Below are 144,179 nucleotides of genomic sequence, written 5' to 3' on the forward strand. Positions count from 1 at the left end.
ATTGGTAGGAGTATAATCTTACTCTCTTCTTTGAAATATGCTGGAGTGTTGAAATCTTTGAAACAATATCATTGGAAGGAATATAATTTAAGATCACACAGACAATTTCACTGAAGTCTAGTCTCTTAACATTCTGGTCTAATTTCTGTACTTTAAATATGTAACTCACATACTTTTAAAAAAAATAATAAGGCTTGAAAGATCCTATTAATAAAAGAAGAGTAATAATTTGACCTGAGGGGAAATATGCAGTTTGTGAAGATATCAGGTGTTACAGGTGACCGTTAATTTGTCTGAGAAATTTCAGCTCAATGAAATCCTTTAAGAGATAATTTGATCTATGGAAGCTGAACCCTTCTTCCACAAGGTTGTCTAGTCCCATATTGGACCACATCTTGTAATACAGTTTGTTTATATCCAGTGGTCCTCTTCCTTCCACCTCAACCCAGGAGTGGCCATTTCTCCCACCATTATCCACATAGTTCTCTCCCGATTGCTATTAATTCGCACATTGTGTTAAGGGACTTGACCTGTTATTGACCTCTGCAATTCACTGAGATGAATTTTTACCTTTCATGCATGAACAAATTAATGGTTTTAAATATTAGATGTTGGAAGAAAATTAATGGTTTTAAAGAGAGCATGCCTTCCTTTTCCTTAGCGATCATTTCTGAGCTCATTTTGACAGCTTAACTGACTACAAAAGTGGAAGGTTTATTAGAGGATTCAAAGTCTTAAATGTATCCTCTCCAGATTATGTTGATTTTCACAGTGAATAGCAAAAGGAAGCAAAGTGATTGTTTGGAATTAGGACTATTTTCTAGCTGCTCACAAGGGAACAGGATGATACAAAGTTTATAGGGCTTATGTAATGTACCTCTCTTATTACCATGGCAGCATCATACTTCTGAATTTTCAATATTTTATACATTCTTTCTATAGTAGGTAACTGACAATAAGTAAAATGACATCCCAATGAAGAATTATATAATTTAATTGGCTTGTAAATGTGGGTTTTTTTTCTTATTTTAATCATAGAATCATAGAATACTACAATTGGAAGGTATCTCGAGAGAGACACAGATCACTTTGAATTATAAACCTATCCTCCAAAGCACTTTGTATCCCTTCCCAGCTTGGTATCATCTGCAAATTTTATTAGCATACACTCTATGCCATTATCCAAATCATTGATGCAAATATTGAACAGAACCAGTCCCAAAATTGCTCCCTGTGGAACCCCATTTGTTATGCCCTTCCAGTATGATTGTGAACCATTGAAAACCACTCTTTGAGAATGGTTATCCAATCAATTATGCACCCTCCTTATAGTAGTCCCATCTATGTTATAATTCCCTAGTTTATTGATAAGGTTATGCCAGACTATATCAAATTCTTTACTACTATTTGCTACTAATACTATTAGTCATGCTTATACTTCCATATATTGCCATAACTATCTTTGTCTTTGGTGTGTAAGCCGTTCAGAAAGTTCTAAAAATTCCAGGTGCATCACTGTCCTCTCCCCGCCCCCCCAGTCTTCCCTTAACTTTATTGTGCTAAATTCTGCTTTCACAATGGCATGAATTGGACATAAGTCCACTGACTTAAATGGTGTGGAGTTTGGCTCATCACATGTGCTTAGGAACATGCACAGGAATTTAGGATGCAGAACTTGTGCTGGAGTTTGGGGTAAAAAAGCAGCAAATAATTTTCCTTAGTAATAATTTTTAAATTCTACATTAATTATAATTTACTTTACAACTATCTGAGGAACCAGAGACCTTTATATTTTGGAATAGGAACTTAGGAAATAAAAGGTCTGAAGTAAAGGCTGAGGTATAATAAAATGACACACAGCAAATATCCTGTTTAGGCATATATATCAGGAGGTACAGACAGAGGCAGCAAGTGACAATTAGAGCAGGAATTGAGGAAACAGGAAAGGAAAAATAGAACAACTGGAGACACTGATACTGTTGAACCTCGACTGAAAAATGAGAAGGCTGTCCAAGATGGAGAGAAGAGGAACAGATTCAAGATGATCTGAATCCTCAATACTTTTGGGAAGTAAGCAGAATTAGCTAGAGAAGGTGGCTGAAAATGGAACTCAATCTTAAAAAAGAAAAGAAAATGAAAAGAAGGAGGTCTAACTACACATCTTCACACTGGCAAGAATTGGAATAGAGATTCTCAGTAGGAAAAGTGGGAATTGTAAAGAAAGTCAAAATGAAGAGCCAATTAAACAGTCTTTGAGATAATGAGAACATTCTTCATGCTAATGCTTCTAATTCCTAGAGATTGCCCATGGATCAAGTGTTAATATGTGAGATTGAAGAAGAGGAATTGAATACAAGGTGAATACTGCAACGGACTAGATGAAGAAGCACTGGGTTGGTCGCATTGAGTAGTTTCTGGGGGAAGGAATTACAATTATGATTTAACACTGTACAAAGTAAATGGATGCTGAGGTGGAGACATTTTATCAGTAGGAGTGTTGAATCACAACTCATTATCTGGAAAACTGAAAATTCTCCACACTGAAGCAACTAAACAATTGCAGTATAGATTCTGGTGGCATTGGTGGAAGCAGAAAGGAGCCTTTTTGGTACAAATATGAAGAAAGTGGAATTAATTATTCCCCCCGATGCTATGACTCCCAGATTTAGAAGAAGAATGGTATTTTATTTGACTTAATTCGGTTCGGAATTATTTTAGCAACAAAATGCATTCTTTCTTTCAAATCTGAAAGGCTGGTAAGAAGAAGCAATGCTATCCGAAAGAAACATGTATTCTTTACATGGACCTGATTTTATAATATTTTCTGCACCTCAAGAACTCCCAGCAAACAGGATAGTGTTGGATTAATAGTAAAATGGCCAAATGCTTTTTACTGTATTTGAGACTCAGAATAAATATGGAACCTCCACCTGGCTTCGCTTAAAATATCTATATTTTAGGAAGGCTTTATGCAATACCTGAAAGATCGATGACTTATTATAAGGAATATAAAAACTGGGCAGACAACGTGGTTCAGTGAAAATGACAAGAACTTGCTTCTACAGATTCACTGCATTTGTAGCCGTTATAACTATGACACTTTCAGTCAAAGCAATATATATATATATATATATATATATATTGTGGATTGAATAGAAAATGGCCTAATACTTCTGGACTGGAAGCACATCTGTATTATCCATACTCTATAGCTTTTATTTAAAGAGAGGCAGCGCAACAAGCAAAATGAAGACAATGACAGACCTAATTCCAGGTAATTATTGAATTTCTAACTGATACTTATTAGTTGATAAAAATTAATACACACAATGATATTTTAGTAAAAAATCATCTGGATAGGAAAATTGCAAAACCTGTCTTATCTGGGGCACACTGGATCGTATTATAATTATATGTAGAGACATTGATAAGAAGTCAAACTTGAAATCTAAAGTAAAGTACCATCAGGCTTTATTTATTTATATTTTAAAACTGATGACATATTTTGAAACAATTACTTTTGTAAGCAGAATTATAAACTCACCATTGAATGATGGTCATATTACCTTCTTCTAAAATATTGTACCATTATGGAGTTAGGTTGTTGCATCAGAGAATGAAAGACCAAAAGCATTTGTCTGTTAGCACTAGGGTAGAAGTGTACAAATCAGCTCCTTTCCTTTTCCCAAGAAGATTATTAAAATATTTTACTTGTAAAGATGTTTTATTTGGCTTTGATAATTTCTCATTTAAAACAGGATGTAGCTATGCTTATATGCTGTTTATTAAAAGAAACAATTACATATTTACACAATACCAATATTTATTTGTATCTACAGATAAATGTTTGAAAGATAACAGAAAAGATTCTAGTTTTATAAAGCCAAAGATTTTTCAAATGGCTTTCAAATAATAAATTTCCTACATTCCAAATTTAAAAGTATTGTATACACTCACTACATTTAGTCTTTGATAAACACATACTTCTTATCCAGTAATCATTTAATTAACAATACTCAGGTTAACAGCAATTTTTGGAGTTCACTTCTCAGGCTAATGAAGAGGAACTGAAAACAAGCTGAATGTTGAAGCAAACTAGACAAGGGTCAGAGAGTTAACAGTGATTCTTTTAGCAAGCTTTCACAGTCCAAATAGACTGTAGCTCGATTTGTAAGAAGAATGTATCGATTTTTGTTTTCAGCAAAAATTGCTTTTAAAAACATAGGATAATATAGGATTAAAATAAAATGTTGGTAAAACACAATATCATCAAAACAAACAAAAAAACCTGTCCTTGTCAAACTGGAATGTGCAGTTGGAATGGGAAATAAAATAATGTTTTTTATTTAACTTTGTAAAATTTTTAGAGTTCCATATCACCCAGTAGAAAACTATAATAATGCCATATAAGAATTCCTGTAACCCAGTTGGACAGCTGGGTCATGCAAATATATTATTTTGAAGTCAATTTCACAGCAGATGAAATCTGATCTATAGGAAACAAAGATGAATAATGTAACAAAAATAAATACATCATTTATTTTCTAAATTTTAAACAACATACAACAACCAAATCAGTGAACTATTCTCTAATAAGGCAGAGGGGGAGATTGCCAGCCAGTGAATAACACTATGAAAATTTACCCCAGATGAGGTTCTTCTCCATTGTCCAGCTACAATTAGTCTCTTCCCCCTCTCCCTCCCAATATTCCCAAATTTTAAAAAATCCATTTGGTTAAGTGGGTAAATATTGTATAAAATCTGATGACTTGACTCTGGACATCTTCCTAAGAGGGAATAATAGATGGATTTTTAAAAATGGGCAACGTCCACTTGTTTCTTTTCATTACATTTCAGATATGCAATTCCCAGGTCCTGAAGTGCCTTCTAAAACACAGCCGTTCCTGGCGGGCTTTTGTTGTTTGAATGATCGAAAGATCTCGGAGGACAGAAATCAATAAGGGTGGGGAGGGTTGTTGCAAGATACGTTTAACTTATTTCATCTTTGGGATTGGTTCGCCTTGCCAACACAACAGGAGAGTCGCCGCGGTTCTGCTGGTAAGCAGAACTGGGAGCCCACGACCAATTCTATTGCCCGCTCCGTGAAAAGCCCCCGGTGCCCACCGGCAGAGACCGAGCCTGGGCTGCACACAGAGCTCAACTTCCTCCGCTGTGACAGGGCCGGTCTCTGCTGCTCTCAGCGCCCCTTTGCGGGGTGGGGGATAGAGCAGCGGCGCGGCGGAGAGCCTTCGGGGGCGGAGTGGGCGAGTCTCCCTGCAGCGGGCGGTGGGTGGCTGCCTTGGCACGGGCAGGTGGGCTGGCCGGAGGGCGCGGGCGGCGGCGGGGGAGGAAGGGGAAGAGGCGCGCTGGAGTGAGTCAGGTGACCCCTGTGTGTGGCAGGTTGGGCGGCGGGGGCGGCGGCAGCTGCAGCGGGAGCCGGGTGGGCTGCTGCTGCGCCCCGAGCCGCGGCAGAGGCGCCGGGCGGGCCTGGGCCATGTGATGCAGGCGAGGAGGGCGAGAGGAAGAGGAGGAGGAGGCGGCGGCGAGCGGGCGGGGAGGTGCTGCTCGCTATAGACTCACTGGGGCTCCGCCGCCGCCGGGGAGCAGCAGCAGGCGCGGCGGGAACGTGCCTGCGAGCGGGGCTCGGGCGAGGGGCAGAGCCGCCTCCCTCCCTCCCTAGGAATCCCAAGCGGCCGGGGAGGGTGGAGCCGCGGCCCCCGGGGCGTGCTCCCCCTGGCTGTGTGGCGCGGGGCGGCGGCGGCGGAGGAGGAGGAAAAGGCAGCGGCGGGCGGCCGCAGGGACCCGGCGCTGCAAGGAGCCGCCGCTTCATCCTGCGGCACCGGGAGGCAGCGAGGAGCCCGCCCGGGCCGTGCGCAGGTGGGCAGCGCTCTGGCTGCTGCGGGGCAGCCGCGTGGCTGCAGCGTCCCCCAACCCCGCCAGCGGGTCTGGCTGCGCCAGTGACCCTCCCCTTGCCCCGGCTGCTGGAGGAGAGGCGCCCCGCGCTGCGTGTGGGGCGGGAGCTTTAGGCACGGGACCCTGTAGCGCTGAACGTGTCTGTTCCCGGCTGCAAACGGGAACGTGTGTGTGTGTGAGGGAGAGAGACAAACGCCTTCTCTGCTGATTTCAGTTAAATCTTTGTTGGATCTTCAGCTTCATCCCTGTGTGATGTGTAGTCAGACAACATATGTGTGTGTGTGTGGTGTGTGTGTCTGGGGGGTGGCTATAGATTGGGGGTAGTTTCGTGGCATTACTTACTTGCCGTGTAGTTATGTAGACTGCTTGCATTAGGAGATTGATATGAGCCACGCTGTGCAGCGGAGGTGCCCAAGGTGGCTGCATTTTGACAGGGGACCGATTGGCGGTTTTAGTGAGCAATGTGGGCTGCCATGTGGAAAACGCCAATTCCTCTTGCAGTGAAATTTTGGCTAGTAACTTCAAGGGGAGCAAAGCGAGGGGCAGTCAGGGTTTCCCCTGGCTTTGCATATGCTCGGCACGACGCAATATAGCCCGTTTTTTGTTTTAGGGACAGTTCCTTGGAAAAATCATTTAGTCGCTGCTTTGGGATAAATATGTTTCTCTTCAAATGTGTGTTTTTAGATGATTAGATCATATGCAGCAGTGTTAATTATAAAAGGCTTTTATGATTTCAGATTTCAAATATGAGAAACGCAGTGGCAGGAGGAAATGATTTAGTTTCAAATAGTAAATGACTTGATAGCATTTTCTAGGCAGAGTGTAGTTACTTGTAGACAAGATATCAAAAATTAATAAGTGGAGCCAAGGGAGAGAGTGCACATGGCAAGAACTATAACCTTCCAAAAGATTATTTTCCTTTGAGACTCACACTCAGTTGCTGAGTGTTATAAAGATTCTACATACAAATAGGCTTTGCGTTTACAACTAAAATATTCCTTTCCTCAAAAAATAAGATGACTGTGATGTCTTTCAGTACCAAAACGTGGGTGTTTGACCACTGGATTAATGCTTGAATCTGGAGAATGTGGTATATTGGAGTAAAGATTATTTTCTAATTTATTGCAGTAAATTTAAAATAGATTTTTAATGCAATGTGAAAATTAGAGTTTAGCATAGTTTATTTTCAGTAAGACATCTAATTATTTCATGTTGTCAACATTAATTTTTGTGCATATCATTACAAATTATATGGACTAACCAAGAAATTCATTAAAAGTACATCTATGTAAAATGTTGATGTTTTAAATAGAATGGCAAGTTGGGATAGTCTTATATTTGAAAGAAAACTAAGTACGGATATTTTACTGTATTTGAAAAAGTTATAGTATTGCCTTGCAGGGTTAAAAAGTGTCCATTTAAACAACATAGGAGTGGATGGTGGGATACAAGGTGTTTTTTTTTCTTTTAGGACCTTTTAAGACCTTTACATGTTCAATTGAATTAAATTATGTTGGAATCATATCTCTCCTTACAAAGATGTTTACAAATAACACAGTAGAAGTATTGTAACTGTCCCCATGCTACTGAGAAAATTTTACTAGTATGACTGTATAGTAAAATCTATTGTGATAGTAGACTTTTCAAGATAATATGTGACTAATTTCTCCTGTATGACTACAGGTGGCAGTGCAGAAGCCAAGAATAAAAACTGGCAGAAGTTATTTTTCTCTATAAGAAAATGAAGAGCGTGTACACATGACTAAGCACAGGAACCTGAAAAACCACAGGTATGTGAAGTGATTAATATAACTGCCTATTATACTCTGAATATTTATTGTATCTTGATAGTATTGATTCATTAGATATTTTTGGACCAAATTTCATTTGAATTATCTGGTGTATGCAAATCAAGATCCTAACTGAAATAGGTATTGTACATGATTTTTTTGCTAAAGTAGGGAAAAAATGATTGGAGGTAAAGAATTTGAACTTGTTAGTATTTTAAATAACTTGATTTCTTAAACAAGTATATGGCTTCACATGTATTGTCGTGATCTGTCATAGATCGCATCTACTAATTTTACCTGAAACAGACATATTTCAGTTATAATGGGAAGTTCCATTTTCTAGGTGTTCTAGGAATCTTAGAACTTTTTAAAGAATGTGTAGAGTCAAAAGCTTCAGATGTTTAAGATAGAAGAACTTCAAATCTGTTTATCCTCAAATTGTCCAGAAGTGATGTTAATCTTTTCGTTAAATACAGTACTGTAGTCTTTAAAAAAAAAAAAGTATTAATACACATAGATGACAGTGCAATAAGAATCAGAAATGTGATTCAAAATATATATGGTTCTTGACAATAAAATAGCATAATGTTTTTCTTAGAAGAGTACTGATAAAATACCAAATCAATAATTATCTAAAAATAAGTTTTGGTAGAGGTGCTGCATAGATTATTATTATTATTATTATGATAAAAAATAAGGGGAGAAATTTGAAGTAGTTAGCAGTGTATACTGGTTAGTTAACAAAAATGGAATAAGACATATCCTTTCCACATGACTCTGGATCTTCAGTGCCTATAGAAACTATTCCCTGTGACCAAATTATCTGGCTGAGAGAGGGTACTGACATGTAATTTAGGGCAATTTGTAAGGTAGGCCGTGAATTGATATCATTATAGGTATACGCATATAACTCCCAAGTTGATACTCTTATTCTCATCTAAGAGGGTCATTTTCTTGTTTATGTTGCTTTGAAATGGGTGTAAACTAAGCTGAAAAAGGCCAGTCTTATTCCAGAATAAGAGTTCCACATGGAAAGTTACAGTATTAAACCTGTACTAGTATAATTTCCTATGTAGAGAAGCCTTTAGATTGTAAGCTTTTTAGATGCAAAGACAATCTTTTTATTGGTGGAATGCCTACAGGGGCAACTCGTGAGATGGGTCCTTGGGGCATGACCCCTCCCTCCAATAAGCTATGGGTGGGAGGGACAAGGGGCTAGAATCCCTGGTCAGCCCACAGAACTAGTGGGGGGGGGGGGGAGGTGCTGGTGCTTTACACTCACTGGCAGCAGTGGGGGGCAGTGGAGTATATGGATAGGCTCCTCTGGCTTCTGGGCATGCCACTTGGGGTAAGGGCAGGACTGCTCCCCTTTTCACTGGCAGGAAGTGAAGCAACTTGTCCAGGAGCTGGATAGCTGAGTGAGGGCTGGATCTGTGTCACTTTGCTTCCTCCCATCACTGCTGGTGAGTGCAGGGGAGGGATCTGTATTGCCAGTGTCAGCCCTCTTCCTCCCGTCCCCCCACTAGGCTCCTGAGCCATGTCATTCTGAGGAAGAGGTTTGAGAAAAGAAATGGGGTGGGGTGGATGGAGCAGGGGCATGGCCTGAGGCAGAGGAGGCATTATCCAGCCCTCCCCCAGGCTAGAGGTAGCAGCAGGGAGAAATCATGTTGTAGAGCAGTCACATGGTTGGAATTCTTCCCTCCCTCCTGCCCCACACACACCCACACCTCCTCACCATGTCCTTCTTCACCTGTCACCAGTAACTGGTATAATCAGATCTTGTTTCTGGGGCTTTGGGGAGCTATTGCAATATGTGTAATTAATAGCTCCCTACACCTGTGATAATTCTGTACAGCACAGAGTTGTAACAACATTACTATAAATTAATGCATATAAAATATTAAAACAAACCTAGAACCTAAGATCAATTAGTCTCATGGAATAGCCACGCTAATCCTGGTAACTTTTGCCAATCACATCCACCCCAAAGGGAGCATTTAACCTGCAGTGTAGGAGGAAAGGGAAATGCACTAAACAAGATGAAAACTGGCATAACAGAAAGTATTATAATGAATGCTTTCACTACTGAAGTAGACCTATTTTAAGGCAAATGGAACTACTTACGTGCTTCATGTTAAGCATATGCTTAAGTGCTTTGCTGAAATCATTAATTGAATCTTGTATCAACATGTGTAGATCAGAATATTTATATTCATGTCAGGAATTTAAAATTGTAGTAGGTTTTTCTGTTACAGCAGGTAGTCACAAAAATTAAGTATAATTTTTAATATAAGAACAGTAACTAAGCAGAATGCTGTAGTTGAGTCACATTACAGAGATCTGTGCTGTGCTACGTGCATCAGTACTATATACTGATGTATTATCAATAACTGAATAATCTATAATTCTCCAAGTATTTTTGTGGTATTGCTTTTTGTGTATGAGAATTCATAAAATTCAGCAAATTATAATGTCAGTCTGCAAAATGGTGAGAATCAACTGTATTTGCATGACATTGGACTATCTGAAGTGGATTAGATAGTGGCAAATAGTGCAAGCCGATATGAAATGAATAAAGCCTTCACTATGAATCATTTATTTGATTTATAACTTTATTCCCTTTGCTGTATACTTCTTATTGCAAGATAAACTAATCATGATTGTTTATCATTCTCTATAAATACTACAGGAGAAGCAGATGAAAACGTCAATAGTTTTTTTTATTGTTTCATGATGTATATGATATAACTAAAAGAACTTAGTTCTGACACTTGAACACTACAGTTGTAGTGTTAATTTAACTTACATTTATGATTGATATGGTATAAATCAGAATGTCTTGATAATAAAATATATAGAAATGTTTGCTTTAATGGAAGTTACCTTTATAAATCCATCGTGTCAATGGGACAGTACATTTCATACCTTTGTAGTGGAGAGAGCCATCTCCTTATACCATGTTTTTTAATTGCAAATTCATTGCTGTCCATGCATTCTTTCTTTTTGTGGTTGCACAATGAATCATTTGATTACAATAACAATAGTTAAAGTCAGCATTACAGCTGTTATCATGCTAGTATGAAATAAATGCAATAATCTGTTATGGTTCTGTGGCTTTGTACAATAACATCCCATATTCTCTGTGTTGCTAGTTCTTTTATGGGATTGCTTTGGACGTGTTACGCGGGGATTGGGAGAAAAGATCAGCTTTGTGGGTCACTGTTAATGAACAGTGCAGTTGAGCCGTTATAATTGCTGACATTCAGGCAGCCTAGCTGAACAGTGAAGAAAATACTGCAGCAGATAGGCATTTTGGAGGGAGTATGGTCCTTAAACCATAAGTTTCAACCAGAGAAGGGGTCACTACTTCAGTTAAGAAGCATAAACTTAAATACAGAATGGCTATCAAGGATCAAAGGCAGTTTTATGTGATACACAGAGATGTCCCTGTTCCTACATAAGGATGAAGGCTTGAACTGAAGTCTCTAACAAGTGAAAATTCCAGATGGAATAGACATAAAGTAAGAAAATGGAAGACTGAATGTTAAGAATGTGTTTAGACACATTAGTCAAGGAGACACTGGTACACTCAGAAGAAGAGAAAATAAATTTTATCCATCTCAATTCTGTGCATAATTCACTGATGCTTATTTAATGGGATAACTATTCCATGTGACGGGCCCACCTGTTCTGGGAAATAGTCATTCCAGTGCCCAACTTGTATACTTTCCTAAATAAGCATTAAAGCAGAATGAAATAGATAGCCTTCAGCCATGACAGATGAAAATTTCAACTGGTCTTTTATTTTTTCATGTTGTTTGATATAACTAATAAATAATAACTTAGTTCCAACATTTGAAAGCACTGAAAAGCATCCTTATTTAATGAACATATGTAAAGCTACAACAGATTAAAGTACACTACTTACATTTTTGACTTAGAGCCATCAGGATCTTCTTCTAATCTCCTGGTCAGTTGGCACCAAAGAACTCTTAGGGTCACAAGTCCTCTTTGAGTGCTTTGAAAAGGTTGCTATTGATTTTAATGGGGGCCTGCATATAAGTTTAAAATAAGAGTCCATTTACAAAAATTAAATATTTAAAATGAAATATTGTACTGAATAAAAGTAGAAGAAAAATTTTTCACTGAATTTTTGTCAAAATAGAAATTGAATGAAATAATCAACTTATATTAAGAGGTTAGCGTTTCACACCTATTTACAACCTCTCAACGTCATTGAGCCCACATACACCAGCCAAATGCATCTCCATTATGCAGAATTTCTCCTAATATTGTGCCAATTAAGTAACAGACATTGTTGTTCACTGTCATTAGATGAAATCAGCTCCTTGGGAGATGTACCCATTAAATTGACTTCCTAATTAAAATGTCTTGATTAAATGGAATGGACTGTACTATATTAAGAAGCTTCTGTGTATGCGCTAAATCTTTCTGAAGATCCCTAGGCTTACTATGTTTCATTTATTTTTTAGATATACTGAAATGTTCTTAGAAATGTAGCCGTGTTAGTCTGGTGTAGGTGAAACAAAAAACAGGACTATGTAGCACTTTAAAGAATAACAAGATGGTTTATTAGATGATGAGCTTTCGTGGGCCAGACCCACGAAAGCTCATCACCTAATAAACCATCTTGTTAGTCTTTAAAGTGCTACATAGTCCTGTTTTTTGAAATGTTCTTATGAGGCAAATAGGTAGTTTTATCACCATTGTTTTTTCTCTGAATTGATTTTATCCATAATAGTTCATTATAAGAAGGTTGCATCATACAAAAACATCTCCATTTTGAAACCAGAGTGATATTCTTTTGCTATCCATTACTCAAAACTTGTTTATATTAAGTTGTCTTTGCTGGAACATAAAATTGTAAGAAACAATACTTGTGATGCCAAGACATTTTAATTTTATGTTTTAATTATTGATTAAAAACATTGTGCATTGTTTTTCTCACTTATTTACCTCCTCCCCTTTATTCTGTTTTTCTGGTCCTGTTTTCCACCTCTTCCATCTGTATTTTCTACCTCTCATCACCCATTGCTTCTCCCACATTCACACTGATGCTTCTTTTCTAGCTTATTCCACAACACACACAAGCTTTGGAAATCTTACCAGTACAGTATTGGTAACATCTGCTAACATCCCTCCATCCCTCCCTTCCACAGGTTTCTAGTGATAATTGATTTTTAATGAATTATAGAGCTAGGCACATCACTGGTTTCATCACTTACCAACTTTGCCCTTTCTCAAAGTTTCAGGCATGTTATCTTGTTTATTCACATGGATCGTTAAGATGTAGACTCCTTTTAATCAGATGTGGAACACTTCTGAATAGGACAGTCTTAGTTCACTAAGGCTGTTGTGTGACTGCCATTGCTACTACAATGCCACAAAAGTTAATTTAGATTGGGGACCAGTTGAAAAGTAGCTTGTTTATTCTATACCATGGACCTTGATCATCCTTAACTGCATGAGCTTTTGAGGTACAGCTATTTTCAAGAATAAAAGCTGGTTTTGGATAATATCTCTCTTAATCCAGTTCTAATTTGATTACATTCTGGATAACTTCCTGTTGTCCATATACCACAGTTTGAATACTGTGGGTCTAGCTATTGAAATTTGGGCTCCGTTCCCAGCTGTCGCAAACTTCACATGGGATCGTAGGCAAGTTTCTTAACTTCTCCTGCTTCATTTGCTACCACTAAAATGGGAGTTATTTATTTTACTTAGTCATGCTTATGAATTGCAGCTAATAAGGACAGTAAGAGGAAAAAGTAAGAATAGAACTGCTGACTCCTAGTCTTGTGCACATTGTCTTAGGCTAGTGGTTTTCAATATCTTTTTCATTGGAGGGCCCCTACAAAATTTTGAATATAGGTGCAGACCCCTTTGGAAATAGTACATAGTCTGTGACTCCCACCTTAAAAACTAGTGTCTTAGATTATGGAAGCCCTGCAAAGTCATCAGTAAAAGTGTGATATCTTCTTTCCTTATTTTCAGAAAGTTGTCCAGGCCAGCACAAGGAAATTTTCAAGCTACATAAGTCCTGTATGCATACACAGAACACCATTTCTTACATGCGCATTTAGGTATGAACCTGAAAAGATCTATACATATTTAAATGAATGTATTTTAGTTGTACCATTGAACTAAGTGGGGAGAAATAAGTCACATGCTTAAAAATGAAATTATGAATAAAGTTGTGTGTGGGATTTTTTTTCTTTCATAATTGGGTCCTTGATATATACTGCACATGCCAGTATGTGGTGTGTTTTTGGTTTTAAACACCTAGCAGTCTGTCAAACCAAAACCTGTTTCCTTTGGACCCAGTATATGGTATTATCACTGAGGCTCCATCTACATTGTCAAGTTTTTCTGGAAAAGGAAATGCAAATGAAGCACCCATTAGCATTTCTCACGCTCTCATTTGCATATTCTCTTCCGAATTCTCTTTGCAGAAGAGGTTTTTGCGGAAAAAAATGCAGTGTAGACGGGGCCATTTTGCACCCAAAAACCCTTGAGGAATAAGGGTTCTTGCATAAAAGGTTTTTTTTGCGCAAGATGGCCCCGTCTACACTGCATTATTTCCGCAAAAACTTCTTCTGCAAAAGGAATCAGAAGAGAATATGCAAGTGAGAGCTTGAGAAATGCTAATGAGTGCTTCATTTGCATTTGCTCTTCCGCAAAAACCTGATCGTGTAGACGGAGCCTGAGAGTTTCTTCATTGCCAAGTTGTAACTTTAAAATCTCAGCTGTAGGATTGTACTAAAAAAAGAAGACTAAACCACCTTCAAGAATTTCATAAAACAGGGAAGATTGCGGTTACTCATCTCAGTAAATTTTTGTTTTTGTTTGGAGGAGGAGGAGGAGGTTTGAGCAATCATCTTTTGAATAAAGACCAAGCCTGGAAAATTTTAGCCCTAAAAGTGACTGCTTCACAGTTAAGAATGTAATTGTTACTGGTGTTTCCTAATGACAATTTTGAGACTAATTATATAACAGTTTACTCCAAGCAGACTCATGTAAAGCTCAGGTTTAGCAAAGAACTTTACTTTTGAAGCCAGTGAGAACTTAGTCAATTGCAGTTCTAATAGCCATAAGTGCTTTGATGAATTGATAGTACTGTAATACATGGTTGCTTGAAATAAAATCAAACTTTCACTAATTATTTAATGCTTTAAGTTAGTAGGAGATATTGACAGAGGTCCCACAAGAGTATTTTCTTAGTTCAGTTCTGTTTATTAATTCAATTAGCATACATTCTCCACTGTATTCCAAGATACTAATCAAAATCTTGGATGGTACAAAGTTGGAAAGGATTGAAAATACTTAGGAGATTATGATTAAAATATATCACAGTTGTGATGCTTTCAGAAATGACCTGATTTGAATAATATGAGGTACAATTTTAAAAAATAAAGTGGTTTAGTTACTCTGGGAGGGAATAGTTAAATGTACAAATAAATGGTAGATGACAGAAAGGACAGAGATAAATAGTGATGTCCCTGTGGCTGTTCTGGGACCAGTCCTACTTAGGGATGTGAACATGTACCAATGTACATGATTAACCAATGAGCCTGAACTCATTGGTTAATCCAAACAGTTACACACAACACCCCCTCCAGGCCCCCCCACTGCCTCTGACCATTGAACTAAGTGGGGAGAAACATGAGTCTGTCTGGAGTAAACTGTTATATAGTTAAAGTACACAGAGACAGCAGGGGGAGGTAGGTGGGAGCTAGTACGTGTGGGGAGCCAGCTAACATTAAACTGCTTTTCCCCCATGCCCATTATGCTGCTGTTGCCTGTAGAGGCAGCAGCTCAGAGGGAGAGGGGGACAAGCAGGAGATTGCTTAAAAGCTGGCTCCTTAGAAGCACTGGTTCCTGCAGAGCCTCCTATCCTTGCTACTCCCCATTGCCTCTGTATCCAAGATAACATGGATGGGGTATATGGGAGCCAGTATGCCATGAAGCCACCTCCCCTCCCCTTTACAAAAATTAACACATGTTAACATCCCTAGTCCTATTCAACATATTCATAAATGATCTGGAGAAAGGGGTAGACAATGAGGTGGCAAAATTTGCAGATGATACAAAATGCTTCAGATGGTTGAGTCCAAAGCAGACTTAACCAACTTGGAAAAGGGATGACTAAGGGAGGTTATAATAGAGGTCTGTAAAATGACGTGTGGAAAAGTAAAGTTTTATTTACTCCTCAGAACACAAGAACTAGGGGTCGCCAAATGAAATTAATGGGTTACATGTTTCAAATAAGTGTTTCTTTACAGAAAGCATAGTCACACTGTGGAATTCCTTATGAGAGGATGTTGTGAAAACTATATAATGGGGTTCAAAAAAGCAAGATAAATGAATGAAGGTTAGGTCCGTCAATGGCTGTTAGCCAGGATCGGTAGGAATGGTGTCCCTAGCCAGTGTTTGTCAGAGTGACAGGTAGGATCGCTTGAGGATTACCTGTTCATTCCCTTTAAGGCATCTGGCATTGGCCACTGTTGGAAGACAGGACGCTGGGCTAGATAAACCTTTGGTCTGATCCAATATGGCCATTCTGTGTTCTATGGTACTAGGCAGTAGTACCATAGGCATGGATCTAAGGTTACAGTGGTGATTACATTTTGTGTTTTATTGTATTGTACTATCAGATGTCTCATGAGTAACAGAATCAAAGGAATAATTCAACTGTAATTACCATACTGGATAGGTCATATTCAGAGTACTGTTTTCTGTTCTGGCCACTTCATTTAAAAAAGGCAGACAGATTGGAAAGAGATGACAAAGTCACCACCAGGAATAGTAAAAGGTTTTAAAAATAAGTATAATGAAGAAATATTAAAAGTGCGGGATATTTTCAGTCAAGAGAAAACATAATTATGGGGAGTCATAACTTTTAAATATGTAAACGGGAGTTATAAAAAGGACAAGCATCAATATCTTTCTCAAAATACTTTGTTAGGCATTAGGATTGCCAGATGTCCGGTATTGAACCGGACAGCTTGGTATTTTCGCCTCCTGTCTGGTAAAAATAAAAAATTCAGAAAATACTGAACATCTAAAATGTCCGGTACTTTCTGATTTTTTTTTTTTTCCCCCCGGCCAGGAGGCGAAAATCCCAGGCTGTCCGGCTCAATATAGAGGCAGCCTGGCAACCCTAGTGCTTACTGGGTTCCGCAGGGGAGCCATCTGGCCCCATTCAAGCCTGTTAGGGCCAAAAAGCCTCACCACACATTTTTCAAAGGGGCCACAGTTTTGTGATTTTTGGTTTTTTGCTTAACTCTTGGGGTCTTTTGTTTTGTTTTTGTTCAGTATTTTTTCTGAAACCATCTGGCAAACCTGTAGGCATGGCTTCTGTTTCTTGTGTAATGAATTATGACTGACTTCCATATTCTGGTCTCTCTTCCTCTTTATCACTGGGGCATTAGGCTTCTTGGATTTGGCCCTCAAAATTGTCCAGGTTCAATCTGTCATTGATTGTGCAGTATTTCATTCATGAGATTCTGCAGGTTTTGAACCAACTAGGAGAGATTTCATACTCAATGGCCATAAAGATATACAGGACAGAAATGTGTGCCCCTGCTTTCACCAAAGATTTTTTTTTTAATAGAAAGCAAGCTTCCTGATTCTTGAATACCTGCAAATATCATGATGTTGGGAATGAAACCCTGCTCTGTTTGTACTGAATCTCAGGTTGCTATTTTGCCTCTCTTAGTATGTTGTCCTGTTTGTAGTAGCACAAAGATGAATGCTGTCTTCACTGTCATGGCTGCCTTAGCAGAATCTGATATGTCATCTCCAACCTCACATTAAGCTATTTCTCATTTCCAGTCTCAATATTAGTTTCTGTAGTCCTGCTTGCATTACGAGATCCATTGCTATAATTTTTTTTATTAGAGATTAGCTTTACGTTCTAAGTTTGTAACCATGGATGACTTTCCTTTCCTTTAGACAAGTATTATCTATTTTCTGCTTCACTAGTAGCTGTATAAAGCCCAGCATGGCTTTGCTTTATGAGGCACACACCAGAGGATTGGCATAATGAAGAAATTAGAATTGGCCAACCAACCAGCAGTTGGTAGCTCCTTTTGGAGTTGTTTTGACAAGGAGGAAGCCACAGATCCTAAAACTGGTGGCAGCTAAAGTCGTCTGGCACTGCTTCCCAGTCCCTCTTGCCTGCTACCTCTTTCTGCCTTTGAAGTGGGTGGCGAAAGTTTTCTTGTTCCTACAGCTGCTACCTCTGCCTCCTGAAGAAGTGAGGATAGATTATAGAGAAGAAATGTAGTTGCTGCAGGTCATGTCTCCCTAGTTTGTGCCATTAGGGGTAATAAAGAAGACAGCGGGATGGGGGGGTAAAATGAAGAGTTAGTTTTGTTTTATAAATTATAGGGTGGCCATATAAATATATAGACTTAAACCAGCAGTGTGGTTTTTTTTGCAAGAAAAACTCATGCTGTTTTTCACTGCTTGAGTCATTCATCAATTGTTAGAGAAGTTTACGCCTGGGATTATGTACGCTAAGGAACACAAATCAATAATTTAGCAATGAAGGACAGTTTTTGAAGGCAAGCCTCTGTTAGCAAATTTATTACAGTTTAGTTAACTTTGGAAGTAGAACTTCTGCTTTCATACTGGAGTCATTTTTTTTAAGCACTGTACTGAAATACTTGGTTTTACATGTAGAAGACTGTCATTATCAATTATAGAACTGAACTTCTGTTTGTAGACTGCAATTCTGAAAATACCTTGCAATGCTATTACCACAGGAACTGAAGTAGAGAAGGACTGTTGCTTTCAAGGTTGGTATCAGAATACAGGAAAATTCAGAGCTTCTTTTTATCTCTAAATTGGTTCCTTGTGGGTATCTCATCAGAAGGACTATATTTTTGTCTGGAGATATTACAGAAATAAGCAGCACTCAAGTTGGGCTGTCCATGAAGAAGTACTTAGATCTCAAAGCTTTCTTCCTTTTCACATTAGTATTAAACTTGCTTACATTGTATTAATAGTATTAACCATTAAAAGTCACTATGCTGCCATAGGATTATCTGGCATTTCACTGTACATAATAATATGGAGACCTAATTTAGTGCAAGTGTGACACTTCCATGTCCTGAAATGCTTGTTCAGTAGAAAAAACAAAGGCCAACAGATAGATAAATTAAGAGAGCGGTTGTGGACTATTAGTGGTGAGTGTGTGCGCTCTTTCTTGTTTCCTTTCTCATTTGTATTCAGTATTTTTCCTTCTATCATCTGAATTTGAAGGCACATGTATATATTTTTGGGATTCTTGTATACTGTAAGGCTAAAATAAAACCAATTTTTTATTGTAACTTTTATTATTGCTTGTCCTTTGTATAGTCATCATATAATTCTTCTGAAAGTAGGCTTGAGAGAAAGCTGGTAAGCTGTTTGTCTTCATAATGTATTGAGCCATGCCATTTTAAAAAGTAGCATTAAGAAGGTCAAATAATAGTTTATTTAATGCCATACCCAAAAGGATAAGGAAGGATGAGGTTGGTGTGGGGGAATTCCTCAGAAAAGAAGTACAAGCTGGGGAAAGAATACGAACAGACAATGATTAATTAGAATGTGGTACATGTTGAGGTTTCTGTATCTTCTGTTGGTTTGAAATGAGTGCCACATGGACAGAAATAGTGTGGTAGATCACCTTCCTAGCTTACTGAATCATGATAGCAGGAAGTAACTTACCATAGGGAGTTTACCTAACTAACCACAACCTTTCACTTGTGTTTGTGTTGTGTCCTCTCATACACATTCTGAAATTAAAAAAAAAAAAAAAACCAAAACAAAAAACCCCCAGAACACTCATGTCACTTATGGGAAAGTGAAGGGAAATTTGGTCTTTATTTGTATGTAGGAGAGCATGTCAGTACATGATCTTCCCCCAATTACAGAATGAGTATAAAATGTTTCATAGAAGCATTAGAAATGGTTTCATATATTTTTTTAGAAATATAAGTTGGCTTTGGAAATGCTTAGCTTCTCCACTCCTAACCATTAACCAAAATATATATTTTGAATATATTTCTTAAAATAGGGAATAATCAAATAAAAATTTAAATAATATATTTTCTTTTAAAATTTGAACTTTGAGGCCAATAACATCGTTAGGTTCTTTTCATGGGTTTTAAGGATAGAAGGGAGCATTGAATCATGTACCTCTTGTTTAATACAGGATATAGGCTTTCATCCTGTAACTCCTGAATTGTACCCTATAACGTCTTTGACTAAGGCATATCTTTCAGAAAGGTATGTGGGCTTGATTTGAAGACTTCAAGAGGTGGAGAATTCATCCTTTTGCTCAATATTTTGTTGCAGTGGAACAAATTCAATTCAGTAAGGACAAGTGCAAAGCACTACATTTAGGTAGGAAAAATCAATAGCACGTAAATAAAATGGAGATTGATTAATGAAGCATAAATACTGCAGAATAAGATCTGCAGGTTATAGTGGATCACAAATTGAGTGTAATGTTGTAAAAAGGAAAATATTTAATTTCAAAATGATGTGAAGAAATTGGGGAGAGTCCATTTGAAGAGCAACCAAGATGATAAAATGTTTAACAATCATAATCTGTAAGGAAAGGTTGAAAGAACTGTATATGATTGGTCTGTGGAAGGGAAAGCTGAGAGGATCTGTGAAGAGGATGGTGAACGTGTGTTTTTCACATTCACTAAGTGTAGGAGAAGTAATAATTGGTTTAGTTTGCAGCAAGGGAGATTCAGGTTGGCTGTTGGAGAATGCTTCCTCACCCATTACAAAGATAGCTTCCCCAATTATCACCCCGAATGTCATTACTTCACAGACACTAACCTTCCCCCCCCACACACCTCTCCTCTGTTCTTGAACCTGATTCATCATTTTTATGTGTGTTCACTTTTTTTTGATTATATCACTTTGGTATATATGGTTGTGCCCATTTTCTTCCACATATTGATCTGAGGAAGTGGGTCTGGCCCACAAAAGCTCATCACCTAATAAACCATCTTGTTAGTCTTTAAAGTGCTACATCATTCTGTCTTTTGTATCAGCTGGACCAGACTAACACGGCTGCATCTCTATCACTATCCTAACTATAAGGATAGTTAAGTCTGAAATAAGTTTCCGAGGGAGGTTGTGGAATCCTCGTCTGTGTTATCTGGTTGAAATAAAAAGACATCTGTTTAAAATGTGGCACATGGCCAGAAAGGGTTAACTAGCTCATAGGCTGACTGACCCAAGGTGGACCTTTAAAGACTTGTTGGGAAGATGTGTAAATGAAATTAGGCTGTTACCTTAGGTTAGATGAAGCAAAATGCTTAGATTAGAGTAGAACTTGAAATGCAAACTTGCTTTGTTAGAGCAGTTGAATAATCAGTGTTTGTTCAGGTCTTGTGATGTGAACAAGCAATCCTTGTCTGATACTGTAGATTTAATTCAAGATCAGAAGGGAATATTAACTCTTATGAAACTGGACTGAAGTAGTGTTATTTATAAGGTTGCCAGGTGGCCGGTTTTGAACCGCACAGTCCAGTATTTGAGCTTTCTCTTTGGAGAAACAAATTGAGAAAATAGAAATGTCCGTTTTTTTTCTAAATAAGATATAATGTAGGTTGTGATGTAATGTCAAGTGTGTCCGGTATTTCTGATGAAACCATCTGGCAACTCTAGTTGTTTGTTTCTTTGAAGGTTGTGGTAAACTGTGTGTGAACAGCTTAATGGATAAAATGTCTCAGAAGGGTAGATGTGTTGTTTTTAAAGTTACAGACTAGGGAGTCCAGTGGCACCTTAGAGACTAACAAATAATATTAAATCATGAATTTTTGTGAGTAAAACCCACTTCATCAGATTTCACCTATGCAAGTTCATGATCTAATTTATTAGTTTCTAAGGTGCCACAGGACTGCTCATTGTTTAATGAATAAATGACCTTGTGCTAATTGCCACAATTTTTGGGAGCCGGAAAGTTACCTCAAAAGCCTATTGTATTCTCCCAGGTAAAGAGGCTGCTGTAAACGTATAAAGTCCCTTTGGATAGGATTCTTTCTCTCTTCCCCCCCTCCCCCCCCATATCTGCTTATGGGAAAAGCTTCAAGCCATAAAGTATGAAATTCCAGGAGATCCTGGTTTCCTTATAATGGATACAGGCAGTCCCCGAGTTACGCGGATCCGACTTATGTATGCAGAGGTCTTTCGTGGAGGTACATTGGCTCATCTAGATAATTCCCAGCAGTGCGGGGTGGCAGGCAGGGACTGGTTTGCGAGAGGAGTAAGTATGTTAAGAGGCGGATAATTGGCTAATCATGTAGTCATCACAATTAGTTGATAAGGAAGGTGCTCAGTTATGGCTTGTGCTGGGTCCAGGAGCTACCCCCGCTGCAGTTCTGCAGTTTAAATGTAGTAAGAAGCTCCTGCAGCAACCCCTGTCTGTGCGGGGTCCCAGCTCTACCAGAGGCGCCAGTGTGGGGATTAGCAGGTGGCACCGTGGAGACGGTGCTGTGGGGAACCAGCTTTATAACTGGCTCCCCCCAGCGCTGGTTTCTGCCCCTTCCCTCTGATACAGAGGCAGCGGAGGGGGAGGGTAATGCAAGTAATTGTCTACTTGCTTACATCCCTAAAAGGGAGCCAGTTTAAAAACCGGTTCCCCGCACAGACCGGCTCCCACCTACTGCCCCATGCTGCTGCCTCTGAGCTCCCCAGGGACATACACTGCTCCATGGCAGCAGCCCCTGTTCATGGGAGACCCACTGTGGATAGAGGCTGTTTCATGGCAGCCTCCTCCTGCCTTCCCTCCGTGCTGCTGCCTCTAATGGCAGTCGACTGAACGTTACCATTCCTACTGTGGATGTTGATGAGATTGCAGGACTTGCTTATGTGATCTTTAGCAGACCATACTTCTGCCTGAGTTTCTCTTTCTTAGGCTTCTCAAAAAAGCACCGGGCCACTTTTAGGACAGATTGCACCCCTTCTTGTGGATCAATATTAAATCAGCCTTGCAGTTGAAATGTCAACTTACATAAAAAAAATCTTCCCTGTTTGACAATTTTGACAGCCTCCTTCTGTTTTTAACAGTTGTTAAAAGGTCAGCCCACCCTGTAACACTGATGAGCGGCTATTTCCCCAAATCTCAGTGAGTATGTCAGGTATTTGTGGTGTCACTACAGGAGGCTTTGATATGCCCAGCAAGAATTTGACTGTTCAGGCATACCTGCCCAACAAGGAAGCAGGGAGAGTTTGGCACAGGCAAACAAAAGTTCTCATTTTTACACTGCATGGTTTCAATTATGGTTCTCTGTGGTGTACATAAAATTGCATTTTAAGCTATTTTGAACAATGAACACACCTGTTTAATCAGTAAAGTTAGTCAAAAAGGTGGGGGAAATTGTAAACATTGTCAGGGTTCCCTCTCAAATTTCGGAGTTTTGAGAATAGCGATCAACTTTGGCAGTCTGGGATCTTAACATGAGACTGAGTCTGGCAATCATCTTCGTAGATTTTACTCCAAGCCACAGTACGAGATCCCTGTATTAGAGAGACCAGTCACAGAGAGCTTTTCATTAAATGGAAGTTGTTGAGTACCTGTATCCTTTATCTATTGATGAACTATTTGTGGAAAAAGATGGATGATACAAAGCTGTGTTTTACAAGCTCTTAACTTTTGCATAGTTATGCCCACATCAGGATAAAAAGTGCCTATTAGCGTTGGGTTATGCTGTGATGTCACTCCTAGGGTTAGGTGTATATTGAGAGTTTTTCTTTAAAATCCTATTTGGAAAGCTTTTTAGATTGACTGTTAGAATGTGAGTTTTCTACACCTACCTAAAATTATTCCACTTAATAAAGACTAAATTAATTAAACAGTAATTTACTTGAGAAATTAATTTGTCTAAATGATTGGATAAAGTAGCCAAGCAAACGGAGGCCACTAGGGGGATGATCATGGAAACACACACATGCTGACAGAATTCCAGCTCCATTCTCCATATTACAATATGAAAATGCAAACAAGACTTGTTATGCTTGAAATCTCTAGTCTTCCTTAGTGACAAGTTTCCAAAAAATAAAGGAAAAAAATGACTCCAGCAATGGAAGGGCAAGATTTCAATGAAGGCGTGTTTGGTTTTTTGCTGAACACATGCAAGCCAGTAATGGCAACTTCAGAGGAAGCTGCTGAAGATTTTACTACAAAGATCTCTCTAAGCACTCAAATGCTGCTTGCATAAATCTTGGCTGAAAAACTGTAAAACAGGATAAGAATAAGCAGTCTATTAAAAACTAAAAACAATTACTGCAAGAATTGTGGAGAGATTGAAGTGAAAAGATCTTGTCTCTTAAGGGATTTAAGGTCTCTGTTCACAGAAGTCTTCAAATGATTCAGAAATACTTTTGAATATTTTTGTAATAAAACAGAAGACCTTTATTTTCCAGATTATTTAGCACCTAATTCCTTTCCTCATTTACTACTAGTCTTTCTGAGCAACTGAAGAGTGTGACTTTGTTAAAATTCTTCATGAGAGCTACGTATTTCACTGCAGTCCCTTTTCAGTCTGGGGAAAAGGTGAAAAAGTATTCTAATTTGTTCTGGTAGTGTAATTCTACAAACACAACAACTTATCTGGGAAAAATATTAATTTGTAATATGAGATCAGTATATAGAAAGATTCTGATAAAATATCTCCCTTGATTAAAATGTTGATGTGGTTGCCTCTTAAGTGGTAAAAGATATGCTTAAGGTATTACATTTATTGCACTGCAGTTTTCTTTTTGACAATATAATTAGACCAAGTAGAGTAAAATAGTAGTTAAAGATTTTGATGATGCAATACAAAGATTGAGATTCACAGCGCAGTTCAGAGGATATAACCATACATCTTGTATTAAAAGAAAAATTTTGGCTGTATTCCCTCCATTGCTTTGAAAATCTCAACCTATGTTAGAATTATGGTTGGATTCATTTTGAAATTTTCTGTATAATTAGAGAGAAAGGGCATCAGAAAGGATATAAAGAAAAATGAGACTTTCATACAAAAAAGACTAACAGGAAGAACAAGGTATAGGAGAGAAACTAATATACATGGAAAATAAATATAAACCATAAATGCAAAAATCAAGGAATAACAACTCAAGATGTTGGAGAGGTCTACACTAGATACTTCTGCCAGCATAGCTCTGTCAGGGGTGGGAAGAGATTTAATCCCTGACCAACATGGCTGTGATTATAAAAGCTCTTAGTGTAGATGCAGCTTTACCATCAAAGTTGTTCATTTTCAGCATAGCTTGTTTTGCTTTAGGGGACTGGAGGACACAGAATTTTACTATAGCAGTATAAGGTACAGCTGTGCCATAATAACTGTGTCCCCAATAGCAATGGCTTCCCACTACAGTAGAGTGCAGAGATGGACAATAAGCAGGAGGAGGTTTGCCAGGGTTAGCCTCCTGGTGAGCCGCCACTGCTTTATTTAAATGATTGCTATTTCTGGCCAATGGGAGCTGCAGGAAGCAGCTTGGACCAGGAAACCACTTCGTTCACATTTCCTGACACCAAAGAATTTTAATAAACTGGCGGAACATGATTTCCTGTTATAAAAACTGTGTTGACTGTTCCCCCAACATATCATGCTTTTATAGATGTGTCTGATAATTCTGTTCTTTGCTATAGTTTCAACTAGTGTACTTTCTGGTAAAATTAGGCTGTATTTGCCAGGATTGCATCTGGAGCCTTTTTTTAAAAAAGGCATCACATTAGTTATCCAACAGTTATCTAATACAGGGGATGATGGGATCACATTTTCCTCAATTTATGTGAAGCATCTGGCATTGCCATCATTGGAATACCAAATGCTGGACTAGAAGGACCATTGTCCTAACCCAGTGTGGCCATTCTTGTATTAATACGATTCCACATTATGGAATTTTTGTCCCCTGCGTCTCACTTGTTGCAGAAGTTGTAAGGTGTGTAGTAAATGACACAAGAGATTTCAGGAAAAGACCAGGCTAAGAGTTGATTACTGCCCTGGAAAACTGGATCGTCTCTCATCCTCTGCTGTTAAGTTCCTATGTGGTGGTGGACAAGTCACTTAAACCGAAGTTTTCACTGTTGATAATTGTATTCCTCATTTTCTGTGTGCTCAATTTGAGGCCAGGAGTAAATTAGAGAAGGGTTTGGGCATTGAGCAGTAAGTAATTCACTGCAAGATCCTACACTTTATAAAGATAAAAAGGAATATTGAGTAACTACCCATTCAGTGAACACTGGTCTTCCTGTTCACTGAATGATACAGGAAAAACTGAAAGTGATAATTAAATTAGACTTTATGCATACACACAGGGGAGCCAAATTAATGTTGTATGAGCAACCTTAATTCTGCCATTTCCTACCTTTTGAGTGTTTGACTTTATAATCTTTTACCATAATTTACTTAAAATTTTGTATATGTATGTGTCTCTATATAAAATGTTATTTTCAAACATGAAGCATACTTCACGAAAGAATTGACAGATTTCAAAGAGGATGGATTTTTTCCAGTAGAAGTGCTAAATAATGCATGGACCTTCTCTCTCTTTGTTCAGTTTTTAAATACAATTAAAGGCTTCAATTCAGCAAAGCACTTAGCAAGCACTTAACTGCATGCTTGAATTGGAACAAGAATTGATAAACTTGGATGTTGGATGATGGCACATGTTAATAAAACAATGTCTAATATTTATCTTGCAAATCTAGACCGGTCATGTTACTTCTGGGATTTATTGTATAAGTTGTAGAGTTATAGTATCCATGTTTATTAAGAGGTTTTTAACCTCTCTTTTGCAAGATGATTTGTAATATGCCTCTCATAGTCTTAGAAAATTTAAAGAAATTGTATAAATCAGTTAAAATTGAAATGTTGAGAGCACATTCTTTAAGAGTGTACATTCTACAATGTACATCAGTGTAGATGCCTTAAAGACTATTTGTTTTTCATTTCCAAGTCATTATTATATGATTCCATCTCGGTGATTATTTGATCAGTTACACTTGCCATAGAGTTCCAATTATAACTGAGCAGAAAAGTAAGAAAAAAAATATAAAGGGAAAAAGTAAACTAATTGAAAAGACTAAAGTTGATACAATGGTTGTCCTCAATTTGTGAGGAAATACTTGAATAAAATCGAAGGGGTGACCATAATAGGATCATCACATTTAAGAAAAGCTTCAGATTCTTTATCCATTAGAAACATATATATAAAAAATAAAGAGAGGTGAATATTCATTCATGACAACTAACCTCTGAAAAAGCAGGGGAAATTAAGTTTTATTAAAAAGCATATGAATGTGGCATGAGAAGGAGAGAACTTGATTCTTGGCAAATCAAGGAAGAATAAACTCAGTGTAATTAATCTGTTGGATAGATCAGACAAATTATAGATACACACATTAATACAAAGTTCACCATTTTGTTATCAGATTGGTAGAATTAGATTTTTTTTATAAGTCTGATAACCTCTACATTGTCTATTTTAAGCATTTTTATTTGTATCTATTTAAATTTTCATAGTTGCACAAAATTATGGCTTTTACATATTCTTTCTGAGTTTGTATAATTTCAGTTTTCACATTTGTGGGAAATTATGGGATACATCAAATAGTGAAGTCAGACAATAATTATTTAATTACAGTAAATTTGACAAAAAGTTAAAGCTTTATAGTTGTTAAAATACAAATTGTCAACATTACATGTTAAAATATGACAAGTAAAAATCCTTAAATTAAACACAAATAAGTTCTTCAGCATTTTTCTTACTTTGCCTATCTGTATACAGTATTTATGTTCTCATTTATGACCATTTTTTGGTGATCTGCACATGTATGGTGATATGCATGCTTGCTGACATTTGCTGACTACAAATCTAATCCTTCCAAGCCTAGAGCTATATACATCTGAATTCCAAATATTCATAACAGGAATAAACTATTTAGGTATATTGAATTTGCCCATCCCTTCTCTAGGAGAAAAATTGGAGGTACTTAAATCCTTCAGAAGTTTCTAAAGCTATATTTCATCATGGCTTAAAGAAAATACCTGGGCCAGTTAATTTTACATTAACATTTTATACCCACCTTCATAAGTATAGATGAGATTTTTTTTGGCCCAAAAGACTTAAAATACGTAACTGAAAAAACAATTACAGAGCCAACAACATGCAATATTTCTTTGGCGAATTAGAATGATAGCATTTGTCTTGCAGAAGCTGGTCCAATAAAGATATTACTTAATCCACCTCTTTTGCAAAACCTTCACAAAAATGCACCTTTTAGGCATGATAAAGCATTAACTAGTGGTTCAAGATGAAACAGCTGTTATGGCAGGGAGGGATTTATTAGATAATAGTCCAACAGTTCTCCTTTATGGATTATTCTGCTGAGTCATCTGAAGCCAAGACCTTCAAAAGGCCTTTTACAGGGTAAAGTGCAGTCTCCTTATGAAGCTAAACAAAACCACAAATGTGTATCATGCTTATCTTTTTCTGTTGGATTCAATCAATATATAAGAAACTTGTGGCTAGAATGTAACAAATGTATGGCCCTGTTTCAGGGGGATAGAGAGAGCAAACAGCTGTTCACTTTACTCCTTATTTGTTACCTTTGTTGAGGAAAGGATTCCAATTTGAAATCCTGCAATAATACCGAGTATATTAATTAATCGAGCACAACATATTTTTTTATATGCCAGTAATGTCCTGTTCTACTTCATTTATTATAGAATCTGAACTGTTATCAAGATAAAAAATTAACATGGGCATAAAATAATTGTTCCTCTTTGAATGGCAACAACAAAACAGTAGTTTAAATGTTTGTTTCCTTTGGGACTTAGGAGTTAGTATTTCTCATAAAACTGAGTTACATATTTCTGTCAGATTTTAAAAAAGGAGACTTTAAAATGGAACAACTTTCGGTATCCTTTTTGGTTCGAGGTAATGTTAAAAGTGCCATCCTTCCTTTTTCTGATCCAAGTACCTAATTTGTTGAGCTCCTTTTTCAAAAACATTGGTTGTAGATAGCTTCAGAGACAGTAAATACATGATGATGACCAGAAGGAGATTATCTTTATACAAACAAGCTGGCATTATGCTATGAGATTTTCACACCTATTAGGAGTCCAGCTGGTTTTACTATATGATAGACCAAATTCAGAACCTGCAAGATATAAACCTAGTTGGTGGAAAGTTGTGGAAGAATTAAGTGTTTTAATATAGGTGCATTCCCTGCATAGATTTAGAAGATGCCCATTACACCATATTTCATTTTCCTGATATCCTTTTGTGGGAAATTTTTTTGACAATAACAGGGAGGTTTAAATGGTATTTCAGAGATGGAAAGGAGATCATGTTCATTTTATAATTTAAATAAAATAATTTAAAATCAGCAGCTAAAGACCCAATTTTGTCGTCGTGCTACAAATTTTTACTAGTGCAGGTTGGACCTCACTGGTCCAGCGCCCTCAGGACCTGACCAGTCTTGAATGAGAGAGTTTGCCAGACCAGAGAAGGTCAATTCCATTCCTCTGCTGATGGGACTTTGGGCTCTCCTGGGGTCCGTCAGCAGACCTAATGGAGCTCCCTTGCCCCCAGGCCAGCTCCCAGCTCAACTGGTCAGTCCCTGCCACCACAGCTCTGCTGCACTGGGGCCATCCAGCTCTGCTCACTCCAGGGTTGCCATGGTTCCAGTGCCCGTGGATTGCCCTGCCTAAGCTATCCAGGGTCGCCGTGGCTTTACAGCCCCAGGCTCACCAGGGCTGCCGTGACTCTTGGGTCTCAACACTGCTACAGCTCCAAGGTGCTGAGGCAGCTGTGGCTCTGGGGCAGCCACGGCTCTGCTCCCCTGGGCAGCCTGAGCTCTGTTACGCTGGGGCCACTTTGGCCCAGGGCCTTCAGGGCTCCGCTTCTCGGGGCTGCTGTGGCTCTGCTGTCCCAGGGCTGCTGTGACCAACCCCTTGGCCACCTAGCCCTCTGGTCTGGGGGTTCTCAGATCCAGCAATATCCGTTGTCATTCTGGATCAGGGATGTTGCCAGACCAGAGAGTCCCAGAATAGAGAGGTTCAACCTATATCTACAAATGTAATATTGGACCCCTTTAGTCCTTTTGCCTGAGGACTGTATTCCCGCATTTTCTTTGACTTCATCACCCTTAGTTAACTGGACGGAATACTTTCTTCAGAGCACTGCCTGTCTCTTGTGTTTATACCACACCTAGCACAGTGTGGATCCATCCAGGCTGGGTTGTTCAACCACTAACCAGATAGTAGTAACAGGTTAAGAACTACACAAACTTATAAGTAGACTTGGGGTAGAACCCTAGCTCTGTTACACCAATGGCAAAAATCCTGTTTACTTTAGTGGGGCCAAAATTTTGAAGCAATATAAAGAACCTACCCACTTAAGTGAAATGTCAAAGGTGAATTTATTTACTTTGAGCTTTTTTTTTTTTTTTTTTTTTTTTCATATTCTCCAAACCACTGAACTGATGTCCTAGCTGAGCTGTACGGACGGAAATCAGTGGGGGAATCTGCTCAATATCTCAGATGTCTATACATAAATGCAAGAAGTATGGGGATAAAGAGGAATACATCAAAGTATTAGTACATAAGCTAAATAACTGGCATCACAGAGCATTATTGTGATAGGTCTGAAGACTAGAATATTGATACAGAGGGGTATAGCTTGTCCAGGAACGACAGGCATGAAAAGGGAAGAGGGGTTGCATTATATATCAAGAATATATATACTTGTGCTAAGGTACAGAAGGAGTCGAGGCATATCAGTTGAATGTCTCTGGGTAATGATAAATAAAGTGAAAATTGGTAGTGATGTTATGATAGAACAGGGCTACTCAACACTCAGCCCCCAGTACAGTTTGGGTTTATACGGGGCTCAACGTAAGTTCCACAGGTGGGATCCTTTGAACATGGCCTCCACTGGGAACACCCTGCACAACAGCAAGTCAATATAATGGTCTTCAGTTGATATGCATTTTAGTAGTTAAATTCCTTGACTATTATTGTTCATTAAAAGTGATGTCATATGGGTAGAAATTGGGTAAATATTACCTTTTATTAATATCAGCAGAACTGACTTCAGTGGGGCCTGTGTGTTGTATAGTATTCATGCCCGTCAGTGTAAAATAAGCTATTAGGATATATATATTTGCATGTATATGCAACCACAATTAAGTTGCGGCCCTCGGCATGTGCTGTGAGTATCATTGTGGCCCCTGGGGCTTCCAAAGTTGAGTAGCACAGTGACAGAGTCTACCATAAATAACTAACTCAGAAGCAGGAGGTAATGCAGCATTTCTGAACAAGTAACAAAAATATCCAAAATACATGACTTGTTAGTAATGAGGGACTTTTAAATACTCAGGCATGTGTTGGAAAAGTAAAATGGCAAACCACAAAATTTCCAATAAGTTAGTGGAATGTAATGGGGACAACTTTTTGTTTTAGGAAATGAAGGAAGTAACCAGTAGAACAGCAATTTTAGACTTGATTCTGACCAACAGAGAGGAACTGGTAATGAATCCGAAAGGGGAACGCAGTTTGGATGAAAGTGATCATAAGATGATAGATCTCATGATTCTGAGGCAATGAAGGTGTGAGAACAGCAGAACAAGGACAATGAGCTTCAAAAAAGTAGATTTTAAAAAGTTCAGAGAACTGATAGATACATTCTCATGGGAAGATAGCATAAGGAGAAAAGGAATTCAATTTCTCAATGAGACAATATTAAATTCACCACTGCAGCCTTTCCAGATGTGCAGAAAAGATAGGAAGGATAGCAAGAGGCTAATATGGCTCCGTGAGGCGCTCCTATAACAACCTGAAAATCCAAAAGGAATCCTGAAAAATGTAGAAACGTGGACAAATTGAAAAGGAGGCATTCAGCAGTACAAGTACATAGTGACAAAATCAGAAATGCTAAGGAACAAAAGGAGTTGTGCCTTGCGAAGGACATAAAAGGCTATAAGAAGAGGTTTGTTACATATGTTGGGAGCAAGAGAAAGACAAAAAAGAAAGAGTAACGTCCTCAGCTTAGCAGGTAAGGAGAACTAATAACTGATGACATCAAGAAGGCTGAGGTGTTAAATGCCTGTTTACTTCAGTCTTCACTTGAACAGATACTCAACACAATTAATAACTGGGGAAAGGATCACAAACCCATATGGGGAATGAGTGGGTTGAAGTATATTAAGGTAAGTTAGGTGTATTCATATTGATAGGATCCAATAAAATAAATCTTAGACATTTGCTGAAGCAACCTTGAGGGAGTCCAGACCAGAGCAACAGAATTGATTAAGTTTACAAAATCTGGTCTAGGAGAAAAACTTGGGCATGTTTAGACCTGAGAAAAGTAAATGGAGGGGGGACCTGATAAGGTCTTCAAATATGTAAGGGCTGTAAGGAAGGGGACCAGGATACATTATTTTTTCGTGTCCACTGAAGTTAGGATGAGAAGTAATGAGTTTAATCTTCAGCAAGGGACATTTAGGTTAGTAGGAAAATCGTTCTAATTTTAATGACAGTTAAGCACTGGAATAGTTTTCCAAAGGAGGTTGTGGATTTCTGATGTTTTTAAATTGAAAGAACAGGTTGGACATTTGCGAGAGATTGTCTACATCCACTTAGTCTTGCCACAGCATTGGGGGCAGGACTTGATGACTTCTCAAGGTCCCTTGCAGTTGTACGTTTCTGTTATTTTATGATGCACTATTTCCCGATGCCCTCCATGCAGAACAAAGTTCAGATTTAGTGTGTTTATGATTAATGAAAAATTGGAGGTTAATAATTTCATTATAACAACATGTAATGAGAAAAATCTTGGGACTTTGAGAACATGGTTAGAATAGGAGAAAATTCTTATGCCTTAACACACTATGCCAGTAAATACGTGAGTACCATTCTTGATTAATGATCTTTAGTAGACTTAATAAAAACCACCATGCATATCTGAGATAAGCAAATGGTATAGAGTTAATGACGAAAATGCAGTTCTAGTGTATATGCTGTGGAATTATGTAACACTAGTTTAAAAGATTCCAAACAAACTTGGGAACATGTTCCATAGATAGTAAAGATACTGTTTGGCTCCAATGGAAAATTTTAATTTTGTTCAAAGATAGGTTTTTTTGAGACTCTTGTAAAAAGAGGTCTCCTTTTCATACACAGAAATTTCACCCATTTTCTTTGACAATTTCATGTATTGTAATGCAGTGGAAGTCAGAAAAGGTCATAGTACACAAAGGCTACGTCTACACTGGCCCCTTTTCCGGAAGGGGCATGTAAATTTCACCTATCGTAGTAGGGAAATCCGCGGGGGATTTAAATATCCCCCGCGGCATTTAAATAAAAATGTCCGCCGCTTTTTTCCGGCTTTTAGAAAAGCCGGAAAAGAGCGTCTACACTGGCCCCGATCCTCCGGAAAAAGCGCCCTTTTCCGGAGGCTCTTATTCCTACTTCAAAGGAATAAGTAGGAATAAGAGCCTCCGGAAAAGGGCGCTTTTTCCGGAGGATCGGGGCCAGTGTAGACGCTCTTTTCCGGCTTTTCTAAAAGCCGGAAAAAAGCGGCGGACATTTTTATTTAAATGCCGCGGGGGATATTTAAATCCCCCGCGGATTTCCCTACTACGATAGGTGAAATTTACATGCCCCTTCCGGAAAAGGGGCCAGTGTAGACGAGCCCCATGGGATTCCAGAGGCTTTGTGGTGCATCATCAGCAAAGGGCTAGTTTTACAAATTGAGATATTATAAGACTTTCAAACAGATAGGAATCCTTGATCAGATATTGTTCTTGACTAGACAGTATGGACTGTTTCTTTCATTGTACTCCATCTGGGCCTCATCCTTCAAAGAATTATATGTGTGAGTAGTCTTAATATGATTATGATTACTTACATGGGTAAAGTCATACATACATCTTGAACTTTGCGTTAATGGGACTTATGCATGCTTAAAGTCAAAGTATGTGCATATTTGCAGACTCAGAACCTATTTTTGTAAAGCTGAAGTTCTGTTAGAATGATGTAGCAGGAATCTGAGATGCTCCTTGTCGGTTGACTTCAGTAAAAACATATTAGCCATACAATGTCAACCAAATGTTTGGATGTATGCTTAGTTAATAGCAAGAGGATATAAATATTTAACTGCAGATTTTAATAGTTATCTTGGGAGACTTAGATGCATTACTCTGTAGCAAATGGGTGACACACTTTGGATGCTGATATTTCAGATGTCAGACTATTATAGACTAATTTTATAATTTAAAAGTATGGATCTGCACCTGTATCAGAAGCAGCAGGGGTGGGACAGATGGGAGCCGGTTTTCGCGGAAAGCTGGCTCCCAGGGAGCGGCCTGTCCCTGTGTTGCTGCCTCTGATAAAGCCAGCTCCTGCAGAGCTGTCTGTCTCTGCCCTGTGCTACTGCCTCTGATACAGAGGCAGCAGCACTGGGGTGGGAAGGAGGCAGGAGCTGGTACATGTGGCAAGCTGTCTTTAAAAAGCCAGCTCCTTGAACGCACTGTGTGCAAACATGTAAACCAGGGATGGGCAATAATTTTTGATGGGAGGCCCCTCCCAAGATTTTGGAAGAGTGCAGCCCTTGACCACTTTCCATGATATTAATGGAGGATGTTCAGGGTCTGGGATGGAAGTTGGATGCATAAGGGAATGTGGGGCAAGGGATTGAGATACAGGAGGGAGAGTGGAGTCTGGGAGGGAGTTTGGGTGAAGGAGGCAGTTGTGACCTAGGACAGGAGACTGGGATGCAGGGTTTTGGAATGTGACCTAGGACAGGAGGGGGGCAGGGGGTTTGTGTATGTAGAGTGGAGGGGGGCAGAGGGCTGGGGAACAGAGGAGCTGAGGTGCCAGAGGCAGGCTCTGGCCAGGAGACTTACCAGCCAGTAGCCCAGGCAGCCTACCTGCAGGCTAAATGCTTAAAAAGTTTCTTACCCAGCCTGCTTGCCCCATGCCTGCACAGGCTGCCCAGCCATGTGCTTGTGTGAACAACTGAGCCAGAAGGGAGGGAGCTAGTGCTTCGTGGCTTCCTGTTATTGGAACAGGCACCTCCCATTAGCCATTTTCTAGCCAGAAGCTGGCCAGCGGGATTGTGCTGAGGGCTGGAGTTATGCCTGAACCCTTCCCCCCACTCATAGTTTTTAAAAGAGAAATGGCCCTGCAGCCACTTTTCTGAGCGGTGTGCAAGGCTGCGGGATAAGCTCGGGCGCCTGCCTGGAGTTCCCCACAGCATCCACAGGCCAGATACAGTGGCTTGGCGGGCCAGATTTGGCCTGTGGGCCGTATTTTGTTTAGGCCTACTGTAACCGCTGAAATTTTACCTGAATAAATGCATTTTAACATCCTTATTTAAAAGCTTAAATTATTTATACAAAGTGAATTTATAAATAAAATCACTTACTAGTCTTGTATGACAGTAAGAAGATGAATAGTTCCTAGTTTACAGACACATTTGTTTTGCTAAGAGTTGCCAAGAAGAGGTTGATAGTTTGGAACAAGGAATCTGTGGTTGCTATGTGCAAAACCTAGAACAAGCCAGCGGGAAATAATGTCAGGGTGGGAAAGTATTGCTATGGTAACCAAGTATTTTATTTTAAAGGAGAGATGGATAACACATCAAGGATCAGTGAGACTTGGGTAGCAAAGTATTTTAGTCAAAATAAAGAAGATGGAAAGACGGCAATTGTGTTGGGCTCTAACTGCATTTTGTTTGTTAGCCTCCAGCTAAGAGAAATTTTTGTAAAGTAGGAACAATTTATGCTTAAGTAATATAACAAGATACATTTTGCTTTTATTTTTTAAACAACAATGTAGAACAGATTTTTGCAGTTTTTTACTCTGTTATTTATGGAAGGAGGGAGAATTTCTTTTTAAATTTGTGAATATGGATGAAGAGTTCCCTTTTTCAAAAAAATGCATCAATTATGCCCAAATAATTTAACTTAGGTAATTATTAATCAGCTTTTAAAATATGTTTGAATTAGAAATTCAGCAAATGAGATTAGAAATTCATCTAATTGTTATATAGTAAACATCTGCAAGATCTGTGCATTGAAATGAAATTGTTAATATGAAATGTAGGTCTCATTTGTAAATCATCTTTTTACAAACAGTTGAACAACAACAGGCATCTCATAGGGCCTGCTTCTGATCTTCCTGTGAGCAAATTGACCCTGAAAATCAGAGGTGCAAGGTCATAAAACTCAGTTCAGCTGCTGCTCCGAATTGGCATTCAAATGTCCTTTGCTGTGCGGTAAATCCTCTTTCTCTGCCAAACTTGATGAAAACTGGGACTGAATTCCTGCTGAATCCTCGCCACTTACGGATCAAAGGCAGCAAGTTAGAGGAATCTGTGCCTGGGAAAAGGTGGGAATTGGGATTGAACAATGGTTGTTTACTGGGCAGTCAGAGAGGACAGCTAGAGAGGAAATGTAAAGGCAATACTCCTGGACTAAGAGGAAAGCAGATGCAACAGAGAAATTTCTCATTTTCCGTGTGTGTGTGTGTGTGTTTTTGTGTGTGTGTGTTTTTCTATCACTCTAAGGGTACGTCTAGACTACAGAGTTTTGTCGACAAAAGTGGACTTTTGTTGACAAAACTATACCTGCGTCTACACTACCGCTGAGTTCTGTCGACATAACGTTGACAGAACTCAGCAGTTTTGTCGACGCTGGTAAACCTCATTTTACGAGGCATAACGTCTTTGTCGACAGAGTTCTGTCGACAAAAAGTGCAGTCTGGACGCAGGGTTTCCTTTTGTCGACAGAAGGAGACCTCCAGGGAAGCCCCCTGCTGGAGAGTCCTTCTTTAGGAAAAACCTCTTCTTGGTCCTGTCTGTAGCCATGTTTTAAAGGCACAGACATCCCTGGCAGGCATTGTGGCAGGAAGCTGGCCACAGAGAGACCCTGTCAGCCCAGAGCTCTCCCAGCGTAACCTGCACGTGGCCATGTGTGCAGCTCCAGCACCACAAGGCCCCCAAGGACCGTCGAGGGAGCCATCTCGGGTGCCCTCTGCTGAAAAAAAGAGAGCCCCAGCTTGGTCAGGGACAGAGGTCCTGACACTGTTAGAACTGAGGAGGAAGGAAGGAGGAAGCAGTCCAGGCCCTGCACACCCGGCGCAGGAACGCAAACATCTATGGCCGCATGGCTCACGGGCTGGCCGAAAAAGGGCACCATCCCAGGACACTCCAACAGGTCCGGGCCAAAGTAAAAGAACTTCGCCAGGGGTACATGAAGGCCCGAGAGCAGAGCTCGGCGTCAGGTGAAGCCCCAGTGCACTGCAGCTACTATCAGGAACTGGACCGCATCCTGGGAGGCCAGGAACCAATGTCTGCACCGGTGCTCGTGCAGACAGGCTTGCACTCACCGGTGCAGCATAGCCGGCAGGAGGTCCCCAGGGACGATGTCGAGGAGGAGGAGGAGGAGGAGGAGGAGGAGGCGGCAGAGGAACAGACGGAGGACACCCTGACCCTGACTCTGCAGCCTGTCCCAGAGACAGAGGAAGCCTCGCAGGCACTGTCCAACGCTGGAGAAGGAACATCAGGTGAGTGCAGGCAGGGTCACAGACACAGAACAGGGGAGGTGGGAGCAGAGAGGATGCAGAGCTGTGTTCACATCTTGGTCCTCCCTCCTGGACAGCTTGCATCTCTCTGTGCATGTACAAGCAGGCGGGCAGGTGGTGGGTATGTGGGTGGGGGGGCATGGGAGACCCAAGGTGCAGCAGGCCCCTGTCCTACTGTGCCTGAACACTGATCTGGCCTGGACAGCCACAGTGAAGGGCGGGAGGATCTAGGGGGTGGAGGTGGACATTGTCCTAGCCACAACGGGTCCCCTGTGCAGCCGAGGTGGCTGGCAAGGCCAGACGTGGCCTACCAGTAACAACATTCCCATCCCTTGTTGTATGGACTTGTGTGTGAATTGCTAACACTGATCGGTTCTCCCTCTTCTTCTCCACAGCGGGACCTGCTGCAGCTGTCCGCCGTGCAACTCCTGTGCCACCACCCACCCGGTCCCACAGTACCCGCAGGCATTGGAGGACCTATAATGACCTCCTAAAGCGGCATGTGGAGGCCATGGAGAAAATGGAGAGGACCATGGCCAACATGCAAGAGACCATGGCTGAAAGAGCGAGGGAGGAAGGCTCGGTGGCATACTCGCCTGCTGCAGGACTTCCTCCCAGAGTGGAGCAGTATGTGTGCTACCGTCCGGGAGTCCCTGGCTGTGTCAGGTCCTCTCCCCCTGGGGACTCCTCCTGCCCATCCAGCTCCAGCCCCCTCTGACCGCCCCGTCCTCCCCCTCAGCCCCCTCTGACCTCCCCCTTCTTCTCCTTCCGCCCCTGCCACCCCTTCCTCTCCCTCAGCCCCTGCCACCCCTCCAGCCCTGCCCTTCCCCCCCCGCTAGGGCAGAGTCATTGTCAGCACCCACTTGAGCCCACGGACCAGGGGTGGCAAAGCCTTGTGGCCCAGGCGAGGCCACCATTACCCTTAAGGTGTCTGCCCTCCCTCCCTCCTCCCTCACTCCATGTTGGAAATCCCTCCTCCCTCCCTCCATGTTGGAAATCCCTCCTCCCTCCCTCCCTCCCTCCCTCCAGGTTGAAATCCCCCCTACTACCTCAGTTACAAACACGTGTTATTAGTTAAAAAAAAAACTTTATTTTTCACTGTTGAACAATTCTATTTTGTATAACAGATCTAATTTCTTACGTTACTCCTTTATAAACATATTTTTCAAGTTTAACATGGTGTGTGCGCCTTAACTGTTCAGAGGCTGATGCAGGGATGGATTGTGGGAGGGAAGGTTTTGGGGTGGGGGGGAAGGCCCACAGACCCCATTGGGGATACCTTGGGGAGTCATAGGGCTCCAGCTGAGAAGCGCTCACGCAGAGCCTCCCGGATGCGAACCCCCGCCTGATGGGCTTGGCGAACAGCAGCTGTCCGAGGCTGTGCAAACCGCCTGCCCTCCACTTCAGCCATTGGCCCCCAGCCTGGGAGGAAGGCCTCCCCTTTGCTCTCCACCAGGTTGTGGAGGATGCAACATGCTGCCACCATCTCTGGGATATTGTGTTCCCCCATGTCAAGGCAAGTTAGCAGACACTTAAACCTTCCCTTCAACCGGCCAAATGCACATTCTACCTGTAAACGGGCGCGTGTCAGGTGCGCATTAAACACTTCCTTGCTCGGGGGGGAGGTCCTGGAGGGGGCCTGTGATGGCGTAGGTAAATAAATTGGTGGCCCGCCACCTAGTGAACTACATCTGGCTAATTGCCCACCCGTCTTCTACATTTAGGAAATGAATTAATTATTCAGATTTTTCACCAATATAAATTTGGTACAGCTCTCTCAATAGTCCTAGCACCAGCTTACTTCAGAAGAGACTTTATCCCTATATGTTGATTCCAGATGGATACAGGCAGTCCACGAACGGGGCTTTCTGCTGGGGACGGTCCCCAGCAGACCACAGGCACCCGGACTGAAGCCGCAGCCGCGGGGGGGTCCCGCGCCTCTGAGGCTTTGCCAGAGCAAAGCCTCAGAGGCACGGCACCCCGCTGCCGCTGCGGCTCTGCTCCCCGTGTCCCTGGTCTGCTGGGGGGGGGGGGGGGCGCAGCTAGTGTGCTCCCCCCCCCCCCCCCCAGCAGACCAGGCTTTTGTTTTGGACTCTGGGGCAGAGCAGCTGGGGCGCTGCCGATTGGTCCTGCAGCGCCGCTCTGGGCACTACTGGACCAACCCGTCAGCACCCCAGCTGCTCTGCCCCAGGTCCTGATTCAGCCGCTGCTGGTCAGTTTCAGCAGCGGCTGAATCAGGACGCCTGGGGCAGAGCAGATGGGGTGCTGCTGGGTTGGTCCAGTAGCACCAAGCGGCGCTACTGGAGCAACCCAGCAGCACCCCAGCTGCTCTGCCCCAGGCGTCCCAAGTCAGCTTCTGCTGAAACTGACCAGCGGTGACTACAGGAAGCCCCAGGCAGAGTTGCTCTGCCCTGGGCTTCCTGGAATCAGCTGCTGATCAGTTTCAGCAGCAGCTGACTTGGGCCTGGGGTTCTTAAGTTGATTCTGTATGTAAGTCAGAACTGGCGGTCAGTTTCAGCAGAGTCTGAATCTGGACGCCAGTTCCGACTTACATACAGATTCAACTTAAGAACAAACCTACAGTCCCTATCTTGTACGTAACCCGGGGACTGCCTGTATTATGAAGAAGGGGAGTTCTGAAAAATGTAAAGGTTTTTGCCACATTTGTTGCTTCTGAGATGCAAGCTGAAAATTCTAACTTTTGAGCCTCCCCAACAATTCCCTGCATTGTTGTAACAATCATGCCACATTTTGTGTCACTTTCATTTCCTGCCATTAGTTTACCAAACTATTTGTAGCATTTATATTGTCAGAGGACCTTTGTTATATCAATTGGTTCTCTCTCAGCTGAAAATTGAACTACATTAGTTATGTATCAATAGCTATGTGTTTCTTTCTTTCTTCCTTCCATGTTTTAAATAAACAGCCCAGTCCTTTTATGAGTTTGTAGAGGACTCTAGAAACTAATCATGTGTTCTGCTGTACAGATTATTCTAGTTACTAAAGATTTCCTTACTTCTGCATAGAGTAGCTTTGAGGGGGAGAAAAAGGTGAAGTACCTGCCAAAACAGAAGTCTTCTAGCCAAAATCCTATTCAGGAAGCATCAATCTTGAGAACAGGATACAGGAAAGAAATATGTCCATCTGAGTAGCAATTGCCTAAAAGGCATTAAAAAGGATCTATTGGAACTGGGAAAAAAGCTAATGAAGTTAAAAATATTCCCAGAAGACCCAGTATGTTTTATTTCATTATACTTTACACGGATTGTAATTGGTGTGTCTAATTTTATCAATACCCAGAGAGACTTTATTAACTTCCTCTCCATGCCATGATCTCAGCCACAGGTTCTACATGTAGAATTTGTTGTGTACACCAATTTTAACAAATCAAAGACACATGCCCAGCATGTGGCATGTATGGACTGAACTTGGAGGAATTAAATTTGAGTTCATCCAAATACTGCACTGTACCAAAGCTCCTCTAAAAAGAATTGGTTACCAACATGTCAGTGCTTGGGAAATGGGCAGCCATTAATATGGAGTCAGGGAACTCCATGTTCACATTTAATACCAGTCTCAGTATATGTTCTCATCCATCTCAGAATTCGATTCTATAAACATCTGCTTTCTCGGTGCTAATTAAATATGAACAACACTACCTTGCTGTGCTGGCATAAACACAAAAACTTGTTTGTTATTCATAATGTCTTTAGTTTACACATTCTTCTGGCATGAAGTCTGGTTTGTGATTCACTCCCAGTTTTTCTTAGTCTTGCACCAAATACCTAAACAGTTACAGTTCTTACCTGGTTAAAGTTGGTTTCTATTTGCAGTGTTATGGAACAGTGTTCTACTTGTTAATAATTTGTTAGTGTAAACAAGGAGGGGTGCTTTGTGATTGAGGCACAGGACTGGGAGTGAAGACATCCGGTTCCTGGCTCTGTGGCAGACACTTCCTGTCTGACCTTGAGCAAATCATTTAATCTTGCGGTAAACAGGTCATTTCCCCACCTGTAAAGGGGATATTTATATTTGTCTCTAATGCAAGGGGTCATGAAACTTAATTCATTAATATTTGTAGAGTACATTGAGATTCTGAGGTGGAAGTGTTACATAAGGACCAAGTGCTTTATTGCATTGTATTTCTTTCTTTATTATTCCTTTTCAAGGATAGAAAATGCAGCTCAGTAAAACTTTTTAAGTTCAATATTTCCTAAGTTTTTATATTTCTGTTATGATCATAAAAGCTTGATAAAGGTTGTTTTCCACTACCTTGTTTTGTAACTTCCATTTTTTTCTGCTAAAACACATCAGCTGTAATGAGATGTAATTGGTCCAAATGCTATTTCAGACAGTTACTAAATCATAGATTCATAGAACACTAGAACTGAAAGGGACCTTAAGAGGTCATAGGGTATGTCTACACTACCCCGCTAGTTCGAACTAGCAGGGTAATGTAGGCATACCGCACTTGCAAATGAAGCCCGGGATTTGAATTTCCCGGGCTTCATTTGCATAAGCGGGGAGCCGCCATTTTTAAAACCCCGCTGGTTCGAACCCCGTGCAGCGCGGCTACACGGGGCACGAACTAGGTAGTTCGAACTAGGCTTCCTAGTTCGAACTACCGTTACTCCTCGTGAAATGAGGAGTAACGGTAGTTCGAACTAGGAAGCCTAGTTCGAACTACCTAGTTCGTGCCCCGTGTAGCCGCGCTGTACGGGGTTCAAACCAGCGGGGTTTTAAAAATGGCGGCTACCCGCTTATGCAAATGAAGCCCGGGAAATTCAAATCCCGGGCTTAATTTGCAAGTGTGGTATGCCTACATTACCCTCCTAGTTCGAACTAGGAGGGTAATGTAGACATACCCAGAGTCCAGTCCCCCTGCCTTCTTGGGAGGATCCAGTGCCATCTAGACCATCCCTGATAGATGTCTATCTAACCTGCTCTTAAATATCTCCAGAGATGGAGCTTCTACAACCTCCCTAGGCAATTTATTCCAGTGTTTAACTTCCCTGACTGTTAGGAAGTTTTTCCTAATGTCTAACCTAAACCTCCCTTGCTCCCGGGGTCTGCCTGAGCCATTCATGCGCCCTGGACCCCGGGAGTGTGACACCGCCCTCGGGTGTGTGACGCATGCGCGGCTGCGGCCCCACCCCCGGGCGCGAGCCGCCTTCGGGCGTGCCGTGCATGTGTGACCCCACCCCAGGCACGCGGAGCATGCGTGGTGCTGCCCCCGCCCAGCCTGGCAGCCTTGTGTGGTGCACCCTACAATGGGGCACCCCAGGTGGTAGCCTGGTCAGCCCGTAGCTTGGGCCGGCTCTGCTTGCTGCAGTTTAAGCCCACTGCTTCTTGTCCTATCCTCAGAGGCCAAGGAGAACAATTTTTCTCCCTCCTCCTTGTGACACCCTTTTAGATACCTGAAGACCACTATCATGTCCCCTCTCAGTCTTCTTTCCAAACTAAACAAGCCCAATTATTTCAGTCTTCCTTCATAGGTTATGTTCTCTAGTCTAGACCTTTAATCGTTCTTGTTGCTCTTCTCTGGACCTTCTCCAATTTCTCCTCATCTTTCCTGAAATACAGTGCCGAGAACTGGACATAATACTCCAACTGAGGCCTAATCAGCACAGAGTAGAGTGGAAGCATGACTTCTCATGTCTTGAAATAATATTACTATAGAGAAATGAAGAATAGTTGAGTATTTAAAGAAATTTGAGTGTGAAGGGGGGCACTTTAGGGGATAACTCATGAAATAGCTGATGCCACTTAATACTAGGGCAGTCCGTGCCCCACTCCTGGAATTATTCATTTGACTGTTTTTGTTATAATGGTGACAGTGTTAAATCTGCCAAGATGTTCCAAGCTAGCTTTCCTGTGTTGAAATGCTGCATATCAGCAGCTACCATTTGTTTTGGAAATCAGTATATGTCAATTGATAACTTTTTGAGAAATTGTTTTCTTGCCCCTTCTTCTTGGTTTTCCCTTCGCCTTTTTTATGATAATAGGGCATTACAGCTGAAGAGGTCTTTTCCACTGAATAGTTTATTTTTCATGTTTAACATATTAACTTAAAAATACTTTTGTGACCATGCCACATTCAGTATTGTTGTTTATATAAATGTGTGCCAGAGGAAACACTGAAAAGCTAGTGTGTATGTGTGTAAACAATAGTGGGTTTTTTTCTTAAAGCTGATTCTCCTTTTAGCAATTTTTTTTCAGGATGAAGCATAAAATATCCAGTGAGCCCACACTCATTGTGATCTGTAATATCGGTCTTTCATACTTCAAGTGTGGACTTTCCTAAGCAGAAATTCCAGTGCTAAATGGTTGAGGATTTCCCCCGGCACTCCCCCTTCTGACTCTGATTCAAGTTAGCTAGACTAGAAGAGCACATTAGGGACAGCCCCTCTGCGGAGTGGGAAATTCAGGCCTGGGGGCTGCTTGGTGGTACTGTTGTGAATGGACAACATGTGCTCAAGTTCTTTCTGAAGAGGTGATAAAAAGTGGCATTTCCTCCTAAACTGGTATGTGTGTTGCTAAAACGCCTTGAAGCAATAGATAAGGGAAGGAGAGGGGAGGGAGTTAAGCAGTGAGCAGATGGATGAACGATTAGATCATTTGGATTAGGAATGGGTTTTTTTATGCTGAACTCTTTCTCATTCCTTTCTGATCAGATTCTCTATATATACAGAGAGCTGAAGTTGCTTAAAATAGAGAAAAGAAATGTTGTAGCTGTGTTTAGTTGCATACTATGGGTACTGAACAAGACAAAGTTTAGAATTGGAAAGTATATGTGGTTTAGGAGAATCTGAATCATGCAGTATTACTTTCACTTTTTCTAGGCTTCTATTTCCTATGAACAAACCATAAGGGAGATAGAAGTTCTGATTTAGATAATGTCTTACAGTCTTTGGAATAATTCATTTTGTTGAAGGGGGAGTTATTTACCTATAAACTAGGGGCTATATGAATAGAGAGCGTTCAATACTTTTTGACATTAAGCAACTCCATTTTTTGTGGATGTCAGCTTTCTTTCTCCCTCCCTCCCAATATTGTTCTTATATTTAAAGGGAAACTGTGTGTAAAATGAAAACACTCATAGGAACCCCTCTTTTCCTTTTTCCTGTAGGCTCAAACCATTCTCTCTGTGCATGGTAGTGGTACAAAGTGTGTGGTCTTTCAGCTCTGACTAATGCATTTTGTGCTGTGTGACTGAAAATGCCTCATAGCTTGCCAGGCCTGACTGAGGGTTGTGGAATGTGGTGCCTTTTCTCTGAGTCTCTGGGGTTTTTTGTTTGTTTGTTTCCTTCCTTCTTTCTTTTTCTTTCTTTCTTTTCTTTTTTTTTTAAAGTATGTAGGCAGCTTGTTGAGAAACCTGAAGATAGGGGGAAATGCTTGTATGTTGTGGAATGTTGTTTCCCTTGGGAGACCCCAGCCAGTCAGGCAGTGAGTGAGCAAAATTGAAGACTGGAAAGGGGAGGGGGATGAGAGAGAGAGAAAAAGAGAGAGGAAGAAGGAAGGAGGTGGGAACAGAGGGGCCCATTTCCCTTTTTTCTGAAGCAATGACAGCTGGTTCTGTCCTGACTCACATGACAGAGTGCTATGGAGACTAGTATTTAAGCTGAAGCCAGCTAGCAAAATGGTCAGCTGATTTTTTTTTTTCAGGCTTTAGTCAGGTGATCAGCTGATGACTAATCATTTAGTCCACTGAGAAGGTACTTCAGAACACAGGTAGGTGAACCTATCTAGTCTGATGTACGTTTTTCAAAAAAGAATTGTTTGGAAAATGGCTTTATTTTTTTCTAATCCTGACTGATTTTTGGCATAGAATATATTCAGACCGTTGCTTTCAGTGCTACCACTTTTGCTGTTCAGACTTGTTTAATATTGTGAAAATCTGTCTTTAATTATAATTCCTACAAAAACTTTATTGGGAAAGAAAAAGACCTATTGTATGTTACCAAATATAATCCTGGGTATTGCATGAAAATTGAATGCTGTTACATTCTTAATAAAATTACTTGCTGTGCTGCAAATTTGTCAGAAACTTGTGTTTAGAGGGGAATTCCCAAATATTTGAAGTTTGAGTCATTAAAAAAATTACAGGAACAGTGCAACTATGTAGAAGATGACTCCATTTCTTCTTTAGGAAATTTATATTTATATTTGGAGTGGAATGCCTCTTCTAGAAATAGACATTGCCAAAAGCTTGAAGTACTTAAAGCTTTGCTGATTAGAAATTAACGTGTAGGATATTTGGTACTAAACATCTGATGGGAGATGAGACTTCTAATAAGGAATTCGGTTTCCTAAATGTGCTTCCTTTCAGTGCTTGCATTTAAGCATACAGTAAGAGTGTTTCTACCCATTTTGGAATATTGGAAAGAACACTTGTTCCTTAGTTCCCTTATATGATGACTAAAGGGGGAAACCGCTATCATTTCAATGTCTCTAAAATGCTCAGTACAAATAGCTAAGTATGTGACAGATGAAGTCAATCTTTTTCTAGATACAGACGTGGATGCAGATAAAATTTTGTATCTAGAACTGGTCAGATTTGCAGATATCCAGTTTATATCCATTGTATCTGCATATGTGGATATCCACAAGTCATTTTTATGTATACAGATGAAGGTGCAGATACAAATTTTGTATCCATGCAGGGCTCACTCTACCCTGGGCTAGACTTTTTTTAGGCTTTAGATTTGAGTCCTTTTGGTCTTATGCATCGTTATTATGTTTTAAAGTTAACTGTACACAATGTCTTCCTTACTGTTTCCATCCTCCTTTTTTAAATATTTATTACACCATCAGTCAGACTTTGTTTTCTTAAGTTTAAGGAAAAAACCTTTTGGAAGCCACCAGTCAGCTAGATTTCTCAAGTATTTGATCACTGTGTAGTGTTTTTGTACCAGAATGCATCAAGTGAAAGTGAGTACAAGTACCATGTAGCATAGTGAATTTTCAGAGTGTCAGATTTACAGAAACACCTGTGTTGAATACCTTGATTCCTTTCTTCAGTTTTTCATTCCTTATCTCATGGAGGTGACTAACAAAACAGTTCATTGTGATACAAAACAAGGAGTCAGATGGATTTGACATTTTAACCAATCAAGTTGCAATAGAGCTCTCTTTTTTTTTATCTTAGTATTTAGAGTCTACTATTTTAAGAATAGGCAAAAGTGGCAGTACAGTACCTCCAAATCTGATTTTACAAAAGCCACTGACAAGCAGGGAGGGAGTGGAGTGACACGTAGCTATGGGGCTGATGACTGTTATAATATCAGTGTGGTGTTATATTCAGTAGTTATTTTGTTATAGAAGACTATATGAACTGGAGATACCATAAAAGTTATCTGGCCTAACTTGTGACTGTACATATCTTTCCAACCCAAACCAGCAAGGAAAATGCACAAATGAGTCTTAGGTACTTCCTTGGGACACGTGACAGACTGCAAGATTGAAAGACATATGGGGAGATTTTGAAAGACATGAAGCGTAGTTAGATGCTCTGTCCCCACCCACTTGTGCCTTTGAAAATCTGCCTGCACTGCCCTTAGATGAGAGAAACTTTGTTTTGGAGTTAGCAAATTTCCATATTTTACTGAGGATCTTATTTCTGTCTATTTATTTGGTAATATTTCATCGGTATCTGTGTTTTAAGTGCCTTGTAAGGCTTGAAAGCTACAACAAATAGGATAAAAATGATAATAGTCCCAATATCTCATGATGTTGCCAATAAAAGTTGCTTTTATTTACAAGAAACTGGCTGGGATAATGGAATCTGTGATGACAACTGAAGTTTGGATACTGCAGAGAAAGTGAAGTTGAATCACTGAGAGAAGAGATACAGCATGGGTTAGTGGATAATCATAAGAAGTATAGAAATGGTTCCATGTCCATTAACTATTCATCCTAAACAGAGTTTTTGTGTCATATAGACATAGGTATATGGTGGTATTTACTGATAAATTGATTACAGATGAGTGTCTATTTTCTCTCTGGTAGGACATGTCTGAAATATTTCAGTAAACATTTCATGAGGCAGCATGACAGAAGGTAGCAAGTGATTAGTGAAGTGCACAAACCATGAAATAACACTGATGAGCAAAGACAGACTTATCTGAGTGCATTAAAAGATGTGAACAAGTGAGTCATCTTCTTCCCACCCAAACCATATGGGAGTACTGTACAGTTATGTGCTGCCTCCTCAGTGTGCCCAGTCCTCTAGAAGCCTCAAGTGAAAGTTTTGAGTGTCTAAGGAATAAAACCCCATATCTGGAAGTAGTCCAAAATTCTGCTTAATCCTGACCAAAATGATCCAAATTCTATTAGACTTCATGCTCTCCTCCTTCAGTGATTCCTGGTGGACTTGTCTGTGAATTGTTTGTTGGAAACATTCTAATGGCATAGAAAGATAAGCAGTGTGGCACGTCATTATATATATGAATTCTATTAGTAACATAAGAGAAGAATAAGTGCAAATCTGGAAATGAGTAAGTAAGAAGTTATTTCATAGGGTGAGCAATTTTTCCCTTGTTTTAATTTCTATTTGAGTTAAAGCTTATTATTCATTGAAGCTTGAATTCTGAACTATGGTATGTTTTTGATGTCCTGATTGTCGGTAATCTCAGCTATATTTGATTTGAAGGAAGATAGCCTATCTTATTCAAATACATTTTACAACTGAGGAAAATGCAGGTACTACGTTGTATAACTTCCATTCATATTTGAATATTTGTGTGTGTGTGTCCAAAGAGCGCTACCCTGTTTTAAGTATTTCAGGTGAATGATGCTGTTTATTTTTCTATTTAAAGACTAGAACACAGCTTTTAAAATATGTTTTACTTTTATCTTGTGGTTTTGGGCACTTCTGTTCCATTTTCTGTTACCTATGTGTAAGTGTGATTAGTTTAAAAATTATTTCATATGAAAAAACTTTTATTAAATTGAGAGAGTGAGTCTGGATAGGAATATGTATACATACATATACAAAGCTCTTGGTTTATTTTCACATTAGAAATAGTGGAAGAAACCATGTTTAATAGCCATATTAAGAATGTAATTTTGGTTGAAATAATGTCTTAATTTTTTTTATATAACAACATGTATTTTCATACACAGATGGAGTATAAAATTTTTTTAATACAAAAACGCTCGGTAAGGAGTCTCTCTTTAAATTGTGGTGATTTGTTTTGGTTTCTGGCTATTATAACAAATCTAGTAGTGCTTCTAGTAGTGCTTCCATTCATAGGGTTTGCTATATCTATCTTGGAGAATGTCTAATATAAAATGTATCCTCCTCCAGGGTCAGATCCTGTTTTCATTGATTATAGTGGGAGCAAAACTGGTCCTTAGGTATTTGTCTTTTTAAGGGGCAACTTCATTCAAACGTTAGTTATATTTGAAATAGTACTGTAGGGATGGATGATGAGCTCATTTTGATAAAATAACAATTAATTCAAATCTGTTATCCTGCATTTGAATTGAATGTTTATTTTTAGTTGAAAAATGTTTGGATAACCTTTTACTATGATTTTTGTGAAAAGTCTGCTTCTGCTTCAGTAAGGCCCAGAAAGAAAAATACCAGTAATCTGGATTGAAATATCTATTACAATTTTTTGGACTCAAAGGGTCATGGTCACACATTTTGGTACAATTTGAATAAATCTATATGTTGTGCTTATCCAAAATGAGTCAACCTGTTAGAGGCTTTTCTATCACTATCTAGTAATCTTATTTTTAGTTTTTAAACCCTTAAAAATAATAAATATTTATTTTGAACATGTACATCTATTTTCTTTACATATTAATCATGTTGACTGTATTGAAGATAGCTAATTAAACGTGATTAATTTTTTTCATTTTCTTGTCATAGCTTCAGGAATAACTAGTAAAAGTGGCATCAGTCTCCCAATTTTTTGACAGATAAGTATTTTGCTTTAGTATAACTTTGAGGAAGAATGTAGAATGCCATCTAGTGAAGTATTTGCCTTACTACACAATAAAGTATTTTTATTAAACTTGCTTCTAAATTACATTGAGTAAGATTTAAAATGTGATATTTAAAATTAAATAAAGAACTTTTCAAATTAGTGAGGAACAAGGTTCTAGATTTACAGTCAGTTTTGTGATTAAACCATGGCAGTTTTAGCCATTTAAACATTCTTTGAAATACATTTTTACCACTTTTTCCACAATGGTATTTATTATGTCAACATTTTGTATGAAAGTGTATTGTACTTGATTCAATAACATCCTAAATGGAGTAATGTGTACACTTACATTAAAATTCATTTCACAGTGAAAACTGGCACTTAAATACCAAAACAATGAAAGACACCTTTTAAAGAAATCTGGTTTTGCCCATTGCAATATCACATTACTACTCTTGAACCAAAATTAAGATTGATGCGAAAGCATACCAAAAGAATGTCTTTTAAGATGGATGGTAGAAGAACAAATAATTTTTTTCAGTTTTAAACTCCCAAGAATGTACAAGACTGTAATATGTATTGTACAGATCTCAAAAGCTTTCTAACTGAACTGTTTCAAGTTAATGTTTAACACCAACATATGTTTAACTATTTCTGTATTCTTCTTTTTTCTTTTTTTAACCCTTTCAACATCTGAGAAGGAATATACTTAAGTAGCAAAATATAATTAGCAAAAGAAAGTTCTCTTCCTTACTAATCCCTATTTACTTACGGTAGTAGAAAACTTCTGAAATTTTGATGAGCTCTGATATTTAATCATTGTTTATGACAAGCCATTAATCAGAAGTGAGAAATCAATTCCTGTGACAACATGTTTATATTTCAATGGAAAGTACTCATTGCACATCAGTTACACAGTCAGGATACTCATCTGAGTTTGGGAAGGAAAAAAATGGAACTGATTTTACTATTAATAAATCTTCATATTTCTGCAATACTCTGAAAATGGAGCATATATTTTTCTTGAAAATCTTAATCTTTCTGTAATACTATTGTATTTGCTTTGCTTGTATAGGATTTCTCTTTGTTCCCTTTTTCATTATTTTCACCTGTCACAGTAATGCAACATCTTGACACAAGTTACAGTAATAGTAACAAAACCTAGTTTTTATATAGTGTTTTTCATTAGGAGATCTCAAAGTACTTACAGAGTAAGCCAGCATAGTGTAGGCTGCTGTGGTTTATGTAAACTGAGATAAAGGAGACTGCGCACACAATTCCACCAAACACACAGAGTGTCTTCCAGTGTCTTAAGTCCTGTATACCCAGGCAATATAAATGGTCAGTGATAAAGAAAAAAAATGCAACAACAAATGTTTTTTCTGACCTGTGTGGTAAGGGGTTCAACAATTGTCAACGTCTTCCCAAACTGTTTATCTTCAGTAAAATGTTTGGGCCATTTGTAGTCTCTGGCACACACCATCAAGTACCGTGTGACATATGGAAATTACTGGCAAAAGTTAACATCATCTCACTGACATTTTGATAAAAAAGGAGATGAATATATTACTGTAAAACACTTCTCGTGATGCCTCAATTTTTTTTAAAGTATTCATATAATAGAATTGTAGGACCTCAAGAGTTGTTTTAGTTCCCTGCATTCATGGCAGGACTAAGTATTATCTTCTAGACCATCCTTGACAGATGTTTGCCTAACCTGCTCTTAAAAGTCTCCAATGATGGAGATTCCACAACCTGCTTAGGAAATTTATTCCAGTTCCCAACTACTCTGACAGGAAGTTTTTCCTCATGGCCAACTTTAAACCTCCTTGGCTGCAATTTAAGCCCATTGCTTCTTGTCCTATCATCAGAGGTTAAAGAGAACAATTTTCCTTCCTCCTCTTTGTAACAAACTCATAATAATGCTCTACAAAGCGGGCACTGACTATTTTGGAATAATCACCCTATAATTAATTTTCTTTAATGAAAAATATATTAATGAAAATGGCCTACAAAATTATACTTCACATGCTGCATTAATAGTTGAAAAACACTGTATTTTTCTTAAACTTTTAAACAAATTACTGCAATCATTGAAATATTATTTTCTCTTGTGTTTCATTTCTTAGGATGCTTGGTCGAAAGTAATTTCACTGCTAGCTATGTATTTGGCCTTCGGTGATTTTGGGCTTTTCAGTGTAGTTCTGTTTTATTTTAATCTGAGACAGATGATTGATTTGAGTAGGGAGATTCAGAAAATTTCCAGTACTCAGGATTGCAGAATTCCTTCACAAAAATGAGGTTTCTGTGCATGCATACATGCTCCTTGCTTATTAATATAAGGCTGAACAAAAGTGTGAACACAACAAATGAAAAAATATACTGGAAGAGTTTCAATATTTACTTCTATGCACAGTTCATGATTTGGTAAAATTCAGATTTACTTTTTTACAAGGAATTTATTTTTAGCTCTTCTCTTTAAATAGTTTGTCAGAATGAAAATTACTTGGCTTTGATCTTTTTTTGAAGAAGAGAATAGGAAACCCCTCAAAAATAGGGGGACAGTCTACATGTTGGAGCCTCTTGATGAAAGAACTCACACTTGGACCCTTTTTCTAAATCATATTCCCAGTTTTAATCCAGCTGACCATTTGGGATATCATGCTTTCTTTATTGTTGAATTTTAAACTTCATGCCAGAAGAATCAATACAGTTTGACATGTTAGTATAGTTTGTATTACTATAATATAACTTGTGCATATCCCTTTACAAGCCCTTGTTTGCATAAGGGATCATTTTTATTGCAAATTTTCCGTTTTGTTCCATTGGCAAAAACACTTGGTAACAAATTCTGAAAAATGCAGGGATTCAGAATTGAAAATTTTATTTTATTTTGATTGGAAGTTGGTGAGATTCCACTTTCTTCTTACAATTCCTAAATACCTGGGAGCTCATTTGATGCTACAGTTCAGAAACATAGTTAGTTAGTTCAAACATTTCATCTTCTGCTACTGCGGGTTAATGAGTATGTCAGCCTGATAGCTGGGTAGGAAAAATTGTTTCCCTTACCCAAATAAGACAGGGTTGCTGCTCACTGCTCAGTAGATTCTTTGTGAGAATCGTTATTTTATAGCTTAATGTATTTTCTCATATCAAGGCATAGGAAGATGACTCCTGATGAGAAGCCAAATCCTAAAATCCTCCCCAAAATAAGCAATTCCATTAAATTGCATTTTTAATGAATTTATGCTCAGATGGTGCTGCTGGATATAGAAAAGGCTAAATCAAGCCAGTTAGAGATTGTTGTTTAGACAGCTTATTTTCCCCTCCTAGGAATATTAAACTAGTTCATTTCATTGATTCACTTTGGATACTAAATTTAAAAGGGCCACTTAGCTTGAATTTTGTGTTGACTGTTTTCACTAGTACAAATATGGTATAACTGAAATATATCCCATGTCCAATTATACTTTAACAATTATTGCCCCTCGTCCATTTCCTCCTCAAAAAGCTCTCATTAAGTTTTATAAACTTCAAAGCTAAAGTTTTAACTTCAAAGCTAAAGCTCTGCAATGTGAGATTTTTGCATAATGGTGATTATTTTAGCTTGAAAATGGATATCTGATACAATGCTAGTTGCCAAAACTAAGTATCTTTCTCTTTATCTTAAGGTAATCCTTTTACAGTTATTTAAAGGATCTTTTACTAATAAAAGTAGATTTTGTTCAAAGATTGTCAGAAAAGACTTAGCCGAAGTAAAGAACTATTCCTTAACAGAATTTGGCTCACCAAGCTAATTGAATTATTTAATAAAAATTAGCTGAATTGTTAATGTAAGCAGTTCCCATGCACACAACTTCTTAATAGAGGACTTCAGTGTTAAATACTGATTGCTTTCATAAGTGTATGTCTATAAGTATACTATAAAGACATAGGCTACCAAAGAAACTGAATGTGTCTTTTAGGAAGGTAAAGTTTAAGTACTGTACTAAATAGCTAAATAGTTAAAGGTGTTACCAGGGAGGAGAATTATATTGAAAGACCTGTTGTTTGGAAGGGGAGGGGAGCAGGAAACCCTGCTGGTGTTAGAGGAGAATGGAATGTTTAAAAGAACGGGGTTTGTAATTTCCAGGATAAGGGCGGTTTCTGCAGTCTGGTAGAGCTGTGGGAAGCACTGACTCCATTAGACAGCCCACTCACAGGATATAGCGGGGAAGTATGACCAAGTGGGTAGAGGTCACAAAAATGCTGCGTGGTATGCTGGCTACAGACTTCTCGGGGGCCACTGTGGTTCTGTATCCTGAATTTCCATCGCCTAATGCAGTAGGTTTGTAAAGAAGGGCGGATTGCAGGATGCTGGGTGTGTGGAGTGCGTAGGCAGCTGTTCTTAAATGACAGTGGGTGGAGATTACAGCATTTCATCTACTTTTCCTCTGACACCTTTTAAAGATACAGCCCACAATGTTGTTCAGGGGTTTGTGCCAATTGCTGCTAGTAATCTTGCATTAAATCCACAAACTTATAGCTTTCCTCAGTGTAAAAATAGAAATAATTTATGAGCAAAAACTATAGGTTGTTGGCATGTTACATCTTAACTCTTATTCAGAATTGAAATGCTTCTGCTCTCAACTCCTTTCCATTGAAATTAACTTTATTCATATTTTATACATAAGTACTTTCTGGGGAAAAAAAAGCTTTAAAAGTAATATGTTGGGGTAAGATTTGCCCCTTTTTAGTTTAAATAAAAATGTCTCGAATTATCTTTTATCCTTTTTTCAGTTTTCTTCTCTGTATTTTGGTATAGTTATGAATATATTCTGTGTTCAGTATTTTTTGCAAGTATTTGTTTCAGAAATGGTTATCAGCTTATTCTTACTAGTGTCGTTATTTCCTTCCTTGAAGCACATAGCATTTCTCATTTTAAAGGAGTAACAAGAATTTGTCTCTAACTAGTAGAAATAATCTTCATATTTAAAACACTCTTTTCAGACATAAGCTTACCCAATATTGTTAATTTTCAGCTGTTCGTCATTTTTTATCTCTAAAAGATTGGAAAGCTGTATTAGAAACTAACAACTAAATATTTTATCCATTATTTCTGTATTTCTGCAATGTTTGTAATGCACTGTGAATGAGAAAAGTAAAAGTAGAAATATAAATGGTTCTGTATTATTTTATTTTTAATTATAGTTCATTCAAGTCTATCAAAATGGAGAATAAAGTCCATTTAGACAGCTACCAGGCAGACAACCTGAATAGCTAGCAACTTATAAATGTTAATGCATATCATGACCTCTCTCAAATAATAGTGGGTGAGAATGGTATGTACAAGGGGAGAAGGGAAGATATAGTAACAACTCCTATAGAACTTGTATATTTTTATGGAAGCATATATCTTTAATACATGTTTGTTATAATAAGTAAGTGTGTTAATGCTAGAAACGATTGGTGAATCCACACTTACTTTTCTATGGAAAAAAACAACAACACAGGGATGTATTTTTTCTTTTTTTTTTCTTTTTTCTCTGATCCCGTGCTGTTTTCCTCGAGGTCTGTATGTTTGCAACCTTTCCGGAAATTCAGAGGGAAAGTGTACAAATAGTATTTGCTTGAAGCATGGTTTGTTTCATATTAATACTCCTATTAAAATATGTAAAAGGATGTTTTAAATCTAAGATTACAAAATAGTATAGTATTTTTGTAGTATTTAATTTACTTGAGTAATCTTGTTTTGCATTAGCCTCTTTATGGCCTGATGACCCAAAGGAGGGCAGTGAAAGGGTCACCTTTTAAGAGAGGAACTTGTACATGCAATAGGAAACTTACTTCTGAGGTAAAAGCAAGTCAGACTTACTTGAGCAGGGTATTAGTTGCCAAAGAGTTTGACAAAGGACAACATTTTCAATGTCCGAGTCTTTTGTACTCTGCCATTGAATTGCTGTTTCTTTGATACTTGAAAAATAAAAGTGTAACAATTTATATATGAATTGAAAAATCCTGTATACAATTTGTCACTAAATTTTCATCAAGTTCCTGCATATTCTTAGTTTTCATATAGCAGCTTTGAAAGCTGTTGTTATTGGAAATATATAGATGTTGTGAAATGGCTAGACATTTCACAAAATACACTGTTACTTTTAAGATACTAAAATAAACATTCATTTAGTTGGGATTGCAAAGCTCATAGGGGATGTAATATTTGTGTAGGAGTAATATCATGCAGTAAACCTAAAATCTGAACTGACTGCAGCTAAGCAGTCATTACTGGCTATAGACATTGTATTTTAAAATAATATTATGTTGGACATTGGGATTTCAGATATATTATAGCTAACAAGGGAACAATATTATATTTAAACATCAGGACAAGCTTGTTTTAATAATTTAGTGAACATACATATTTAAAGAGAAGACTTTTATGGTGATAGGCTGTATGTCCAGCATTCTTCCAAGAAAGTCTAATAAAAGTCTAATATATGCCAGAAACAAATCCCAGTGTAGTGAAATCTCTACAGATGTCATCTGCACTGAAGCAAAGGATTCTAGAAGTGTTGGAATATATTTCGCCTATATAATGGCAGTCCCCGACTTACGCGGATCCGACTTAAGTCGGATCCGCACTTACGAATGGGGCTTTTCTCGCCCCGGAGCTCACGGGCGGCAGGTCGCCACCTGTGTCCTCCGGGGCGAGAAAAGCTTCTCCCGGTCTCCCTGGTCTGCTGGGGGGGGGGGGGGGGAGTCCAGCAAAGCCGCTGGACCCTCTCAGCAGACCAGGGACACCCGAGCAAAGCCACCGCCTGGGCGGCTTTGCTCGTTTGCCCAGGAGCAAAGCCTGGGCGGCTTGGCTCCTGTCCCCCTGGTCTGCTGGGGGGGGGGGTTCAGCAAAGCCGCTGGACCCCCCCCCAGCAGACCAGGGGGACAGGAGCAAAGCCGCCCAGGCGGCGGGGGTCCCGCTGCCTGGGCGGCTTTGCTCGGGTCTCCCTGGTCTGCTGGGGAGGGAGGGGGCGCAGCTAGTGCGCCCCCCCCCCCCAGCAGACCAGGCTTTTGTTGCGGGACGCCTCGGGTAGAGCAGCTGGGGTGCTGCCCGGTTGGTCCTGTGGGAACCTACCGGGCAGTGCCCCAGCTGTTCTGTCCCAGGCTCCAGATTCAGCAGCTGTTGAAACTGATCAGGCTGATTCCAGGAAGCTGGGGGCAGAGCAACTCTGCCTCTGGCTTCCTGTAGTCAGCGCTGGTCAGTTTCAGTGGCAGCAGCTGAATCTGGAGCCAGTTCTGACTTACATACAAATTCAACTTAAGAACAAACCTATAGTCCCTATCTTGTACGTAACCCGGGGACTGCCTGTAACTGACTTTAGTACACTCGCGTTATTAGCAGGTAGATGACAAGTAGGATGGAAATAGAAATGTATTTTAGTTAGAGGCATGGACTGTGGGTGGGGTGTGCCTGTGGGCCTTCAAGATTATTGATGAGAGTGAATACTATGTATTACCATGATGTATTTTACTTTAACTTGTTGTATGTCTGCTATTTAAAGACTTAACAACCCTTACATCTGGAACTGCCTTACTTTTGTATATTTGCGGATAGAATTCTTTGAGAAATGTTGAATAATCTAGGATCTATAACGGGATCTGTAGTGGCTGTCTGAGGTGGCAGTGTTCAAACTAACAGCCAATAACTATTTTTATATATACTCGGATACCAATATAGAGAGCTAGTCAAGACTATCCATTTATCCTGGAACATTACACAGGACTATTACATATAACTAGGAACACTACTGAGGGATGTAATTAGGCATTTTTCTTCTGTTTTGTTTTGACTTTTTACCACTGTGATCAGTGTTTCCACTAACGTTTTCCATCCATGGGCAGAATGAATTTTCTTTTGGGCGGGGTGAAATTTCTTATGTGCACCACCAATTTTGAGGTTGTATGTGGATGTGCATTGTGTCCCAGTATAAATCTAGGTTCAAATATATATATTTTAAACAGTCCTTAGGTATGGAAGATAATATATTAAAACAAGTGATAACTAATAAGGAGCAATGTTTAAGATGTTTATTTAATATGAAATTAACTAAAAAGAAAACTACCCCTGAAGTACATTTATTATTGTCCTTTTTAACATCTCAAGCTAGTAAACACACCAAAATGGGGCACATTGCAAATAGCTATATAAATAAATCAAAGATAAGTAAAAGTCTAAAAATATACATAGCTTTATGATGCTAAATAAATCTGAGTCAACCTGAAATAATCATGTTCTCCTTGAAAATATAAATACAATATTTACTGACACTGGAAGAAAGAGTGAAAGGCATTCACTCACACTTATACACTTTATCTCGGGAATGTTTAGGATCCATGCTATGCAAATGAAACAGATCTGTAAAACAGATAATAGTTCTGGTTTGAAACTTTCACCTTGTGTGTGTCACTAGCTCAAAGAGTAGAAGCCTCCAGAGCACTTGTCTAGAATCAAACTCCAATTGAAAGGCCAAACAAATTAAACAGGATCCATCATAAAGTTCTTCCAGTTTTAACAATTTACTATGTATTAACTAGTGACACAGGATTAAAAAAAATCATTAAGAACAGAGTTTGAAGATATCTACAACATTAAAAAAATGGTATTAAAAGAATCTTTTCCTTTCTTACCTTAAGTCATTAACACCTGTGTAAACTTTGTTTGAAACGTAATCATGCACGTCATGTGCGAGGCCTTTTTTCCCCAGTATTCAAAAGCAGCCTACGAGCTTTTAATCCACCTGAAATTTTGGCACCACCCCATACAGCTTGCTTCAGCCCAGGAGAGAGCCCTATGTCTGCAGCCCAACTAGGGCTGCTGTGCTGAAACAGACAATCTGGCTTTTGGTGCCTGCAGTCCAGATAGGAACACATTAAGACACTCCAAACAGACTCTCCTCTGTCCCCACTTCACTGCACAGATGCCAGCATTGCACTCCATTTACCTCACCTAGCCCCATGCAATCAGCTCCCTCTCCCCCAGACCAGGAGAGGTCCATGTTGGGCTTCCTCACAGGAAGCTAGAGGTCCATGTTGGGCTTCCTCACAGGAAGCTGCAAGCAAACCCAGCTGCTGTAATCAGATCACTGTAATTAAACTTCTCCTCTCCCATACTTCACGATCCAAACTCTGCTCCTGTCCCAGTCACATACTTCCTCCCACCCTTCCTCCTCCTTATGTCCCCTTCCCTACCAGCATGTTCGTTGTCAGGAGCAGGAGTTTCTGCTGCTGAGGGAGTGCCCCTCCCCGCCCAGGAAGCTCACTGTGCGGCAGACCTAAACCTGTGCGTGGGGCTCAGTTAGCAGCTGAGTGGCCGTGCTGCCACACAGCTACAGGGAACTTATACTGTGGTACTACTTTGACCAGGAACACCAGGGTAGACAGGAAGAATGGTGAATACATGGTGAAAAAAATGGAAAATCAGTCTTTTATGCCCAATTTATCCATTCCATAGATTTATTTTCGAATTAGACAGCTACAGGTAAATAAAGTGCTGACGGCTCCCTAGGGGCTAACCCTGAAAAATTGCATCCAGCTTATTGCCCATCCTTGTGGTAGATGTTAGTCTATTTCACTACAATTCTTCCCCTTGTTTATGCCTTAGAGAGATCTATTCACTTTCAAAGCATTGAAAATAAAATCTAAAGCAACTCAGCAATACCATGCAGGAATCATACCTATCACATTGAAATGGCCAGTTGCTATGAACAAAATACAATGCCACCCCTACAGTTGTCCTTTAACACAATTGCTTTAAGTTTCAAATCAGTGAACTGATGTATTTTACTATTATTATTCATGAAAATTGCACATGAGGAAAGCTGTCAGTTCAGTGAGTGGGAAAGACGGTCTTCCTGACTCCCTAAGGCAGCCGTGGCCAACCTACATGAGGTTCTTCCTTTCCAGGGTGCAGCTCGCGAAGCCCTCCCCATGGCTCGTAAACCTGCCCCTGCACCCTCAAAAACGGCTCTCTCCTCTCGGCTCCCTGTGCTAACCTGGGCAGGGGAGCCATCTGGCGCGGCCATTAAAGATGGAGAATTAAAGATGGCGTCGGCCAGTGGGAGCCTGATGTAGTCAAAAATATGACCGGGGGCTCCTTTTAAAGAGGCAAAAGTTGCAGTCCTCTTTTTTTTTTTTTTTTCCCCTCTACAACTTTGCCCTGGCTTTTTACGCTGGATCCACTGATATCTTGGCTCTTTGTCCAGAATGGGTTCGCCATCCCTGCCCTAAGGCTAAACCTTGCACATGTAAATGAGCATTGCCATTCCCAAGTCTTTAAATGTCAGTAGTTGGGATTCTGTCATTGCCGTGCTATTTCTCAGCATACAGAGGCGCACACAGCGGCTATGTCTAGACTGCATCCCTCTGCCGACAGAGGGATGCAAATCAAGCACTTCGGAAATGCAAATAAGCCCAGGATTTAAATTTCCTGAGCTTCATTTGCATACTCACGCTCGGGCGCTGTGCTGATCACGCGCCCTTTTGAAAGTGAAAGTAAAGTGTAGCCACGGCTCTGCTGACAGTGGGGAGCATTTTTGGCAGGTTTTTTTCTAGTTTTTTGAGGAGTAGAGGATCTGCTGAAAAAGCTCTCTACTGTCAGCAGAGCCGCGGCTATGCTTTTGTGATCGGCACAGTGCCTGAACATCAGTATGCAAATGAAGCCCGGGATATTTAAATCCCAGGCTCATTTGCACTTCCTAAGTGCTTGATTTGCATCCCTCTGTCGGCAGAGGGATGCAGTCTAGACATAGCCAGAATTATTACATGTTGTAGATTCTAAACTTTTTGTTTATACCATTAAGAACAAAATTGACTAAATTGCATGATTTGAATCCTCTGAAATTATTTTAGAAATGTTGGTATTTGGTTTTGATTAGGGATGTTAAAATGCATTTATTCAGGTAAACTTGTAACCATTCAAAATTTCAGTGGTTACATGTTTACATGCGGGAGGAAGGGAGCTTCCCGCCCACACTGGCTCCTGCATGCCAGCCCAACCACCCTGCTGCCTCTGTGTCAAAGAGGGGTGGGGGACTGATGGTGATACAGAGTCAGCAGCACAGGGGAAGGGGGCCTACATGTAACTGTGAAGGTTAATCTCTCATAGGTTAATTGTTTATATGTTTACACGGTCACATGCCTAGGTTTGATGCACTTGTTTACAATGTTGTGGTGTTTAGGATTCCACATAAACAAAATACTGACGTTATCTCTAATACTCACAGTGCTGCCACATAGTTGCGGTTTAGTTTTTGCCAAGTATTTCAGGGTATAGCCACAGACTTGGTCTGGGTAGCTTAATCAAAACAAAGTTTTTCTGTTTCTGTGATGACTTGTGGTGTTTTTTGGGTTTTGTTTTGTTTTTTACTTGGAGCATTATTTAAGTCTAGAGCTATGGGTGAGTAATAGCCTTATATTCCCAAAGTGACAAAGACCACATCAAAAATCAGATCTGCATGCATCTTGTTAGTTATAAACAACCAATAATGTGATTTGTCATTGTACAAGACACATGGAAAAGCTTGAATCTGCCTTCAGAAATATCAACAGGCACATATAAGATTCACTGTGCAAACTAGAGGAGGTGTTGACTTGAATTTGTGTTGTTTACATTATCATTATTCTTTTCCTCTCTTTCACCTATTTGGATTTAATGTTGAGGTAGAGAAGGCTTTTGACACGAGTTAGTTTTGTGAACCTCATTAACCACGCAAGTCAAATGCATTCTCCATTCATTTCAGATAAAGGGTAACGGGGTATAAAACATATCTTTTGACTACTCTCCTGGAACATGCGTAAAATAAAAGTTCAAAATAACAAGTTTCGCAACCGCTAAATTGTATGGAAAAGGGAAAGTGGTGGTGTTTATACAGCAAATATTGTGTTCTTGAATTTTGAAATAGATTTCTGTATTAAATTATTGAATGTAATGAATTGTGTTGAGTTCAGTTATGGATTTCACTCTCTCCTTCCCCCTCCCCCAATTTCCTATCAAATAATGGGAGAAAATAGATGTATAATGATTATGGGAAAACACTGCATTTATATAGATTTTGCTTATGTCTATGTGATTTGTGCTCCCTTTTCAGAACAATCTTTTCTAGGTGTCTGCATTTGATGGTGGAATGTCTCATTGCTTTTTTCTTGAAGTATTTCAGGAATAGTAAAAATTAAAGCATATGTGATTGTAAGAAACTGGAATACAATTTCAGTGTTGTCTGGCATGAGGTACATAAAGTGCTGAGGTAAATACCATAGTTATTGGTAACATAGGGCCCGATACAAAGCCCATGGAGTCAATAGGAACCTTTCAGTTAATTTCAACAGTCTTTGGATTAAACCATAAGGATTTGGTAAGCAGATGAAGCCATTTTTATTTATTTAACTCAAATACGGCATTGTGCTTTAAACCTGTTTTTATTGATAAAGAATGGTGTTGGCTTTAATCGCAGGATCTTCAGATTTGAATGAAAAGTACTGTTTATACTTGGCACCGAGACACTTGACAGAGACAGGCAGCAGATCCTTTTTTTAACAGCCAATTTAAAGTCCAGTACCTCAAAGAGTGTAAAAGCTGTTGTGTCAGTTAACTGGAATTTGATATGTTTCTGAGTCCTGGAATGGGACTTGTACTTAAAAGCTTTCTACCTGGTGGGTAGAATGCTACTGTTCTCAGATATATCAGCACACATTGACTGGGCTCCTGAAACCATTATGTATATTCAGGAAGTACTATTTTTATTTGTCTAAAACCTGCAACAATGGGAACTGCTTTCCATACTGATCTTTTTTGCAGGGGGGTGGTGGGGAGGCTAGGCTTTCATTTACTCTAACAAAAAGTATCTGTTCTGTGTGGAGCTACCATTCCTAATGATATCTGAGATGTGGTTGACAATATTAGTCAGAAGGTTAAAAGTTATGGAATAATTTAATTGGAGACCTAAACAATGCCGTGGTAATATAAATGCAACAACGTGAAAAATACAAATCTTTGTTGAACTGCAGAGGTGATAAAGATGCTGATTTACCCCTGAATTAGAGACCTGAAAAGTCGTCTTTGGATGCAGTTTAGATATTTACACATACCTACTAATGAAAATGGTCTCTTGCCTTGCTGATAAAAGTTATTATTAGAAATACAGTGTTTTCCCCCAATTTTGGTGGGGGCATAGCCTCCCTCAAATGAGTGTTTTGTTTGTGCCCTGGCTTAAAGAAACTTCTTTTGGCAATGAAAATGTCAGGTAGAGCTCTGACACTAAACTTTTTGTGTATGTGTGGAAAGTTAAGAAGTTTGTGCTCAGATAACTCTGTCCAGACTCCGGAGTCCTCTGGCTTCCTTGAGTTCCTGGTAAAGAACTGATACTGCATTAGACTCATTGCTTGCTTATCTACTGCTGATGCATCATAGTCATGTATGCATGCTGATTCTTTTAGCAGCCTTTGATAATATTGACCATAGAGTGATGGTACGCTTCCCTCCGATCCTTCTGGGAGGGTGGCTGGAGAGTGCTTCCATTAAATATTTTTTTGAGAAATTCCAGAAGGTGGAGTGTATTGACTGTGTATCAGCTGCAGGTATTCTATTGTCGTGCTGTTCTGTGTTCTTTTGTCAACCTTCCATGTATTGTGTATGTGAGATGTGAGGCATTTTTGGCTATACCTGGATGATGCATCTTAATAAATCTTTCACCAAACCTAGATAATGGTTTCCCTACCCATAGAAATAATTAGCTTCTGCTGGGAGTGAGCTAGTAAAACTTCAAATTGCCACAGACATGCATGCATTTGTGATGCTTTAGTTTTGGTTTAGCTGAACCATATTTGAATGGTTACTTTTGAAGGCCAGTTTCTCAGCTGATGTATATTGGTTTAAATAAACTTTAACAGAACTATGCCAGTTTAGTACCAAGTAAGCACTTCTACCAAGTATGGTGTCTATTTTAGGAAGTGTGTGTGTGTAACTCCACTCTAGGCTGCACTAGCTCCCTGTTAGTTTACAAATGAAATTTAGGGTACTAAATTTTGATCCCAGTGTAGTTTGGGTGTTGGCTATCTGACATACCCTCCTTTTCTCAACATCCCATCACATCACCTCAAGTTACTTGAAACAGCAGTACTGTTTGATTGAAAGCTCTGATATAAATGTCTATCTGGGATTGGGCTTCTGTTTTACAGGGCCCTAGACTCTGGAATTTGCCCCCTCTCTTAGCTAATTAGCCTGCTAAACTCAAAAGCACACTTTTTGTACAGTTTTTGCCTGGGCACATGGGAGAGAATGTTTGTAGAAAAGTATATAGAATTGTTTGAAGGAAGGGAGTCAGTTTAGATTGACTGTGGTATCTTCCCTTAGAACTTGTTTACTAAGCACAGTTTTATAAACTGTCAATAAACGTGCAGAGAAGATGTATTAACACTGTGAAATGTTTTGCCTAGAGCAGTGATACTCAGACTGAGGCTTAAGAACCACAAGTGACTCGATAATGCTGGCCTAGCCAGACACCTTCAGTGGGCTGGATTTGTCTCACCAAGCCATCAGATTTGGCCCGAGGACGTAGCAGGGAACTTCAGACAGGGTCTCCTGCTTACCCCACCCTCCACACGCCACTCAGAAAAGCAGCTGCAGGGCTGCTTGTTTTTCACAAACTAGGAGGAGCGGGGGAAAAGGGAGCGGTGCTTCATGGTGGCGCCGTCCCCCAGCACAATCCTATTGGCTGGTTTCTGGCCAAAGGAAGCTGCCTGTTTCAAGAACAGGCACCGAATGAAGCACCCCTCCCTTTTCCCCTCAGGTTCTGCAGGGGCCAGGCAGGCTTCTGCCTGAAAAACATGCTGAGCTGAGTGCTCCCCAGCCCTTTCCTCCTTCCCCCACCCCCGCCAGCCCTCTGCTCCCCCACTTCTGCTCCCTACTCCAGAAAAGCCATACTCTCTGTCCGTCTCCTGAGCTCATGCTCCCTCCCAGACCCTGCGCCCAATACCCCCTCCCAATCCCCTCCTGCCCTAGGTCACTACCAAATACCCTGCACACCAATACCCTGCCCTAGATCACAACCCCCTCCTACTTTAGGTCACAACGCAAATCCCTGCACCCCAATCCAGTGCCCCAGGTCACAACTGCCTCCTTCAACCAAACTCCCTCCCAGACCTCACCCCAATCCCTTACCCCAAGGTCCCTTCTGCACCCAACCTCTATCCCAGACCAGATTAATTCCAGATTAATATTATGGAAGAGTGTGGCCCTCGACCACTTTCCAAAATCTTGGAGAGGCCCTCCCAGCAAAAATTAATGCCCGTGTGTGCTTTAATGCATCTCCTGAGGTTCTCTGCAGCACATGATACTAAAATGTGGTGTGATTTTTAGTTCTTAACCAATCAGAATGGTTATGCTATGTGAGTAACCAGCACAAGTTGAACCTTCTAAATCCAGGACTCCCTGGTCCGGCAACATCCGTGGTCCAGCAGGATCATAGATGTTGCTGGACCAGAGAGCTCCAGCGCCCAGGAGTGCGAGCCAGTCCGGAGTCTAGCAGCAGGGAACCCCACCATTGGGATGGGCGAGCAGCAGGGCAGCTGCAGAGCCCCAACCCAGAGCGGCGGCAGCAGGGCAGCCAAAGAACCCCAACCTGGCGCAGCACAGTGAGACAGCGGCGAAACCCTGATAGTGCGGGGCAGCCACGGCGCCTCTTCCCCCAACAGGAGCAGAACAGCAGTGGCTGGGGAGCTCTTTTCTGGCAGAAGCGGGCCAGAGCCAAGGCCAAGCCCTGTAGCAGCAGGGCTGGAGTGGAGCCAACTATAGGGAGGGGCAGGGTCCTGGGAAGCTCGTGGCAGGGGACCTCCACTGATCTGGCAAATTCCCTCATTCAGGACTGGTCAGGTCCTGAGTGAGCCAGGCAAGGGAGGTCCAACCTGTAGTAGAACGTTTGGTCAGTCATTTTTCTGTGAGAATAATACAAACATGCAAATAGTAAATGACACAATTAATTCACTGTGGCTCTTTTGTTTTACTCCTGAACCATTGAGGTCTGAGTATCATTGGCCTAGAGTATTTCTCTCATTATAATTCAAATCTCACTGTAGTGTGTCTGAAAAGAATCAATTATAGTTCAAATAATTTATCTTTATAAAATAACAGTAACTAAAAATACCAAAATATTTCTGCTTACCTGTACAAATTGAAAATACAGCTTGGAAGACACGGAAGGATAGAGGAGAAGAGAATTTCTTATCATTTAACATTTGGGCACTGCATTAGGTTTAACAAAACTTTCTCCATATTAAAAATGTAGAGGCAAATATTTCAACATTCTAGAATACTAAAATCTCAATAAGCCATTTAAAAATAGTTTTTTACACAAGTGGAGAGATAGAAATGCATCCTAAAGTTTGGTTTAATTTCTTAGCTGTCTACTGTAAGCTAATAGTATTTTTTGAGTTTTCTGTCACAAAATCAATACTTGTCCTTTTTTAAAAAACAAACAAAAAAAGAGGTTTCACATTTTGAGCCTCATAGTATCTTTTGATACCATATATTTAAAAGTAAATAGAAATCCGTTTACCCCCAGTATCATAAGAGCTAAAATTCTAAAATGGTCTTTTAAGGACTTCATCACTCCCAAAGAAAAAAGACCAAGCCAAGGGATTATTGAACGTTTTCTGTTTTGTGTACTTCATTAAACAGATTATCTCCATTAGAATGACAAGCTGTCTGCTCTAAAGTTGTAAAACCTGTACTCCACATAGCTTCCTTTGCAAACTAGTCTTGAGTGCTCGGATCAAAATGCTAATGGCAAGATGAAATGCAGCCCTGTGTTTTCCCTTCATTGCCAGTAGTAGTACTTTTACTTCAAGTGAGGGGCAAAAGGGCATCTACCAGAATGTCAAGCATGTTCCTGTTTGTACAGGCTAACCTGTATAAGAAAAAATTAAAAGGAAGGCTGAAGATATTGAAAAGTCCAGTGCCTGTGAATTTGTTTCCTATTGATTAACATAATTTCTACATTTTATGGCAGAAACTCTGTATGAAAAGGCAGTAATTATAATTAATTTTTGGGCTATCCTACACATTTGTTGATAGCTCTGATTCATGCTATTATATTCTCTTTCTTCACCCATAGCAAAACAAACTTAATTTGATTCATACCCTCAGGGGAAAAAAACCCTTGAAATTACTCACATGGTTATGATTCAGCTTGACATGGAATCCTGTCCTCCTCTATCCTCCCCTTCTCCCACCCAAATCACCCCCACCCTTACCCACAGTATATGTATATCATTGCAGTCTGAAAACATTGTGAGTGGCACTTTAAAAACAGGGTAAAAGAAATCCTTTTCCAAAGTGCTGTATGACTTATGTCTACATGGATTTAACAAGATCTCTCCCCTGTGCCAAGTGCTATTGAGACAGTAGCAGTGTTCTGTTTGTGTGTTAAAGTAGCATGAAAAGTAATACTATATTATAGTTTGGAGATTCACCTGGTTTTAGGAGTGAGCAACTTGCAGTACTGTATAAATATTTAGCCATTTTCACATTTATAAATCTGATTTCAGAAAAGGAAGTATGGTTTATTGTAAAAGGAATCCTGTTTCATGTGAGTTAGTGATTTTAAACAAAAATACTGATGATACTATTTATATTTTTGTTAGTTTCTAAGTTGCTACAGGATTGTTGTTTTAAAAAAATAAACAATAAGAACTTGTCTATTTCACTAGGAAAAAATAGTTTTAAGATTTTTTTTAAAATTAAGTTCCAAGCCTTATTTTTGAAGGATGAAAGCTCTCCTAAGCATGAGTTTATAGCAGCATTCCCTGTTTCCTACAACATGCCCCAGATATTCTTTTCTCTAGATGATCATCACATGGTAGAACCCTATCCACAGTTGGGAATGTGACCACTAAATCCTGATCCAGGTAACCATCATATGGTTATCTGAGCACTTTCCATGTAAAATCAACTGCAGTAGTTCATATTAGTTACAATAAGAGCTGAAGGTAGAATTTAGTCAAAGCTACAGTGAAAAGAGCCTTGGTAGGTGATGCCCCAAAATTATTTAAAGTACTATTTTACGTGAATCCAGATTCTGCTATTCATAGGTGCTGAGCTCACACTACTCTAGTTAGGATTGCCACCGGGTAATCAATTTTTGACAGGAATGCCTGGTCTAAAAAGACCCTTCCCCCTTCCCCCCCGGTTGGTTCAGGTCAGCACCACTGAGTGGGCTGTTAAAAGTCCGATTGGTGGTGTAGCAGGGCTAAGACAGGCTTCCTGCTCACCGGGCTCCACACAGTTCCCAGAAGCAGTGGCAAGCCTCTCTTCAGAGTCCTGTGGATGGGGGCAGCCAGGGAGCTCCACACCCGCCCCACCCCAAGTGCTGTCTCTGCAGCTCCCCATTGTCTGAAAACCCCGACCAATAGAGACTGGGGGGTGGCACCTGCAGATGGAGCAGCATGCAGCACAGAGCCCCCTGTGCCTCTTTGTAAGCAGAGCTGTCCCATCTATAGGACGGTTTAAGGCCCCAGGTCCTGCACTTTGTGGGCCCCTGACATGGCTGCCTCCACTGTCCTATGGATGGGACCCAGGGTGGTCTGGGGGATTATATAGGGAGCCTGCCTCAGGGCATAAGCAGGGGTCATACTCACCACCTCCTGCACTCACCTCAGCGGCAGAAGCCGGAGCAACCCAGGAACCTGCTCTGCCCTGTGCTACTGCCTACCTCCCAGCTCGCTGCCTTCCATTTCACTGTAAGCTGAGAGGAGGGTGGTGGGGCAGAGCAGAGCAACCTGCCGGGTCACTCTGACTCTCGTCACTGTGGTGAGTGCGAGGGGGGGGAGGACCCTTGCTGCCACCCCGTGCCAGTCTCCCCCTCTCCCCAGTAATACCCTGGCTCACATCACTCTGGAGAAGGGGCTTCAGGCAAGGGAAGCAGAGGGGTTGGAGGAGGGGTGAGGCTTGGAGAAGGGGTGGAGTGGGATGGAACAGAGACAGGACAGTGATGGGGGAGGTTGCCCTGGATCCCATGCCCGGGGCACTGGAGGGGGTTGTTCCAGCCCCTACAACTCCCCTGCTTGAGGTAAGTACCATCCAGACCTGTACCCCTGACCCTCCTGCTCCAGTCCTGATTCCCCTCCTGCCCTCTGAACTCCTTGGTCGCAGCCCACGCACTCACCTACACCCCAAACTCTTCATCCGGAGTCTGCACTCCCAACCACAGGCCTCACCTTCCCACATCCCCAATCCTTAGCCTTTAACCAACTCCTATACCTAAACCCCTCATTTTTGGCCTGACCCTGAAACTCCCACCCCTGCCCACTACGTCACCGTACCAGAGCCAGCCCAGTGAAAATAAGCAAGTAAGAAGAGAGGGTAGAGAGAGCAATAGGGGATGTGGGTGGAGTGAATGAGGGCAATGCCTTAGAGAAAGGGTGGAATAGGGTAAGAGTGGGGTAGGGCAAGAGTGTTCAGTTTTGTGGAAGTAGAAGGTTCTCAACCCTAACTCTAGTTGAGATTAGTAGAAGGTCAAGCCTTCTGAAAATCAAGCCCTATAGACATAGTGATAAGCTTTGGAGACTTCATACATGTTGATATGTATTACACAGCCATAGTGTATATACCTTGTACAAGTTGGAGGGAAAGGACACTTTTAGCCAAGCATTGTGGGACATCCTCATACATGGCAGTGGAGACTGAAATGCAGGCACCATAAATTTACTGTAACTAGTATGAAAGAGTGAATATCAAAGTATTTCTTTTGTAATAGCAAGGTCTACAATGCAAACATCACCCATCTGATGTTTGAAATGGCAGCATTTTTAATGACATGTACATAAAAAGAGTTAGGGTTGCCAGGTATCCGGTTTTGAACCAGACAGTCCGGTATTTGAGGTTTCTGTCCGAGAAACAAATTGAGAAAATACCAGACATATAAATGTCCAGTATTTTCTAATTAAGTAAGGTTTATTATTATCATTAGTACCAGTACATAGTTGCGTACTGCCTCAAACACTGTGTGAGCGTGTCCATCAGCCAGGCAGCACGCAACTACGCAATAGAGGGGGGGAGGCGGGGCTGGGGCAGGATGGAATCCCCGGGGCTGGACTTGCCCGTGTGCCCTGCTGGGACCGTGCGTGGGATGGGCAGCCAGGGCTGGCCTGAGCCATTTGTGCACCCCGGGCCCCAGGAGCGTGGCCCCGCCCCCAGGAACCTGGCGCATGCGTGGCCCCGCCCCGGGTGCGCGGTGCATGCATGGTGCCACCCCCACGTAGCCCGGCAGCCCCGCGTGGCGCCCCCTACAATGGGGTGCCCTGGGCAGTAGCCCAGTCAGCCCGCAGCTTGGGCTGGCTCTGCGAGCAGCACCCCGGGATCTACTTGTGCTCGGGACAGTCCTGCTCCCCCTAACTCCCTCCTGGCCAGCCCTGCTCCCCTCCTGGCCAGTCCCTCCCACCCCGATCTGAGATCAAATGTATTCGGTATTTTTTTTTTTCCAAACTATCTGGTAACCCTAAATGGAATCACAGATTCCTCAATCACATGTGAGTTAACATGAGAGGCACAATGTGTTCCAGGTGATTCAGACTGCCAAGGACTTCTGAGTTTTAATCCAGGTTCTACAACTAACTTTCTCCCTGGCCTTGGGCAAATCACTTTGCCTCTGTTTCTTCATTTGTATAAGGAAGCTAAAATGTATATTTCAGAGAGGTGTTAGGAAGGTTAATTAGTTAATAAGCAGTTGGAGGTATAAATTAGTACTCATTTTTTGTGCTCTATGAATGATTTGTCAGATACTTCCCAAACCAACCTATTTACATTTTCTGTGTAAATATCATACATACAGCATACTATTGTGGGACATATTGGTTTTGTGCCATCTGCGTGTCACATTCTTCATCCTTGAAAAACATTAAAAATAAAGATTTGTTATTTAGTTTCTTATGAGCTTTACATAAAATATTTTGCTATGAAACATATTTATAGAAAGAGTCTCGTAATAAATATTGATGGGGAGGCAGAGAAGTAGTCAAGTTGTTTTATTCATTTCTTCAGATAAATCTGTTACTCTAGATCTCTTCTGAAAACTAATAAAAATGTAAGTCTGGGATGGGGCAACAGATTTCTAAAAACCTGCCTTGTTTCTAAAATTTGTTGTCTTGTAGTGTTACGCACTTGGCTTTAAAGAAGACAGAGGCATGTGTGAGCATATGTATGAGGAAGCTTAAGTTTTTCAATAAGGTAACCTGGTAATACCTTGTTCTACTTAATATTTTCCTGGATGAAGCTCACTGTAGGATGTGGGCCATAATATAGATTATACTGGTAGTTTTGCAACTTGAATTAAATAAATGTGAAATAGGTTTTCCTCCTCCCATCCCCCCCCCCCCCCCCAAATGGCAGTCTGTGAAAGATCACAGATAATTGTGAGAAAATTTCAAAGGGACAGAATATACAGTATATAGTGGTTTTATTGCCATGTATGTCCCAGAATATTAGAAAGACAAGATGAGTGACATAGTATCTTTTGTTGGACCAAATTCTGTTGGTGAGAGAGACAAGCTTTCAAGCCATAGAGCTCTGTGTGCACAAAAGCTTGTCCCTCTCACCAACAGAAGTTGGTCCAATAAAAGGTATTCCTTCACACACGCACCCCTTGAAAATAAAGTATTATTCACTGTATACTGCAAATCTTATTAGGAATTTAAAAACATTAGGTCTTCAAAAACATTAGGTGTCATTCTGTTCTCCAGATGCTTCATTGCTAGGCTACGTCTATAATGCAGGCTTTTTGTGCAAGAATGGCTGTTCTTCCGAAAAACTTGCAGAGCGCCTACACTGCACTTGTGTTCTTGCACAAGTAAATTTACAGTAAAGCATCAGAAGAGAGGGTTTCCTGTGCAAGAGTTATTCCTCTCCCCACGAGGAATAAGCCCTCTTGTGCAAGAAGGCAGTGTGGATGGGCAACAGGAGTTTCTTGCGCAAGAAACCCCTATGGCTAAAATGGCCATCAGAGCTTTTTTGCGCAAGAGAGCGTCCACACTGCCATGGACGCTCTTGCGCACAAGCACATGGTAATGTGGATGCACTTTTGTTCAAGAACTCTTGCGCAAAACAGTTCTTGTGCAAGAAGCCTGCACTGTAGACGTAGCCCTAGTGTTGGGGAAGGTGAGGGGGTTAATAGAAAAATTTTCTAAGATAGAATTTTGGTATTTGAGGATTTAGTATTTTGCTGGAAATATACCAAGCAGCTTTTAACATTGGATTAACTGTCCCCTGTCGAAATATGTTTTAGTACTCAACTGTAATGCCTACCCAAATAGATAGCTAAATGTGGCTTGATGTCTACCTAATAAATGCAGCTCATAGGTAGAGGAGTTAGTGCAGTGTTTCATTCTGGAAAAAACCTTAAGTTAACTTTCTAAAGGATGTAGTAGATTTAAAAAATAATTAATGATATCCCCAGTGTCTTGTAATTATGGGTTTACATCGAGGCAAACTCTCTTTTAAAAACTTACGTTGTCCTAAGTCTGGGCAGCAGTTCCTGACAGATGCTGTTGACATACTGATGTTTTCTGTTCTAGAACATCCTCTCTTTTTCCATCGTGAAGGAAAGCTCTTTTAGATACCCAGAGTATGCCTTAGTCCTACCATGAGTCTCAGGCTCTGAATCATGTCTACAATAAATCTACTCCCCACAGCTAAAGAGGCTTGTTGTTCTTTAGAACTTGGGAGGGGGAAGGGTGGGTGAGGCAGTTTGAGTCATCTTGGTTTATACTGGCGTACATTTCTTACCCATAAATTGGGATTGGCAAAAATTAACAGTGGCAAGAAGCCTTGCATTTGTCCCATTTTTGCATCTAACAGCACTTACTGCAGCCATAAACATTCATAGCCATGTGTGGGGGGCAAAGTGAAAATGAAATGTGGTACAATTCTAAGTGTTAATAGACAAACACTGATTCTTTTCAAACATGTGTTGTCCTGTGCATTTTTAAAGAGTTGTAGATAGCTGTGATCCCCAGTATCTTTCAGGTTGCCAAGTAGATGTGTTGATTTCTTACAAACTATTTCTGTTTTTCTGGAATAAATCCTTAAAATCATAATATATGAAGAATTACTTGGTAGTGTCTACCTATAAGTTGTATGAATAATAGATATGGATAGCAATTGTATTGCATACAGACAGGAGAAGTAGAGCTGCTTGTCACTGATTGTTTATTTACATATTTAAATCACTCTGTATTTTTCAAGTTGCATGAGTAAACAGATACATAAATAGAAGAGGGGCTTATATGTTTTCCTTTGCTTTGAAAATCTCAACTTGTGTATGTGAAAGAGAGAGAAATATTTGTATTTTATGAATTATATTTAATTATAAGTTTTCTCATAATGAGCTGGGAAATGCATGTTTCTATTTTATTTTAGAAAATAGATATTAATGGGGACAGGGAATGAGTTGATGGCTATATAAAACAAATCTCAGTATGAGGATTTACTTGAATATGTGACAAACATTTCTCTTTGGATACTGTTAATTCTGAGTGTCCCTGTGAGGCGAGGGGGTTTCCTGCTGTAAAGCACTAGCACTGTTCAGCATGGGCGTTTTTCGATTTGAGCTTTCTCCCTTTTTTTTTTTTTTTTAACTCAATGAGTGTCCTTTATTTAACCCCGGCAATTCATAAAGTTCTCTGCCATACAGTTGGGACTGCCCTGTCATATGACTAAGCCTATGATTGGTCAGCAGCTAATTGGCGGTTCTCTATAAGAACTCCCTGCTGTAGAGCTAACTGAAGCTTTGACTCTCTTCCACTGCTGAATTACACTTAGATTGTAACTCTGAGATTAGAGTGATTCAGCAACATGTGATAAAAGTTATCAGTGCTGTGGGCTTGGTAGAGTTGTTGATAGACAATAAAGCCTGCTGAAGCCAACTTGGATTAATGAGCGTCACCTATGAACTGGTAACTGTAACGTTGTTCAGAATGTTTAGTGTATAAGAATAATGCTGTTTAAAATCTTTGCCAGGAACGTGTATGGACTTATTATCTTTTTCATTTCTTCTTTGTTTTGTCATAGGAATGAAATGCTGATAGCTTTTTACTTTGGAGAGTTACTAAGAAAAAAAATCATTCAGTCAGTCTATAACAAAGGCATTTTAAAATCTGATTTATCTAGCTGCGATGAAGAATTTTAGTTAATGGAAGCTGCTGCAGTCTGTCACAAGGATTATTCAGAATGGGTAAGTGTGAAATGACATTGCCTACTAATGGACATCATCTGGTCCATGTTATTAAATTGTTTGAAGATTCTTAGTAGTGTAACTAAGAGAACTTAGAAAAACACAAACCTGGTTATTCAGTCGAGTTAAACATAAATTTTAAAATGACGTTTTTGGGGTTGGAAGGAATGTTTAACTCTTAGTTTACTAAACTTTTTTAGGAACTACGGATAAAAGTGAATTTAATACACGTTGTCGTGATGTACCTTTTAGATAGTTTTAACAATTAAATATTTGGCTCTTAATAAAAGGGGTGTAAAAACTTCTTTAACATAATATTTAGTAATTGTAGAACTTGATGTCTCAAGTAAAATGGGGAGACTACTTATCTTATGCACTGGTTGTGTATTTTTACCAGGTATTGCTGTGTCTGTAACATAAAATTTTTAAAACTCTGTAACTATTTCATTAGTCACTACTTATTAATTTGGTATGATCATAACACAAAATATGGTCTGACTGTCTAATGTAATAAATAAGTTGACATGATATTCCATGCCTGTCACTTAATCTGTTAGCTTCTCTTCCCTAATTCTGTCCTATCATTCAGAGAGAACTGAAATTTAGCCTGAGTAAATTGAATCCTATCAGTCTACTTAGTCTAGAAATAACCACAACCTATATTTGAAGAAAAAATGTTACTTGTACTTTTAAGTGTTTTTGGTATGACCTCAAATGGGGACAAAGATAAAAAGCTACTGTGGGATTTTGAGACTGTTTTCAATTCTTTTATATCTTTTTTAATATTGTCTTTTTAAAAAGGGGTTAGATAGTAGAAGGATGACTTTTATTCTCTAAATTGTTCAAGTGCTTTTCTTTATTTCCTAATACAATGTTCGGAAGCTCTTTGAACAGTACTTTTCATAAAAATAGAACTCAAGGTTACTGTGTGACTAAATTGATTGCAAAAATGAGCAGGAAATGTCTAATAAGAGCAATAAAAATAATGGACTTTAAGATAAGAATGTCTTTTAAAGGCAGTGTTCCTAACAAATCAGGAAGAATGTGACCCAGCCCTTGCAATCAGATTCTTTTTCTTAGTTAAGGTGTGGTCAGGCAACACCTGGGAAAATGTTACTCGTTAGCCTTAAGGTGTCTATGTTTAGAGGGTCTATATTCTCTTTGAAAATCATGAGCAAGGAATGTTTCACTTATTAATCTGCTGATTAATATTCCATAATAGTCCTACAAATGCAAGAGGCTAAAATTCTGCAACGAGTACTTTTTTCCAAATAACGTGTGTTAAAATTATATAAAGCCTTTTCCATCCCCTCCCCAAAAACCCCCTATTTTAATGGATTTGTCTGTTTTTAACCTAATGCCTCTCCCTCATGCCTTTTGGTTCTGAAATACTTATATGAGCAAAGACTGTTTGACTCATTCAAATGAAAGGGAAATATCAGAAACTAAATAAACGTTCCAGTTGAATTCCCTTTAGATCATGTCTGTTACTTTTGTGTTGTGTCATACCATTGACTGTTTCCAATTTATTCATAAAAAGCTTGCATTTTTAAGTGTGATATCTCTCACACAACCACATTTTACCCTGATTTTGGTAGTATATGTTTACTGTCCTTTTTTTGTTAGGTAACTAAACTAAGGAAAATATTTACAGATTCTATAAAATGAATATCCTTGAGGAGGTTGTACTGAAAATAAACTTTGTTAAATATGTCAATAACTATGTTTGTAGGTTAAATTAACCCACCGGTGCTTAGGCTCTATAGGTAGTAGATAGAAGTATCTACATACATAAAATTGTTGATTTTTTTTTAAGTTTTAAGATTCTAGTTGATACATGTAAATTATATAAACAACTAAAAGTAATTTTTCCTTGGGAGAGGGGTGTGTAGAGAATAGAGATAGGGCATTTCCTTTATTAGCATAAAGATTGTTCAATGGCATCCAAAGAATGAAAATATTGTTTCGGTGACAACAACATTCATTGAAAATATTGGGTTTGAAAATATCACTTCAAAACTACAGACCTCCAAGGTTGTTTGTCATTAGACTTGGGGGAGGGAAGTCAGTGCTTACCTAGGATGCATGCCAAAGTGTACTGCTCTTCTGAATAGTATTGTCTGGAAGTGCTAGGTCAGACCAAAATCGGGTTGTTTTCACACCATGGAAACCCCCCCACCCCCACCCCCCCTCCCATGTCATAGAGTATGTGAGTAAACTCGGAATTTAGCCCCTTTTTCATGGCAACAAAAATTGCTTTTCCTACAAGTTCAGTTTGGGGGCTTGTGAGGGTGTCATTTTAAGAGCTGAAAGTTTGTGTTTGTGTTTTGTGTGTGATACTGTAAGCAGTTCAAGATACCCCTGGAAATAGACAGAGGGATAGTCATTTTAATTTATAACTTTAAAAACAATGAGCAGTCCTGTGGCACCTTAGAGACTGACAAATATATCATGTGGGTAAAACCCACTTCATCAGAGGAGTTGGAGTAGAAATTACAGAATCCAGGGGTATATAAGTAAAAGCAGTTTCCTGCTTTTGTAGGACCAGTTGTAAGCTGAATATTGTAGACTGTAGTTATGCACTTTAACGGTCAGAAGAAACCCACTATAAAATAATGGAAGAGGTTTGCCCTTGGGGGTGAGCATGCCATTGTATTTGGCTTGATTTGTTCTGAAAAGTTACTTGTCAGAGCAAGAGTTCATAATCTGAACTGGTGTCACTGCTTTGCTTGGGGATATGAAAGAGACAGAGAAACCCATTTCAAACTTAATATATAAAAAATAGTTGTCAGTCAATAAAACATGACATAGCAGCATTGAGAATATAGGTTTTTATAATTTGGCTTAAAAATAAAAAGTCAATATGATGGGGAAAATCTGTGTTAAACACATCTGAGACTTTTGCATGAAATCGCTGATGTTCTAATTGTAAGTATGGACACGTCATCCAACTAGTAAGCAGCTATTGGGAGGGACGTACAGTGGGCACCAGCTGAGGAGGGGAAACATATGATCCCATGTGACCTTCCCACGTGACTTGTTCTCACCCTCAGCTGCTGGCCCTCTGTGCTCTCCCCACCTCTCCTCCATTGCATGTTACCTGGCAGAGACAGGAAGTGCTCTGTCCTCTCACTGTACATTCTACCAGGCAGCCTCCAGCTAAGCTGCATGCCTAGGACACTGCCCAGTGCAGCACAGCAGCTGCTTGGTGGATTGCACTGCACTGCACTGGGCAGTGCCCCAGGCAGGTAGTGTGGTCGGAATCAGAAGAGGAAATGCTGTGACCCAACACCTTCCCTTCTGGTTCTGCCACTGGCTTCTTGCCCCACCCTCTCCCCCTGGCATCTTTGAGAGGGCCATGTGACCATGTATGTCCCTCTCATAATCACGCCGGCTTCTATTTATAATGCTAAAACATTTCAGGCCTAATGTTGACAACTGTCACCTACTCAGTTCCCAATGCTGACAAAAATTGACCAATGGCATAGATTTCCAACTACTTGGCTCGTTACAGTTTAGAAACGTGTTTGAAAATGTTCCCCAAAAGAGGTTATTACAGAAAATTGAGTAATAACAGGTGAGAGAGAAAATTCTTTTATGGATGAGAGAGAGAGAGAGAGCAAGAGAGAGAGAGCGAATGAACGAACACAAAGTTCTTTAGTGGATGCCCCAAGTATCTGCAGGATCTCAGGAAATGATGGTCAATAGATAGATTGAGCCTGAAAGAAAAAATGGACCATGGGGTGGCAGCATTTGTAAGCGTACACAATTATTTATATAAGTTGAGGCTAGTAAGGAACTTCTGAAAGACCTAACCAAAATTAAGAGCCTAGGCAACAAGATGTCAGAAGAAATTCAGTGTAAACAAGGTAAGGTAAAGTACATTGTAGATGGGTTCTAAGCTAACTATAACCCAAGAGATACAAGAAACAGATAAGGCTCACAGAAGAGCATTGAACGGCTGAAAAGTAAAAATTTGAGTATAATTTAAAAGAAAGGCTAATGTCAGGTGAAGTGGTAGAAATACATAGAATAATGAATGGTAAAAGGGTTACTGAGGTGTGTTTTTCATTCTCTCACAACACAAGAGACATAATACAACTACTTAAGAGCCTAGGATTAGGAGAAAACTTCTCCCATAAATGTAACTGTCCATTATGCTATTTAATAAATCAACCAGTTTCATCCACTGTGAATTTGGTAGAACTTCCATAACTCAGTTTCTGGCCATAAAATGACAGCATTTAATTACCTTTGTAAAGCCTCTCTGGTTCATACACACTAGATATACATGCAGGTACTTAATACTATAACAAAGATATCACTGTTTCAGTGTTTATAATTTCCCTTTAAATGATGCTGGTCATTGACATGAGAAATTAAGCAAGTCTAGCATGAAAATGAAGTTTGGTTACTATTAATGTTGCCTTGGCAAGAGACTCGCTACTCCCATTAAGAAGCTGAACTTTTGCAATAATGGCACACATGCACACAATGAAAGTGAGCCTTTGGGCTCTGTCTTGAAACTGATCCACACACAGCTTTACTCAATGGGATTTGTGTGTGGATCAGTGGTGGGATTGGACCCAAAGGATTGTTTTTGGCATTCCCCAAATATTTTGAAGAAAGCAGTTTGGTTTCTAAATGTGTAAACAGTGGGTTGTATTATTAATGGTAACAAAACTAATATTTGTGTTCCAAAATCAGATAGTAAGTGCATGATGTAGCTCTTCACTTGTATTTCTATAAATTAATAATGAATAACTAAAAACTATTGGTTTCAAATATACTTCATATTATGTAAAAATTGCATCGGTCTTTTTTATGTTAACTTTATATTTAAACTATGTATTTATGAAATCATCTACCTAATAGACTTTCTGTATATTTTTAGATATCTCTTTGCACATTGAAGTGTGCTTTGTTTAAAAGTTATAGTCTGTAGCTATTGGCCATAAGTCTTACCTGTTTCACAATTATCATATATCAGATGTTTCATTTTTCTTTTCCTTCAGTAATACCAACTAAAAATAGGTGTATAATGCTGCACAAATTTTTTGAATTATTTTTGTCATGGTGAAACATTGTATAAATTAATGCTTATTTTAAAAGCAGCATCTGGTCTAAAATTTGCTACCAGCTGTTCACCCTTAAAGAAAACTTCTCAGTCTGGATAATTTATGAATAATCGAATATTTGTATGTTAGTAATCTCCTTTTGATGACCCTATCTATCAAGCATTTTATTTAGCACTGAATATGAAAATGTCACCAAATTGTCTTGTTTCCCCCTTGAAAATAGTTGTGTTTTTTTAAACTCACATTGGCAAAAATTTCAAGGTAGAAACCAATTATAACAGAGTATATCGTGCTACTGATAATCTTCCAGGAATAATCAATATTTTCACAATACTGCAAATAGTATTTGGGGAAAGGGGTGTTTCTTCCTGATAGATGCAGGTTGATAATCTGACACTGACCTCACCACTACAATACCATAGGCAGGTATGCGCATTATATGTATATGCTCAAAAATATGCTCATAAAAGGCAGAAGCAAGACAGTCTTGCTGTTGCATAAAGGGCAAATGTCTCACCCAGCCTTCTGAAGATACCAGGGAAGAAGCAATGCTGTCAGTTGGACAATACAGATGAGGGATAGCTCATTACTCTTGGGGGAATTCCCTGCAACTGCAAACATGCAGAATTCATGTCCCCCTCACATTTCTTTGCTTCCCCTTGTAGAAAACCACAGAGAAGCTGCAAGACCCATAACTCACCCCTCCATGGTAGCCTGGGTGTGTCATTTCAGGTGTCCAGAGCAGCTAGTGGGCGGCTGAGGGAGTAGTCAGGGCTGGAGATGCCCTAGCTGTTCTTACACTGCACTGGGCTGAACTGCTAGTCTTGGTTGGTCTGGGGTGGGAGAGGAGGGTCTTTCCCTGCTAAGAGTATCCCATCCCCAGAAACTTCCCCAATTGCAGGAAGATCTGACCCCATCACTTGTCAGCCCTGAAGGAAATGAGTCTCCCCAAAGTATCACTCCCATATCCACCCAGTATCTCCCACCAAGCCTCCTGCACTTGACCTTCACTCCCCACTGAGCCTCACCCCCTGCACTTAGACCCCCACCGAGCCTCTTCCACTGCATTCATATTTCTACTCCTGCACTTGGACTCCTACCCCATTGAGCTGCAACCAGCTGTACCCAGACTTCGTCTTCAACAACCGATTCTCCCAGCACCTGGATCCTTCTGCTGAGCCCCCTGTTTCTCTACATGAGATCTCACCCTACTTCTTGAGCCCCAACCATTATCACCTGCACCCTGCTGCAAAGTCCCATTCCCCCTGCATCCAGAACCTCCAAATGAGATCCTGCGTGTTTAGATTTCTTTCCTCCACATTTGGGGTGTGTCTAGACTACAGGGTTTTGTTGACAAAAGTGGACTTTTGTCAACAAAACTGTACCTGTGTCTACACTACTGCCGAGTTCTGTCGACATAACATCGACAGAACTCGGCACTTTTGTCGACGGTGGAAAATCGCATTCTACGAGGAATAACGCCTTTTGTCAGCAGAGTTCTGTCTACAGAAGGCGTTATTGCATCTACACTGTCCTTTGTGTCTACACTCTCATGTCAACAATGCGGCTTGCTTTGTCGACAGAACTGGATGTAATCTAAACACTCTTTGTTGATAGAAGCTTTGTCAACAGTATCTGTCAACAAAGCCTGTAGTCTAGACGTACCTTAGATGTCCACTGAGCCACCCAACCCAGACTGTCTCACAAAGAACCCACTCACCCCACACCTGGATCCCTCCACACCTAGAGTCTGCTAGATTGAGCTTATCTGCCCCGCACCTGGATCAGGGGCCATGGTTGGGGATGCATGCAAGAATCTAACCCTCCCACTTGCTATTTTGGTTAGGAATGTCAATGTGTAGTCAACTATATGAAAAGCCTGGGCTTATCGGTATACAGAGGCAGTGGAGGGGAGACAGGAACTGGTTTTTAAGCTGGCTCTCCACCAGCACTGGATCCCACTGAACCACCTCACTCCCTTCCTCTCCCCCCACCCTGCTGCTGAGAGGCAGCAGTGCAGAGGGTATGGGGAACAGGTGGGAGTCAGTACACATGGGAAGCCGGCTTTTGAGCCGTCTCTCTGCTCATACTGCCTGCCCTTCTCCCTCCTCACACTGCTGCTTCTTATCAATGTTTGTGTGGGGGGTGGGGGCAGCTTCTATCTGCAGCGAGCCTGGATAGAGGCAGCTTGGGATGCTCGCACATCCTCTGTCCTCAGGGAGCTTGGGCCCCCCGCGGACAGAGGCTGCTACTGCCCCACACAGCTGCCACTATATTAGAGGCAGCTGTATGGGAAAACATATGGGAGATGGTTTGTGTGGGAAGCTGGTTTTTAAGCTGGCTTACCTCATGGACCGGCACCCACCTGCCACCCTGATACAGAGGCAGCAGCAAGGAGTGGCAGAGGGCTCCCTGGGAGTGGAGCCAAGGGTACTCTCGCTGCCGCCCCTGCCCCCAGGAACTGTTGAATAATCGTGTAACCACTAAAATTTGGTGCAGTTACATGATTATTCAATTGCATGATATCTAACATCTCTAATTTTGGTGTGCTTGGGGCTGCGCACCCCCCCCCCCTGCAGACCAGGAAGACGCGGGCGGCGGACCGAGACGCACCGCGGTCCTGCCGCCTGGGTCCTCCGCGGCTTTGCTCCCAGTCTCCCTAGTCTGCTGGAGACCAGCAGACCAGGGAGACAGGGAGCAAAGACTCTGAGGACGCCGGCAGCGGGACAGCCGCAGCGCGCCTGGGCTGCCCCCCTACCGGCTTCCCCCGCGGCTTTGTAAAGTCCCCCCGCTCCCGCCCCCCCCCCCCGCGGCTTTACAAAGCCGCGGGGGAAGCCGGCAGGGGGGCAGCCCAGGCGCGCCCCTTTGCTCCGCGTCTTCCTGGTCTGCAGACCAGGGAGACGCGGAGCAGCTTTTCTTGCCGGGGAGTACACGGGCTGCGGGACCACGTGGTCCCGCAATCCGTGTTCGTAACTGCGGATCTGACGTAAGTCGGGGACTGCCTGTACTATATTTAGTTATCAGCACTTAAATTCTGTAGTACTATGTGACTTAGAGATATTGAAAATATATCCTCTGTGATTCATTTTCCTCATCTTTAAAATGAGGAGCATTCTGCTAGACAACATTTAGAACATTGATTGGAAAATGTAGTTAATTATGGTCATACCAGTTAAACTACGCTACCAAGTCTTTTTTTTTTTTTTTTTTTTTACAGTTTAGAAACTGCACGTCACAGAAAGCTGGAGGTCTTGTCCAAGGCAATGGTTTTGTTGGTGTTACTACAGTAACCTGGGCGAGAGAAAGTATGCTGAAATTGAACTGTTTTCTCACAAATTGCTGTTGAGCACAATGGGGCTGAAGTGAACCGTTGTGCCAGGTTCCACCTATAATCCCTACTCAACTATAGTTAATGGGACTTGTGTGAACTGATGTAAGCATCAAGCCCAAAGGCATGGGGGACTTTTACTCGGCTTTTTTTTTTAAAGGGGAATGAAGAGAGAAGAAAGCAGTTCAGTTGTTAAATGTGAAAGGTGAGGTTTTTCCTTCCCATGGTTACATTACTAATACCAATAAAACTACTTTGGAAGTTATCTTGATGGTATGACAGCCAAAATGGCCCCTTTGTGTTTCTCTTGCCACAAAAGAAAACTCTTTATGACCAGCATTCTCTCTAGACACTTTCTTGTTAGCCATAAGTCATTTGGAGAACTACTTATGTCAGAAGTTCCTTTGAAAAAGAGCTTGCCTATAATGAATGGCCTGCGTGTTTTACAGAGCAATATATTGAAACACTTAAGTGCAAGGGGACACGCCATTTTAGATGAGAAACCTGTAAATGAATGAGCAATTTTGCTCCCTTTTAGTGTAAATACAAATGAAGGTTTTTAATAAGTTGAACTATGTTAAAGCTACCATAATTGTAACATGATTTATTGCAGTCTTCCTTAATCACTTTTCTTCAGACTAGGGAATCTATTTTCTGCCTTTTGAGTGGTGGGGGAAATTATTGTAACAGAGATAAGCAGCTTTATGAACTGCCTTTTGCAGAAAAACTTATATAATCTGATAGATATGACATACAAAAAAGGTACCACACACATGTTCCTCATGGCAATCTAAATAGCCTGTTCCACATTATTCATTACTTGTAACTAGTTTGCATTGTATACTTTCAGTTACTTTATGGTCTCTTGTCACTTGTTAAACATTTCAGTCTGAATTGCAACTGATTCCAAGTTAATGGTATGCAATCCTATGGTACAAAATCAGCATATGATTCTACACTGAGTGTTCACATCTACTAAAAAGTTCCTTTTTGTGGACCAGAGCACCAGGAGAGCATGCCAGGGTCACGAAACCAAATAAAAATTTATAAAGTGAATAAATAGTTTAAACAAATCAAGTAGAAAACTTTAATAGTTCCTTTTTGAAAAGGCTGGAGGACCACAATCATCAGGATGTTATGTTTTGTTATGCCAAAGATATTCTGAATTCCTATTAGGCTCAAGGGCAATGGTAGAGGAAGAGTTGGTGAATATTTGAGTGGCATGAGTACTCTTAAAAGACCGTAGTTTTGCTCCAGGATCCTGGTATTAGTTGCCTCATATAATTGTTTTTGGATCCTTCCTATGGTATATGTTCAATCCTCTACAGTGTTATTGGTACTTAAAACAGGAATGTGCATCTGATGTTTCTAGAGTGCAAATTCCTATAATTTACAGTTTCTCCTAGACTCAAGAATAACCCATCCTCTCAATTGTGATGCTTTTCAGGGAAATGATTCAGTACTCTTTAGTGGCTTAAAACAATGGATTAATGACACACCTATTTTAAATGGGATGCCTGTTTTTTGCAAGTCTATAAAAGATGTGAAGTGATATTTGGTAGTATACATTCTCTATTGTATAGAGATTCATTCACTTCATGGTATTTTCTTGCTCTATAATAGCTGCTAAATTAGTCACCATAAGAATGTGATTTGTTAAATACTTAGTTTTAAAACAATTCAGAAATGAAAGTGTCTGGCAGCATAATATATTCCTAGGAGTTTCTCTGATAATCTGAGCCACTGTTGAAATGGTAGATTTCATTCACAGTTTGCCAGTTAAATGAACTTCACCATATTTTTCCATATTAGGCATAACTACATGAGCAGAAGAGCTAAGGTCTTCTTAGCAATGGGTTTGTTGTGTCCTCAGTTCATGTATTAAATTGCTGGTTCAACATGCAAATAAAATAGTCAGAGGGGTTATGCTTTCTTTCATCCCCCATGTATTGAATAGTAGGTGCTCAGTGGAGGTAAGGAGTTGAATGTTCACATGGGCACATACATTCTGTATCAGTATAGCATAGTTACAACCTGTCTGCTCATAGAGGATCTGTGTACTTGATTGGACAGCTGACCAACATGAATGCATTTTGGCTGCCTTGTATTTCTGACCATATCTTGGGCTGTACTCTCCAGACTGATTATGCAGTGAATAGGGCACAGCAAAATGAGTCAGTTCCTGTTCTTTTGGCTGAAGCTTCATTAAGAGTTCTCAAGAAAAATTTCAGAATGTGGATGTGGTCAACATAGTCATTTTCCTGGCATCTCAAAGGAAACCCACATAAACTGTGAATGTGAACTTTGAACTATTATCCCTCCAATAACAGAAAAGGAAAAGCATTTTGTGGGAATATTCACTTGCAGCTCACCCTATGTCACAACCTGCACATTTTATATAGAAATAATTCTTAATAGCTGGTCTATATTGTATCTTTCATGATAGATATCAACTATATCCCATTTTCTCTTCCAAAAACACCAGTTTGGGGTAGAAGATGAATAAGAACAATGCTTTTCATCTGTTTCATATTCAAGCCAAAATTTTTTTGTTTTTGTTTTTAAAGGCATTTTAGATTTTTAGTTTTCATTGTAACTACTTGCTGAACTACATAGAAATCTGAAACCAGCCCATCAGTTCCACACTTAGTGTTTGTATCATCATGGCTAAATATTTTAGATGAAAATGTCACTGTCAAAACAAAAACTTTAAAATTGAGAAACTTTACAGCAAAGCGGCTTTTAATTGCAACAGATTGATTTTTAATAGGCAATGAAATAGTCAGTCATATTCCAAAGAAGTCATTTTAAATAGTAAGTGAAGATTATTTTTGAAAATCTAAACTATTGTAACATTCTTTCACTGATTTTCTTACGAAATTCATGTATTAGAGCCTGGTTACTAAGTATTTTACCATATGAATTCAGGGACCACAGATCTCCACAGTCCTAGAGAGAAGTACTGCATTTTATGTTCAACATTTGATCACTATCTTGATGTGCTGCTGTTTGTATCGCAGTAACATTCAGAAGCTCCCTTCGTGGACTAGGGACCGTACAAACATAGTACAAAAAAATAAATAAAAAATTTCTCCCTCCTGAAGAATTTACAGAAGAACAAAAAAATGACCATACTGCACCAGCTACTTTAGTATCTGTCTTCCAGCAGTGGCCAGTACAAGAGGCTTCAGAGGAAATTAACAGAACAGGGCAATTTATCAAGTGATCCATCCCCTATTTTCCAGTCAGAGGTTCAGAAAAACCACAGAAATTAGCGTAGTATACATACCCTGAGAAAAGTACTGCCTGCATCCTCCATGAACATATCTGATTCCTTTTTTTTCAGCCCCATTATACTTTTGGTATTCACAGCATCCTCTAGCAAGGAGTTCCACAGATTGACTGTTTGTTTTGTGAAAAAGTCCATTTGTTTGTTTGTTTGTTTTTGTTTGTTAGCTACTGCCTGTTAATTACCCGAATATTACATTTTATTATATCACTGATTTTTAAGTGGTTGCTACTTTAGAAAATTGTTGCTTTCTTTGCTGTGCTTTTTTCTTTTGTAGGAAGAAATGGAAGGACTAGCTATACAGAAGTTTGTAAGCTGTTTAGGTCAGGGCTGTCTAGGTGTTGGCACAGTAGGAGCCTGGTCTATGAGTGGGGTTGCTAAGCAGTATGGCAGTATAAATAATAAATCTTTCCAAATAAAAAAAGGCTGTTAATTGAGGTTTCATCAGGAAAGACTAAAAAGTCTGAATAGTGATAGAGATGTAGCCATGTTAGTCTAGTGTAGCTGAAACAAAATACAGGACTATGTAGCACTTTAAAGACTAACAAGATGGTTTATTAGATGATGAGCTTTCGTGGGCCAGACCCACTTCCTCAGATCAAATAATGGACTATTTTTGATCCATTATTAATAATGGTTGTGACTATTTTCTTCCATTATTTGATCTGAGGAAGTGGGTCTGGCCCACGAAAGCTTATCATCTAATAAACCATCTTGTTAGTCTTTAAAGTGCTACATAGTCCTGTATTTTGTTAAAAAGTCTGAGGCGTAGTTGTGTTCGTCTGTAACTTTAAAAACGAGTGATCCAGTGGCATCTTAGAGACTAACAAAAATATAAAATCATCTTTAAGTAGTTGATGTATTTCCACTTCATACAGCTAAACGCAGTGCCTTGCATGTTTAGAAAGTATCAGAAGGTAACCTCAGCAACTCCTAATATAATCTAGGCCAAGGGTGGGCAAATACCAGCCTATGGGCCAGATTCAGTCTACTAGGGTTAGCTCCTAGGGGGCCCCCACCACTATATTTACCTGAATAACTGCAGGTACCAGCCATCACAGCTCCATCTGGCCATGGATCACTGTTCCCAGCCAATGGGAGATTTGGGAAATGGTGTCCCTGTCCATGCCACTTCCTGATACCCCCATTGGCCAGACAAGGCAATCCATGGTCAACAGGAGCTACGATCACAGGTACCTGCGACCATGCAGATATATATATAGTGGTGGCAGCCCACCACTGTGTTATTGCCCACCCCTGATTTAGACTGCCTCTGGAATTGTGTCCCTACTGAGTTTGTCTCTGCATACGGTCTGAAATTTTGAATGGCCATTTTCTTTATTTGTGCCTGGAATGGGATTGCATCTCATAAAACTGTACACAAAAGAGAGAGAATCATGAGGCAGGTGAAAGGGCCCAGCTGGATCCCTACCCCATCGGGGACTCCCATTCCCCAGATGCCCATTAGGGAGGCCTGATTTGTACAAGAACATTGCTGGCTGTTCCCCTTTGTCAGGGAGCGAGGGGAAAGTGCACAGTTGGTTGCATTCCTCACTTTGGCTGGGGAGTGCAAGGGACAGACAAATTGTGCACTTTGCTCTCAATGCCTGATAAGAAGGGGAAGAGCAAGCAACCCTCGGGGTGGGAAGAGCTTTGTCTTCTCCCACACACAACCCCTGCCCAGAGCTGCTCCTCACTCCCCAACCTTGACTCCTGCACTCCCCCTGCCATGAGCCCTTCCTTAAAAATCTGAATTACTTGGGGTGCTAGTTGCTTATATTTTCCAGGTTAGGACCCTTTCTCCTCTCCTCTCCTCTCCTCTCCTCTCCTCTCCTCTCCAATGAAAGCAAACAAATGAAGTGATCAAAAATGAAAGTGTATAATTCCCTCACTAAACAGTTTTTTCACATTTTTCCAGATGGAGATACATAAATCCAATTTGGGGTTCTCAGTTGATTAAATGTGAGGTAGACCTGACCAGCATTTTCATTATAATTGTATCCATTGTGACTTGCATTCTTTAGGTGGGAGCATTATATGCTTTCATTTTTTATTACTTCATTTTTTCTTGGTCTTAAATATTTTGTTACAGTTGTGATCAATGTTCCCTCTAAGCTGCGTGGCAGCACAGCTTTTTAGGCTATTAATCAGCCCCGCCCAGACAGAGGCTCAGAGCTCCCTGTGGACTGGATGGGGTTGATTAATCACCTGTGAAGCTGTGCCGCCACACAGTTTTGAGGGAATACTGGTTGCAATCTATTTTTTGGTTTAGCAAAAAGGTTAATGATAATGTTTGACTAGGTACTCTATTAAATATATCCCTCAGAAATATCGTTTCATTTGTAGGAAAGAGAACAGGTGTTTGTCAATTACTGGTGATGGAGGCAATCTCTATGCTTAGGAGTGCAATTTTCTTCATTACCCATATTATAAATAAATGTGTGTTTTTAGGTAAAAAGCCACATCCCCAGGTCGTCCACTTAGTTTTTGTTTTCTCTTCCTTAGGCTGTCTTTGGGGGGGGGGAGGGTAAACATCATTTTGACAAAGTTCAGCAGCACATTCTTTCCTTGTGTGGCCATCCTGCATACATAACGTTTCTCTAAAAGTGTAGCCTACTATGTTTTTCTCATTGCTAAAATTGTCATCCTCCTCCCTCTCTTTGACAGAGACACACTGGTGACATTTTGGGAGAGGTCATTCTTATAGTATGGGGAAGTCTAACTTACCATGTGCTATGGATAAAGCTCACAGTCATTTGACTAAGCTTTTAGGGCAGAGATTGTGGCCCTGAATTAGAACTCTGTGCACCTCCACTGAAGTCACCCAGTGTTTTGTCATGAGGATTTATTATAAGTCAAAATCGGTAATGTTAACTCAGATAACTGTTACCAGAGATGATGTTTCAGAGATTTTTTCAGGTTTAATATAAGGAGAGATGTTAATCTTTTTAAGTAGTCAATAGCTAATAAATATGGTGCCACACTATAAAGCTGCATTGGCCAAAGAGTAGCCCACAACCATACTGATCTTTAAATTTCCTTTGGGAATTGCAATGCCTGACAGTTTATTATGACTTCTCCATTTGAAGAGCTAGTAATCTCTTTACAGGCTGCATTGCATCTCTGTTAAAAATTAGGATGGTTCACTCTTCTCTTCTTTGGGCAAAGAAGTTGTGGCTCTTGGCATCTAAAGTGATTTCTAAAGTGATCCTTCTTAGCTGGGCAAACTTTGGGTGTTCCCTTGACTGTTAAGCCAATCTACTGGTTCGGTTCCTTTTATTCAGCATTTTTAGCTCTCCAATATTGAGAGTGATTTGTATTGTAGAACTCATTCATCCTGTATTTCCAATAGAAAAGTTAATGCAATGTTCCCTTTTTTTAAAATACCCATTGGGACCAAAAATATTTACAAAACAGATCTTCCCATTGGGATTGTTAACTCCAATAAAATTATTCTGAAAACTGGTAACCTGTTTTTCAAGGGTGTTGATTGTCTTCATCATCTTGGAAAATCAGACCAGTAGTTCTCCTTTTAATACTTGCCTCATTTATTCTGTTTTGAGAATGTTGCTACAAATACTCAGATTCATTTGAATTTACCAGTAGTAGGTGCTGAGGCAATAAGAAAAAAATATTATAGATTAAGATTTTCAAACAAACTTTCAGCACCCAAACCTACTCCATGTTTAAACAGCTAAATGGAAATGATGTAAACTTTTTTTCACACACAGCTCCTATTAACTTAAGTGAGAGTTGTTCAGTGCTCTGCATCTTATGAGGATCAGGCCACTTTTATTTAGGTCCTTAAAGATTGACACTGTATTTTTCTAGAATGTATATGCTGGAAGGAAATAAAATAAAATATCCACTTATGATAGTCCCAAGGAATGGACTGTATAGTTGTAGCTGTGATGTTTGCATTAAATGTTTCATGCATTCTGTTTGAGGAGTTTAGACTCAAAAGTATAATTTCCAGACCTTCAAGAATTCTTTTAAAATGAGCATGGGTTAAAGACACCGATCACAAAAATTACATTTATAAGCAATTAAAACTGGTTTTAGTCTGTATGGGAATGCCAGTGGTTTTGCCTTTAGGAACTTGTTTTAGAAGGCGCTGCCAACCACACGCCTCCCCAGACCTGCTCATACTAGTATTGTCTGGAAGAGCAATTAAAAATACCTTGGACAGGAATTTCCCTGACTATGTTCAGCCCAATCTGAAACTTTACTTAACAAAGCAATTTATTAAATAGTGGGATAATCAAGTGACCATCAGCTGGTGTCTGTGTTTGATCAACACAGTCAGAGGGTCTCGGGTATGCAAGAGCTGGAATCACTACAAACATACGGCCTGCTCTGGAGATATCCTGGCTCTAATGTAATTATGTAACCCAGCAGGAATTCAAGTTCACAGGAACATACTTTAATTAGATGCCTGTATTTCAAATGTTGGTTTTATCTCTGCGTTCTCTGTTTGACAATGTGTGTGTATGGCAGGAAGAGGTTAGACCAGTGGTCCCCAACGCGGTGCCCGCGGGCGCCATGAAGCCCGCTGGGGTATTTGTGTGCGCCCGCCGGCAACCTGGGCTGGCCCCGCCCGCGGCGCACGGGAGGCGCCGGCCCCAGGCGCGCGACACGCACCCGCGCCAGGTCGCAGCGCTCGGGTGGCCCCAGCCCCGGGACACATGCAAGCGCTCGGGCGCGCGGCGCTGCGAGCGGCGCCGATGCCAGCCCCAGGCACGCGGCTCGGGTGGCAGCGCCGGCCCCGGGCGCAAGGCACTCAGCCGGCCCCAGCCCTGGCCCTGGGGCACATGCCGGCGCCGGGTGCAAGGGCATCCCAGTCCCCTGGCGTGCTCCCGGACATGCGGCCCCGCCCCCAGGTTTCTGGCGTGTGAGTGGCTCCGCCCCGGGCATCCGGCACATGAGTGGCCCCACCGCTGGGCGCCCGGGAGCCTCTAAAGGTTGGGGACCACTGGGTTAGACTGTGTCCATACAATTTACCCTCGTTTGAGTGTTCCCCCTACATCAAACAACTTATTGCAATTTGTAGCTAAGCCTTTATAATTTCTCTGATGAAGTATATAGCTAATTCAAGCAATGGACCTGAGCTGGTTAGGTGAAGTTGTAACTTCATACACAATCATTACTATGAATGTTAGGTGAATAAGTAATGAAAAGACATTGGCATGTGCGCTAGGTGAGCTGTGCAGATGGCATTGTGGTTCTAAGTAGAGAAATATCACTTCATTCACAATGCGATTGCACTACTGAAAAATTTCAACTACATTTGGTGGTTTGGGTTTTTATTACAACACATTCAGATGTGACATTGTCACCAGCTTGGAACTTACCACGATCAGACTTTGTCATGCAAGAAGCATAGTTAACATTGTAGAATTTCTCAGTATTTTTTTCTATTCATAAATTACCACCTCCACCACGAATTACAATTTGAGCTTGAAAGGAGCAAATAAAATAACTATAATGCCATCTTGCTTTGACCAGCATCCCCAAACTGAATGACACCCGGAGAGGCAAATTAGTCTGAATTAATAAGTATGAAAGCTTCAAAGGGGTAACTGAGTTAGTATGTAGCAGGAAAAACTTAAAAAACAACACATGGTCTGGTAGAACTTTAAAGACTAACAAAACATGTAGATGGTATCATGAGCTTTCGTGAGCACCATCCACTTCTTCAGATGACCCAACATGAACATGCAAGGTACTGCATTCAGCCATATGGAGTGGAAATTCATCAACTACACAAAGAAGGGTCATCTGAAGAAGTGGGTTGTGTCCACAAAAGCTCGTGATACCATTTAGATGTTTTGTTAGTCTTTAAAGTGCTACCGGACTATTTGTTGTTTTTTTTAATAAGTATAGAATATCACCCTTGTTGTGCAGCAATGATTCCCCTTCCTCCCCTCCCCCCCGGACTTTACACTGGATTGTTTTTTTTCCCAATGTACATAGGTTTGACCAAATGCTGATCAGAGACATTCAAATAAGGTAACTTCCATAGCATTCTATCTTACCACATGAATCCCTTCCATTCCAAAACTAAAAAACTGACAAGCCTGTTTGTTTGCTATATTTCCAAACAGTCATTTCAACAACACGTGTCAGGCTTTTGATCTAAAAAAAACCCTGAATTGTTGGCCTCCTTCAAACTGAAAAATGTATTTGAGCATGCATCAGTATCTTTTCCCGTGATTGATCTACTCTAAGAACATTAAATTGTATTAACGAAGCCTGTGTCTTGATTGAGGCAGGCACAGACATGAATATTAGGCTGTGACTCACAAGCCTTCTCCTCAGCTGCCTTCGTAATTGTTGCACAATAAAGATTCAATATTTTCCTTAATCTTTATTTGACCTTGTCTTACAAACAGTCTCTCTTTGTCTTGATTAACAATTTGTCTTTCCATTAGTGTAGTTAATCAGTATAAAGAAAGTTTCACCCTTCAAATAGCAGATTAACACTCTGGTAGTTTCTTTCATTAAACTTTTAAATTTTTGAGCAGCAATAGGAAACCTGACTCTAGAGCAGTGGTTCTCAAACTGCGGTCCTTGGACCACTAGTGGTCCAGGGCTGACTTGAAGGTTAGCTGTGGCTTGAGGCTCAGCTCCCCCCTACTGTGGGGAGGGGGGCCACACTGGCGCTCCTGCCTGTGCCCTCCCCCCATAAAGTTGGAGCACCAGTACCCATTTTCTGCTGGGGTGAGAGAGGAGCAAGTGGCTTTGTGAGCTACCACTTCCCCTCCCCCTGGCTGCCAAAGGCTTTCTCCGCTGCTCTCATTGTCCAAAGTCGCATCCTAATGGGAGCAGCAGGAGGCAGTGAGCCTGGGACTCACTGCATGAAGCCAGGTGAGCACCCTCTCATGTCCAGATCCCCATCTCCATCAGACCCCTCCCCACTGAGGCCCTTGCTGCCACAGTTGCACCTACTCTTGCACCCTCCCTCCTGGACTGACACCCCACCCCGAGCTTGCTCCTGCACCCTCCCTCCTGGCCAGGCACCCTACCCCCAGCCCTCTTCTGCACCCTCCCTTCTAGACAAACACCCCACCCACAGCCTGCTCCTGTATCCTCCCTTCTGGACAGACCTTGCACCCTCCCCCCCCCCTTGTGCACCCAAACTCCTATCTAGCCATTTAAATTGTTGATTATTTCACTAATCAATTAAGTTACGCTGCATGTGATTTCTGCTGTTGTGTGTGTGTGTGTGCCCACGTGCACACATGCGTGCCTCAGTTTCCCTGGGCACTCCAACAATACCTGGATGAGGTGGAGAAGGCTGGTCACAACTCACTGTGGATGTCAGTCTCTGTTTCTGTTAGAGGCAGCAAGGGATGGGGGAAGCGACTAGTAATTCACATCCCTACTCCCAGCCAGATCCCCACTCCCAGCCTGCTCCAGCACTACCCAAATCCCCCTCCTACACCTCCATCTCTATCCCATTTCCTGGCAGCTCCCTTCCCAGAGCAGACAAAGCGGGGGGGGGAGGGGGCAGAGATATGATAGAGGTCTATAAAATCATGACTGGTATGGAGAAAGTGAATAAGGAAAAGTTATTTACTTGTTAACATAACATAAGAAATAGGGGTCACCAAATAAAATTAATAGGTAGCAGGTTTAAAAGAAACAAAGGGAAGTTTTTCTTCATGCTGCACAAAGTCAACCAGTGGAACTCCTTTCTAGAGGATGTTGTAAAGACAGGACTTTAACAGGGTTCAGAAAAGAACTAGATAAATCCATGGAAGTTAGTTTCATCAATATTTATTTGCCAGGATGCGTAGGAATGGTGTCCCTAGCCTCTGTTTGTCAGGGGCTGGAAGTGGATGACAGGAGAGGGATCACTTGATGATTACCTGTTTCTGTTCAATCCCTCTGGGGCATCTGGCATTGGCCACTGTCAGAAGACAGGAAACTGGGCTAAGTGGACCTTTGGTCTGACCCAGTATGGCCATTCTTATGTTCCACCCATTGAACCCCTCATTTTTGCCCTCACCCCAGAGCCCAGAGGAGCTCACAAAATCTACTAACCCCCGGACTCCAAAAGAGTTAATCTGGCCCGTGGGAAGGCTTGAACCTTAGTCCTCCTTGTCCTCTCCCCTTTTTCCCACCATGGAGCTGGAGCACCAGGGGAGTGAGGTGTCTTCAGTTGGGGCCACATTAGTGAGGGTTCAGAGAGGGCGGGGAGTTTTTTCCCCTCACTTTTCTGTGGCCCCCTACTGATATTTCTGTGGATCAGTGGCCCCGGACCCAAAAAGGATTCTCTACCCCTGCCATAAATAAAGAAAACATTGAAACCTTTTGTTTTGGACATAATTAATATTTTACGTCATTTTAAATGAAGTACTGTAAACACTTAACTTGATAAAGTTAAAGTGCTTAATATATTTAATTATTTCTGTTTTGAGTAATATTTCCTTTCTTACTGGTTTGTCTCCCTTCCCTAACCCTAACCCCCATCCCCTCCCCCCCATGTTATAGTTGCGTATTTAAATTTTTATGCTCTGGTTGCCTAATATGAATAATTTAGAGACAAGAGAAGGCATTTTGTCATCATGGGTGGTTGGCTGGTGATCTATGGAAAGGTTTGTGTTGAGTGGGGTTGATTGTTGGCCAAAAAGCTTGAGAACCTCTGCTCTAGAGCTTATGGAAATATTTGTCTTGAACCTCGGACACACTTGAATTGACCCTAGGTTTGATATTTGTGCTCCTGAATCTTGGCCTGTGATTCCACAGTTTGAGAACTTGTTGTGCATGTCGGAAGGATGATGATGATAATTTTATAAGGCTTGCCAAGTTCTCCTGTGTTTACAAATTCCCATTCCTCTTGAAAAAATTTGAAAAATGACAAATATACCTGCATCTTAGAGATGGCAACGCCCACTTCTATATCTGATACCATCTGCATTTTTTTTTTTTTTTTTTTTTTTGCTAGTCTCTAAGGTGCTGCAGGACTATTTGTGTTTTAATTTTTTTTCAGTTACCTACTAACACGGGTACCCTGATGATATGTCTTTTGCCCACGTCTCTCCTTTTGTAATCTGGGAACAATTTGCATTCAGAAGCTACTGCTGTGTGCCCATCCTTCTACAGGCTCATTTTTTGAGCCCTGTGAATGCCTTGTTTCCCATTTTGTAGTCTTTAAATATATAAAATAATGATCATGAATCATCAGAACATTCTTGAAAACACTTAAGAATTACTTAAAAATAAAATAAATAGAAGAAAGATGCAGGAACCCTCTAACACAGTATTTCTGGTACGAGTACCCTTGGGGTACTTGAGAGTAGTCTGGGGGGGTATATCAACACAACTGAAATTTGGAGAAAACTGAATTTTTGTTTTAAGTTTTACAGCGCTTTATTATTTTTGTACTTTTTACACCCAAAAATTTAATTGCCCGCCCGGGTACGATTAAGTTGTTTAAACAAATGTGTTGCAATGGTAGAAAAAAAATTCTGTGTCTGAAAACTGTAGGTACTGGGGGGAGGGTACTTATATATATTTTAAAGGGGTACTTTATAAAAAAAAAGGTTGAGAAACACTGCTCTAATATATAGTATTAATTAAATGGGCAGCATAAAAAATGAATCATACTTTCCAGCATAAGCTGGCTGACAATGTAGACAGGAATGGAGCAATCCATGTTCATTGAATTCATACTTTGGAGGCAGTCTAATGCTAGAAAAGTTGGATACGGGTTTCCCAGCATCAGTGCAGCTGCACTGATATTAGCCACTGCATAAGTGTCACTGTAGACGGGGCATAGGCACTGTAAACCGCAGTGAATAGTAGAATCTTCATTTGCAGTCTTTTATTGTGAGCCAAATGCTGCAAGCCATTGTGTGCTTCTCTATCTCCTCTTTTTCAGTATTACGTAGCAGAAACTATTTCTTCTCCCAAATATTTGGTAATATGGGAGTACAACTTAAAAAAGCAAAGCCCCCGCCATTCAGACCCCCCCTATTTTTGTGTGTGCCACTATGCAGTCTTTTTGCAACATAAAATTAATATTAAAACCATTTTAGAAAAGTTAAGATAAGGTTTTTAAATGGCTTCCCTATATGATGATGTAGTTTTGTTGCAGTTCAATGGGGCTGCTTTAGTTTTAAAAATAAGATTTCTAACAAGAACTGGCTTTTTAAACTTAAAAAACAACAATAGGCTAGTAGCACCTTAAAGACTAAATAGTTATAAGAGGCTGATAACCTACCAACCAAATGATGGAGGTGCTAAGTCATAGGATGTGGGAAATAGTGTGTGAGCCAGCTGATGTCTTTGTTTATAGCATTTGCATAACAGAGTTAATTGTTTTCTTGCTTCACTGATGCTTGTTTTCTGGTTTTAATTGACTGTGTCTGTAAAATAGCAGAACCAAAACATTAAAAGGATTTTTCCACTAAACGTTATTAAAGAATCATATGCCCATTCTCAGTGATGAAGTTCTCTTTAGTAGTAGTTTTTGTTTGTTTCAGATTGTGGCAAAGGTAAGAATAATACCCAGCAATCTAAATATCAGTTGCTGTAGAATCTATTTCTCTGTATAGCAATGTAATAAGGAAAACTTATCACTGTATTTGAAAAACTAATTTCTGGAGACAACTACACTAACAATATTTTTCACTTATTACTGTTTTAGTTATCACTGGGTAAATGTGTGAAGCTAGAGTTGCTATTCAGGATTTTACGACTGTACAAATTGTTGCATGAGTTAAAGCCTTCCTACAACATGCTCAAGTCTCTGTATACAACAAACGGGGCACTTTGGTGATTAAGGGAATCCAAATTATGAATGTTTTGTTGTTTATGGTATAAAACTTCAGGAAAGCTGAAACATGTTCTGATATTCAGTCTACCGGTTTAGTGCAGTGTCTCACTGAAACTACATAGCAATTGTTTTTTTTCTCATTGTAGTAATGCAAGGTGTTTGTTCTGTTACTTCACTTCAGAACATATCAGTAGGGCCCTACCAAATTCATGGCCATGAAAAAGCTTCATGAACTATGAAATCTCTATACTATACAGATTTCAGGGTTGGGGGAAGACCAGCATTTCTCAAATTGAGGTTCCTGACCCAAAAGGGAGTTGCAGAGAGATCACAGGGTTACCATCCTTACTTGGTGCGGCCAGGTACCAACACCCAGCAGCGCAGAACTAAGGGTGCTATACTATATTATGCCACCCTTACTTTGCTTCTGCCTTAAGAATTGGGCTATCAGAGAGTGGTGACTGTGACTGAGGGCCCTGCTTTGCAGGCAGCAACCCCTCAGTAAGGGTGGCTATGCCATCCTTATTTCTGCACTGATCGTGGTAGTGGCTTTGCCTACAGAATTGTGATCCTGGCCAGCAACTGCCACTCTCCAGCTACTGAGTAGTCCAGAAATAAAGGTAGCAGTACTGCAAGCCCCAACCCTCTACAGTAACCTTGTGATGCCCTCCCACAACTCCTTTTTGAGTCAGAACCGCCTACAGTTAAAACACTGTAAAATTTCAGATTTAAAGCACGAAACCTACAATTTTTAAAATTCTATGGCCATGAAATTGACCAAAATGGACCATGAATTTGGTAGGACTCTACTTACCAGTTGTGCCTTTTGTAAGATGTTTATTTGCCATTGTGCACTTTTCAAACAAAGTAAAGAAATTCACTACTTCTTATCATGTCTTATTTTATATGGAGTTTTAAGGCATCCACTTGTACTGTTCTTGTACTCTGTTTTGCAGGATGCTTTTGCTCCAGTATTAATTGTTTTGAGAAAGAATTTTACTTAAAATGCTGCAGGCTGTTTCAGAAAACCAATTAAAACAAAATGTTTATCTGTCAGTTATAAAAGCTTAAACAATTGCATCTTTAAAATGATTCTGTTGGGACTATTGTTCTTTAACATATCTGTCTCGGCAAGACGTGCTCATCTGTTTATTGTACATGTATGTGTAATATCTGTGGTTGAAACTTTATTTACATAATTATTTATAATGATATTTTTAATTTCATTTCTACAGGTCATGTCACAGTAATGATGTGCATCAATGAGTTTGGACCTTGTAGTTGTCCTTCAGTCGCTCAGTAGTCAGTGTAGATTCTGTCTTTACAATCAGCAGCTACATCTGGCTACTGGGTCTCTGATGACATCTTGTAGCTTCTGGCTTTGAATTTTGTAGCAGATTATTTCGCATTCTTTATGATAACGTAAACTTCCTGGTGTCTCCTACATTTCATGGTGGTAAAATTTAATAATATTTGGGGTTTGGAAACCAGAATCGTCTAATAAGGAATGAACTACTTGTAGGATTTACTTTATAATGAGGATTGGATTAACCACACTTCTTTGGTTTTTGTTACAGCTCTTCAATCTTCTTTCTCATGTACACACAATTTGTAATCTGAACTTTTCTAGTAATATAAATATATTTCCCTATGATGAAAAATGTAATCTCTAATTTTACTTTTGATTATCTTAATTGTTTATTGATTATGGTTGCTAAAACCCAACATTCACATTTTAAGACAAACCCAGCCTTTGTGGATCCTATTATTCACTTCATGATTGCATGTGGTGGGGAGAATAAGCACCATAAAAGGTAGTCCATAGAGCCATTGGGAGAGGTGTAATGACCAGAGTACTGGAAGACTACCCAGGTTTGGGGCATGAACCTGGCATACAATGTAGAATTCTGTGTTTGTTAAGCAACAGCTACATTGTCTGCTGGGTTTCAAGCTGCCTGGAAATACAAAATGAATTCCTATCTCACCTCTTCTGTTTTATGTGTAAGCCTCTCATAAGTACCGAACAAGGAAAATAGCAGATTGAGCGGCCAATCTCTCTACCCTTTTTCAAACAAGTGATCATCCTGGAATCAGTGACATGCTGCTCGCTTGGAATGAGGCTATCGGCACTTAGCTCAAACTAAAGAACAAAGTTTCAAGGCACTGATGTGATGTATGTGTTTAAATGTTGGTATCTCTGCTTTTTGTGGTATGAGCTTATTTTCAAGACATTTGGAGATGGCATATGCTTTCCAGTTTAAAACTTGATGGTTCCAGATATTAATTCTGACCCTTTTATTAAGCCGAGTACAAAAGAATCAATAAATGTGTGGAAAAATCTACCTGTGGGTTTGTGGTATGAGCTTCTTTTCAAGGCGATTGGAGATGGCTTATGCTTTCCCATTTAAAACTTGATGGTTCCAGATATTAATTCTGATCCTTTTATTAAGCCGGAATACAAAAGAATCAATAAAGGTGTGGAAAAATCTACCTGTGGATTCATGTTAAACCATTATTACATACAGTATAAGCAAATGTTTATACTGGTGGGGAGAGTGTGCTAGCGTTTCATTACAAGAGACAAACTTCTAAATTGCATCCTAAGTGAAAAAGAACTTGGCCTGTTGCATTTGTACATTTGCCATAGTGCAATAGAATTGTCAGTTTCAGAATGGGAGCCCCAAGACTGGAATAGCAGAGGGCTATTGTAAATCAGGCTTGAAAGGGTAATGGCAAAGCTATGTGGGGAAGCTTGACCAGCATGTGCTCAGTAGTCTGTGCTGGTTCCCATCTCTGCCAGACTTCAAATTCACTTGCACCTTGATCAATGAAATTAAGAGCTGTGAGTGACTAATGAAGATCAATCTGAAAAATAATAGATGACATTTTATTTGAGAGGTATACCCTTTTGTCAAGAATCTTACGTGTGTGATCACAGATCTAAATTAATATTGCATATTAGAGCAGGAATACAGAGCTTCTGCTATTTGAATACAATACTGTGAGACCAGAGATCTTGCTTAAAGTTCAAATAAAGCTGCTAATTGAAAATGCTGTGAGACTTCATATTTGCTGTTTTGAAACAGAGTAATTTTAGATCTTATGACTTAATGAGCAGATGCTTTAATTTAACTAATTACATTTTCTGTAAAAATATTTTAAGTCCTCTAGATAGCATAGTGTTTTACAACTATTAAAATATACAATTCTTTACATTATAAGCACAAGATGAATGGATGAAAAGATGCTAGAAAATTCTTGTGCCCAATAGTCAGACTGAAGGACATTCCCCTTTCTTGAATTAGGACCTGTACAGCATTATCCTTCCTTCTATGGACTTGTTTATGTCCCTTGGAAAATTATTGTGCCTAATTCATAGTTAATGTTTATTCAGCCTTTTGGCATCTGAATTTGTAAATCCACTTGGATTTTGGAAAAGACACATCTCTGTGCTTTTGCATGTTAAGAAGTACCAGCAGTTGCTTCTCTTTCCTTAAACTAATTGATATCCATGTATAATTCTGATCATCCTAGCTTCTCTCCCTTCATGAAGTTATCTTTATGAAAAGTTGACCTAGCATCATATTCTAGAAATGGCAATATTGTTTCTCCACTGAATGGCAGAGTAAACTGTTAAAACTGTTTAAACACTTCTGTTGAATGCCGGTTATCAGCTTAAAAAAAACCCCATGCACTATTTCAAGTTTGACCTACATAAAAACATATTGCCCGGTGAGCATGAGATGAATTCACATCAGTGCAGGGATTGAGCCCTCTCCCCTATTCAGTTTCATTTCCCCTCCATATTTCAGTTAAACTCATGGTTTTGAAATCCCCTTTGTGGGCAGGTACTTCTGGTTCCCCTATTTTTCTTTGTCATGCTACTTACATTTGTATACAGACACCTTAAAAACTCTCCCTTACTTACTTTATTACTGTACTGGTAAGTCACTTGCTTTATTTTCAATGTGTTTTGTCTTGATCTTCATCAGATTCTTTAGGCATGTAGGTTAGCCTTTCATAACATGTATCCACCTATCTACTTATTTTAGTTCTACATTCCTGTCACTGGGCATTCATTGGTCTGGCAGAATTGCCTGTGCTTTTTTCCTCAGGGGTGAACTATTACTATTTCTACTTAAACTATTATTAGAAGCATGACTCTATTGACTCTATTAGGAGTCTTGTCATGGCTTCAGTGGAAACGGAATTCCAGTGTCAGCCATGTTAAGGAAATAAGCTAATTGCTTAAACCCACAATTAAGTCCATGTTTTCCCAAAGTATCTATTGAATGACTTGCTCAGGACCACTGAGTGAGTTGGTCTGAAGTGAGATTAAACCAAAGTTACTAACTCCAATTTTGTGCTCGATCCTCACCAATAAACAGTACATCAGACAGGAATTAAGATATTTGACTGCAAATCCTACTACTCCGTAGACTGTATAAATCCTACCCTGTTTCTTCCATGCTAATTTTCCAGGTATCCTAATGCCCAAGTACCACCTTTCTGTACCCTTAACCCCTGCCCCCCAGCAGCCCTCCCCCCCCCACCACACACCCCTACATTAACTTGTCTATTTAACCGCAGAGGGTATCCTCCTTCATAGCTTAGTTAACCATGTTTTGGGTTCTGCCTCCACCCAGCCAACTGGAATTCCTTGATGTTTACAACTTGCTATATCTGTGCACAGTTGAATAGTGTGTTTCTGTATTCAATTAGCTATATTTTCCCAAATACAAGGTATTGTGCTGGCTGTATCATGAGTTCTGGGTGCTATTTTCTCTTGCCATAGCCACCTTGATGCATGATGCCAAAATGATGCCCAATAGTAATAAAAGTCTATCATATAATTTTCCTAGAGAGCCTTTATTGAAGTGTTCACAACTCAAGAAAAATTCCATGGTGTATAGAGACTTGGTTTATTAGTGGGATGAAAATCTTTAAAAAGAAAAACACAAAAAGTTGACTTAGATAATATCTTTGAGCGTGAAGTCAAATGTTTTAGTCACTATCAACTTTGAGAGTGAAGTGTGTGTGTGGAGGCCTACATTCAGGAGGTAAACTAATGAATTAATTTGAAGAACAATCTTGTATAATTATAAAGGGTGATGGTCCCATAAATGGGTGGAGCTGCTATCCTGTTTTAATAGACTGGATAGGTCTGGATCACTAGATAATTTCCTGTTCTGTACATGTCCTCTGAAGCATCTAGCACTCACCACTGTCAGAAGACAGGGCTAGATGGACTATTGGTCTGATCCAGTATGGTCATTATGTTCTTCTGTATTTAGTACAACCTTGCCCTCTTCCTGCCTGTTGAAATTGTTAACTCAAACACAAGCCTGGCTGGGCTTAGGCTTTCCCTACAGCAGCTTTTCTTTGTTCTAAGCTCCAGTCACCTTAGCACAGTGGTCACCAACCAGAAGATCCTGGAACCTGTGACAGGTGACTTTGATTGGTTTGGCTTCCCACAACTGCCATTAGCTGGCAACAGTGATCCACAGCCAATGGGAGTTTCAAGCAGCTGTACTGTGGAGGTGCAGGTAGATAAAGCATCTGGCAGCCTGCTGGGGCTAATCCTGGTGAACAGCCTCTGACTTATTGCCCACCCCGATCTAGTCTGACCTTCACAGAACCTCTCCCACCCACTCTGGTAATAGATCTCCAGCCTCTAGTGGGGTTACTGAAGTCCTCAAATCTTGTTTTAAAAGGCCTCAGGTTATAAAGAATTCACCATTTACTCTGGTTCAAAACAGCAAGTGTCCTGTGCTGCAGTTGAGTGTGCAAAAAACATAAAACTGATCTGAAGGAAAATGTGGCAGTCAATTGGACTTTAAGTATGTCAGCAAGACCAACAGCCCTACACTGGGAACCGAATTTATTGGAGTTACTCAGAGACCTCCCCATTTACTGTTTCATCTCCAGCCATTGGCAGTCAAAATTGGTCCACGTGCCGTTGTAAGTACCATTTCACTATACCATCAGCCATAAGCTTACCGAGCTCAGTCTTGAATCTAGTTAGGATTTTTATCCCCACTACTCCCCTACGGAGGCTGTTTCAGAGCTTCACTGTAGTTAGAAACCTTCATCTAATTTCAAGCGTTAACCTGTTGATAGCCAATCTAGATCCATTTGGTCTTGTGCCAATATTGGTCCTGAACTTAAATAATTCCTCCCTCCCTAATAGTTATCCCTCTGATGTATTTATAGAGATCCCCTGAAGTCCACAAATATACTGCACAACTAGAAGTGGAAAATTATCTGAAAATAATTTCAAAAAATACATGGAAAGTCCTTTGAGAGGCTGTGCAATAGGATTTTGAGGCTGCTGCTCAATAGGGCCATTATGCAACCCTTAAAGTGGTTGCATTTACTCATACAGCTCCATTGAACTCAAAGGGCCTGAGTCCCCACCAATGTGTGGAAGGGTTACTAAATATTACTACTTACAATAAATTAGGGGAAAGGGTCTTCATTCTTCTAGACAATCTATTTGGTATAAATGAATAGCCTATGCATGACTTAAGACTTTGACATGTGTTTCAAGTGGTAGACCGGACCTAGTTTATGTCCTTGACAATGAGGTGAGTTACACTAGCGTAAAGTTGGTAGGCTGCATTATAAAATATACTTTATTGGTTAGAAATCCTTATTAAACCACAGAACAAGCAAAATCCATTTGGATTCTTCTCTCTTTTTAGATGGCCTGTGCTTGTTGGTGATAACATTATGAAGAAGTTGACTTAATGTTTGTCACTTAGAGAGGCAAGATAAAGAATAATTGTTCTTCATATAACAAAAGCAGCACACATTTGCATGACTAATACAATTCAACAAAACCCATCTTTCTGCTCTCTGCTATGGAATAGCGAATATCATTTCAGGTGGTGTTGAATAATTGCTGCTTCTGCACATTAACAAAACTTTATATAACTTAATTTTTTTAGCTACTCAAAGTTTGTTCTTTAGGTTGCTTAGTAACACAGATGCTAAGCCTTCTGAATCACAGCAAAAAGCAATTTGACTTTGAATGCCAGTCGTCAATGCAAAATACCTTTCCAAAATTAGTGTCTGTCAAACTAGTGAAAGGTAGTGTTGCTGTAATTCAGTTCAATCATGTTGCCTACAGTAGTTGCTATTTCCTCCATAGAAAACATTTGCAGGAGCATTAATATGGTGAATTTCTTACTTCCAAGAACACAATTTTAGAAAAATTTAGAAAGTGCAGTGTGGGAAAGGAAGCAAATTGCAGGTGCTACCCATCTAAATCACCAATTTGCACATGATAAGGTGATAATATTCTCACTGACTTTGTTAGCACTTACTTATGTGCCAATGGAGAATTCCAAAGAGTAAGCTAGATTGAGTGCTGAGGCAGTAGTTTTCCCAAGACCATCCACTCTGTAAACAATATATAAATGTATGAGTTTGGGTCTTAAGATTTTTGCTTTATAGGCTAACAATCTTTCTTATACTTCTTTCCAATAGGCTCAGATAGGTACTATAGCATGCCCAGTTAAAAGCTTATGACCAAAACTGCCTTCAATGCTTTCCTTAAATCTACTGTGTGTCAAAGCAAAAACTGATTCCCTGTCTCTCCCCCCCCCACCCACCCCCAGTTTCTGTAAGATTGTAATAAGTAAAAGAAAGCCATCTACAGACATGTGTGTTTTTCTCTTAGTGGTTCATACAGTCCAGGAAGATCAACTGTGACAGTTATGAAAGCAGCAGTAGCAGCTAAAAAGGATATCTTTGCTGAGACCAGGAAATATGAGCTGCTGTTCCCTTAAGTGTACATCTCTATTCCATGAAATTCACTTAGGCAATCTACTCATGCACAGAGGCATCCATAACAAGTTCACTTTGTCTTTAGCTTATATATGAAGTACCCAGACAGCTCAAATTAATTGTGCTTTTGCCAAATAGTGCCTCTACTTTGTAGCTTTATTTTGTATGCATAAAGAGGCTGCAGTAGAGTGGCATTTGGTGGGCATGGGCTATACTTAAGAATTAAGCACAGGACTAGGATACATAAAAAGAATTTTTGAAGAGTTATGAAAGAAAGAAGTACATACTGAGCTGCAGGTATCAGTTATACTGCATAATGTTTATGTTCATGGCTGCGGAACAGCTACAGTCCTGTATTTTAAAATGTCAGAAACCTGTGAATTTCTCTCATACCATTATTGCACTGAATGCAGCATGGATGATTATCTGCATTGTGGGCAGGGGCAAGGAACTCATGGTACTCAGACACAGTACGGGCCCTTGAAGCAAAAGTGGCCAAAATGGAGGAGCTAAGGGAGACAGAGGAGTACGTTGTTTGGGTGGAGACGTCCGTTACGGCTGAATTTATTGAAGGGGAAACTATAAAGGGTATAGGAAAGAAGTTGGTAAAGTACAGATATAAACTAGTGAGGAACAGTCAAATATGAGTCTTATTTAAATAGAACACAAGAAGACAAACTACATATTGACAAAATGTACAAGAGCTTATATACAAATGCTAGATGTCTATATACTTAGATGGCTGAAATAGAATGCCTGGCAATAAATAAGGCGTTATGGAAACTTGGTGGAATGAGGATAATCAATAGGCCATGTTAATAAAACGTATAGGACAAAATATATGGGAATGACAAAGTAGGCTACATGTGGGAGAGTAGCATTATAAGTGAAAGAATGTGTAATAAAGTAAAAATGTAATCAAACTGTACCCTAAAATCTCTATGGATAGAAATGTTATGCTTGAACAATAAGGATACAGTAACAAGAACAGAGTACTAACCACCTGACACAGATGGTGACAGTGATTGTCAAGTGCCCAGGGAGATTAGAGAAGCTACAAAAGCAGAAAATGCAATAATAATGAGGGATTTTAACTATCCTCATACCATCTGGGAACATGTCACCTCAGGAAAGAAAGCAGAGATCAAGTTTCTAGACACCATAAATGATTACGTCTTGGAGCAGCTTGTCTTGGAACTCATAAAAGGTGAGAGGCAATTCTTGATTTACTCCTAAGTGGAGCAGAGTCTGGTCCAAGAGGTGACTATAGCTGGACCAGATCATTGGTGACCATAATGTAATTACATTTAACATCTTTGGCATTTCCCCCCTCTCTCCACAAAGAAATCCATCACACTTAGTATTGCACTTCCAAAAAGAACTACATGAAAATGAGGTTAGTTAAGTGGCAATTAAAAGGTACAGTCACAAGGATGAAATGCCTACAGCCTACAAGGAGACTATTTAAAAATACCATAATAGATTCTCAAACTAAGTAAATACAGCAAGAGGACCTAAAAATGGTACCACGGCTAAACAGTAGAATAAAAAAGGTGAGTAGAGACGAAAAAGGCATCCTTTAAAAAAACTGGATCTCCAAACCTACTACGGAAAATAGACGAGTATAAACTTTGCCAAGACACATGTCAAAGTATAAAAAAGACTGATCACAAAAGTATTTTAAAAAACTAGCAAAAGACACAAATGAACAGCAATTTTTAAAAGTACGTCAGAAGCAGAAAACCCTGCCCACCCTGGGGGGTCACTGGATGATCAAGGTGCTAAAGGAGCACTCAAAGAAGATGAGGCAGTTGCAGAGCAGCTAAATGAATTCTTAGCCAAGTTTTCACTGCATAGGTTGTGGAGATCTCTACAGCTGAGTCAAGTATCAGAGGGGTAGCCGTGTTAGTCTGAATCTGCAAAAGCGACGCGGAGTCCTGTGGCACCTTATAGACTAACTGAAGTGTAGGAGCATAAGCTTTCATGGGCAAAGACCCACTTCGTCAGATGCATGTAGTGGAAATTTCCAGAGGCAGGTATAAATATGCAGGCCAGGATCAGGCTGGAGATGACAAGGTGGATCCAATCAAGGAGGATGAGGCCCACTTCTAGCAGCTGATCTGGAGGTGTGAATTCCAAGAGAGCAGAAGCTGCTTTTGTAGTTAGCAAGCCATTCACAGTCTTTGTTTAATCCAGAGTTGATTGTGTCAAACTTGAAGATGAACTGTAGCTCAGCAGTTTCTCTTTGAAGTCTGGTCCTGAAGTTTTTTTGCTGCAGGATGGCTACTTTTAGATCTGCAATTGTGTGTCCAGGAAGATTGAAGTGTTCCCCTACAGGTTTTTGTATGTTGCCATTCCTAATATCAGATTTGTGTCCATTGATTCTTTTACGTAGGGACTGTCCTGTTTGGCCGATGTATATAACAAACCTCGGTGCCAACTCTGCCCACATATATACACCAGCAACACCATCACAGGAACTAACCAGATCAGCCATACTGTCACTGGTACATTCTCCTGCACATCTACCAACGTAATATATGCCATCATGTGCCAACAATGCCCCACTGCTATATACATCGGCCAAACTGGACAGTCCCTACGTAAAAGAATCAATGGACACAAATCTGATATTAGGAATGGCAAAATACAAAAACCTGTAGGGGAACACGGATGCTTTTCCGTAAAAGCACTTTTTGTGGAAAAGCGTCCATGCCAATCTAGACGTGGTTTTTGCGCAAGAAAGCCCCGATCTCCATTTTCGCCATCGGGGCTTTTTTGCAGAAAACAGTTTTTAGCTGTCTACACTGGTCCTCTTGCGCAAAACATTTCTGGAAAAGGGCTTTTGCCCGAACGGGAACGTCAAAGCATTTGCGCAAGAAGCACTGATTTCAGACAGTAGAGCATCAGTGCTTTTGCGCAAAATCAAGTGGCCAGTGTAGACAGCTGGCTAGTTTTTGTGCAAAAGTGGCCACTTTTGCAGAAAAACTTGCCAGTCTGGACCCAGCCGATATGTAGCGGGAAGAGTTCAACATGGGTGTTGTGACAGGAAATTATGGCTCATCTGTCTATGAGGGTGTCATCAAGCATGTGTCTTATCATGGCTCAGTCACTGATTGAAAAGTAGGAAGAAAAGGCTAAGAATAAATGGTCATTTTTCACAATGGAAAGACGAAAACAGCAGATTCCCTCAAGGATCTGTGCTGGGACCTGATCAACATATTCATAAACAAATCTAAAAGGCAGGGGTGGGGAAGTAAGTAGTACGGTGGCAAAACTTGAAGATGATACACAATTACTCAAGATACTGGAGTAAATAGTCCAAAATAGACTGGAAAAAGTTACAAAGGGATTTCACTAAAGTGAGTGAATGGACAACAAAAACACCACACCTGCACATGAAATTAAATGTTCCTAAGTGAAAAGTAGTACATATTTCCAACTATAAATAAAAACAATGGCATCTAAAATATTAGTTATAAATCAAGAAAGAAATCTTGAAGTCAGCATGGATAGTTCTCTGAACATAATTTGATCAAAGTATAATGGCAGTCATGAAAGCTAAAACTATGTTAGGAACCATTATGATAAAACAGAAAATATCATGATGCCAGTGAGGAAAGATGGCTTTATATAAATTCATGGTTTACCTACACTTTGAATCCTGCATGGAGGTCTGGTAGCCAAGCTCAGAAAAGTTATAGACCAGGGCAGCAAAGCTGATTAGTGTACCTAGGTCTGAGTAAAAAGAGTGGTACTATTGAGTTTAGAAAACAGATAACTAATAGGGGATATGGTAGCAGTCTATACAATCATGAATGGTACGGAGAAAGTGAATAGTGAAGTACAAGCACTAGAAAATGACTAGGGAGCCAGAAGCTCTACGGCTCACCCAATGAAAGTAGCAGGTGGGAGATTTAAAACAAACATGAAGAAGTAAATACTTCTTCACACAAAGCACCTCTTATCTGTGGTATTCATTGCGTAGAATTCATTGCCTGGAGACACTGTGAAAACCAAAACTATAACTGGGTTCAAAAGTAGGCAGATAGGTCCATCAATGGTTATTAACCAAAATGGTCCAGTATGCAACCCCATACTCTGCGTGTCCCTAAGCATCTGGCTGTCAGAATCTGGGACTGGAGGAGGAATGGCTCACTCAAGCACTGCTCTGTTCATTGCTACTGAAGAATATGGCACTGGTCACTTGTCAGAGACAGGCTAACAAGCTAGAGGGCTCAGTGATCTCATGCGCTGTGACCATTATAATGTTCTAATGTTTGTTTCTACACTACATTAGTTGTATTACAGTAGCACCTGAGGCCCCCATTGTGTTGAGAGACATGCTGTCACCTGAAGAGCGTGCATTCTAAGTAGATAGACAAGTTGACTATATTAATCTCTTACTTTATAGATGGGGGACTGAGGCACAGAGAGATTAAGTAACTTCCCCAGTGGGGCCAACGGCCTTGCTGGGACCTTAGGCAAAGCATGGGGGGGAGGGGAGCCCTGCAGTGTGCTTCCAGAAGGGACGGGGCCTTGGGTGGAAGGGACTGGGCTGTGGTTAGGCAGCCCTCAGCATCACCTGGAGAGTGCCATGCTGCACTCAGGCAGCCTTCAGTGCTGCCTGGAGTGTACCACACAATGCTCTGACAATGACTTAAAGTGCCTCAGGCTGCGATCACCACCGCTGACACAATAGGCCCCTTTGTATCACTGGGCCCTGGGGAAGTTGCCCCTTTACCCCACTATTGGCAGGCCTGGACTTCCCTAACATTACATGGGAAGCCTTTGGCAGAGCTGGGATATGAGCCCAGAGCTCCTCTGACCCTGTCCAAAGCCCTAACCACACAACTTTCAGCTTCACAGAGAAACCATTTGTTTTTCTACACTAGAGTGGGGTGGGGGAATGGGGAAATTTTCCAAACAGAGGATCCCACTGGTGAAGAAATAAGACTGAATATTAGTGATTTGTGATAACAGAGTGGAATACCCTGTCCATGGCAATTTTCATTTTTAATCCAATCAACAAGCCAGCTGAGGGGTTGCTTAAGCAGAACCCTGAATGTTCCTTCTGTGAGTGGGTGATTGCCTAGTAAGATTACACATGAAAACACATTTTTATCTAGAGTTTCACAGCACTTCTGCCCTCAGAATCAAGACGATCAGCCTAATGGTAATCTCTAGGTGCCCAAAGTAGAGTCTCCCAATAAGGGAAATAGACTCAACACTAGTACAGTGACAATATTCTCAGACAAAATGCCATCTACTGAGCACTTCGTGTTACGGTGTTCTTACCTTTGCAAATTTCAATAAGCAGACTGGGCACAATGATGAACACATGTGCCTGTGGAAGTCTGGGAAGAACCTCTATTGGTGTTGATGTCAGTAGTAGTAACAACAGGGTAGCAGCCAGGGTCCCCAGTAAGGATTAGGGCCCTCATCATGTTAGGAACTACAATCAGACAACCCTGGTCGGCCCCAGAGTACTTACAATCTAAGACAAGGACAAGGATTCAGATAAGAATGCTGGTCTAACAAACAAACAAAAAAGGAAGGGACGGTGAAGAGGACAGATATGAATGAACAAGAAATGTTAAAGATGGCAATAGCCCTCACAGTTGCCAGTTGCAGTAAGCTGCATGCAATAAGTAGTTATAGGGGAGTGGTAGTAAAATGGAGACAGTTCTATATTGATCAAGTTACTAATGCCACCATTCAAAGGCATCATTTAGCCATTGATCCCAGTCATGAGCAATCAGGTTTTCTCTGAGTTGGGTTCTCCTTTGGGACAACCTCACTGATATGAAAAGTAAGGATTCACAGGTTCTAGACAAATGAGAAACTAAAAAAAATACTCCCCTTAAAAAGGATAACTTGGATCTATCGCAGATAGAGACTTCCTTGAACAGCCAAGCTGACATTTACTGTTTGTTTATCTGTTTGGACTAGTCATAGTTGGAAATAACTGTTCCGTTCTAACATATGACTTTTCCCAGGAGCAACAAAGCTTACAAACAATATTTCACAATAAAGACAATTCTGTTCAAATGTGTGAAAATTTCAGCCACAACAACTCCTCTGACTGAGGACTGTCCTGGTTTCAAAGAGGATTTGTTTCTCCTACATATTTTCCCCTGATAATAAATGTAGCTATGCATTATTTTGTTTTCATTCTTTCCTACCCTCCCAGCTGCTTAGATATAATACTTTGATACTGAGCCGTATCAAATATGTGTACACTGTTGCCTTCAGTCGAGTTACTCTTCACTTTGTAAGACAGACCAGAATCAGCTCTATAGTGGCTGCTGTTCTTTTAATGTGGGAGAGTTACACATGTCCCTCAAGCGAGGAAAAGTAGACCAAGATCTCCAATGCTAGTGAGAGATGGCAATTATTTAGGTGCAACATGACAATTCCAAATTGTATAATTGGAAAGGCTCAAGCATCTGAAACCACTAGCTAGACTGATAAAACTCTGTTACTAATATTATTTCTTTCCCTAGCACAGTGCTCATGGCATGTTAGTTGCAGAGATTTTGTAAGATAACTGTAAACTGTCTGGACATTTTTTGTAAATTAATTCTTAAACTGAAAACAACTGCTGCATGATTCTAAAATGCAATTGCCTTAATCCATAATGCTAGATCTGTTTCCAAAGCATCAAAATAAAGAACTGGATTCCACTGTGGTCAACATTTAAACAACTGCATATTCACCTGTGTTCTTTCATCTGGGTTTTATCTGAGGTTTGAGAGAATGTTGGAACAACGCTAACACATGGGTGAAACTCTGGCCCCCACAGAAGTCAAATGAAGTTTTGATTTTGACTATAACATGGCCAGAATTCCACTATAGTGTCAATATGCACACCTAAACTCAAAAATACAGGTTAAGGGCTGTTTCCTGCACTCAACATTCCAATTAGCTTCACAGGCAGTTTTGGACATGTAAGGGACTAAGGGACTCACAATTGGTCTGAAAAATATTTATGTGGGCTCTTCTTTCAAAAAAAGATGCAAGAAAAGGAGGTTTCCAAGAAAGGGAATTTGTGGGGGGCTAGAACACAAAAGTATGGTGGTATCATCATCAGCTCTTTGGAATTTAAACCCAGAGTCTGGTACAACAGTTTTAGATGTAGTGTGTTAGCCTGATGTTCTGTCATTCACTATAGTTTGTTGATGTTTCAATTATAAATCCTGTGAAGTGAGTATTTATAATTGCAGTGAATATTCTCGCTAAGAAAAAATTGGCCATAAAAGGTAGTCATCACAACAGGGAGAAGGATTTTTTTTAAATGACAAATCTCTGCAGTTAAAAAAGATTCAATACCCAAACAAGTCACACATTAAAGCTTTTTTCTGCCTTCATTCAAAGGATATGATTGAATAGAAGGGTGTGATAATTAGTCTAATATTTGAAGTCAGTGTGTTTCTTCCTTTGACTATATAGTAAAATAAATGACTTGTTTAATTAAAAAACCCAACGTACATGAATAGAAATTTATGACCTCCAATAATGTTATAATGGTTTTATAATGGTCTGGAGTTGCATTATTTCCACTTACAGGAATGACTCCTTATCATTATTTTCATCCACTGGGACAAAGCTTCATCAAGCTAAAACTATTAACTGTACTTAACTCATAGTTTTGTTGACTGCTAGTGCGGTGCTATCACACTCCAAAATACCCACTGAAGTTGATGCAGATTGTTGGTATTTATTCTTCCCTTTCATTACATTATCATTTTAGGCTGTTTAAATGACATCTGCTTCTCCAGGCTGCAAATATATTTACTTGTGTCCCTTCAAACATTCATTACTATGGAGAGATAGTTTTAGGGAATGTCTACATTGTAATGTAAGTCCACAGTTAGTGGGACTTGCATCAGCTGATCTGCATATGGTCTTTAACTCATGCTTGAAGCCAAGGATCCAGCTTCCACACTACTGTGCACAGACCCAAGTTAAAATACCTACAAGGCATCCCTGCTATGTCACCCCGGGATACATCCATTCCACACTAAAGTCATTGACGCTTATAGGAATGGATGTGTTATAAGTCCTCCCATTACCCGCTCTTAAGTCATGCAAAAAAAAAATCTGCAAATGGAAGTCACCTGTGGGAAAAAAATTCCCGTTTTAAGCTGTTTCGCTATGTCAAAATTTTTTGGAACGCATCTTGGACTTATAGTGAGGACAGCCCGTATATCCAAGAAGCCCTAGTGTTCCCACCCTCACTTCCTCTCGTTCCCCAGAATCTGGCTACTCTAGCCCTAGCCCTAGGACTCTGCAAAACGTTTAATCAATTAGCCTCCAGGGTCTGCAATGGAAAGCAGTCTGAGAGTGTGTTTGCAGCCTCAGGCTTGGAAAAGAATAAATGGTGCCTTGAGTGGCTGCCAAAGAGGGGATGAATTCCATTTTCAGTAGAGTGGACTGCGGATTGTGGGGAAAGTGAGGACCAAAGAAGTTGTTGGTGGATATTTCCAGCTGGCTCCTGGGACCCAAATCAAGCAGGACTGCAATGACACTGCAAAGCCATAGGACTCAGAGCCTAGATCCTGGTTAAGTTCAGGTCCTCCAGCCCTTCAGAGTCCCAGGACCCAGCTATAAGCAACTGCAGATGCAAGGTGAGTTAAGTTTGAACCCATGCCCAAGCAATGCAGACCTACCCTGAGGGACTACGCTCTGACCTAAGAGCACAGATACTGCTGGGACTTGTCATTAGCAATTATAGTCTCTCTCCCCCTTCCTTTACCCACCCACTGATGTCAACAGAAGGATGTTGCTAACTCTCCACAACCATCAGAACAAATTAGGGCTTCCTGGGTTCTTTTAGAAGCAGAATCAAGCCCAATTATCGCTCATTCTATTGCATGTGTTCCAAGCAACTAAGGAGCAGCTTCCCATTAGTACTAGCTCTCGTGTTTCCATCAGAAAGTCTCACGAGACCTAGTGTATTAATTCTCTGATTCCCAGAGTCATGTGACTACATGAAGACCTCGGCTTTCATATTTTTGAAAAGTGTCTAGTCATCAAGTTTGTAAAGAAAAACCATGAACACATAACCCCAAAGTTTAAAACCCAAAATGTATATTAAAAAAAACAGGAGTTTTATTTGGAGATGGGCCAGGGGGGAGCATCAGCCTGACAAGCTGGCAATACCATCTTCCCACAATTAGTGTTCAGAGAGTCTGTACCGACGGGCATGGGCAAAGCCTTCAGGTGATGCAAGCCAGAATTATGAAAGGCCCTCCCTGATTTCAGCCTTACTAGCAAATGTGTTTGTGTTGTTCTGTCTCTACAACTTCACCTTCAGGGAGCCAGATTGCTCACCTAGGCAGAGACCAGAGATGGTTACACAGCTTGCCTGGGGGAAACTCTGCTGCAGATTAAAAGCTATTTGTGGCAGCAGTAGCTATAGGAACTTCATCCCAGAATGGTGCCTGGCTCCATACCAATGCTACTTTCCCTTGTGGATGTCCAAGTGCTTTTGCAGTTATTAGATAAGGGCCTTTCCTACTGCTTATGCTGCTGTTTCTGATCTGCCAGTTGGAGGGGGTTTAGTGTCCTGTTCAGTCATCCCACAAAAGTGTCAGAGGAAGTACTGGGCAATAACTGTCATAGGCTTTCTAACTCTTTAAAAATAATGCAGAAAACGCGATGGTATAAAAATGAGAGGGAATTACATTGTGCCTGCTCCAGAGTTCATTTGTGTTCACAGATATTTACTTACATGGGCTTTGGGTCAGGCTCTTGGGTTTTTTCTTTACTTGTCTTCCAGCCCAATCTTCCTACACCTCTCTGCCTAAGTGCTTAAGTAAGGAGCAGCATATTATTGCTTGATTGTCTCCGTGCAGCATGGGCCAGCTGCTATCTTCTCAGTGTACCAATTGTTGCCGTGTCCCTATTATCTTTTACAATGAGATATCTGACTTACAGTAAAACAGATTTCCATTTTCACTAGTGAGAGGTGCAAGGCAGTGGAAGGGTTTTGCTGCAGGAAAATCTCAGAGGAGGAGGAGTTAATTGCAAGATGCTCTGTAAAAATATGAGCCAATGATTTTCTCTGTTACAGAGTTGTAGCAAACATTGAAGCAACAGGGTGGAAGAGTTAGATAGTTGTAAGGCTGCAAAATGCCTGTAGTAATGCATAATGTCTGAGTCTGGCACCCTTCCAAATTATTGACTCTTTTAAGATCCATTGTGATGTAAATGGTAATACAGGCTAACAGGCAAAACAAAGTAGGGAAATGATGAGTCAGACTACACCCATAACTTGTCTGAACAAGCAACATGCAAGTACATTTTCATAAGCATGTGCAAGTTAAATCCTTTTTCAGTAGGCTGCATTTATTGTTTAAGCAAGGGCAGAAAAAAGGGAGGGTATTTGGGATTCTGGAAGCTGGCCTTCAAAGTAGCCTCCTCAGCAAGCCTTTCCTCTGTGATATTAATGACAATAGCAAGTCCAACTTCTGATATATATTTGCCTATTGCTGTGCAATTTGGGATAGGATTTTTAAAACTGTTCTTTAATGGGAAATGAATATGTCTCTGACCGGGAAGAATAGAGCCTCTTGTTTGTAAAAAATGAGAGACATTTGGGACTATCTATAACTCTCTCGCAAATTAAGATTTGTAGTTTGTCCTTTCCCCTGGAGATGTTAAAATGAAGGTTCCAGTTTTTCTGTCCTACCTCAGAGATATCAGATTAATAAATCTGTGGGCTCTAGTATTAATAACATCAACTGAAACTAGTTGTGCATGCTCTTTTCTTACCTTGACCTTTTAAAACATAATTTAAATCATTTCCTTATTAACCATTTTAAACTCTGCTGCTACATATTGTTTACTTATTTCCGAAATGGATTTTCTTGACAGCAAAACATTCTCAGTCTTTGCAAAGAAAGGGATCAGTGAAGCAGTTAAAGATACATGACTCATTTCAGGTCTTCATGAACTTGGGACAAATCTACACTACAAAATAGTGTTGACCTGAGTTGCATCACAAGTAATTAAATCACTTTTCAGCCTCCACGCTACTGTCAGCAAGGTGCATATCCACCATGAGTGCTTGTATCGACCATACAGTCAGCGTGGGGCATTGTGGGATGGCTTCTGGAAGTCAGTAACAGTGCCTACATTGACATTGTCAACCTAATTACATCACCATCAACTCTATGCCTCTCCTGGTGATGAAGTTATTAAGCTGGCAGGGCAGGGCAGTTTCATCAGTATGAGTGAAATTTTAGTATAGGCACTTACATAGGGCAATGTACGTTGCCTTGTGTTGAGCTAACTCTGTAGTGTACACCAGACCTCATTAACAATGAAACCCAAAGTCCCTTGAAAACACATGCAGACATTTACAGTTCAGTCATAAGAATCTAAACCAGTGGTCACCAACCAGTAGATCAGGATCTACTGGTAGCTCTTGGAGCCTCTGACAGGTGATCCTGACTGGTTTGGCCACTTCAGCTGCCCCTCCCCCTGCTGCTGCGCACCTCCTGCCCTTTCCCTTGGAGCTGCTTCTCCCACCCCCGGGAGCAGAGGGAGAGGAGGGGTGCTGATGTTAAAGTGCCCCTTCTCCCACCCTGTATCCTATCTCCACAGAGCAGAGAGGGAGGCACAACAGGACTTGGGATGGAGTTTGCTGGCTGCTTTTGGGAGTGGTGCAGGGCGAGGGCAGAGGTGAGCCTGCCTTAGCTCCACAAGCCACCACCCACAAGCCACCTGATGTAAGTGGTGCACAGTTGGAGCCCCCATCCTGAACCCCTGTCCCAGTCATTAACCCCCTCCTGCACCCCAACCCCCTACCCCAGCCCCGAGCATCCCTGCATCCAAACACCCTCCCAGAGCCTGCACCTAGAACACCCTCCAGTACCCCAATTGCCAGTTCCAAGCTCAGCTCAGAGCCCCTCTCACACTACAAATCCCTTAATCCAAGACCAGAGCCTGCACCCACCCCTCTGTTCCTGCCTGTGAAAGTGAGGGAAGATGGGGGAAGGAGGGAGGAAGAATGGAGTGAGCCAGGGCAGGGCATTGGAGAAGGGGCACAAAGGAGGGGGGACAAGGGTATTTAGGTTTGAGGTAGATCTTGGATTGCAGTTAAATTCAAAAAGTGATCGTGTGCTTAAAAAAGGTTGGAGACCCCCTGATTCTAAACTTTACTTTAATTGACAAGTATGTCCATGTTTAGCTCAGAAATACTATCCTTTCCCTGCTGCTCTGCCCACTGATTCGTTAACAGCTGTCTGCTATGCTCTTCTGACAGCTCCTTTACTTCACCCACCTTCCCTCTCTCATACGGGGGGGGGGGGGGGTCAACAGTTTCCATGGGCCCTGCAGGCAAGGGTAGGGAGACCAGCTCCATGCCTCTGAAAAGGGTGGGGCTTTGGGTGGAAGGGACAGGTCTGGGAGGCAGCCAGCCCTCAACATTGCCTAGACTGCAGTATTGGGGCCCCCCAGCCCTCAGAACTGGGTGGGGGGTGCTGCACCGCACTCCGGTGGTGATTTATAGGGCTCAGAGTTCTGGCCATTGCTGTTCCCACAGTAGTGGTGGTAGCCATCAGGAGACCCGGGCTCCTTTGGATTACCAGGCAGTTGCCTCTTTTGTCCCCCGTCTCCCCATTGGTGGTCCTGCTCCCATATTCTGGGACCAACATGACTTCCCCTACACTGCAAACATATAATAAAGTGCCATAAGAAGATAGTGAGATGCTATAGTGTTATATGTTGTGAAATGAGGAGGAGCTAGGCAGGGAAGGGAGGAAAAGGGAGTGCACTTTTGCAGTTTTGTGTCTATACCAATTCCTCCATCACACACATACCGAACACAACAACCTACAAGGCTAAATGCTTTTCTTGTAGATGACTAAGGGAATAGTCCCAGGTTCCGGGAATAGTTGAGGCCTGGCTAAACTATGGCGTGTCCTTACAGAAAAGCCTTTTAACAATGATGTCATTTACTACAGATTTAAAGTAGTGTGTATTTACAGTTACATATAAATACTATTTCATATTACATTTGCAGGGCAACTGTACCTCATGAAATAGCATAGTTAATTATCATTGCATTGCCTGTGTATTTTCTACCTATTTAATACGGAAACCTTAGGCATGTGCTCTCACTCTCTTAAAGTAATCTTTTGCTTTTTAATCACCCAGCTAATAAAGATAAGGACCTGATTCTGATCTCTCCCACAAGTAAGCCCTTGTTTACTTCCAATTATATTGCATAAAGCAGTGGTTCTCAGACTTTAGCAACCTGAGGACCCTCATTTTGAGGACCCACACAGCCCTTGCCTGTCCACTTCCTGGAGCCCATACCCCTGTCCTCCCCTTCTCTAGTCCCTCCTCATGCCATCCCCCTTCCCTCCATCACTTTCACTGGGGCAGAAGGTTGGGTGCAAGCTCTGGGAGGGAGTTTGAGTGTGGGAGGGGTGCGGGCTCTGGGCTCTAAAACGGAATTTGGGTGAATGAGGGGTTGAGGGGTCTGGGCTCTGCAAAGGAGTCTGGGGTGATGGAGAGTTGTGGGCTCTGGCTGGACAGCACCCAAAAGTGATTGGCACATGACTTTCCTAGGCAGGGAGCCCAGGTGGTTTCCACACACTGTCCCTGCCCATAGGCACCAGCCCTGCAGCTCCAACTGGCTGCACTTCCTGCCCAACAGAAGCTGCAGAGACGGTACTCATAGTGGGGGCAGCGTACGGAGACTTGCCAACCACTTCTGGGAATGGCACGGAGCCCGGGCAGATAAGGGAGCCTGCCTTAGCCCTGCTGCACTGCCTGATTTTTAGTGTGCAAAAGGCACTGGGTGGGAGGGTGAGCAGTTGATCAGCAGAGCCCCTCCTCCCCTCGGGCCACCCTCCTGGACCCCTGTTTGAGAAACACTGGTATAAAGAAAATAGTTCATGTGCCAGGGACAGTAACTGGTAAAACAGCTTATGATTTTGGTGTCTCTGCAACAGGCTATCATAGGAAGATGGAACTAAGGGAGTGACACAGAAATGGTTAGTTAGTTCTCAAGATATTCAGGAGACACTGGACATATAACTGGAACCTATACAGTCCTCCTGGCCAATTGGTTTAGTTTAATAAACATGCTACTGAAGTGTTATGTGAACAAATGGAGCAAGAGAAAGAGCTGCAAAGCATGTCTGGGGATTACTGTGTAAAGCTGTTTGCATGATGGCTGTATGCTAAACAGATCACAGTGCCAGAGGGTTTCTTCCCCAAAGAATATTATTCTAATAAGTGAACAAGAGAAAAAAATGTCAGGGGAGGGACCAAAAAGTGAACTGGAATCTGTGTAGCAAGCTATATCAGCCACTGCCTTGAAGCTCAACTGTCTGAAAATAAGCACTTAAAGAAATCAAAGCAAAGAATTCAAGAAATAAAAAACCCAAACTATTCTGGGCAAGATGCACCAGTTTTCACAGGCTAATCGTTTTGCTGCATGCAACCAATGGTGCAAAGTACTCCAACTCTGAACAAGCTGTCAAATGAATTAAATACACAAAGTAATTAGCTCCTTGTTCTCTATATTCCCATTATTTAAGTGAAAGGGACAGTTTTCATGAAAAACTGCCGTATTCAACATATGAAAAATGCTCAGTCATGTTTATAGGCTACCATCTATGAGACCTTAAATGATCAATAACAAAGCTTTATCTTCACAAAACCAAAACATTCCATAGCGTGCTTATTGCTATAAAAAATACAAATGCTTTTATTTATTTATATAGAGCTCTGAAATGCACTACAGCCTTCTATGACTAAAGGAGCTGTTCTCCAGGGTAATTTAAACTTCCTTGCTCATTCATAACCACAACCACAAAGCTAAACTGACCCTCTCTGTTCTGAACTTCATCCCTAAAAAATGCACTGAAAACTTTCATCCCTGCCAAAATTAGCGATGTTTCCTCCCCATCAATTTTTAAGTCAAATGTAGCATCCCAACCCAGGTATATGACTAAGTCTTTAGTCACATAAACAAAATGCCTCATCCTAAATAAACTAGTAATTGTTATTCCTTCTCTGAACTCAGGATAGCTTTCTCTTGAAAAACAACATCCTAGATGCACAATAATTGTCGTATAAGTGAGGATGTAGCAAACACTCAAGCCCAAAGAATGGCAAACCCTGAAGCAGATGTTATATTCTCCAATCATAACAATATAAAAATAAAACAATCCATGAGATGTCAGAGCAGAGTTCTCGAGTGGACCAAAAGCATCCCTAACAGTAGGATCTTTCCTGTTTGCTACTTGAGGGTTCCAGGCACTTTTCTCTTATTGCTCTTTGTCAAGTTGGAATGCCAGATTCAAAAGCATCTTTTCCAGCTCAGAATTTGTACAAAGCCCTGGTGGGTGGCAAAGAGAAGGACTTTGAACAGAAGACTCCAAAGCTAACTGCTTTTATGATTTATTAACCCTGAAACACTGCTCTATGGGATTGATCTAAGATAGTGACTAATAAATCAGTCTGGTGGCATGCTGATGGTGTGCTGCCCTGTCAGCTGGTAGACCCTAAATGACGAGATCAAATTGCAACTGTAAGCTATGTGCTGATAGCGAGTAAGCCTCTAAGGCAAGTTATAAATATACTGAGAGGCGAAGGTATGATACCTGCTGCACTTTTACTCATTTCTGCTTAGTGACTTGTGTGTCGAAGAGGGCTAAAGAACAAGAAAGGCATATTGAAATGAAAAAACACATCTCCCCCGCCCCTGATGAAATGATATTATTTTCAGGCAGCAGCAATGCTAAGTTTCTGTTTCTGAATCCTAGTTTTTATTTTAGAAGAAAGAGAAACTTAGCAAACAATGCCACTGGGTTGCTGAAGAGGATTCTGAAAAGTCCCTGGGTTGTGTTCCAGCTGGCTTGACATTATTTTATTCTCTATAAGGATAAACATTATAAGAATAAATGCTACTTTGTGCCTCACTCTCCTTTATCCCCTTCATATCACTCTGGCAGTATAAAGGAGTCCAGACCTTAAAGTGGGTATAAAATACAATTACGGTCTCATTGGACAGCCACAAAGGTGAAAAGGGGCCTTAATTGGAAACAGACCTTTTATATTGAAAAGTATCTGCAACAACTGGGGCATCTCCCCCCACAAAAAAAGGAAGAAACCGGAGATAAAGGGAAACCTAAGATACCACTGTACCTATGCATGTTTAAAAGCCTCAGAGGGGTAGCCATGTTAGTCTATAACTGAAAAAAACTTCTTTGTTTTTTAAGTTTTTTCACTGTACCCTATGTTAGCCAGCTAATGGTTTATGATCACAATGAAAACTACAGGGTGCCTAGCTTCTACTCTACTTTTCCCTAATGGGCCTGCAGTTAAATTGTCCCCAAATGGTCCTTTAATATCCTAAAGCTCCTCTATTGCCTTGCTATAGAATGCCAAGTGTCAGTCTAATTAGAGGAGAAGGAACGGAGCTCACAGCAGAGAGCTGACCTAGTGTCATAAGACTCACCTTCTTACAAGTTCAAGAATTTTTTTTGGGGGGGGGGGCGGGGTTATGAAACAGAGCTAAAGAAATGGGTGAGGCAGAAGGAATCAGTCTAAAAAAGTAGCTTGTGACATGATAAGTATAATAGGTCCCCTTGCCAGGCCTAGCCATGGACCTACAGAAAGGTGACCGAGCCACAGTGGAGAAGATGGTCTTGAACTTTTGTCCCTGGACCAAAGTTAGTCCCCTTATTTTTTTCTTGAGACGAGATTGTTCTAGAAGATCTCTCTCCTCCTCCCCACTCTCCAGTTCCTGGCCTGTCCCCAGCTCCCTTATTCCCAAAGGCTTTGGGTCGCTGTCATCCTCTATAGAAAGTTTGGATCCCGACTCTCCCTTTCTCTTTTCAAAGTGCTGGTCTCCAGGGCCAGTGCTGCTAGTAAACCCTCTGCTACATACAGTCCCTACCGGAGCTGACAAATGTCTGCTGTAGGGATACCATTGTTGTAGTGCCTTCATTGCTGTAGTGCCTGGAAGCTCCAGTCAGGGACCTGGGCTCTGGTGTACACTGTAGTCTAGCACATTTGGCAGTCTGACTATGCTCGGCAATAGCCCTGCTGGTGCTAGACTATCACCACCCCTGGAAACAGAGCAGTCAGGATTCTCCCTACCATTCTTCCACTTCACTGCCAAGAGCTGTTATAATATTGTCTGAATGGGCAGCCTGAGCACCTTGCCTACTTTCACAGTGACCTCTGTGCTTCCAGACCTGGCTGACAGCTCCTGAGTGTGGAGAGCAGGAGCTGACAGCACTGGAGACACCCCAGGGAAAGACAGAAGAGAGCCTGTTATTACTGGATGAAGTGGCCATTAGTTCATAACAAAGTCTACATTGGAGCTGGAGGTGTCATTTCCAGATCCAGGAGATGTACCTGCGCTAGTTCAACCAGCTCTAGCGTAGTCATGGGCAAGGTGTTAGCAGCTGGAGTAGTTTGCCTGCATGGAGATACAGGATGAAACCGAACCAGGGACCTTTGGTGCTTAGTGCATGACCCTACAGCTTGAGCTAAAAGCCAGCTGGCTCTCAGCTAAGTCTATAGAGCAGACTCATTCTCTCTGTAAGTGGTTTAAGTGCCACTCCCTGGGCCAGTATACCACACCCAGTAGATGTGTGGGTTGCACTCCCATTGACCACAACAGGGCGGGGATTTCATCCCTAATGTCTCTGCTTCTCCTGAGTGGGTGGCAAATCCTATTTAGTACTGGACAGAGCCAGTCCTAAATATGTGCAAGTGGATGAGAATGGCCACCCTGGATGGTGCGAGCTGATCCTTGAGGGAGGGCCATATGGCTGTACCAACTTTTGAGGGCCCAAGCAAAAATGGACATAGCATGGCGACATTCCAAGGAAGGTTTATTTCTAATAAACCTGAAATGCATGGAAAGCCCACTGCACACAGCGTTGTCCTCTCCGTGAGCACTGCAGCCCAGGTTCCTCTTGCTGTGAAGAGCACAGAAAAGGTATAGAAAATCCCCTGCCATCGTTGATGATTCATTCACTGTGGGCAGGTGGAAAGTGCTGCTCAAAGCATTACCCCCATATGCCCACTATCAACACTCTCTGACACCATGGAGTTCCCTCTTTCCTTTTCTGCTTCAGGTTGATCAGCAGCCCTGTACTTCCCAGTCCACTTTAAGCTTTCTTTGTAAAGCACTCCTAGCACCTGCCAGTCTGGCAGCTTTTTGTTGTACAAGAGAACGCCCAGGAGCTGGTACAAACAACAGAAAACAATGCTGTAAATGCATTGACCCTGAGCTAAATCAAAGCATGCCGTCTTTAAAGAAGGCCCATAGTAGAGAGAGAAATCAGGAATCATTGTTTAAGACGTGAGATGGGAGGGGGAAGACACACACACACACACAGCACAAAGACAGGCTGTGCCTGAAGGCAGGAGGGCAGAGGAGACCTATGCCAGCAGTATGAGGTGATGTGAAGGAAGCAAAATGCTGTATAACATGGAGCTACAGGTGGGGAGGGAGGAGACAGAGCTGGAGCTATGATGGAGCAATTCCAATGAGACTTTTAAAGACCAAGAACAAATTTTAGGTGGATCTTGAAAGGAAACCGAATATAAATATTTGTGGTATGGACTAAGGTTATAGCCACGGGTGGTCCTGAATGGACTGTGGCCTACCCACTTAGCATCTAGGCCCACCCAAGTCAAGGCTGGAGATCCCAAATCCACAGGCTGTCTCCCCCAACCTTGGCTCAGTATCCATCCACCTGGTCATGTCCCCCTCCTGCCAGCATCATGTTCTGCCCTCATCTCCAGTGCTAGCCCAGTGGGAGAGTGCGCCTCACAGGGGTGGGTCAGGGCAGGGCTAGCACTGGGGCAGCAACATGTGGCACCAGCAGTAGGGGGACACCTCTGAACTGACAGATCAGGTCGGAAGGGGGTAGGCAGAACCCCCCTCTGGTCCAAGGGCATGTCCTACAGCAGGGCTACTCAACTTTGGAAGCCTCGGGAGCCACAATGATACTCACAGCACATGCTGAGGGCCACAACTTAAGTGTAGTTGCATATACATGCAAACTAGATATGCAGATACATGCAAATAGCATCTTTCACACTGATGGGCATGAATACACAGATTAAGGCAAGATTACATAACATGCAGGCCCCATTGAAGTCAGTTCTGCTGATATTAGTCAAATGCAATATTTACCCAATTTCCACCCAAATGACAGAACTTTTAATGAGCAATGACAGTCCAAGAATTTAACTACTAAAACGCATATCAACAGAAGACCATTGTATTGACTAATTTTTTGTTTTGGCTCCCACTCACGGGCCACATGAGCTCTGTGTAAACCCAAACTGCACCGCAGGCCTTGCCCTATAGCCTGTGTGCTCCTGGTACCTCCTGAGCAGCAAGGGGCAAGACAGGGTCTTCAACCCTCCTGCCATCCTCCCCAGAGCACAGGATCTCTCCTGCATCCCCTCCCCTTCGGCTTCTCAACACTCCTGTCCCCTCCTCACACCTGATGCCACTGCCCAGCCACCCAAAAGCCGGGGCCCTTCCAGTTTTCCTGTCCCAGCTTCACCATTACGTCATACGTCTTGCTGTAACTGATGTCCACGTGCCATTAATAACACTTACCGCTTATAACAGAGCACTTGATTCTAAAGAGCTTTACAAATATTAACTAATTAACATGTATCAGTGGATTTGGCCCTGGCCAGAGAATCAGGAAACCTGGGCTCTATGCTCGGCTCAGCTATTGACTTCGGACAAATCATTTCCATCTGGTTCCCCTCCTACCTTTTGTCTGTCTTGTCTAGTTAGGCTACACATTGTTCAAGGCAGAGAATATTTCTCACTACGTGTACATGTAATGGCTAGCACAACAGGTCCCTGACCTTGGGCATTACTTTTATATAAATAATAATAGATCGTCTGTAAAAAAAAAATACCTTCAAAGCTCATTTACACTCACACAATATAGAATTAAACTCTTTCTAGGCATACCTGACATACAGTTGCAAAAATCAAGGAACCGAAATGTTAAGGCATTTAAGGGCATGTCTACACAGCATGCTTACTTCTGAATAAGCTGTTTCAGAGGAAATACTCTGAAATCACTTATTTCGAAATAGAGCCTCTATGCAGCAAATGCCCATCAAAATAGCACTGAGCTATTTTGAACTAGAGTGGCCACACTCATTGGCATTTAAGGCCATCTGGAAGCACTTGAGGCAGGGCATCAGGACAGCAGTCACTTCCTACAGCTGCTGCCTGAGGTTAGCTGAGGCTCATGTTTAAAGGAACCCTCCCCCTCCCTTGTACAGCCATGTCTCAGGTTCTTCTCTTTTGCCTATCTCCTTGAGGGACAGCAAAGCTTTTTCTCTGCTTGCTGTGGCTGCCCTTGCGGACACCTCAGCTCTCAAGCCATGGAGCCGGACTTTCCTCCCAACAGGCAATGGCTCTTATATTGCACGCTATACCTCCTGGTGCAGTTACTGCAGGCTGCTCTGGTGACCCTCAGCTCATTGCGGGGCACCTCCTCACCTCTCTCCATGTGTTGATCATGCAGCACAACCCTCCACCCACCCTCCCCTGTACACCATGCACTGCTGCTTCTGGTGACTGAATACCAGTTCTGACTGGATCGTCACAGAGCGGTGGGACGACCAGCGGTGGCTCCAGAACTTCCGCATGAGGAAGAACACATTCATGGAGCTGTGTGAGTGGCTCGTCCCTGCCCTCAGGCAATGGGACACCTACATGTTACCTGCCATCTGCCTCCAGAAGTGGGTTGCCATCACACTGTGGGAGCTTGCTATGCTGAACAGCAATTGTTCCGCTGGGAACCAGTTTGGCGTGGGGAGGTTGACTATCAGGGCCATGGTCATGCACAGGGCTCAACAAGTCCGTGTATCTACTTGCCCATGGTGAGTAGATTTTCAGCCGGTTGCCCCGTTCACCGGCGGCACGCATATGTGCAGTGCGGGTCTGGCACATGCGCGGTGCGGTGCTGGCGAGAGGATTTCGCCGCGGTTTGTCGAGCCCTGGTCATGCAGGTATGGTGCTCTCTTGCTATTGTTGTCTTGCAGACTGTGAGAGACTCCAAGAAGATCTCACCAAACTGAGTGATTGGGCAACAAAATGGCAAATTAAATTTAATGTGGATAAGTGTAAAGTAATGCACATCGGGAAAAATAACCTCAACTATACATACAGTATGATGAGGGCTTATTTGGCTACGACAAATCAGGAAAGAGATCTTGGAGTTATCGTGGACAGTTCTCTGAAAACTTCCACGCAGTGTGCACCGGCGGTCAAAAAGGCAAATAGGATGCTAGGAATTATTAGGAAAGAGATAGAAAATAAGACCCAGAATATCTTACTGCCCCTGTATAAAACTATGGTACGCCCACATCTCGAATACTATGTACACATGTGGTCTCCTCACCTCAAAAAAGATATTTTGGCCTTGGAAAGGGTTCAGAAAAGGGCAACTAAAATGATTAGGGGTTTGGAACGGGTCCCATATGAGGAGAGGTTAAAGCGACTGGGACTTTTCAGTTTAGAAAAGAGGAGACTGAGGGGGGATATGATAGAGGTCTATAAAATCATGAGTGGTGTGGAGAGGGAGGATTAAAAAAAAGTTATTTATTAGTTCCCATAATAGAAGAACTAGAGGACACCAAATGAAATTAATGAGTAGCAGGTTTAAAACTAATAAAAGAAAGTTCTTCTTCACACAACGTGTAGTCAACCTGTGGAACTCCTTGCCAGAGGAGGCTGTGAAGGCTAGGACTATAACAGAGTTTAAAGAGAAGCTAGATAATTTCATGGAGGTTAGGTCCATAAAAGGCTATTAGCCAGGGGATAAAATGGTGTCCTTGGCCTCTGTTTGTCAGAGGCTGGAGAGGGATGGCAGGAGACAGGTCGCTTGATCATTGTCTTCGGTCCACCCTCTCTGGGGCACCTGGTGCTGGCCACTGTCGGCAGACAGGATACTGGGCTAGAAGGACCTTTGGTCTGACCCAGTACGGCCGTTCTTATGTTCTTATGTTCCAGGAGGGTGGTGAACTGCAGGAGGGGCGTTCCCTAGGGAAGGAGACAGGGGGTGGTGGTTGAAGCCCCCTCCCTGGGAGGTTTTTCAGTACCACCTTGACAAAGCCCTGCTTAGGATGGAGCAAGTTGGGGTTGCTCCTGGTGTATGCGGAGGAGTGGGGAGGCTGGGCTCGGGGACCTCCTGAGGGCTCGGGCAACCCTATGATTTGCTGTGCATCTCCTTCTGCAGGTGGTGAGGGCCTGCTGCGTAGTCCTGCTGCGTAGGGTCATCAATCTGGGTGACATGGATGCCATGGACTTCCCCAACTGCAGGGGCTATTGACAGCACCCACATCCCCATCCAGGTCCTCGACCACCAGACATCCAAATACATCAACTGCACAGGGTACTTCTCGGTGGCCAGGCTGCTGCACAATACCCAGGCCAAGAAGGGAGTGCACAGCTGCCCCTCACCACCACTCGCCTCCACTCTAGTGTGCCTAGGGAAAGGAATGGCACGCACCTGATGGACCTTCCGCAGCTTCGGAAGATGTCTAGGAGACATCCTGGGGGGGTGGGGGGGTACCAGCTCCAGGGTGAGCATGACCTCCTGGCTGGGAGGCATCAAAATGCTGCTTGCCTCATCCAGCTCCTCCTTCTCACCGGCTCTGCCCCCCTGAGAGATTGACAACGGGCATCTCCAACCCTGAGTCCACAATGAGGGAAGGGGAAGAGACTGACCTGCCCTCTAGGATGTGGTGGAGCTGGGCATCATATGGGCAGGCCTGCGGTGCCACCCTGGAGCCGGAGCTGCACTCCCTGGCCTTGGCATAGGCCTGCCTTAGCTCCTTGACCTTCATGCGTACCTGCTCCTGTGCGTGCATGTGGCCCTTGTTGCCCAGGCTGTCAGCCATCCAGCCATAGACGTCTGCATTCCTGTGCCTGGTGCAGACATCCTGGAGGTTTGCCTCCTCTCCCCAGAGCGCAATGAGGCCCAGGATCTCTGCACCAGACCAGGAAGGCGTGTGCTTCTTTTGTCCCTGGGTAGGGTCCTGGGAGCTGGCTGCCAGTTCCCTTGCAGCCGTGGAGGGCTCAATGGGAGTAATGGGGTCACTCATGATGGCTTCAAAATCTGTGCAGGCTACTTCTCTTTGGTTCAGGACTGTCAGGGCCTGCCTTGTGCCACAAGCCCTTTTCCCTGTGGCTGCACCTTAAAGGGAAGCCTGCAGGGGAAGGGGTACTATAGAATTTTGCTGAGTGTGGACAGAGAGGTCAACAGGGCACCGGTGGGAAGGCGTTTTATTTCGAAATACCTCCATCTGCCTTGTCTACACATGCCCTATTCTAAAATAGCTATTTCAGAATAGGCGTTATTCCTCGTAAAATGAGGGTCACAGAATCCAGAATAAGACAGGTTTTCTGTGTAGACATACCCTAACAGTACATATATACAGTTCCTGCACCCAAACATACACCTCACCACTAGAACAACCATAATACACTATAACCTGAACTCTGCTCTACTAAGAATGCCAGCTTTCCAGCACCCTGATTTTCAATTCCCTATTACCATAAACAACCTAGACATTGCCTTCTTCCTTGCACCCCAATACTCTGTTATTATCCATTTTGCACTGTTCTGGGAAATCATTCTTGTTCATATTTGAGGAAGATGGTGGCTTCTGACAGAATATAATGCCACCATGTTCCCTGCAAAAAGCATGCCTTCACTCTGATTATGAACAGTGGGAAATGATGGCCATTTTGAATGGGCATTTTTTTCTAATGGAAGCTCTATAGCCTCATTCTCCTTGGTAACACAAGGAGTGGCCAGAGTTTTGAAAGAGAATAGTGCTTTATGGAAATCTCTGTAGGAGAATGTTACTCACTTGACAGAGAAACTTTCAGGTATGAAGAATGCTGGCCAAAAATAATAATTAATTCTTTAAAAAAATCAATTAAGTTAGTGCATGAGATTTCAGTGACTTGTAACTATGTGAAAGCTGAAGGGTCTGCATCACTTATTAAGATCACATAGGATATTAAACGGTCAGACATAAGGTGTTTAATTTATTAAAGGGCCCATTTTCTGAGTAATTTTAATTCAAACTAAGTATTATATTTGCTTGTAAACACTCAGAAAATTCATTCTCTGCCCAAAGAGAAAGTGCTGTTATTTTGGGGACATCTTTAAGTACAAAATATGTCAGCCTACTGAATCATGAGTACAGCTGTCATAACATATACATACAAAGATATTCTTAGCAAGGATACATTTCAAGATGATGTTTAATTTCAGGTTCATATTTTAGCCCCTATGGATTGATATAGTCAGCCTCCAGAATTTCCTACTCTGTGATATTAAGATAAATGTATCAACTTGCATTCGTGTACTGAGCAGTGAAACAATTGGAAAAAAATACAAGCTGAGTAATAACCAACAGCACATTGCCTGGAAATATAAATCAAGACAGTGATAATCCCCAGACCCAGACTCTCATTAGTAACCTCATTAAATAACTAATGTTGAACCGAACTAAAGCCTTCTGTGAGTAACAAAACTACACATTTGTTGTTTTAGTAGCAACTCCCTGTTTTGTTCTCTGTTATAGCTCGAAAAACCCAAAGGTATTAAGGAACACATGTCAGGCTGAAAATATAATATGATATTAGTGGATTTGAAAACAATGTACAGAAATTAATGTTCACAGATTATTCATAGCATCAAGCAAGAATTGTCACTCCCCACCAGATGCCGGCCAGAAGCATGAAAATAATTTACTTGTAATATGTGGATAGCCCCACGTTGCACAAAGTAAACACTTTTCTCATGCTCATCACTGTTTATAGAATCGTAGAAATGTAAGGATTCACAAGGGGTAATCTACTCCATCCCCACACTGAAGCAGGGCCAAGTAAACCTAGACCATGCCTGAGATATGTGTGTCTAACCCTTTCTTAAATACCTTCAGTCTCAATCGCCCTTAAATACCTCACCGTCTCCTTAGGTGACCTGTTCCAGTGATAGACTAACATGCATAACTAGGTCTGCATTGTCTCTCTAAAACATGTTCACGTAAGAAAATCACAGAGAGCCCTTGGACTTCTTCTGTTTATCCTTACAGCCAGGAATGGCTGAAGTTGTGGAAGGGCCACTGACACCCAAACCATGGTCCTGTCTCCTGCCCCACGTCTCCTCCCCATGGCCCTGCCCTCATACTGCTCCTTACCCCGAGACCCCACCCTCTTCTCCCTGAGGCGCCACTTCCACCCTAGCTCTTCCCTTCAAGATTCCACCCCTCCCCCGCATTCACTTCTCTCTGCCCCCTCCTTGCTGTTGCTTGCCCTTACAGCTGGTAAAAAGACTATGCCTCCCACTTTTAAAAACAGTGTGTGCCTTCTCCCCCATTCTAGCACCTCTGCACACATGCTTCCCATGATGGTGGAGTTGATGACCTATAGGGCCTTTTCAACCAGATCAAGTAATTTGGCCTAGGCAGTAAAGGCATGTGAAATAAACCATAGGAAATCAAGGTCCTTAGTTGGTGTAAGCTGGCATCGTTTCAGTCAAATCACAGCTGCACCAGTTTTCATCAGCTGAAGAGCTTGTCTTTTGTATCTTTCTACTTTTAAGCATGTAACATAAATCCATATAAACTTTCTTCAGTGCTGAGCTACTAGTGTAAGGGAGGAAATAGATTTGGAAGGTAACTATGCAGAATGCAAAGCCTCAGACTGACTTCCAAGACATGGTTGACATGGAATGCAATTGTGTCTACACAATCATTAAACTGAACTCACAGATGTACTTCTGCCACAGAAAGCCAGGAACAGACTGAATCAGGTCTTCAGCCCCCTCGCCATTTACTTTGCATGGTTTGGGGAATGCAAAGCCAACAGACCTAATGGGGCAGCTGTCAATTTTCCTCATTTACAGGAAACTTTGGATGGTGGAAAACAGATGCAGCCTGCCCTATGTCACCCACATTCCCCCTCCAAGCCGGGGAATTATGGAACAGAGCAGAAGAGGGCCAGGTTGCAGCATGGTCTGGCAATCCCAAACCATCCTCTGCTGGCACAGTTCAGAGCATTACTTGGGCTGTTCTAAGTTACACTAAGGGGCTAGTCCAACCTTCAGTCAGTCCCAGATGACTTAAAGTAGTTCATCTTCCTCTAACCCCAACCTTATCTCCAAGTTCTGAGACAAACGCAGCATAGCCAGATCTGGGGATCTGGCCCACACAGAATTAACATCAGGTAGTAAAACCACTTATAATGAAAGTACTCACAATGTTACAAATAGCTATCAATCTCACTCAATCCTTGTGTGGGATAAATGGATTGGTAATCAATTTTAGCTGAAGGGGACCCTTGAGTGACAAAATTCTGGAAGACAAAGATCCTCTTCTCCGTCAACCCATGTCAGTAGCTTTGTTACAATAATCTTTGCTGCTATTCATAAAACCTCTGCAGAAAATGCCACAGTGCCCATATGGGGCATGAAGGTTTTCAAGTTGGCAGAAATTATTGTTCTGCTCCAAAAGTCTGAGGCTGCCTAGAAATCAGCTGTTAGTCTGGCTCCAAGAGAATGGTTCTTATTAAAATGCTAAAGAATGTTATTAAAAATGTTTTAAATTATTCTTTGGCCAATAATAACAACCACTAGGAACTTTGCATTTCTTCATTATTGGTCAGCAATCTGCATTTCTAGATTCTAAGGTCAAAAGGGACCATTCTGATCTTTAGTCTGCCTTCCTGTATAATACAGGCCTTAGAGCTTTCCCCCAATAATTTCTAGACCATAAAGGCAATCAATTGCAATCTAAAAATTGAGGTCAGGATCCAAACCCTGCTTTTATATTACACAAATGAACACTCACTTTAGAGTTGAATACTTCAGTATTTCTCATGTTTTGAAACTTGAGAGTCTGACGGTTGAAAGTTTTCAGGTGATACCCTGGCCTCATTGAAGACAACAGCAAAACTCCAGTGGACCTCACTAAGGCCAGGATTTCACCCCTCATGTGTCCACACATTTCTTGGTTTTAGCTACAGTAAAAATCCTGGTCCATGCACATACGATCTTATGCCTGGGTTTCTGCAGTGCTGTTGACACTTGTGTGCCAACACCATATATACAGCTCCTTTGAACATTCCAAAAGCACCTGTCATTTTTACTTTGCTTTACTATTCACAACATGTCTCCCTTCTCTTTCTTCACCTCGCGGGTTTCCCTACCCTCTGTGCTATTGCTTTAAAATTCTTGCTTTTAACATTTTATACCATCACCCCAGCCAATCCTTCCTACCTTTCTTCTGTTATCACTCCTACCTTCCTGTTCACTTACTTCACTGATCTTCTCATAATCTTCTTCCCACAGTTCACCATTCTCATTAGTACTTTGTCCCTGCTGGTTGGCTTCATCCTTTTAAACCCTTTACCTCTAATGATTGTATCTCTCTTCTCTTCCTCTTCTTGGAAGCTCAATAGTTCTTGCTTTTCACTCCAGACTAACAGTTGTGAACATGTTTGCTTTTATTAATAATTGTCCTATGTTTATGGGCTATGTCCTTCCACTTTCCTTCCCTAGTTCTCTATGTAATGTAATCATTGGATACCTTATGCTGAGAAACTGGTCCAGTACTGACTAAGAAAAAGACCGACACCTAATGAGTCACCATGAGTATTTTCTACAGCTCCCAGGAGGCATCTTATTCAAGCGCTGACCCAACCCATTCCTAGTTAGATTGTAGGATCTCATGGGCTCACAACCAAAAATTCCACAGCAGCACAGTGGTAGCTTAGAGGAGTCTGAGCAGGCCCTTCCAGAGAGCAGAAACCCAGTGAAAGCCACTAAAGCCCTCTAAAGTAGTGTCAGCCCCATTCAGATACCCCTCAGGAAGTAACAACAGTCAGCAGGACACTGTGGATACAGTTTGCCCCCCGATTTGACTTCACTGACATCTGCCTATCTTGTGTGCTGGTGAGAGGAGAGGAACGGCTGCAGGAGCACAAGAGGTTCACTTGAGCTGGTGGAAAAATTTTAAATGTCAAAGATTTGGGAGGCAACTGTTGCTGGTTGTCAGGAGAGGTTGACATAATTTTTCAGAGGCCTTTCTGTATTTTTCAGCTAGCTGTGGGGTTCACAGAGACGAAGTGATAAGGGACAGAATAGAGTCGCTACAGTTAATCATTGCATGTGACTACACTAATGTGTGTCCCATTTCCTCCCCTGTGCTCTGACCATCTCTGCAGTTGCTGGGGCTGGATCCAGAACTTCTCCTACTTGCCTCCATTTGCAGTGACTTCCAAGGGTGGCTGTGACAGTCAAGGACTGCTGGAGCACACTGCTTTCTGCCCATGCCTTCCTCCCCTCCAAAACCTACTGCAGTTCGGTACCCAGCCAGCGATGCCAGTTCTGAATCCCCTGGGAATTCTCCTACATCACAGAGTCCCCCGCTGGCCACTTAGGCCAAGTTGCAGGCTTTGTTGTGCTTCTAGAGAAACTCCAAGCATCCTTAGCAGAGCTGGGCATCCTCCCCTTTCTCTTCATCCTCACCTGCAAAGAGTCTAGCACACTATGGACTCAATCCTGTGAGGTACTGAGCAAATGAAATCACTGTTGTTATGACTGATGTGCGCACGCATTCACACACACACACACACTGTTAAATTTATCATTGACCTCTATAGGACTAGAATCTCATGCCCAGAGTATACCTTAATCCTGTGAAATACTGATTAATAAATAATCTGTCCTCTTGGAGCTTTAGTCTGACTTGGCGAGGAAAGAGTTAAAAAATTGTGTACAACTAAATGAAAAGGGCTGTTTAAAATTCTCCTTCCAGTGCAAGTCATCATTCACCATATGGTAAGATAGTTATCCCAAATACATGTTGTTCAGTACATCAGAGGTAATTTAAAAAACAAAGTTCTATGCAGCAAAATGTTTCTGTGCATTGCTGTCATTGTCACGGTTATGGAACAGTCAGCAGCATACATTTTACTGGAACGAAATATTTTTGGCACTACCCTTTCCCCCTTCACAGCTAGTCCTCTGGTAAACACAATCTTACTTCATAACAGGGTTGGCATCTGTGGTTCTCTGTCTCGTACACATAACAGTAGCTTACCTGATAGAAAATATGTAAGACCTATAAAACCAAATATGCAAAAGAAAGGGACAGCAGCTAACAACAGCTTTAACTTTGCCACTAATTTCAACCCTAGAAAAGTAAGTTCTTCTTAGGGCAGTTCCACAGCTCAAATTGCGACAGGGCCAGCAACTCAGTAAACACCCACTGTCCACCTCTCTGGACTTTATGTTATTGTTGTTTGTAATTCCTTTCTAGGGCTGGTACTAATTTTCAGTTCGTCATCCCTTGACTCATAGAAACACTTCCCCTGCAAAAAGGATGCATCCTCCTGCTGAGCGCAGGAAAAAAATGTAACATGAAATTCAATCCTTTCCTGACTGGACAGAAGATGCGGAGAGGACAAGGGGGAACAGCGTGATGAGGAAGTTCTGTCATTTCCAGAAGGAAGCGTGATTCACTGTGTGGAGCATTTTTGGGAGCCTGAATCAGAGCTGTCGAGGAAGTCAGTTCTTGGACAGTTTTAATGTTTGGTTTAACTGTGACTTTCCCAGTGAGCTCCATGCCTCTGTGTGAAGATTGTAGACATAAAAAGCTCAGAATAAACGCCAGGAATGAGCAAGAAGTAGGAGCCCCACAGTGAGAGAAAACTCAGTACAACTGTTTACAAAGTAAAATAATTTGATGTACATTTGCAAAAAAAAATCAAATAAAATTAGAAAATGCAGCAGAAATACAGGAGAAATATTTCTCATGCTATATCACAGCACTTGCTAAGGCATTAAATACTCATAGATCAGGAAAAAATGTATTCTCACTGTAAAACACAACATGCATGTCAAAATTAGCAAAGGATTACTGCTGCCATGGTGGTAGTATGGGAGCAGGGAATGGTGGGCCATATCCACTGATACTGGTAGAGCTGTGCCTATTTACACCAGCAGAGAATTTGGCTCAATGATTTGCTTGACATGCACAAAACAAAACAATACATTCATGTTTATTTCATTTATGCTGTTTATGTATTAATAAACTACACCACTCTCTAGAGGGAAAATGGATTGTTTAATCATTATACAAATTGGCATTTTTGAGTAAGTTATTTATTGGCTCATGGTACATTTCAGGGCAAAACAAGAATGTTTGTGTTAGCAAATCCATAACATACTTAACTGATTCAGGATCTGATTATCTGAGCAACTGACGCTCTTTTTCAATAAAGCGGATCGCTTTTCTGATCCGCGTATTGTAGTCTAGACACTTTTTTTAGAGAGTCCTCATAGCCAGACAGTCCTTCAGTGAGAGTGCCAATGCCCGAGATGATGGGGCGTCCGGGACACACCACACGATCCATTGTTTACAGCCAAGCACTGAGGTACAACCGCATATGCGCCAAACCCTCAGACAGAGACCTACACCTACAAGATCTTCAACAAGCATTCTGTAAACTGCGATACCCACACGAGGAATTGAGGAGACAGATTGACAGAGCCAGACGTGTACCCAGAAGCCTCCTGCTATGGGACAAGCCCAAGAAAGAAACCAACAGAACACCACTGGCCATCACCTATAGTCCCCAGCTAAAACCTCTCCAATGCATCATTAGTGATCTACAACCCATCCTGGACAATGATCCCTCACTTTCACAGGCCTTGGGAGGTAGGCTGGTCCTTGTCCACAGACAACCCGCCAACCTGAAGCATATTCTCACCAGCAACTACACACCGCACCATAATAACTCGAACTCAGGAACCAATCCTTGCAACAAACCTCTGTGCCAACTCTGCCCACATATATACACCAGCAACACCATCACAGGACCTAACCAGATCAGCCATACTGTCACTGGTACATTCTCCTGCACATCTACCAACGTAATATATGCCATCATGTGCCAACAATGCCCCACTGCTATATACATCGGCCAAACTGGACAGTCCCTACGTAAAAGAATCAATGGACACAAATCTGATATTAGGAATGGCAACATACAAAAACCTGTAGGGGAACACTTCAATCTTCCTGGACACACAATTGCAGATCTAAAAGTAGCCATTCTGCAGCAAAAAAACCTTCAGGACCAAACTTCAAAGAGAAACTGCTGAGCTACAGTTCATCTTCAAGTTTGACACAATCAACTCTGGATTAAACAAAGACTGTGAATGGCTTGCTAACTACAAAAGCAGCTTCTCCTCTCTTGGAATTCACACCTCCAGATCAGCTACTAGAAGTGGGCCTCATCCTCCTTGATTGGATCCACCTTGTCATCTCCAGCCTGATTCTGGCCTGCATATCAGTTAGTCTATAAGTTGCCACAGGACTCCTCGCCGCTTTTGCAGATTCAAACTAACACGGCTACCCCTCTGATACCTGTATGAAAAAGAATCAGAAGAAGGTGTAAATTAAAGTACCCTCTGGCATCCAGCTCCTCGTCATGAGGCTGACGCCATCTTCAGTTCTTAACACAGCAAGAAAATCCATGTTTGGAGGGGCTAACATAGATTGAAACAGGTAAAGGTCTCACTCTCCTAATCCTGGAGGAAGGAGAGCTGTGATGTAGCACGTGTCACCCATGCCAAGGAAGGGCGGGGGAGCTTACCCTCTGCTTTTACCCCCTTGCATGAGTATCCTGTTCCCTCTGACCTTTAAACTCTGGGCATAAGTAGGTTTGTGGGAGTCTAACCACGTGGAAGCAAGGCTTGTCTGCACTCAGAAATCATCCTGATTCAGCAGTCAGTGGCCATTACTAGGCAAGGCTATGATCTTGTCATAGATATCACAGAAGTCATGAAATCCATGACTTCCAGAGACCTCTGTGATTTCAGCCCCAGGATGGTGGGACTGGGGCTGTCAGTTGGACCTTGTAGCTCCTGGTTGCCTAAGGTGGCAGGGACTCTAGCAGCTCTCAGCCATGCCAGGCAGCAGAGGGACGCTCTAATTGCAGGTCCCAGCCACAATGGATGGCAGGAGGACCCTGAAGCTCTGATGCACCGTCAGTGATGGGGGCCCCACAGCTCAGAGTCAGAGCCCTTACAGGTGGCTTGGGACCTCGCAGCTGCCTGCTTCTGTTGGCAAGGTGGGGGGGACGGGACCTCAGAGCACCAGCAGCAATGGATGCTGTACCCTTCTCTTTACCCATTTTTTCAAGGATATTTTTAGGACAAGTTACAGGCAGGTCACAGGCGTCTGTGAATTTTTGTTTATTGCCCATGATCTATCTGTCCATGACTTTTACTAAAAATGTCAGTGAAAAAAATCTTAGCTAGTAAGTTAATAATAAGTGTATAATAAGCGTAGAGGCCCCTTTGCTGACCCCCAAGTGTCAGCAAAAGCAAGCTGGTTTTCATTAACTGAAGCCCTGTTAGGTCAGCACCAGTGCAGCTACATTGATTGCTAGCCAGCGACTATTGAATCAGGGCTATTCGTGAGTGTAGGTATGGCCTAAGTGAATATGAGAGAGTGTGAATCATAGTATTGCCAACCACAAGAGTCCAAAACTCATGCATCAGGCCCATAAAATATGTGGATTTTAAAAAATAATAAAGTTAGGTTTCTTTTAATTGGCTTTCTGGTTTTGTGCCTCTCGGGCACATTTTCAAGCTCCTCTCTATACTTTGAGAGCTCAACATTTACTTTTTGAATTAAAACTGATGTTCTCACATATTCACTTGACTCCAGGAGCTGGGTGTTAAGAAAAACACCAAAAATCATGAGATTAAATAAAATCTTGAGAATTGATAACACTGACATTCTCACGTCTTTATTTTAATTAACTTGGTTGGCCAAATTCAGGCAAGGATACATTTGTTTTCCTAGATAACATTAATTCACTTCCTAGCCCTGGCTATTTCACTTTGCATTTTTAACAGAAATAAAATGCACAACATCGTTCAAGCATTAATATATTTTATAGAATAAATTGCATGAATTCTTCAAGAGCAAATCTTACATAAACTTAGAACTTGAAAATGATTTTTAAAACATTTTAATGATAAAATCATCATTTTACTAGAACAGGTCTGATTCTTTTCATTTTGCTCTCAGCAAAAGGAATAATCTTTATCATTTGCCATAAAAATAATCCTGCTATTATTAAAAAATAGCACTTTTTCAGTCTTCAGTGTTTAGCCTACAAAATTCGTTGCTCAAAATATCTATAAATGATTTTTGCGTTTGGAAACTAGAGAATTTACTTTTTGAAGTACTATAAATACAAATCTTGATGTGGAAGGCTCTGTTTTTAAAGTAATAAAAGCTCCTGAAATCCCTATAATTCCTTACTTGCACAAAGTAGCAAAAACAAAAAAACACACAAAAAAGCATTATGTTGGTTTGAATGCCTAAGTCCAAGGGTGCCGCAAAAATAAATATAGAAATAGTAACAGAAAATAGGAAATGATCTTGTCCTTGCTTCATATCTGGAACTCTCATTGATTTCATTCACTGTCTGCACTTTAAGTGACTGCAAGACTATGTCCTAAATGTGAAAAAAAAATGTCACAGCAGGAGACACGATAGTATTTCTTGCATACTCTAATTTTGCATCACATATGAATACATCCCTAGAGGCAGAAAAAACTTCAATACAGTTATTGCAGATAGCAACTATTGTATTTAAGGTTGAATCCTTACTTCGATTCTAACCCCTATTGCTGTTCTCATTACCACCCTTTTCAATGTCTCATAATCCTTCTCAAGTAAATCCCTTAAATTAGGGCTGAAAATGTGCATGTTTGGTCTCATTACAATAGTGATTTGGCGTTATTTTTCAACAAATCTGAGTGAGCCCATATTTGAGCACTTTAAAAGTAAAACAAAACAAAAAGCTCTCATCCATGAGATGTAATTAGAAATTTAGCACTCACATCATTCAGAAAAGGCAAGTTAGAAATGTCACATTTAGCTAAGTGAGATCTCCAAAAGAAATATAAGCTTCAACCCCCACAACTGAATCTCAGAAAGTCACTTGATCACACAGAATATTCCTGTAGGATCAGGGCCCCAACGTTGTACTGTAGATCTCAAAAACCAAATGAAATCTGAAGAAAACCAGTTCATAAAAGTTAAAACTACCAAACCTCTAAAATTAGCATCTAAAATTTCTGTTGTGCTCCACAGCTGTAGCTCTACTCACGGAAACAGTTAGGCATGTCTGCATTCCAAGGAAGAAGTAGAGTTTTCTGAACACCTAGCTGTGGCTAACCTAAATTCCCTCTGGCACCTGAAAAAGACCAATGAGATCTAAAAGGAAGAAATGTACCAAACTAGAGATTTTAGATAGGCCCAGTGGGAGTTTCATTTACAGAGAACATGTCGGAATGGACTCATTCTGAACAATCATTCTCAGAACCAGAAGCTTTCTGATGTTACCCAAAAGAATATAGTCAACATGAACCAAAAATGATGGTTCTACATCTTCCATTGAACTGCAGTGTGCTTAGGTGCGGGAACATTTTTTATAGTGGGGGTGCACCAAACCATAAGCCCTGTAAATGATGGAAACAACTTGAAAGCAAAGGGTGCTATCACACCCCCCCCCCAGCTCATTTAGTTCTATATGACACCCACCTTATCATATAGAATCTGAGTTGCAGTAGTAAATTTCCCAACATGCAAGAACCCAAAGAAAAAAATTAGCTAAGGCTTGTCTCAGCTAATATCATGTGGGTCATAAACAGTTCCAGTAAGATTGGGTTTTTGCTCTGGGTTGATGCAATGTTTCACTAGAACATCCGACTACTACCTGCAAAGCAGAAGATTATTCTGTTCTCAAATGTCTAGCCAATCAGACGCTGTTCCTAACCTACTGAAAGTGCAAATCTCAACATATGCATCTATGGATGAACTTTCTCTAGACCTAATCACTAAAATAAATAACACAGTTGCAAAGCACGTAAGCTCATGGCAGCCGTATACTCACTTGGCACAGTCTCTTCCTGTTAATTGTAGAGAAGAACATGTTCTTCTTGAGGCTTTTCCTCTATCTGCACCAGTAAGAGAGCCAGACTGTGGCCATTTGTGGGGGGAAGTTGGCAGTTGTAAGTCATAGAAGCCAGGCTTTGGAATGTGTTTTTCCAACAGCGGCATCTGGTCCCCTGGTTAAATTTCTGATTGATCCTCTGCCTCAGACAGAGTCCAACCACAATAAATGCACAAAATATATCTGGGCAGGGTGGGGAGGCTTGAGCATACTTTATATCTGTAAAAATAGCCGTGCAAATCCAAAGCATATTGGTAAATTTCATGTAAACTTCAAAACTTAATTCGGAAATGCATCTTCCTGTTGATTGTCATGAGGATTATTCCCCAGTGTGATCCTCTATCAGTTCATAGGGAAGCCAAAAGCTGCAGCTCCACTCACAGAAACAGTTAAGCAATTGCAAAGCTTAGTTTAGTGCCAGACCAAAGCATATAGTTTTGGTTGAGGGTGCATGGGTTCTTGGCTAGCTGTGTTGTGGCATCTGTATCATGATCTCAGGGGAATTTACAAAGCCACTCTGCTGTTTGGTTGGAGGGGCTTGTTTGCTTGTCATTTTAATTTGTGGCACCTTTCAAATGTGCTTTTATGTTAGATAGCCAAGGAAAAAGTTCTGCTTAAGTTACTTCTGAATAGGGATGATAAAACAGTTAACCGTTTAACCGGTTAAATGATAGTGCTTAACTGGTTAACCATTTTGAGGCCTGCCACCTGGCCCACCACCCGACCATGCTGCGGCCACGGCCATGGGGCCATGCCTGCCCAGCTGCTCGCTCGCTGCCCTGGTTGGGAGCCGCCCAGCCATGTGGCTCAAACAACCACAGCGTGCTGCCTAGGGCCCTGCAAACTCTTTGGCCAGGCAGGGCAGTATTCCTTCCTAGACAGTCATTCTGTTGTGTGCAACTTACTGTCCCTTCCTAAGTGGCGTACTTTGCATTTGTCCTTGTAGACTTGCGTCCTATTTACCTCAGACCATTTCCTAGTTTGTCCAGATCATTTTGAATTATGACCCTATCCTCCAAAGCACTTGCAACTCCTGCCAGCTTGGTGTCATTCACAAACTTAACAAGTGTACTCTATATGCCATTATCTACATCACTGAGGAAAATATTGAACAGAACCAGACCCATCAGAGCCGTCCCATTCATAAGACAGTTCAGGGCCCTATGTTTTGGGGATCCCACAGCAGCACCTCAACCCTCCTATGTATGGGATGGTCTCCCAAGTTTGCTGTGGGGCCCAGGGTGGCACTGGGGATACCCGTGAGAGCCTGGTGTGAGGCGGCAGCAGAGCTTCCCCCCGCACTCACCATAGCAGTGGGAGGCAGAGTGCCCCAGCAGGCTGCTCTGTTCTGCTGTCCATCTCCCAGCCCATTGTGCTCCACTTCGCCTCAGTTGCGGGAAGCAGAGTGCCTCAGCCCCAGCCCACTCCCCGCAGCCCTGCGTCCCTTGGTGGGAGTGGGCTAGGGCTGGGGCCAGGGCGCTCTGCTTCCTGCCTCTGAGCTGAAGCAATGCGACTTGGCTACTAGATGGGTGGTGGAGCCTAGCAGGCTGCTGGCCACTCTAGCTCCTGAGTGCAAGAGGGCCAACCCCTGCTGCCTCCCTGTGCCAGGCCCCCTGGTAGTGGCCCAAGCTTGCATGGCTTGTGGGACGAGGCTTCAGACAAGGGGTGCAATGGGGGCATGGTGGAACAGGGCTGGGGTTTGGGGAAAAGGGTGGAGTGGGTATGGGTGGGGTTGAGCAGAGATGTGTCCTGTGGCAGGGGAGGATTGCCATGGGCCTTGTACCCAGCCCTTTGGGGGGAGCTGCCCTGGACCCTGCGCTCCTGAGACTCAGATCTGATCCCTGCAAACGCCCACTTATTATGCCCTTCTGGCACGATGGTGAACCATTGATAATGGTTATCCAACCAGTTATACACCCACTTTATATTAGCTCCACTCAGGTCAGGACTGGGCAAAATATGGCCCAGGGGCCGGATCCAGCCCGTGGACCACCCTGCTGGGACCCTCAGGCACCCAGCTGCTGTGGGTTTAGAGCACAGTCCAGCAGCTCGCCGCTCCGGCGGGAGGGGCAGGCTTTGTGTGATCTCCCCACCCCCAGCCCATTCCTCAGCTTCTATTGGCCAATAGGAATTGACCCAAGCCAATTTCTCTCAGTTCCTATTGGCTGGAAACAACCAGCCAATAGGAGCTGAGAGATTGGCCAGGGGGATGGGAGCAGCGCTAGCCTCTGCCTCCTCTCGAGCTGAGAGCCACGTGGAGGGAATAGCACACAGCTCTAAGTAATCTGGGGCTGCAGACCTGCCTGCCTTGAGGGTGCTGGCCAGGAGATGCTTAGGTAAGCACCTCCCAGCCAGAGCCTGCCTCTGGCACCCCTGACTCTCCTGCACCCCAATTCCCTCCCCCAGGTCACCATCCAAACCCTCTGCACTCCCCTGCCCCAAGTCACAACTCCCTCCCAGCCCCTGTACTCCTTCTTATACCCCTCCCCCAGGCCAGAATCCTCTCCTGCACCCAAACACCCCCCCCAGACCTTGCACTCCAATCCCCTGACCCAGGTCACAACCCCTCCTTCTCCCAAACCCTCTCAGACCTCACACCATCTCCGGCACTCCAGTCACTTACCCCACATGCCCCTCTGTACCCAACCTCCATCCTAGACCCCACACCTCCTCCACAGAAAAGCGCAGACCTTGACCACTTTCCAAAATCTTGGAGTGCCCCCCCCACGAAAAATTATTGCCCACCCCGATTTAGGTTGTATTTCCCTAGTTTGCCAATGAGAAGGTCATGTGAAACTGTATCAAATGCTTTACTAAATTAAAGATTTACCACATTTACTGCTTCCCCACTATATACAAGGCTTTTTATCTTATCAAAGAAAGTTTATCAGGTTGGTTTGACTAGATTTATTCTTGACAAATCCATGATGATTATTTCTTATCACCTTATTAGCTTCTAAATGTTTGAAAATTGATTCCTTAATTATTTCTCCATTATCTTTCCTGATACAGCAGTTTAGATGACTAGTCTGTAGGGGTATGTCTACACTACCCCCCTAGTTTGAACTAGCGGGGGTAATGTAGTCATCCGCAGTTGCAAATGAAGCCCGTGATTTGAATTTCCCGGGCTTCATTTGCCTGAAGCCGTCCGGCGCCATTTTTAAATGCCGGCTAGTTCGGACTCCGTGTCGCGCGGCTACACGCGGCACGGACTAGCTAGTTCGGATTAGGCTTCTAATCCGAACTAGCTGTACGTTCCACGAGGCGTACAGCTAGTTCGGATTAGAAACCTAATCCAAACTAGCTAGTCCGTGCCACGTGTAGCCGCGCGGCACGGGGTCCGAACTAGCCGGCATTTAAAAATGGCGCCGTCCGGCTTCATGCAAATGAAGCCCGGAAAATTCAAATCCCGGGCTTCATTTGCAACTGCGGATGACTACATTACCCCCGCTAGTTCAAACTAGCGGGGTAGTGTAGACATACCCTAATGGCTTAGATATCTCCTCAGTTAGCTCCTTGAGTATTATTCTAGAATACTATTATTCAAGTCAACTGAGCATTCATTTTCACTGGCATTCACCATATTAGGTGTAAAATTGCCACCAACCTTCTTGATGAAAACCTAAACAAAGAAGTTATGAAGCACCTTTTCCATTTCCACATTTTCTGTTATTGTTTTTCCCTCTTCACTGAGTCAGGGTCCTACCCTGTTCTTGGTCTTCCTCTCGCTTCTAATGTATTTGTATAAGGTTTTCTTGTTACCCGTTATGCATCTAGCAAGTTTGAGCTAATTTTTTGCCTTGGCCTTTCTAATGTGTTTCCTACATACTAGGGTTATTTTTTATATTCCTTCTGTGTAATCTGAACTAGTTTCTACTTTTTATAGGACTCTTTTTTGAGTTTCTGATTATTGAAGATTTCTTGGTTAAGCAGGGTGAACGGGGCGGCCGCCCCAGGCCCTGTGCTTCAGAAAGCGCCGTGCATGCGCCGTGGCACCGCTGCGCATGCGCATGGCGTCACTGCGCATGCGCCGTGGCAAAGGGGGGCCCCGTGGAATTATGCTGTCCGGGGCCCCGCAAAACAGTCATCTGCCCCTGTCTCTTACCATACTTTCTATCTTTCCTACACAGTGGGAAAATTTGTTCTTGTACCCTTAGTAATGTCACATTGAAAAATTGCCAACTGTCTTCAATTGTTTTTCCTCTTAGACTTGCTTTCCATGGGATCTTACCTACCACCTCTGAATTTACTGAAGCCTGCCTTCTGAAAATCCATTGTCTTTATTTTGCTTTTCTTCCTCCAACCATTCCTTAGAACCATGAACTCTGTCATTTCATAATCTTCACCCAAGTTGTCTTCCACTTCTAAATTTTCAGCCAGTTCCTCCCTATTTCTCAAAATCAAATCTAGAACAGCCTCTCCCCCAGTAGTTTTTTTCACTTTCTGAAATAAACAAATTATCTGCAATTTATAAATCTGTCTACGTTCTTTATTGCCACTTCCCCCCAACAGAGTCAAAAAGCCTCAGCAAGAGAAGGCAGCTTTGAGTGAAATCCTAGTGAGTGATGTCAATGGCAAAAATCTTATTAATTTTACACACACAAACTACACAAAACTATTAATTGTTTGCTGTGTAGCCAAATGCTGCCTATATAAAGAATCACTAGTTTTAATTTAAATCCTCAGTTTCTCCTTTAATTTCTTCCTCAGCCATTCCAGGTAATGAGAAATACATTTCAGTAATAACTTTAAAAAAATTGAAAATGGAGTAAAGATGAATCAGATAAAGGCTCTTTGTCAAATGATAGATTTCTGTGTTCCACCCACTCCATGCACTATATGTTCTTCCATCCTGATCTATAGGGGTAGGGGAACAAGATGAGGAAGGAATAAAGGAAACTGAGCCGGACATGAAAAATTAGTTTCTACAAGATGTGGCTCACGCCAAAAAAACTAAGCTGTTTGTCTGTGATCACAAGTGGCATAAATCATGTATGTTTTTATAATGGGGCACATTTACAAACTACCCTGTCTAAAAAGAGTTCATTGTCAGGAGAGAATGAGGGGAATTTAAGAGCTTATGAAATCGTGGCCTGGCAAGGGGTGGGAGGATAGAGTGAGAGTTAAAAGAATGTTTCAGTCCCCAGACCCGCCCCATTCACTGCACAGCAAATAGATTTTGAAATTCTGACCATGTCCTCAGTGTCAGCAGGTGATTAATTTATTGATAGCATGGAAAGCAAACTTCTAAAATCAGGTGTCCACATCTGGGGCTTTCTGCTGCTGGCAGCAAACACT

At 41.3% G+C, this 144,179-nt stretch overlaps 1 long non-coding RNA gene across 2 annotated transcripts; it reads left to right on the forward strand.

The window, feature by feature from the left end:
* Positions 1–5,442: 5,442 nt before the first annotated feature.
* LOC106733000 (uncharacterized) lies at positions 5,443–85,817 on the forward strand. 2 transcript variants are annotated; one of them, XR_012898267.2, is made up of 5 exons: positions 5,443–5,877; positions 7,597–7,703; positions 13,719–13,807; positions 73,355–73,517; positions 81,813–85,817. It is a non-coding gene; the product is annotated as an uncharacterized LOC106733000 (long non-coding RNA). The 2 variants fall into 2 exon arrangements; XR_012898265.2 differs by lacking the exon at positions 13,719–13,807 and having other exon boundaries at positions 5,445–5,877.
* The last annotated feature ends 58,362 nt before the right edge of the window (positions 85,818–144,179 follow it).

Source organism: Pelodiscus sinensis, chromosome 1, assembly GCF_052426305.1.
Source record: "Pelodiscus sinensis isolate ZL-2025 chromosome 1, ASM5242630v1, whole genome shotgun sequence".
NCBI lineage: Eukaryota > Metazoa > Chordata > Testudines > Trionychidae > Pelodiscus > Pelodiscus sinensis.